Source organism: Eschrichtius robustus, chromosome 16 (genome assembly GCF_028021215.1).
Source record: "Eschrichtius robustus isolate mEscRob2 chromosome 16, mEscRob2.pri, whole genome shotgun sequence".
Classification (NCBI taxonomy): Eukaryota; Metazoa; Chordata; class Mammalia; order Artiodactyla; family Eschrichtiidae; genus Eschrichtius; species Eschrichtius robustus.
Window position 1 is genome coordinate 22,579,237 of NC_090839.1, and position 110,772 is coordinate 22,690,008.

The window sequence follows — 110,772 nt, forward strand, 5'->3', positions numbered from 1 at the left end:
GAGTCGAGCAAAAGCAAACTGAACAGAGACCCAGAGTGAGGAAGTCAAAACCAGTGGAGCCAGAGACAATAGGTGGGAGAGACAGAGCAAACTCCTGCCTCCCTTCTCTCAACAGACAGCACCCCGGTGGGCCAGAGCTGGGTGCATCAGCCAGAATTTCCCCAGCACCTCAAGCTCTCATTCTAGTGGGGGAGCTGTGTGAACCGCCGTGACCACCCTTGCAAGTTCCAGGGGGTCAGGGAAAGCGCCCAGAGGTGGTCTGTGGCTTTTGAGATGTTTTGAAGGATGAAGAGGAGTTTGCCAGGTTGCAGAGAGGAAAGAAAGGGCACTCTCAGTCGTGGAAACAGCCTGGGCAAAGGCACGGAGGTGTGAGAGGGTCTGGAGGAGAACCAGAGGGTACAGAGATTGATAAGGAAAAAAAATCTGAGACACAGACACAGAGAGAGAGAGAGACTAGAGAAATAGAGACGGCCACGAGGCACAGAGAAAAAGAGAAACTAGCAACAGCGAGAAACAGACACATACAGAAACGGAGACAGAAAATCAGAAGCACACAGAGAAAGACCAATTAGTGCGGGGGGAGGGGGTTTAGGGAAGAGGAAAGAAACACAAAAAATTGTGACGACAAGAGGGCCAGGGCCAGAGAGCCAGAGAGAGAGCTGAAGAGGCACAGACAAAGAGAGACAAAGACGTTGGAGGCAGAGAGAGACACATGCATTGAATCACTTGGTGAGGCCGGCGAGAGATGGAGATAAAGGGGTCTCGGGGCTTCTTCCCCGGCTCGACCCGCCGCTCAGCGCCGCGCAGGCGCACTCCCGACCCGCCGCGGTAGCGCGGACGAGCGCTTTGTCCCCGCCGGGGCTGGGGCGCGTCCCCGGGCTGGGCTGCTCGCACGTGTCTTTGCGCCCCCGGGTGCATGTGGGCCCTGGCGGAGCGGCCGGTGCCCCGTGCACGCCCTGAGCCCACAAGCATCCACGCGGACACACACACTGCCCCGCGCAGACAAGCAGAGCCCCGCCACACACATCCGGGCCCGCGCCCCCCGGGAGCCCACAGATTCAGGCAGAACCACCTAGAGTGGTGTCCCCGCAGTACACACAAATCTCTGCACACAGGGCCAGAAAAAACAGGTTCACACATCTGGGCATCCAGACTCACAGGCCACCTGGACACGTGTCCACACACCAACACACACACCCATGAGCAAACAGGGCCACACGCATACCCCAGTGAGCACAAAGGCACACACCCACGAGGGCAAACTCACACCCATGCTCCAACCTCTGCTCCCAAGACACATGTACACCCATGGGGTCTCCAGGTGTCCATTCTGACCAGACACTGTGGTATTTGGCTTGTGAAAATAACAGTGAACAAAGAAACATCCCGATTTTGAAATCTGTTTTTAATTATACAGATTAAACAGTGTTATTACGACCAGAGGTAACTTACATGGATCGGTGTGTGATCTGATATAAAATAAATTTCTTCCTATAGACTGCTGCAAATGAACTTCCCAGATTGTGTGCCTTGGTGGAGGGGAGAAGGGAGGAGAGGAAGGGTCTTTGGATTTTTCTCCAGAGTGCCCAGGGCTTTTGCTAACCCAGTCTCACCACCACCCCACCCACCCAGCCCAGCACTCCTGGGAAACACACAGCCGGCACACAGCCGCATCTCCCTGTGAGGATGTCCACAACTCCACAAGGGCCTGACAGCCCTGCGGGGCCCCCAGAGTGTCAACTGCCACCATCCACCCAGGGCAAAGAGTCTTCAACTGCTCACACTTCCTGCTCACAAGCCCTGGGCTTCGCCTGGTGCATCTCAGACACAAGCAAGGTTACTGCCAGGCACAGTCACTCCCCAAACTCAGGGATGGATGTGCACACACAGCCGCATTCCAGAGATCTCCAATCTGATTAGTCCCTCCCTGGCCTCAAGCCCTCCAGCCACCAATGCTGCCTGCACAAAGGCCCCTCTGACACGGTCTGTCCTCACATCCCACCCCCTCTCACTCTCCAGCACACAATAGATACTCAAGAAACCGCTGACCAAACTCTGAGGTCTGTTTGTGTTTAATCAGACAATATGCAAAGTATTTACAACCAATTCCAAATCCCCCCTCCCCCCACAGGCCTCGGCCATGGAACGCAGGAACCCCAGGCCCTGCCCAGAGCCGGGGGTCCCCTAGGCCTCTGCATAGTCGTCTGAAATCTACAAAACACTGTTTGTTTAAAAAAAAAAAAAAAGACAGTATTAGGACACCTTATACAAAGGACACTGGGCAGTCAGAAGGGGATTTGGGAGCGCGCTGGGGTAAGTGAGTCCAGATTCGACTGGGACGGAGACAGGACAGGAGAAGACTTGGGTAATAAACATGTATGAAAGGAAAAGTTGAAATTTCATAGGCAGGCACCACTTGGCCTCCCTCCCCACTGGCAGGGCCTGGCTGGCTCGAGAACCCCTGGCAGCAGGAACGTTATTGCTATGATGGGGGGCTGTGGGTGAAATGTACAACAGGTCTGGGGGACAGAGCAGGGGGTGTTTTTACATGTTAAATATGGACACACATGGAGGAACATACACGTGCACACGCACACATACACACACACATACACGCACACAGGGGCCCTTGGGAAGATGCCTACAAACTGTTGGCTGCCCCATTTAAGAAGGACACACTGAGGTCCAGGGAGAAGCCACCACATAGCCCAAGGGCCAAAACACGGTCTCCTGATGCCATGGGCTGAGCTCACCACGTGATGCCAGGCCACAGGGTCTGGACAGGAGTGGAGCAGTTGCAGAGGCCATGGCCACATATGGAGGCAGACACTGCAGCCCAGAGAAGGAAGCAGGGGCTGCCCGAGGGCACACAGACAGTCCTGGTGTGTGGCAATAGACACCCCAGTCCTCTCACCTCACCCCAGCCTAGGCACTCCTTTCCGTACTTGTGAGTTAAGGGTGCCAACTTGGGAGAAGAGGAGGGGCCGGGCATTGAAATGACACAGGAAAAACTGGGGGAAGGAGGACCTCGGGTTCCTTCCTGAGGCCAGGGCCTCCCAATCACTTGGATCTTCTATTTCTGCTTGATTGCCTCCAGAGCCTGTGAGCTCACTCCCTTTCATGATTGGCTAGCTCCAAAGGTCAAAAACCACCCACCTTCTGATTGAAACCTGCCTCCCTACCCTTGTACCTTTCATTTCTAGCTCAGCCCCACATCTACCTCCACTCTCTCCCCCACAATAGCCCACTGAGCAAGCAGTGGCAGCAGGACTCTCTCTGCTATCTCTAACCATCCTTAGGCCCCTTGTCCCCTGGGCTGCCCCGGTCTGTCCACAATGCCTCCGAAGACAATCTTGTTGGTTCCTGAGGAAGACAGAGGGAGCACCACGTTCCAATCCCGTCTCAACCCTGAACTGCTCTGTGGCCTTGGGCAAGTCACATCCCCTCTCTGGACTCAGTTTCCCCATGGGTAGTATGGGGACAAGAAACTGAAGATCTCTAAGGATCCCTCAGGTCTAAGAAGGGCAGGGTTTGAGGGGGGTGTCCACCCCACCCACCAGCATCAAGTCAAGTTAGGCCTCACCAGCCTGGGAGCCACAGCAGAGGGGGCTGGACCCAGCAGCCTCCACCAACAGGCATTTCAGAAATGGATGGCAAGGGGCAGGGTGGCAGGCAGGCCGAGGGCCAGTGGCCCATCACTCCTCTTTGGAAAGGCTCTTTGGCTAGCTCCGCAGACAGACCTGGGGTGGCGTGGAAGTGGGAAAGGGCCAGTGCGTGCAGTAGGTTGAGGCTAAGAAAAGGGTGCCCTCAGCCCAGCCCTTCTTCCCAGTTCCTCCTGCTGAGACGCGCAGAGCTCCAGGAGGGAACGCAGGGAGGAGGCGTGCGGCTGGCCAGGGGCCGGGGCACAGTCACTGTGCCAGCCTTGGACCCCGCCCCCAGGGCGGCCCCAGGCCCCGAGCCCTTCCATGCCACAAAAGAGGGAGGGGCCTCGTCACTGGCAATTCAGCCCCACAGAGAGGATCAACGGGGGGGAGGCGGGCAGGCAGAGGCAGGCAAGACCCCACGTCAGGGGCCACCCAGCTCAGGATCCAAGCCAAGAAGGCAGTCTGGCCCTGTAGCCCACGCCCTATAGGTTCTCTCCGGGCTGGTACTGGGGCTCGGTGGATGTGAAGTAGTCCTCCAGGAAGGCCTGCAGGTACTCGAAGGTGGGCCGTTCCTCTGGGTCCTTCCGCCAGCACTGGCACATGAGGTCATGCAGAGACTCGGGACACTCGGGCGGGCAGGGCATCCGGTAGCCCCTCTCCACCTGGTCCAGCACCTCGCGGTTCACCATCCCTGTGGGCAGAGGGAAGCATGAGGTGGCTGGCTCCGCTGAGGAAAGTGGGGCAGAGGGAAGTTGATGGGGATAACGAAGAGGGCTTCCTGCCTAGGAGAGGGTGGCTGTGACCGTGGGTAAGGCCCTCCGCAAGGCTGGGAGCCCTGACCAAAGACAGAGCCTAAGATCAGATGGTCAACCTCTTTGTTATACAGATGGGGAAACTGAGGCCCTGGACGGGGTTTGACTTGCCCAAGGTCACCTGAGCAGAGGGGTCACCAGGGCAGGGGCAGAAGGACCAAAAATGGGCTGTGGGGAGCCCTCTTACCGGGGTAGGGCACCCGTCCCTTTGTCGTGAGCTCTGTCAGCAGGATCCCAAAGGACCACACATCTGACTTGATGGTGAACCGGCCATAGAGGGCAGCTTCTGGAGCCGTCCACTTGATGGGGAATTTGGCACCTGCAGGACCAAGAAGGGTCGGGGGAGCTCAGGAGAACATCATGACCGCTCTGCCAGATAGGCACCATTCTCATCCCCACTTGACAGAGGAGGAAACCGAGGCTCAGAGAAGGGGTGTGACTCCCCACGGCCACACGGCATCTGCCGGGAGCCTGCCCACCTTGCCGGGCTGTGTACTCATTGTCTTCGATGAGCCGAGCCAGCCCAAAGTCAGCCACTTTGCACACGAGGCTCTCTCCAACCAGGATGTTGGCAGCACGGAGGTCTCGGTGGACATAGTTCATCCGCTCCACGTACGCCATGCCTGAAGCGATCTGTAGGCAGAACCCAGGAGCCTGGTTCAGGGGCCACCCCTTGCCCTTCCCAGATCACAGGGCACATGCCCAGGGGTGGTGTTCTCCCCAGGAGTGGATAGCCAACCAAATGCCCCACCCTTCCCAGTTCTTCAGGCAATGAAGTCAATTTACAATAAATACTGTTGGCACAAAAAGCAGGACCAGTGCCCAGCAGGAGGAGGTAGCATAGGGCAAAGGGCAAAGGGGAGGCACAAGACAAGATGCAGCCAGGCAAGTGGGGTGACCAAGCAAAAGAGGCCCCAGATGCTCCCAGAGACACAGATGAGTGTCAGGTCCTGCCTGTTGTCCCAAGTCCCCTCCCTGAGCCTCAGTTTTCTCATCTGTCAAATGGAATATTAGCCATCTCTACCGCCTGATTGTATTAAGGATTAAATTAAAAAGTAGTTGTTGAGCACCGCCTACAGCAAGCAAGTACTAATACATGTTTGATGAGTGACTGACATTGACAGAGAAGAAAACTGAGGTCTGACGTCCCATAGCAAGTCAGTGACTCCTGATGCCCAGGTAGGGGCTCTTTCCTCTGCCCGAACCACCACTCACAGCACCTGTAAGTGGTCCCAGTAATACATGGGATGAGATCAGTGAGTGTGGGGCAATCAAGACAAGTTCCTTGGAGGGGGCACTCAAGAGGCCAGACATGGCTGAGCCAGGTGGGTCAGAGAACTCAAGGCCACGTGTGGGAGCAGGGAGGGGCTGACTCACCTGAGCAGCCATGTCCACCAGCTGAGGCAGCCGCAGGTACTTGCCCGTCTCCCCCTTGAGAAAGTCCAGCAAACTCCCTGGAGAGAAAGAAAGCAGCTCTAGCCCCCGCCCTGTCCTCCCTGAGCCAGGAAGCAGTGATTCCCAGATCTTGTCCACCGGGGCAGGCCGGCCTCACTTTAACCACACAGCAGATTTTGTGCAAACCCATCTCTGAATAAATTCTGTGTTTGTCACTCAGAAGGCAAGCAGGATGGGAAACGACCAAATGTCCGCCTCTAGGCAAACAGAACTGTGGTACAGCTATACTACGGAATACTACTCAGCAACAAAAAGGGACAAACTACTGATACACACAACAAGAAGGAAAACCCTCGGATGTAAAAGATTTACCTACACGAAATTCTAGAAGAAACAACTCTATGAAGACAGAAAGCACATCAGTGGCTGTGTGGGTTTGGGGCTGGAGAGTACTATATGCAAAAGGGTACAAGGGTGCTTTCTGGGGTGACGGCGATCTATAACTCGATTGTGGTAAGAGATACACAGCATATCCATTTGTTAAAACTCACCGAACTGGACACTTAAAATGGGTGTATTTTATCACATGTAAATTATACCTCCCAAAAGTGGAATTTTGAAAAATAATTAATTTCAAAACTAAGTAAAAGTCAAGCCAGGAACTTGACCCAGATGTGGCTCAGCTTGGAGGATTCAGGGAGTTCTCCTTCCAGCCCCAGAATGGCAAATGGCTTTACAAAACCAGCAAACGGGGGGACAGATGCATTGTGGGAAATCATTAAAAACAAAATGAACGGAGAAAGGCAACCTTTGGTTTAACTTTCCATTGACATGGGAAGTTGATTCTTTCCATTCATTCCACCTTTAAAGGCGTATGCTCTAGATGTGGTGGGAGGTGAAGCACATCCCACCTGCCTTTTTGTGAGGACCCCAGCCAGGGGCCACCCACGTGTCCGCGCCATCACGCAGGCCTCACCCTTGCTCATGTACTCCGTGACGATGTAGATGGGCTCCTCAGACACCACCGCGTACAGCTGCACCAGCTTCTCATGCCTCAGTTTCTTCATGACCTGGGCCTCCTGAAGGAAGGCCTCCGGAGACATCGTGCCAGGCTTCAGAGTTTTGATGGCCACCCTGGTGGTGCCATTCCAGGTCCCTGCGTGGTAAGGGGTGCAGGCTGCCTCAGTGGAGGACCCCCATTCCCACCCCACAGGGACCAGGATCTGCCTGCCCGGGTACCAATTTCAGCTCTGGCCTCCCAGGCCACGTGACAAGCCCAGCCAAGGCCCAGCCCCTTTCTGGACCTCAGTGTCCCCATCTGCAAATGGGCAGGACGCTCCTCACACAGGGCACGCTCAAGAAACAAGAGCTGTTGTTCGGACGCTGATTATTAGAAATGTCCCCCAAAGCAGCACACTCATCTGAGAGTTGGGGGACCATGGTTCCAACTCAACTGCCCTCTCCTGGGTAGTCATGTTCCTTCTGGGTGGCCCAGGTGTTAGCAGATGGAGCATGCACTCGTGGGGATGGGGGGTGAGGCAGAGCCGGCCTCAGAACAAGGCCACCAGAACAAGAGCTTGTCTCAAGCCACACTCCCCAAACAGTAAGGCATCACACTAAGTAGAAGGGCTCGGAGGTCAGTCTGGCAGGAGTTTGGCTCCCACCTCTGCCTCCTCCCAGCAGTGAGACCATAGGTGAGTCAGTTCCCCTCTCTGAGCCTCGATTTTCTCATCCGGAAAATGGGGAGGCTATAGTATCCACCTGTGGGCTGTTTGAGGATTAAATGAGATTTTAGCCACTGGGCCAAGCCCAGTGTAAGGACACAGTTAATAGCTGCAGCTGTCATCTTATTATTATCTGGTTTTTAAATTGTGAGGCCTCGGGGGAAGCTGTGTTCTAAACCAGTGTGTTTAATCTGAGTTTTGTCCCAGCCGGGCCTGAGGCGCCTTGGGCCCATTCCTGCCCATCTCTGGGCCTCCAGGTGCGAGTTGGGGCTCGGGCCCCCGTCTGTGGCCTTCCCGGCACAGGCCCTCGGGCATGCGTACCAGGCACTTCGTGAGTCTACCTGGATCATCCAGGGAGGAACGGGAGCCTCCCGCACTGACTGTTCACCACACGCCCAAGCCAGGAATGAGTTTTGCAGCCACAGGAATGGCTGACGCCATGGGTTTTTCAGGTTTTGCTCATGTCCTCTTTTTGTGCCTGTGCCTGCAAGCTGGCTTCTCATCCCCCTCCCCTCTCCCCAGCTCAAAGCCTCCCCTTTCCTGACTTGGCCTGACCTCCAGCCTGCAGGCCTCTGTCCCTGCAGTGCTGCCACCCAGGAACCCCCTCTGCTCTCCTCCATCATCTCTTCCTCTGAAGGGAGGGAAGTGGTGGCGGTGACACCAAGTGAATACTGCAGCTCAGATGAAACCACCTTGAAAACAGCACACGGCCATCCACCCCCCAAGCCCCGCTGGACGCGCAGGCTCACGACAGCCAGGCCTGCCTCACTGCTGCCTCCGCAACTCCTGCGTCAGCAGAAATCAATCAGCAGAAGGGGACCTGGGTTTTGTCAGGGCTGCGTGGCATTTGTTTTCAAGGACGGTTTGGCTGTCTCTCTAGAGTTAGACAGGAGATCGTTAACAGGCCTGGAACACGCCAGACCCTGTACTCCTTCTGTGAGCGGGGGCTTCTCTTCCCACAGCTGAAGCTAACGTGTGGACCTACACGGGGCCAGCGTTCTCTCAACCCCACTAGGGGGTCCTATTATCACCAGCCCCATTTTACAGTTGGGAAGATCGAGGCTCTGTCCACGAGTGTGACAGAGGAGAGCTGTTCATGCAATAGCAGGTGGGCTGGGTGGCATCCTGGAAGGCTTCCCAGAAGAAGTGGCACCTAAGCTTGGATCCGCAGGAGGGTGAGTGGTTGACTCGGGAAAATAGCCCTCCAGAGTGAAGCCACCCAGCCCAGGCCACACAGCACGTGACTGGGGAGTCACGATGCCCAGCCCTGAGTGGTTCTGGGTAAACAGGTACCACGGTGTGCGGAGGTGTGGCGGTCTACACCCCAGCTTGCTGTCAGCCACCGCTGGGGGAGCTCCATGTTGAAAGTAGGGCCCACTGTTCAGCAGAGGTGATGGGACTCGTGGAGCTGAAGGCTGGGGGACTCATGGGGCCTTGAGCTGCCACTTTGGACAGACATCTGCCTGGTTCGCAGGTGGGCACATGGTGGGGTGTGCGGGGCCGGGGCAAGGCCTTACCCATCCACACCTCTCCGAAGCAGCCCTGGCCCAGCTTGACCTCCAGCCGCAGCGACTCCCGGGGGATCTCCCAGGCGTCCTTGGCCAGGCCCTGAGTCTGTGGCTTGGACGTGGGGCACACAGTGGTGAGGCGGTGGCACAGGCCGTCAGCGTGTTCTGAAGACAGAGGCAGGGAGGTGGAGTTCAGGCCCGGCGTCCGTGCTGGGGTCTCCGTGTCCCGTGGCGTGTGTGTGTGCAGACTTACACACTGTATGCGCACAGGCTTCGGGGAGGCACAGGACACCGCCAAGGCCAGGCGTGCATACCTGTGTGTACACAACCGTCCCCGACACAGGCCCACACTGCCTCATGCATCTGCTCCCTGAGTCATTATTCATTCATCAGACTTTAAGCGGGGGCTACCTAGGCAGGTGCCTGGGACCCAGTGGAACCCTGCCCTCAGGGAGTGCACAGTCCAGGATGACACCCAACTTCCCTTAATCACCTCCCAGGACCATGAGTGTGACAGAGGAGAGCTGTGCATGCAATAGCAGGTGGGCTGGGTGGCATCCTGGGAGGCTTCCCAGAGGAAGTGGCACCTGAGCTTGGCTCCACAGGAGGGTGAGTGGTTGACTCGGGAAAATAGCCCTCCAAGCAGAGGGCACACTGCCTCATGCATGTGCAAAGGCCCTGAGGGAGAAATAAGCCCCTGGGTTGGAGGAACTGAAAGGAGGCCAGGGGGCTACTGGAGAGTGACTGGGGGAAGGAGGGCCCCAGGTAAGGCAGGGAGGCCAGCCAGGTTTAGACTACCCAAGGCCTCGGAGGCCACATGGGGGTCTTTATCCTAAAATTCCAAGGTAACCCCTGGAGGGTTTTGATCTGGGGGAACGGGGTTCAGAATGAACCCTACAGTGGTGGCCAAGGGGACAGAGCGGGGTGGCAGATCCTAGAGGGAGTCGGGAGGCCTAGCCAACAGAGGAGGAGTAGCGGGCGCTCTCCGGAAAGGCCACGCCTGCACGCCCAGGCCACAGCCACATGCCACAGGCCCAGACACCCACAGAGAGCTGTCCACGTGGGAGCACCCAGGCCATGACGCCTCAGTCCACCCGGGCAGCCCTGAACATCCAGATGGGTCGGCCACACTCCTGCACACTCGGCCTGGCCCGCGCTCACGACCTGCGCATGTGAGCTCCCCGCCTGCCACTCTCCCGCTCTCTGCTACAATCCAATCGATAGAGCCGCCCCCTCCTTGTCTCCCGGTAACCAGTTCTAACCGGTCCTAAGGCTGCAGGGACAAATGACACCGGCCTATGCCCCCTCCTTCCTGGCTCACTCCTCCAGGCAGCCCCCTCCTCACCAGGCAGCTGCGGAGGAGGAGAGAGGATAGAGGGGCAGGGTGCGGGGGGAGAGAAGAGGGGAAACAGGGAAGAGAGGGCACAGGGAGGAGAGAAGGAAAAAAGAGGGGGTGGGAGGAGGGGAGTGGGAGGAGGGAGAAAGGGGAAAGGAAGAAGGGGGGAGGGGAACGGGAGCCCGCATCCTCAGGGTGACAGAAGTTCTGGCCCTTCTTGGCCCCAAAGCCCCCCTCCTCAGGGTCTGCAGCTCATAGGGTAGGCGGAGACCCCCCCCCATGCTCTCCGAGGGCCTACTCTCCCCTGCGCCCAGCTGGCCGCCCGGGAGGCCTGCCCGGCACTCACTGGAGTAGTAGGCCACGAGCTGCTGCAGGCTGTTGAACTGGGTGCGGGAGGTGATGTAGAAGCCGCCGCTGTCCAGCTTGCGGATCTTGTAGTGCTTCACGTTGAGGCCCTTGGCGTTGTCGAAGTCAGACACCGAGAGGCAGTAGGCGCCTGCAGGGCAGCCCAAAGAGGAGCCGTGACCACCATGCCGGCCCACCCACGGGCCACGGCACTGAGCACACCTACCCAACACGGGACGGAAGGGAGGCACAGGCAGAGCCAGGTCTGGTCCAGCCTGTCTCTGAGCACCCAGTTCTGGGGCGGCCACTGGGGCAGAGCCAAATGACAAAGGGGCACCTGACCGGAGAGCCTTTCCATGAACCCTTGGCCCTAGCAAGACCTCTGAAGCCCAGGTGTGCATCCCAGCTCTGTGACCCGAGCAAGTGGCTAGCCCTCTCTGGGCCTCGGTTTCCTCCGCTGCACAATGGGGCTACTTCCCGGGCTGCTGGGGAGATTCAATGAGACTACATATAAGAGGGCCTGGCACACAGTAGGTGCTCGATAAATGTTGGCAGGGAGCCTAACAGAAATGGTCCCAAGTGGCTGTGTGTCCCTGGCCTAACTGCCTCCCCTCTGTGGGTCTGCCCACGGGCACACTGTCCGGGCCCTGCCCCTTCCTGAAGACTCCAGGCTCAGGCAGGAGCCAGTGATTGGCTGAGGCTGGGGCGATCCTGGGCAGAAGATCACGTACTGGGTGTGGCCTGAAGGCTGCCAAAGCTAAGCTGGGCCAATCCCAATGGCCCCCTCCCTGTTTCCCTTGAGCCTGGAAGAGCTCTGGGCTGGAAAAGTTTCCTTCTGCCCAACAGGACTGGCTAGGCCTGTTAACCTGAGCCTAAGAGATACCTGGGGTGGCATCAGGGGACAAGGCTGAGCCCCAGGGGTAGGGGAGGAGGCTCCAGCGGCCAGAGAAAGCCTTTCTCGGGAAGCAGCACACAGGCATCATACCAGAAGCCCAGTCCCCACAGCCCACAAAACCTCTGGACAATCCTCAGGTGGGGGTTACAATCTCCAGTGTAAAGAAGGGAAAATGAGGCCCAGAGAGGGAAAGCAGCTAGCCTCAGGTCACCCAGCAAGTCAGGCACAGAGCTGGGACTTGAACCCGTACCTGGGTCTCTAAAGCCTGCATTGGACAACCATGACTTTCTACAGATGGCCAGGCCGTGTGCATATAGTAGTCACAGGCCTGAGTCTAAGGCCAAGCCCTGACCACATGTGCACACACGCAGGCCTGCCTGTGTCCAGTGGCTGCATGATCACACAGGTCCACACTCCCTAGGCCCCTGGGCACAAGAACAAACCCATAAAAATTCACTCCCACACAGCAACCCACAGACAACTCCACCCCCACGTGTGCACACACATGCCTGGACCCACACACGGCATGCACAGCCACATGACCTCTCATAAATGCACACACATGACACGGATGCTCTGCTTTCCCATCTCCCACTGAGCCCCAGGCCCACAGGAAGCAGGAGCTTCGTAGCTATGGTGATGGAGAGTCTGCAACCCACGTGCGGAGGGGCTGGAGAGAAAGGGGGTGATCATTCTCTGGTGGGGGGAAGGGACAGGAGAGGAAGAGAGGCCAGGACTGTTGGGGGAAGGGCAAAGCCAGGTCCCAGCACCCAGTCCAGCCCCTGAGGCCCCTGGAGAAGGGGAAGGAGAAGGGCCCATTGCATCAGCACCCTCCCTGGGAACAGCCTTTTGCTCTGTGACCCTCAGACCCCCTGACAACCTGTGCCCATTCCTCACCTGAAGAACCTGAGGCCAGAGAGGCTGGCCTCTTTTGCTGCACCTGTTGCATCATCTTTTGCTGCATCTCTGGTCACCCCAGAGTGACTCAGTGTTCCTCAAATGGACCTCCCTGCCTTTGATCCTTTCTTTTTCTCTAGCTGGAGGGCTCTTCCCACCCCACTCCATATACCAAACTCCTATTCATTCCACAATACCCAGCTCAAATAACCCACAAAAGGCTCAGTTCCCACTGGTCAGCAGAAGCACTCATACCTTTTGTGGTCTCGCTTTCTCGCACTAGGAAAGTCCCTCTTGGGTTCTCCACATTGAGCAGTAACCGCTCTGACTCCCGTCTGGTGATCTTGCCAAAGTACCACCTGGGGTGGGAGGGAGGAGGATGGTGCTGGTGGTCCAGGCTTCCGCCCACCCACAGTGCCTCTTCCTGGGATGTGGCTGGGGCCCTGGGCAGCCAGACCTCCCACTCTAGCCCAGGAGAGAAGCTCTGAACTGGCAGCGATGGTAAGCAAGCAGGAGGCCAGAGTCGATACTCACTCCTCGGCCTGGATGGAGTCGGAGGGCGCCACGTAATTGCTGGGGATGTAGCCCGTCTGTCCCGTGCTGAGTGAGTGGGCCAGCCACCAGTCTCCCTCTCTGAGCAGGGGGAGAGGGAGGGAGCAAAGGAGAAGGGAACCATCAGCAATGGACCCCGATGCCTGCAATCTTCATAGGTGCTGTGCTGGGGGCTCTTGAGGCTGAGTGAGGTGCAGGGAACAGTGAGATCAGGCCTCTCACAGCTGCCAGGCCGAGGTGACCTGGGACTCTTCCCCTCCCTACCCCAGATGCCTCTTGGCCAAAGCTGACTCAGACGACGAGGCCCGAATTCATGGGTCAGAGTCCTGGGACAGGAAGTGATCTGCTTTCCTTCAGATAGACCAAGCAGTCTCAAGATGCCAAGAGCCGCCTTGGAATTGAGGGAGGGAGCTCCCTGTCTCTGGGGAGCAAGCAATTTGTAACAGGAGAAGATTCCTCCTGAGATGGATGTCAAATCAGACCTTCAAAGCCTCCCCAAGTCCTGAGATTTGGAAACCCAAGCCTGGGAGCTGGTGAGACCTGAGTGGAGGCAAGGGGTGGCTCTTTGGGGGCTTGGTGACAATCCAGGCGCCAACCCTGCAAACTAGAGCAATGCTTGCCTTTGTCACAGATCATGGGTCACACCCACAGGGCTCCTTGACTGAAAACTACAGGCCTCCTCCTGCAGCCTACCCATCTATGGGGGAAACTGAGGCCAGAGGGGGCTGGGACTTGCCCAAAGTCACACAGCGAGTCATGTCAGAGGGAGCTGAGGTGGCAGAGCCCCAGTACCCAGGGCCCTTCTACACTAATTGCCCCATGAGGAGGAGGAGGAGGAGGAGGAGGAGGAGGTGATGGGGACAGGGTGATGGGCAGGAAAAGCCCCCGGCAGGGCGGGTCCCCTGGGTCTGGGTGGGAGTGGGGAGGGGGCAGAAGTACCTTTGCAGCCATCTGAATGTGAACCAGGTCTGGCTGGAGCGGGGGTCCAGAGACACAGAGGAGGGAGGAGAAAGCGAGAGCCCAACAGGAAAGAAGAGGCAGAAATGGGGGTGGTGAGAGAGAGAGAGGCAGAAAGAGCGAGGGAGAGAGCGGAGCGCCAGGCGGTGCTGGGGACGGGGGAGGGGGGACAAGGCGGGGCAGCCACTAGGGCCTCGCATCCAAAGCAATCAAAGGGGACAGGGAGAGGGTCAATGGGGAGGGAGGAGAGGCCAATGGGAAGGGCTGCCTGGGAAATAGGGTCCAGCCCCCTCCCATTCCCACTGTGCAGATGGGAAGACTGAGGCTAGAGAAGCAAAGGCCTCTGCTCAAGGTCACGTCACGCAGCCAGGCCCAGGTTCCTAACTCCCAGATGAGAAGGAAGCCTTCCCTACAGGGTGCAGTGGGGCTTGATACCTTGCTGAGCTTCTCCATCCAAGGCTGCCTTTGACCTCATCACAACCCTGAGAAGACACACAGCAAGCAGGATGTGCTCCCCCATTCCCCATCACCGGGACACAAACAGAGAAAGGCCCTTGCCCACAGCCACAGTCTGGACTTGAACCTGGATCCCTGGCTCCTGGTTTTTCTGAGCTGCCTCTGACCCATATTCTTCAGCCCATTTTGAAGATGGAGAAGTTGAGGCCGGGAGAGAGTGGGGCTGGGGGAGCTCTCTGACAGCAGGTGAGTACAGGTGAGCATCCCAGAGCCAGAGGCCCAGCCAGGTGGGCTGAGGCTCAACCAGAGAGTGTGGGTCCCTTCTGGATGGAGTGAGGCAAAGAGAGAGAGATTGGGGCTGTGCGGTCTGACTTGGCTGTGAGATCACCGCACGCATGCTCAGGCAGGGGCACGAGCTCACATGGGGGTCTCTGTGGGAGAGGGAGGGCCCTGGAGTAAGAGGGTGAGGCCCACCTCAAGGAAAGAGCCTGAAGGTGCCCAGGCCCTCCATCTGCCTCTCTGTGTGCACCCACATGGGGTGAGGGATCCACACTTGTCTGTCCCATTTGACCCTCAAGGCCACCCTTCTAAGCAGGAAGGCAGGCCTCAGCCCCCCAGATGATGAAACTATGGCACAGAGATGTCTAGGGACCAGCCCAAGGACACACAGCACCCAGGCTGAAGTAACCCAGCACTTTCTTTGTAGAGTTGGGGAAACTGAGGCACAGAGTGGGGCAGAGACTTCCCAAGGCTACACAGCAAGGACTCAAATCACAGGGAAGAGCTGAGATCTTCCAGTCCCAAGTCTTCATTTCACCAAGGGGGAAAATAAGGCATAGAGAAGGGCGGTGATTTGCCCAAAGCCACACAGCGAATCAACAGCAGAGCAAGGGTGAGAACCAGGGCCCCTGTGTGCCCACAGCCAGACACAGCAGGCCTCCTGGACCCCTGCACCCTCCCCAGGCCTCTCAGAGGCTCAGACACCCTCAGGAAAACCAGGGGAAGATGGAGGAGGAGGCAGCAGAACCGGGCCAAGGTCTAGGTCAGAGACTACAAAATGAGGCAGATTGACAAAGCAAGAGTGTGCAAGCTGGCTGGCCTCTGGGAAGCCCCCAGCCACCCACTCACAGTGGAAGGCCGGCAGGAGCATGTGCCCAGGGGCCAACCAAGCAGGGCCCCAGAAGCAAGGGTGAGGGTTCAGCTCTGCTGACACTACCCAGACTTCTGCCAGCAGAGCCTCCACCTGCCTAACATCAGCCCATGTGTGAGTCTGGGCTCGCAGTCCAGTTTGGGGGTTTTATTTCAAGGGCAGGGATGGAGGTGCACTGCAGTCTCACTAAGGATCCAAGGTCCACCTTCAGCCTGGCCCCAGCTTGAGAGGTACCTCCGAGCCTGAGCGCCAGAATCAGAGCATCCTGGCGCCAGCCCAGCTCACCACTTGCAGGCTGCATTACCTTGGCCCTGCAGGACCTTGGTCCTCATCTGCAGGAAGGGGATACCCATGCCTCCCTCTGAGGATGTAAAATACCGGCACAGGGCCTGGCACATAGTAGGTGCTCAGTGTGCATGAGCTGATAGTATCTTGATTTGGCTAAAAAAAGAAAAACAATTAAATCTGCAACTCTGTGGTACTCCTCCCCACTCTCCAAAATGTTTTAAAAAACCAAAGCAGCTCAGTTCCAGTCTCCGATAAGGATTTGCTGTGTGACCTTGGGCAAGTACCCTATCCTCCTTGGGTCTTAGTTTCCTCATCTGTAAAAAGGAGATAATATTCACAAAATCTCCCATGCAGGCAAAGTGTGTAAATCAGTCAGCATCAAGCCAGGCTTTGGGTAAGCTGACTACTGTGATGATCATCTGAGCCTCAGTTTGCCCATCTGTGAAATGGAGATATCAAGCCCCATCTTCCCATGCCAATGGTCTGGGAGGCTCAAACCTGCCTCAGGTGGCTGTGAGCTGTCTCAGCCAAGGATCGGCGACTGCCCTCACAGTGAGGGGCCCCATAGCTTCCCAGATCAGTCCAGTCTTGTGGGGATACCTATCTGCACCCGGCTCAGAAGTAACAGCGGTGTAAACCTAACAGGTTGAGCAGATGTACTGCATCTGGCACCTTCCCTGGGGCCTGGATCCTATCAAATAGGCAGGAAGAGAGAAGGAAGGGAATCACACATTCCCTGCCTGACCCCTCACCTTCCCACACGTGGCAAGAGGAGAAAGCACTGGACCAGGAGTCCCCGAGCTACAATTTTACATCCCAACTGCTGTCACTAGCTGTGTGACTTCACGCTACTGACCTCACCTCTCTGAGCCTCAGAATCCTCTTTTTGGAGCCTAATCCTTGTGGCTAATTCAGGCTGGCGTGTGGATTGGGAGTGTGGCAGCTTTGGAACCTGGGACGTTATGCCAGTTTGGGTCCTTCTATTTAACTCATTTGGGCTGTTGGGACTGGCCAGAGAAGCCGTTTGGGGATTACAGGCAAGCCAGGGCAGCTGGGTACGGCCCAGGCAGTCAAGTTTCCGAGCCCTGAGGCCTGGACCCATGGTTGGTGGGGAGAGATCAGGGTGAGGCCAAGGCAAGTTGTGTGAGGAGGGCAGGAAGGGGTCCCTCACCCCATGGTGGGAGTAGAACTGGAGTGCCCAGGGCAAGGGGGCAGAAGTCAGTGCCTGCTGGAGCTCTCCCCCAGAGAAGCTGCTGGAATAATCTGGGTAGGAGGAAAGGGCAATTTAGGAAGCATCCCAGAGTCAGACCCAGAGGGGCTCTGACTCCTGGAGACTCAGACACCAGGGCAGGGGCTCAGGGCAGTCACACCTCAGACCCCAGTGGCTTCCTCGGACCCAAGGCCACACAGTACCCAGGATTCTAGGAGCAGAACCGTTTGGCATGGAGATCCAGGGAGTGGGAGCTCCAGGCTGCTACTGTGAGGACCCCAACCCAGCCAGCCCTGGCCAAACCCCAACAGACAGGCTCAGCCTTAAGCTCTCCCTCCCCGACTCCCAGCCCAGTCACAGGCTAGACTCAGAAAGTCCCTCATTCCTACAGGGAGGGGGATTGGAGCAGGGGGTTCACAACAATAGACCTTAAGCAATAACAGTGGAAGGACATGCAGGGTGGTCCCTGGGTGAGGTATGAGACATGAGCACCTCAAATGTGGGTGGCCCATCTTCCACTAAGCCTCTCCCCCCCATCCCATTATCCCTCCTCTTCCTCTAATGCCAGCCCCCAACTCTCCCAGAGGAGCAGCTGAGCTTTGTGATGTGAGGAAGGGCTCCCCATCCACTCCCACCCTCCCCCACCCTCCAATCGGGGTGCCTCACTGCCACCCAAGGGCTTCCCACGGATGGGACTCCATCACTTCCTGGCAGCCCCCAGCCCATCATGGAAGGCAGGAAGAAGGAAGGGAAGGGGCTGGACAAAGGAAGAAGTGAGGGCTGCCCTCTGACTCTGAGTGAAAGAGGCAGAATCAAAGTTTTGAGAGCTTTGCTCAAGCTGTGACCCCCTGAGACACTCTTCCCATCGTCGCTGGTTGAGATCCTCCAGTACTTCAAAGCCTCTAGCCTGAGGCATCCTCCCCAGCTCGGGCCCTTCCCTCCTCCTGGCTCCTCTGCACCTCCACGGAGCTCCTCTTCCAAGGGCTCGGGGTCATGCCTACCCCTCCCAGCTCTGCCACTACTAGCTGTGTGACCTTGAGCAAGTCACTTCACCTCTCTGGGCCTCAGTTTCCTCATCTGTAAAATGGAGCCCGTAAGCATTTCCACTTCCCAGGGCTGTGGTGCTGTATAAATAAAACAACGCAACTGCTCTGCACGGGAACAGGCCCACACTCGAGGCACAAGAGACGGTGGCTATTTTATGACTGTTCACTCATCTCGTGCAAAAGCACCACCCGGGCACCCACAGTGTGCTGAGCAACAGGTGACGGGGGACCCAGAAATGTGGCAGGCCCAAGAAAAGCCCTCAAGGAGTTCCCAGTTTGGGGGGAGGGAGATACAAACAGCTGGAACCATAAGAGAACTGGAGCAGCACTGGGACTCGGACAGAAGGGCGTGGGGGGAGCTGGGAAAGCCCCCTCCCCCCAGGAGAGCAGCGTAAGGAAGGGAGAGAGCTGCTGCCCAAGTTCCAATCCTGGCTTTGCTACTTGGTAGCTGTGTGACCTTAGACAAAGGCCTTCACATCTCTGAGCCTCAGTTTCCTCATTTGCAAAATGGAGATGGCCCCTCCCCCATCACTACAGCCCTGGTGGGATGGCAGCAGAGCAAATACAAGGACATGGGTAAAAATGCCTGCTACCTCTTTTCCCCTTTGCCTCACAAAGGGGGCAGTTCTAAACTGGATCTTGAGGGATGAATAGGAGTTTGCCAGGCAGAGATGGGAGAAAGGGCGCTTTAGGCAGAGAGAACAACATGCACAAAGGGCAGGGAGGCATGAAGAAGCAAGAAATGCTTGGAGACGGTGGAGACGTCCAACCTCCTTAGCCAGGCCTTCGAGGATGCTCATGGATCGATTCTACTCTACCCTCTAGAACCTTCTCGCCCTTCCACAGCCCTGAAGGCAACCAGCCCCCTCCAGCCCTGCACCCTCCCACGAGCTGCCTTTCTGTGAGGGGGACTGCCTTCTACCACTCCCTCCATCCCCTCGACTTCACTGTGCTTCCTTCAAGGTCCTGCTTGAAACTCCCAGCCCCTGTGGTCACCATCAGAGGGGGGGCACACAGCAGGTGCCCTAAGGCCTGAGCTGACCCCGGCCCCGCCCTCTGCCTGCCACTTGGCCTGGACTGGGGCTGCATCCCGGCCACACTCTGGCTCCAGGAGGGCATGGCCTTCTCCACCGAGGCCTCACTGGGCCCAGCACTGGACCCTGCATGCAGCTGGCACTCAGTGTGGGCTGAACAGGGAGGGGATGAGTTAGCATGAGGTGGATGGGGAAGAGGTGAGATGGGGAGTGACAGGCGTGACGGGAGGACCCTCCCCATTCTCAGCCTGGGATTAAGGTAGGGATCTGGTCACACTATTGGGGGTGAGGACAGAAGCTGGGGAAGCCGGAAGGGGTGCAACCAAGGGAGCCAGAGACCATATGAAGCACATGCCGGCGGCAGCCCACCCCCACCAGTGAAGCGCCCCTACCCAGCCCGCCGCCCACGGAGTGTGTACACACCTGACATCCACCTTCCTCCTAGGGCCAGCGAGAGAGAAGCAGAGAGGGAGAAGCTGAGAGAGAGCTGGAGGGAGCAAGCACGGGCCAGGAATGGGGAGGGGGTTCCCCGAGGCTGCTGGGGGGATGGGAGGTGGTGGAGAGGGGACGCAGGCCCTCCGAAGGCAGGAATGCAGCAGGCGTGGAGCTGTACCCCTCGGTCGGCAGCTCCGCCCCCAGTGTGATCACCCCAGCTGTGACCACCCCTGGGCGCATGACCCAAAGCCTGCACCCCTCACCCACCATGACAGGTGTTGCACCCCACCTCACTGCACTCTAGGCAAGGAAAGGAGGGGAGTGGGGAGGAGGGGAAGGACGCCACCCCATGGCCAGAGCCTCACCCACCCCTCGCCAGTTCACTATCCCTGCTCCCAGGGGCCCCCATCCCCCCCATATGCCAACTTGGCCCTAGGATGCCCCACCCCAAGGCTGGAGTCCCTAGAGGTGAAGCAGAGATGCCCACCAGGGTGCCCTGCCCTCCACACCCTATCCCACCATCTCATCCCCATGCCCTATCCTGACCCCTCTCACACTGGGTCCCCAGGATGGGTCCCCCAACCCTCCCAATGAGGGCCCTCCCTCTACAGCTGGAGACTCTACTTGTTGCCCAGGCTCTCCAGCACCTCTGTGGGCACAGCCTCCAGCTCCACAGGCCCTGCTTTTTGTAGTCCTGGGTCGCCGGGCCAGTCCTGCGCTGATCACACGCCCCCGTGCGGGTTCTGGGATCTGGAGTGCTGTCCTCTGCTGTCCAGTTACTGCACCCAGATCCCTGTCCCTGGAGCCGTCCCAGACCCCCGACCGCCGGCGCCTGCCTCATCACCCCCAGAGGCCCCAGGACGGTTCCCTGCACCTCAGCTGCCTGGACACCCAGCTCTGCCTGCTGCCCATCAAGCTGGCCCTGGGACGCTCAGAAGTGGCTCTGTCCCAAGACCAGGCCCAGGGCTGGGGTCCTGAGGGGCAGTGGGGTAGGGGGGCACTCACGTGTTGTTGACAATCTGGAGCCGCTCCCCTTTCTTGAAAGACAGGTCAGTCTCTGTCCGCGACTCATAGTCATAGAGGGCCACAAAGGTGGTCACTCCGCCTGCACAGAAGGTGGGGAGTGTCAGAACGGCCAGAGCCATGGCTGGGGGGAGAGGTGGACAAGAGAGCCTTGCACCCTGGGCGGGGCTGGGGTTGGTCTCCCACCTCCAGCCCAGAGGCCTGGTCCCATTCACTGGGGGTGGGCCTCTACGCATGTCCCTGTGTCTGTGTGTCCCGCACGCTTGTGAGGGCATGTAGGAAGCACGTGCGTCTCTCCACCTCTGAGTGTGCCCACTGGGCTTGAGGGGATGCTGCGTGTTGGCTTCTCTGTTTGCTATCTGTCTTCCCCACAGCACCAGAAGTCCCCAATAACAGACATCTTTGTTTTGTTCCTAGAGCCTGGTGTATAGTACGTGCTCAAGAAACAACCATTAGATGAATGAAGCAGTGAATGAAGGAAACTGCACCTGGGGACGCAGCTCTTTTCTGGGGAGATGTGACTCTGGATGCTTCTGTGTGTCAGGGAAGATCTTGGCTGCAGGTAACTGTCCCCTCCGAAGCCCTCTGTCCCCCCATTTGAAGTTACAACCTCCAGCCGCACATCCACCAACACTACTCCCTGCCCGTTTTGCTCTTTCACAGCAGTTACCACCCACTAACACCCTGCACGGTTTACACACCTTGCTCTTTGCTTCTCTCCCCCACAGGGGTTTTGTCTGTTTTACACGTTGCTGTGACCCCAGCACCAGAAGAGACCTGGCACACAGGAGGGGCGCCACAACTATCTCTTGAACAAACGAATGGGTATGTTTGTGGGTCTGTCTCACTTGGGTGTGTGTCTGTGCCTGTGTGTTCTCACTGCACATATGTGCATCTGTGCATCTGTGAGTCTGTGGGTCTCTGGGATGGCATTTCTAGCTGGGCACGTGTGTGCTTTTGAAGGGCTTCTGACCACATGTGTCTGTCTCCATCTGGGAGTATGAGGTTTTTTGCATATGTGTGTTTGTATTTGTGTACATTTGCGTTGGGTGTGTGTCTGTGCCTGGAGGGTGCACATCCATGTGTCCCTGAGTGTGTCTCTATGTGCATGGCGTGTCTGTTTATGAAAGCGTCTCTAGCTCAGCACGTATAAATGTCCTGTATGGGTGTCTCTGAATGAGTTGCTGACTCTGTGTGTGTGTGTGTGGGGGGGGGGGGGGCCTCTGTGTGAGGGTGTCCGGGTAAGAATGCACGTGTTTGTGTGAGGGTCTTATGTCTGTGTGTCTCCAGGACCACATCTGCATCTCTAAGCATCCTTCGCCTGGCGCTGCTATACCCCCAAAGCGCCAGCAGAGGGTGCAGGGGCGCATCTCGGCATTGGGCCGGGCCTCTGAAGACCCCAGTTCTCTTTCTCCCTTCTAACCCGCCCCGCCCCCTTGGCCACTCACCGCCTCCTGTCCTGATCCATCTCTGGGCTGACCAGAGCAAAAAGCAATGCCTCAGACCCGTCCCCGTGCTTCCGAGAAACCCCCCGGCTCTCTGGGCCTGTTTCCGCCTATAGTCCTGTATCTCTAGGGCCCTTTATACGCTACATCGGATTCACCCCTAAAGGCAATGGAGTGTGCACCACACTTTCCAGTTTATAAAGCCTCCAGGAAACTCCCAATAGTCCCTAAAGCCAAGTAACCCCCAGACTCCTCCCCGTCACTGAGCGAAAGAAACAGCAGCCCAGAGAGGGGGCGTCGCTCCCCCAGGGCACACAGCCCTCCTGGGGGAGGGGCCAGGGCCACCCGGCTCCCACACTCCCAGGTGCACTGACCAGCCAGGGGCCCCGCCCTCTGCGGGGAGGTGACTGTGTCGGAGGAGTTGAAACCTCCGAACAGCTTGGGCTCGGCGGCTGCAGGGGCAAAGGCCGTGCTGGGGCCCCGGTGGCCATCAGCGGAGGCCGGCTTGCTGGGGGTCTGTGAGGTGGGGAAGGCACCCCCGCCGCCGCCGCCGCCGCCGCCGCCGCCATGGGTGTTATCAGCAGGTTCCAGGCTGCGGCGCCGCTGGCTGGCATCCTTGGGCTTGCTCTTGTTGCTGCCCATGGTCCTGCTGGAGACGAGAGAGGACCCTGGGTGAAGGGCTCTGGGAGCCGGCAGGGTTGCCTAGGCCCCTTAGCCTGCACTCCCATCCATTCTACAGATGGGGAAACTGAGGCCCAAAGAGGCCTCTTTGGGTAAGTTACCTTTCAGAACCTCAGTTTCTCCATCTGTAAAATGGGAATAGTGATGGCAACCATAAAGGGCTTCCTGGGTACAGGGCCAAGCACAGAAGAAACACCTCATAATCAGAAGCTCTAACCTTCCCCACCTTCCTCTGAGTCACTGTTTCTGCCCCTCGTGGGCAGGGATAGTATCTTGAGTCATGCCTATGTCCCAGGCATATAGGAGAAGGCCGAGGGTTTGTTAAGTGAATACATGACTGACTGAAATTGTCTAACACCAGTGGGAAAGGTGCTAAAAGTTGCAACTAGGGCAGGGATACAGCAGGCAGCTGAAAGGAGAGATGGCTGGGAGCTCACTCCAGGCCCAGGGCCTTTGCACATGCTGTTTCCTCTGCCTGAATGCTTTTCCCTGACCACTTGAGCAGAGTAACTCATGCCTCCTTCAGTTCTCAGCCCAAACGTTGCCTCCTTGGAGACAGCATGTGGGGGGTGGGAGAGAAATGTTTAGGGGTGATGGATTATCTTGACTGTGCTGATGGTTTCATGAGTGCATCCACGTGTCAAAACTTATCAAACTGCACACCTTACACATGTGCAGTTTATGGTATGTCAATTATGCCTCAATAAAGCTCTTAAGGAAAAAAAAATCAAAATCACCTCCCTGGGAAGTGTTCCCCAACTTCTTTCATTGGTTTAAGTCCCCTTGCCTTTTGTGCCTCTCCTTGATAACACGTGGCCCAGTTGTGTGTGTGTGTGTGTGTGTGTGTGTGATTACATGATTATCGTCATGGGCTTTTGTCTGTCTAGTTCACTGCTGTGCTCCCAGTACCCAGCACAGGGTATGGCACACAGTAGGTGCTCACTAAACAGCTGAATGAATGAGTGTGAATGTGTGACTATTCACTAGTTAAGAGAGTTCTGAGCCAGAAATCTGGGAGGGCTAGAGATCGGGAAACACAGAGAAACCCAAGTTGCAAACTCCCCAGTGACGCCCATAGCCCTGCCACCGCCCTTTGCTCCCCACGCTGCCATCGCAGGTCCTCATGGAGCCTAGCCAGGGTCTCCCCGCACACCGTGGCCGCCCCTCCCAGCTCCCTCATCTTGGCAGCCCTGATGGGTCATCACCTCACCTGGTGCAAGGCAGGGGCTATCCCAGGGGACCTGGGAAGCAGCCTGAGGTCTCAGCACGAACACCAGGTGTAGAGTCGGCGGTCTCGGACTAGAGGCCCTGATCTACCTCTCCCCGCTGTGTGACCCTAGGCAAGTCACTTCCCCTCTCTGGGCCTCAGCATCCTCATCTGCAAAGTAGGGATAAAACAGATTTCTCAGAACTGTTGGGAGGATATAACTAGAAAGAGAAATAATCAAGGTTCTGTCTCTTGGGTCACGATTTATCAGGCTCTGACTCTGGCAGGCCCGACACTAAGAGCTTCCCAGACCTGAAATATCCTTCACTGCCCCAAAAGCAAGAGTGAGAGTGAGGCCGTGTATGGCATGGCAGTTAAAGGTGGGCTCTGAAGCCAGACTCCCCAGACTCAGATCTTGGCTCTGCTCCTAATCGGCTGTGTGACCTCAGGCAAGGGCCTTAACTTCCCTCTGTGCCCCACTTCTTCATCTGGAAATGACCGTGACAACTGAAGGAGGCAAGGCAGAGTGCTGGGAACACAGTAGGTCACCCTGCCACATCAGCTATTACTGATACTGTGATTCTGGACACACTGGCGATATAAGCTCCGAATTATTCTCCAGGGGATGCTGCAGGCCCTGAAATCAGTCCAGAACTTCCTCTGGGAACCCGTGAATGCGGAAAAGTCCCCTTGACTGGCTGGGGCCTCAGGCAAGACTGTTTGCCCTGAGCGCCAAGCCCAGCTCTGTGACACCCCTCCCTATGTGAACCTTAGCCAGTCCCTGTAACCCTCTGGGCCTCAGGCTGCCCATCTGCACAATGGGGGCGTGGCCTGCATGCTCCCTGGGGGCCATCCAGCTCAGAGAATGTGGGGCTGGGGAGGCCCTGGGGAGACCTGCTCAAGGGATATGCCAACGTGCCTGGGAAGGCCAATTTCTACAGCAACCCAATCCGTTGAGGTCACGATGCCCATCAGTGCTCATACAGTTGGTGTCCTATGGGATCTACTAACCCGGTTACCCATAGCCCCAGGCTCGATGGAGGCTGAGCCCCAACCACCACATCCCCACCCACCTGCTCCCTGGTATAGTATTCACAGCACCAACTGTACAGCAAGCCCTCTGCCAGTCACCACAGGGGGACACAGAGATGAACTGGCCAGGTCCTGCCTCAGAGGGTGCATGCTCCAACAGGGGACTTGTTTGTGGGACTTTGAGAGGAAATAAAAGTTATAAAAACACATTAAAAATATTTTTTAAATTTTAATGAGGAACTTTCGAAGAGCCGAAACTTTCTTTAGAATGAACTAAATGATGAAGAGTGAGCCCCCTGTCACTGGAGGTAATCAAGGACAGGAGAAAGTATACTTGGCTGATGTGCCATGGAGGGGGAGGGAAAGCCAGGGCTGGAACTTGAAGGCCCTTCCAGCACCAAGAGGATGCATGTGCCCACTTGGGAGGGGGCAAAGAAAAAAGCTCTTGACCCCTAAGCTCTTACACTAACCAAGACGACCACTCCCCACTGAGACACTCAGAAAAAACATAAGAGGTCCTTCAAGACCAGACTAAGGTGGCCCAGGGCCTCTGCTTGCAACGTTTGTTGGTTTGTGTGGTTTGGGGTTTTGTTTTGGGTTTTTTGGGTGTTTTTTGTCCCTGTGGTTGATTCTGATTACACAAGTACCACCTGTTTGTGGAGAGGTGGGCGGGTCGAGGTTAAGGGCCAGAGTACCGAAGCAGACTACCTGTGTGTGAATCCCAGCCCTACAAGCCCAGTGTGGGACCCTGTGCCTCAGTTTCCTTCTCTGTCAACTGAGGATAACAACAGTACCCATGTCATAGGGGTGCTGGGAGAATCCACGAGGAAGTACACGGAACATGCTTGGGATGCTGTGGCACGCCGGCAACCTGCCTCCAGAGGACAAGCCCCTGGGCATGGCGGTGCGTTTCCTTCCGGTGTCATATGAACATAGGACTGTATATTGGGATCCATCTAGTGCCCTTGACTCTAAGCTCCCTGCGGGAAGGACCGGGTCGGACCCATCTCCATATCCCTACTAGGTGCTCTGAAATATTTGCAGAATAGACAAGAGACTAAATGAGCACAGACATGATTTGCATCCTGCTTTGTTCCTGCAATGCCATGTTGTAGAGACCAAGTATCATTCTGCAATATTCAAACACTCCCAGAGCCTGGACCTTGTACTGGGCCCTGCTCTAAGCACTTTGCAAATATTGACTCATCAAATCCCCATGATAATCTAGGAAGTAGATACTAATAGTGTCCCTATTTTACTGATGAGGAAGCAGAGGCACAGAAAGGTTGAGGCACCTGCCTGAGATAACACAGCGAGGGTGAGAATGAAGGAAAGTGGGGACATGAAACCACACTGGGCGGCAGGAATCAGGGGCTGCTCACAGGGTCCACCTCCTGCCCTCCGGACCTCCCTTTCACATGAACAGCAAGATGGGGTGTGAGTGGATAAGGCAGCCTAGCCCCATTCCTAGAGAAAGCCCAAGATTTCAAGCTTTGCCATAGCAGAGTGTGCTAGAGGAGGGACAGCACATTTAGGGTGGGGTCTAGTCCCTGCAGGGCTGCCGCAGTGCTGTGTGACCTTGAGAGAGACCGCCCTTCCGGACCGTGGTCTCCTTTCTTGAGGCAGGACCCTGTCTCAGAGCCCAAACGCTAAGTCACCATGAGCTGCCCATTTGAGAAGGGACAACTCCCCACATCTTTTCCGCCACTTGCTCACTCCAAGGCAGAGATAGATCCTTGGGGTCCAAGAGGAAGTTGGGGGGGCTCCATACTCGGTGTGTCTGAGGCTCCCAGAGGAAGGTAGCCCCTTTCCTCTGGGGAGCTGCTCCTGACCACAGGCTCCGGACAGAGGGCCTGCGCTATCGCTACCGTGAGAGGTACTGGGATGCCCTACAGCACCTCCCCATCAGTGCCCCCAGCGCTTCGTGCTCAGCGGGTCCCATACTAACTTGGCATCTCCCTCTACGACTTCCCCTCACCCCATGTCTCCATCTCAGGGCTGGTTCGCCCGTCCTCCCCGCCAATCTTCCTCAAATGCATCCCTCCCCCCACCCCATCTCCACTCCCTCAGGCCAGGCCCCTGTCGTCCTGACCTGGGACAGCAGTGGGGGCCCCTCCAGGGCGCCCTCGTCCAGCAGCCAGAGGCAGCTCTGTTACGCACACAAACAAATAGGGACCCTGCTCAACACGGTCCACGGAAAACTGGAAAAGACCTAAGTGTTTATCAGAGGGGGACTGGACAAATAAATGATGGTCTGTTCATCAAGTGGACAGCGGTGCAGATAAACAAACAGAATGAGAGCTCGGGGTGGCCTGGGAAGATGCTCACGACACACTATTAAGTGAAGAGGAAGATGGCACTGTAGAATGTCCTCTGGGCCACTCGGGGCCACAGTTTCCTCATCTAGAAAATGGGGGCAATAGTGCTACCTATGTCAAAGGGTTGGTGGGAGGATTAAAGGGAATGCAGACAAGGCCTTAGTGGGGTGTCTGGCACGTAGTACACATGAACTACAATTATTTCTGTAAAGGAAATTAGCATGTGAATGTGTATGTGTGTGTATGTGCAGACGTGCACACACATGTGCCGTAAGGTTTAGAGAAAATTCTGGAAGGAGTCCAAATTCTTCACAATATTTAATCCAAAAGGTGTGAAAGAGGGAAAGGAAAATCCCTTCTTTACTTTACATGTTGTGTCACTTGACATTTAGAAATTACCTTGTCATGGTTTTTTTTTCAGTGAGACTTAAACAAACATTCAAGAGCTTCCCATCATCCCCCTCTGGATGAGGCCTAAACCCTTCAGCTGGGTCCACGTGGCCCTGTGGAGCTGGGGCTGTGGCCTCCTCCCATGGGCCCCCTACAGGAGGGCACCACACTCTCTCACCTCCTGGCCTTTGCCTAGGCTGTGCCCCTAGGCACAGATACTTACAACATCCAGAAGAGTCCAGAAAAAACTGTAGTTCAGTCAGGTCATACCCACTCCTTCCTTCCTGATTCTGAAGAAGATCACCTCCACCTCTTCTAAGAGTGGAGGGGAGGCCAGGAGCTTAGGAGTTGAGAGTGAGGACTCCAGTCAGACCTGGGTTCAAATCCTGGCTCCACTACTCACTAGCTAAATCTCCTTGGGCAAGTCACTTCACCTCTCAGTTGCCTTACCTTTAAAATGGGCATAATAAAAAGGAATGAAATTGAGTTATTTGTAGTGAGGTGGATGGACCTAGAGTCTGTCATACAGAGTGAAGTAAGTCAGAAAGAGAAAAACAAATATCGTATGCTAACGCATACATATGGAATCTAAAAAAAAAAAAAAAATGATTCTGATGAACCTAGGGGCAGGACAGGAATAAAGACGCAGACGTAGAGAATGGACTTGAGGACACAGTGGGGGAATGGGAGGCTGGGAGGTAGTGAGAGAGAAGCATTGACATATATACACTACCGAATGTAAAAGAGATAGCTAGTGGGAAGCTGCTACAAAGCACAGGGAGATCAGCTCGGTGCTTTGTGATGACCTAGAGAGGTGGGATAGGGAGGGTGGGAGGGAGTTTCAAGAGGGAGGGGATATGGGGCTATATGTATGTGTATAGCTGATTCACTTTGTTGTACAGCAGAAACTAATACAACATTGTAAAGCAATTATACTCCAATAAAGATGTATAAAAAAAATGACAAATAATAAACAGATAAAAAAATAAAAAATAAAATGGGGGTAATAATAAACTTAACATCTGAGAATTAAGTGAGAGAGCCCATGTGCCAGGCAGAGAATAAGTGCCTGATAAACAGCGCTCACTGTCGTTTGCTGTTATTACCGTTACAGGCGACGAGAGGAGCAACGCAAGAGGAAGCAAGAGTTAGTGGCAGGGCCTTGAATGCCAAGCACAGAACTGAGCATGTTGCATGCAGTCGATACTCAATTGTCCCCACAGCACAGTGAAGTAGGGACTACAACTACATCCACTTTACAGATGGGGCCAAAGTTCAGAGAAGCCAGAACCTTGCCTAAGGCCATACAGCAAGCGAGTGCAGCAGAGTTGGGATGCTCCGGGATCAGGAGAGTACAGTCAGAAGGCACCTCTGGTGCCCCGCCCACTGTGCTGATACCCTCCCTCCCAGGCACCCCCACCATTCCACCATCTCCACCTCCCTAACACAGAGGCAAGACAGGTCAGAGGTCAACCTCTGACATCACCATCCATATCTCTGGACCCTCCAAGGAAGAAGAAGCATCATGGAAAGCCTGGAGCCAGAATGCCAGGTTCAGATACCAACTTGCCATTTCCTGGTCTTGCAGCCTCCAGGGGGCCTCAGTTTACCCCTTATCAAAAATGGGAATCTGTGTAATTGCTCCTATATGATTGGGCTTGAGGGGAAAACATGAGGTAATACTGATAAAGTACCTGGAACATAGGAAGTGCTCAATAAATAATAGCTATTATTATCATCACTGTGGAAGACGTCTCTTCAGATCCTTGCTGTCTTTTCTAACCACTCTTACAATTAAGCAAAGGCTTCCAAAATTCCAACTGTGTGTAAAGCCCTGTGCATGGCCCTGGAGAGATTGTCTGGTAGAGTTGATTGGAACCAAGGCCTACAAAAGCCACTTCACAGGGAAAGAGTCCAGAAAAGACAAGCATGTCCACTAGTTAACCTTGCTCTAAGGTGCTTGCCAGTGCGATGAGCTAAGAAAAAGAAATGGATGGAATAAAATGGAATTGGAAAACAGATGATGAGTATCATCACTTGCAGCTGTTATCAATATAGATCTGAGAAATCCAAGAGAATCTTCCATAAAACTATTGAACAAAAAGTGAATTAAGTAAAGCAGAAGGAAATTAAATGTAATATCCAAAAATCAATAATGTAGCTATATACCAACAGCAATCAGGAAATAAAATGAAAGAAAGCTTAGCATGGGAATTTCCTGGCATTCGAGTGGTTGGGACTCTGAGCTCTCACTGCCGAGGTCCCGGGTTTGATCCCTGTTCGGGGAACTGGGGTCCTGCAAGCCGTGCAGCATGGCCGGAAAAAAAAAAAGGAAAGCTAAGCATTGCAAAAATATCGATTCTTCCTAAGTAAATCTACAAATTGAATGTGGTCCCAATAAAACCCCAACAGGATTTTTTTTCTAACTAAGCAGGTCAATTTTCAAGTTTATGAGTAAATTATAAGAATAGCCAGGAATGGGACTTCCCTGGTGGCACAGTGGTTGAATCCGCCTGTCAATGCAGGGGACACGGGTTCAAGCCCTGGCCCGGGAAGATCCCACATGCCTCAGAGCAACTAAGCCCGTGCACCACAACTACTGAGCCTGCGCTCTAGAGCCCGTGTGCCACAACTACTGAAGCCCACGTGCCTAGAGCCTGTGCTCCGCAACAAGAGAAGCCACTGCAATGAGAAGCTGGTGCACCGCAACAAAGAGTAGCCCCACTCACCGCAACTAGAGAAAGCCCGCGCACAGCAATGAAGACCCAATGCGGCAAAAACAATAATTAATTAAAAAAAAAAAAAGAAAGAATAGCCAGGAAAACCTTAAAAAGAAGAGTAACGAAGAGAAAATAGTCCAACCAGGTAGTAAAACTTACTATAAAGTCACAATAATTAAAACTGTGTGATATAAGTACAAAAATATATAAATTAATGGAGCAGAAAAGAGGGTCCAAAAATTGTCCCAAAACATATGGAAATTTAATATATTATGAAAGTAGCATTTCATAGCAGTGAGAAAAAGGTAGACTATTTTTTTTTTTTAGACTATTTTTAAGACAGAGTTGGGACCAATGATCTGCCATCAGGAAACAAAGTTGGATCTCGATCTCACTCCACATGCCTATAAATTCCAGATCAATCATATTTAAACCACACAAAAATAAAACCATAAAGCTCTAAAATAAGGTGGGAGAATAAGTTTTCTAATCTCAGAATGGGAAAAGCATTTCTAAACATGACCAAAAAACCTAAAAATCTTTTTTAAAATAATAAATCAATCTACATAAAAATCTAAAACGTCTGCATGGCTTGATAAACATCATAAGTTCACAAGACAAACCAAAAGCTAGGAAAAATATTTGTAACTCGTAGATAGACAAAGATTTTTTTCCCTTAATATATAATGAGCTCCCATAAAATAAGAAGAATAACCACAGATAGTTTACAGCAAATGAAATGGTACTTAAACATATGAGAAGATGCTCAATCTCACTTAGAAGATAAATCACATTAAAACTACACAAGCCACCCAGCAACAGCAGAATACACATTCTTCTCAAGTGCACGTGGAATATTCTCCAGGATAGACCATATGCTAAGCCATAAAACAAGCCTCAATAAATTTAAAAGGAGTGAAATCATACAAAGTATGTTTCTGATAACAATTAAATGAATTAGAAATCAGTAACAGAAATAAATTTGGGAAATTACAAATATGTGAAAATTAATACACCTAATAACCAATGAGTCAAAGAAGAAACCACCCAAAAAAATAGAAAATACTTTGAGATGAATGAAAATGAAGACACAATTTATCAAAATGTATGGGATGCAGTAAAGTAGAACTTAAAGGGAAAGGTATAGCTGTAAATGCCTATATTAAAAAAGAAGAAAGATCTTGAATCAATAACCTAAACTTCCACCTTAAGACACTAGCAAAAAAATAAAAAATAAAAGAAGAAGAAAAAGAAGAGCAAACTAATCCTAAAGCAAGTGAAAGGAAGGAAATAAAGATTACAGCAGAAATTAATGAAATAGAAAATAAAAAACAACAGAGAAAAATCAACAAAACCAAAAGTTTGTTCTTTGAAAAGATTAACAAAATTGACATACAAGAAAATTGTTCTGAACAAGAAAAAAAGGGAGAAGACTCAAATTACTAAGACCAGGAATGAAAGAGAGGACAACTACAAATCTTACAGAAATAAAGAAGATTTTAAGGAAATGCTATGAACAATGCCATGCCATGCCAACAAATTAGATATCTTGGATAAAATGGACAAATACGTAAGAAAACACAAACTACTGAAACTAAGAAGAAATAGAAAATTTAAATAAAGCTAAAACAAGTAAAGAGATTGAATTAGTAATTTTAAAACATGTCACAAAGAAAAACTCAGGCCCAGGTGGTTTCACTGGTGAATTCTACCAAACATATAAATAAGAATTAATACCAATTCTTCACTTGGGAACACTTTCCAACTCATTCTATGAAGCCAGTATTACCCTAACACCAAAGCCAAACAAAGACATCATAAGAAAAGAAAACTATAGACCATTATCTCTTATGAATATAAGATGTAAAAATCTTCAACAAAATTCTAGCAAACTGGATCCAGCAACATATAAAAAGAATTATACATCACGACCAAGTGAGATTTACCCCAAGCATACAAGATTGGTTTAACTTCTGAAAATCAATCAATGTAATATACCATACCAATAAAATAAAGGACAAAAACTATACAATAATCTCAGTAGATACAGAAAAAGTATTTGGCAAAATCCAACACCCTTTCATGATAAAAACACCCACCAAACTAGGAATAGAAGGGAATTTCTTCAACCTGACAAAGGGCATCTATGAAAAAGCCATATCTAACAACATACTTAATGAGGAAAGACTGAATGCTTTCCCCCTCAGAAACAAGACAAGGATGTCTGCTCTCACCAGTTCTAGTCAACATTGTACTGGAGGTTCCAACCAGGGCAATAAAGGAAGAAGATGAAATAAAAGACACCCAGATTGGAAAGGAAGAAGTAAAATTTTCTTTATTTGTAGATGACATAATCTTGTATATAAAAATTCCTAAGGATTCCACTAAAAAAATTATGAGAATAAACAACTTCAGCAACTTGCAAGGTACAAGATTAGTATGTAAAAATAAATTGTATTTCTATACACTAGCAATAAACAATCCAAAAATAAAATTAAGAAAATAAATTACAATATCAAAAGAAGACTTAGGAATAAGATTAACAAAAGGAGTGCAAAACATATACTCTGAAAACAACAAAAATTGTTGAAAGAAATTAAAGAACTAAATAAATGGAAAGACATCGCATGTTCATGGATTGGAAGACTATGCATTATTAAGATGGCAATAGTCCCCAAACTAATCTATAGAGTCAACACAATCCCAAACAAAATCCCAGCTAGCTTCTTTGCAAAAATTGACAAACTGATCCTAAAATTCATATGGACAGTCAAGGGACCCAGAATAGAAAAAAACAATCTTGAAAAAGAGAAACAAAGCCTGAGGCCTCACACTTCTCAATTTCAAAACTTGCTGCAAAGCTCTGGAAATCAAGACAGTGTGGTACTGGTATGAGGATAGACTTATAAATCAATGGGAGAGAACTGAGAGTCCAGCAATAAACACTCACATTTATGGTCAATTGATTTTTGACAAGGGTGCCAATATAATTAAATGGAGAAAGAAGAATCTTTTCAATGAATGCTGCAGGAACAACTGGATACACTCAGGCAAAAGAAGGAAGCTGGGCACCTTCCTCAAACCCTACACAAAAATTAACTCACAGTGGATCACAAATCTAAATGTACAAGGTAAAACTTTAAAAATCTTATAAGAAAATACAGGCATAAATTTCCCCACTTTGGATCACAATAGTTTCTTAGTCATGACACAAGCAACAAAAGAAAAAATAGATAAACTGGACTTCATCAAAATTAAAAACGTTTGGACTTGCCTGGTGGTGCAGTGGTTAAGAATCCGCCTGCCAACGCAGAGGACACGAGTTTGAGCCCTGGTCCAGGAAGATCCCACATGCCACGGAGCAACTAAGCCCGTGCACCACAACTACTGAGCCCGTGTTCCACAACTACTGAATCCCACACGCCTGGAGCCCATGCTCTGCAACAAGAGAAGCCACCGCAATGAGAAGCCCACACACTGCAATGAAGAGTAGCCCCCGCTCGCCACAACTAGAGAAAGCCCGTGCACAGCAACGAAGACTCAACGCAGCCAAAAATAAATAAATAAAATAAATAAATTTATTTAAAAAAATTAAAAACGTTTGTGTGTCAAAGGACACCATCAAGAAGGTAAAAAGAATCCACCAAATGGGAGAAAATATTTGCAAACCATATATCTGATAAGGGACTTGTATCTAGAATATATAAAGATCTTTTACAACTCAACAAACAAAAAGAGAAATGACCCAACTTAAAAATGGGCAAAAGATCTGAATAGACATTTCTCCAAAGAAAATATATGGCTAGTAACTGCATGAAAAGATGTTCAACATTATTAGTCATCAGGAAAATGCAAATCAAAACCACAATGTGATACCACTTCACACCCACTAGGATGGCTGTAATTAAAAAGATAGAAAACAACAAGTTGTTGGCAAGGATGTAGAGAAATTGGAAACTTCATACATTACTGGTGGGAATGTGAAATGGTGTAGCTGTTTTGAAAAAACAGTCTGGCAGTCCCTCAAAAGGTTAAATATAGAGTTACCATATGACCCAGAAGTCCCACTCCTAGATATAGACCCAAGAGAAAAGAAAACATATCCACATAAAAACTTGAACATGAGTGTTCATAGAAGCATTATTCATAATAGCCAAAAAGTGGAAACAGCCATATGTCCATCAATTGATGAATGGGTAAATAAATGTGGTATATCCATATAACAGAATATTATTTGGCAAGAAAAAGGAATGGAGTACTGATACATGCTACAACATGGGTGAACATTGAAAACATGCTAAGTGAAAGAAGCTAGACACAAAAGACTACGTATTGTATGATTCCATTTACATGAAAGTTCCAGGATAAGCAAATCTACAGAAACATAAAGTAAACTAGTTATCACCTGGGGCTGGGGGAGGAAGGTCTGAGGGGCAGTGGAGACTGACTAAATGGGTTACACAGTTTCTTTCTGGGGGTGATGAAATTGTACTAAAATTGATTGTGGTGATGGTTGTACAACTCTGTGACTATACTAAAAACCATTAAATTGTACCCTTTGGGGGAGGGATAAATTGGGAGGTTGGGATTGACATATACACACTACTATATATCAAATAGATAACTAATAAGGACCTACTGTATAGCACAGGGAACTCTATTCAATACTCTGTAATGACCTATATGGGAAAAGAAGCTTAAAAAAAGTTTACATGTGTATAACTAATTCATTTTGCTGTACAGCAGAAACTAAAACAACATTGTTAATCAACTGTACTCCAATAAAAATTCAAATAAATAAATAAATACATACATAAATACATACAAAATAAATCAACTGTACACTTTAAATGGGTGAATTGTCTGGTATGTGAATTCTATCTCAATAAAGCTGTGTTTAAAAAAAACAAAAACAGAAACACTACACCAGAGGCCACTGTTCATCTATTAGATTGGCAGATCCCCAAATTCTAGAGCAACCTGTGTTGGTGAGAGCGAAGGGAGGAAAAGGATGTGGTGTGAAGGTACATCAGTGCTACCTCCGTGGTCCTCCGAAGGACCATCTGGCCATATCTAACAAAATTACAACTGCACACATTCTGGGACCCTGCAATTTGGGATTAATCCTAGAGGTATCCTCACACATGAACACTAAGCATACGATGGAAGATATGCATTGCAGAATGGTCTGCAATAAGCAAAAGGCTGGAAACAACCAAAAGTAGTCTTCTCTAATTAAATAAAGCATGGTCTCCATCCACACAATGAATACTATGCAATCAGGAAAAAGAAAGAAGCAGCACAAAATGATCTCCAAGGCACACTGTCAAGAGCAAACAGTCACATGTAGAGCTGAGTATACCATGCATGATCACTTGAGGTTTTTAAATTATTTTTTCTAATATCCATGCTTACATATGCCTGGACTCCCTGGAAGAACACACCAGAAACTCCTCCCCATGGCTGCCTCTAGCAAGGAGACCTGGGTGCCAGAGAGGTTTACTTTTCCCTGCCTTCTTTTGTACTGTTTGAATTATTTTTTACTGTGTGTGTTAATGCTTTTTCTTTCCTTTTTAAGAAAAAAGTTGACATATACACACTACTATATATAAAATAGATAACTAATAAGAATCTACTGTATAGCACAGGGAACTCTACTCAATACTCTGTAATGACCTATATGGGAAAAGAAGCTTAAAAAAAGTTTACATGTGTATAACTAATTCACTTTGCTGTACAGCAGAAACTAAAACAACATTGTAAATCAACTATACTCCAATAAAAACTAATTTAAAAAAAAAAGAAAGAAAGAAAAAAGACAGGTTTACCTGGTATCAGATCCTGGCGCTCTCTCTCATAGCTGGGAAGTCACTTCACTTCTCTGAGCCTCTGTGCTCTGCAAAGGGAGGGATAATAATAGTATCTGCTTTGCAAAGTTGTTGTGAAGGATTAAATAAGACAAGGCCCCGCACGCACGCACGCACAGGGCTCCCCACGGTGTCTGTGTCTGGCTCCTAGCGGTAGGTGCGTGGTCCTACTCCATGTGGTAGGTGCCTGGCTCATGCTGGTTATTAATACGTTACTACGTACACCAAGGTGCATTGTAACAAGTGCCACCAGAGAGCCCTGGACCAAGTGTTCAGAGCATCAGCAATCCCTCCAACTGGGAGGAACTGGGAAAGGATTCCTGGGGGAGGCAGCATTTGAGAAGGGCTTCAAGGTCGAGAAGGAGGTCCACAAATAGAGATAACTGGGGGCTGTGCCTCTGGCAGAGGGAGCTGTGCAGGCAAAGGCCTGGAGGTAGGAAAGCCCTGGGTATTTGCTCAGTCGTGCATTCCCTGGCTCCTTCAACAAAGCTCAGCTGAGCACCGACTATGCGCCAGACACTGTCATAGGAAAGACAGACAAAGCCAAGTAGCTGGACCATCGAAGGGAGGAATTACAGAGAGTGTGAAGACAACAAGGGGCTGGGGCAGAGCCTCACCCAGGTCCAACTGTTCATAGAGCAGACCAGGAAAAGGAGGCTCAGAGAGGGAGAGAGGCTGCCTAAGGTCACACAGCACCTTCTCAACTTATGGGAAGGTCCACTCCCAGCTCCACCCTTCCCATGTCCCACGAGCCTGGAGAAGAGAAAGCCCACAAGGGCCGTCCCAATGTGCACTCATCAGAAGGTGCAGAAAGATGCCGTCTAAACTGGGGGCCCCAACAAAGAGGAGGGACAACTGGTTCTCAGATGATAACAGCACCTGGTTGATGGGTAGAGAGACTCCTGTGTGCCAGGCACCATGCTGAGAAGTGCACTACATCTCTGAGCCCAGGTGAACCCTCTGCAGCCCTGTGTGGTCAGCCCCATTTTGCAGATGAGGGAACTGAGGCCCAGAGAGGTCAAGTTACTTGCCTAAGGTCACACGGCTCATAAGAGACAGCATCGGCAGGCAGACTCGGATTGCCTGGGCTCCGTAGCCTCAGGTCCCAGGGCCCATCCCCCAAGGGAGCCACTGCCAGGGCCTGTATCAGCAGTCACATCCCTTCTCAAAAGCACCCAAGGTGGAAGCTGTTCTCAGCCAGTCCAGGAATGTTTCCTGATAACAGCGGCCCAACCCGGGGTGGGAGGAGTGGGTGGTGGTTGTTGTGTGAGGAATGGTGGGGGGGGGGGGGGGGCTGGGCGGCAGGAGGGACACAGCCCATTTGAGTCCATCTGTCCTGCCTCTGGAGAGGAGGAAGCAAAAAGGCCCCATCAGGCACCCATCAGTCAGGCGGGTTGCAGCATCCTGGTTAAGGGGCCTCCTGCTGTGGCCCATGGGAGAACTCTGGGCAAGTCAACCAAAGCCTCCTTCAGTACCATGGAGACACCCATAATCACCCCAGACAGTTGCAAAAGCAAATGAGCTAACCACGTGTGCCCTGGGCATGCAGGCCATGCTGGATAAAGGGGGGTGCGACCACCACTGCTACCTTATTATTTCCATTGTTATTGTTTAGCTCTCCAGTTCCCACCAGGACCCTGCTTCGCAGGGACGATTAGGCCCCATCTCCCAGAGAAGGCAACAGAGAGAGGCTCAGAAAAGCCAAGTCAGGTGCCCAGGCCACCATCCAAGACAGCAGAGGACCAGCTGGGGATCCTGGCTCTCCTGGCCCCAGGCCACTTTGGCCCCTCTCCCCAAGAGCACCAGTCCCAGCTGGGCTCTCGCAGGGAGTTATTACACCAGGGACTAAGCAGGGCCCTCAGCCAGTCCATTTTCTACTAGGGGAATGGAGGCCAAGATAGGGGGTAGTGGCTGGCCGAAGGCCACACAGCCCAAGAAGGACCACTTACAGAATGAACCTGTCACCCTTCTGAACCTCCAAGGCTGGGTCCCCAGCTGATGCCCCGCCCTCCTCGCAACAGCCCTAGGGCGCAGGTACCACCAGCACTGGCCCGTGTCCACAGGGGAGGAAGCTGAGGCTGGAGGAGCGCAGGAGAGGGTGCCGGCCCATCACGCCCACCCCAAAAGCGGGGGCTGTGACCCTTTCCTGCCTCCCCTGGAGCCTCCCACACTAGGCAGGAATCTTCTGATTCCCTTTCTTCCTTCAGACTCTCAAAAGAATGACGTGCTCAACTGAGGTGTTTTTCTACAAGTGGTTTCGGAATATAGAAGAGAGTCCTGTTTCAGAGCAGGGGAATATGAATAATGACAGTAGTAAGAATAACGGCAGTAGCAACAGCTAATATTCATTTAGCACTTTTTTTTTTTTTTTTTTGGCTGCACCGTGTGGCATGCAGGATCTTAGTTTCCCGACCAAGGATCAAACCCACATCCCCTGCAAGGGAAGCACAGAGTCTTAACCACTGGACCGCCAGGGAAGTCCCTATGTGCCATTCTTATCACCCCATTTTACAGAAGAGGAAACGGAAGCACAGACAGGTTAAATGATGTGATTAAAATCCCACCTCTTAGCAGCTAAGTGCCAAGTTCCTCCCTCTCTGAGCTTCTCCCTGAAGGGGGGCTGCCACCCCTTGGGCCACTGGGATGGACCCAAGGAAGAAGCCAGGGCCAGGGCCAGCTCAGCCCCCTCCCCAGAACTCAACACCATCGGCTGCTCCAGTGCAGGTTGGTGGGGTGGAATGGGGCGTGCTGATGGCGGTGTGGAGACCTACACCTTTCCCCCTCATGCCCTCCCACCTGGGGTTCACACTACCCCTTCCATGCTCCCAACAGCCCTGGAACAAGCTATGGCCACAGTCATTTTACACATGAGCACACAGGGCTCCAGGAAGCTGCCCCAGCCAGGAAGTGGAGTGCAAAGGCCCTGAGGCAGGAAGGTCAGATGTGCAGGTCTGGACTGAGTGGGTTCCAGCTTAACTGGGTCGCTGCAGGCTTTTGGCCCAGGCACGAGGAGGTCGGAGGGAGGCCCCGAGAGGGACCTGTCCAGCAATTTAGGTCAGAAAGACCTGAAAATTTGAGAGAGAAGCCCATGAAGATTTTCTCAGGCCCCTGAGTGTGCTGGGAGGGACGGGGGGAGGTTACTGAGGCTTCATCCCACAGTGATCCAGTCGGAGCACAGTGATCAGCTTCAGAGGAGACACCTAAACCATGGTGGACTTCCCAGAGGAGGGGACAGCTCAGCTGCGGTCCAAAGGCTGAGCAGTTTGTGAAAAGAGGAAGGGGAAGCATGATCCAGGCAGAAGGGATTACTTGGCCAAAGGCCCAGAGGTGGGACCATTTAGAGAAAGGCAAAGAGCCAGGTCAGTTTAAGTCATGTAGCCTCAGTTTCTCCAGCAGCAAAATGGGGGGAAAGACAGGCACACTGTGGGTGCCTCCATCTCCCCCACACCCACTATCTCCCCTCTCCAAGGCCCCCACCCAAGAGGAAGGGCACTGGGAAGTTGGCTGCTGGGTCCTCCTGCCATGGAGCGTCTTTGGGGCTGGTGAGGTTGGCAGGGTTGGGAGGTTTCACTGACCGCCCCCCCTCGACACCCTCTACCCCAGAATCCAGGCCAGGCAGCCTGGCAGGTGGCTGGGGAGGGCAGCTCACAGGCCAGGAGGCCACAGCCCTGATCTTAGAGAGCTTTGTGAGATCTCCCCCTTCACAGATGTGGAATTGGAGATTCAGAGAGGGAGCACTCAGCCTCAGGTCACACAGCAAGGTGGAGGCCAGCTCTTGAACGAGGGTGTGGGACTGGGACCCGGACTGAAGATAAGATTCTTGGGGCACCAGGCCCAGGAGCGCTGGGCTGAGGAGGAGCTAGAAGAGGAGATGCTGGCCCCAAAGGACCACAGACCAGGCAAGTCCCAGGGACCCAGCCAGGTACCACCTGGCCCGGCCAGATGAGGGCTGGCCACCATGTGGCTAAGTGGAAGGCCTCCATCAGAATCTCCATGTGACCTCGGCAAGCCACGCCCCCTCCTGGGCCTCAGCATCTGCACCTGGACAAAGGCCCTGGCATGCCAAGGATTCCTTAACAGACCCCCAGCATCAGTGGTGACCACAGGGAACACTGAGGTGACACGTTTTGCTCTCTCCCAGCCTCTCCAAGGTCATGTCTCCCAGGCCCCGCCCCCGTGGTTCCACCCCCGCTGGCTGATGGCTGACAGGCCTTGGGGGGACAGATGCCAGCCGGCCCCTGCCCACGGTGCCCGCTATTCCTGCCAGCAGCTCTGGCTGCTTCCCTGCTCTGGGAACACACAGTGCCCCCTCGTCCCCGCCCCCACCCACACCCACACAGGAGCTCCGTCCAGGGACACGGGTGGGCAGAAGCACCTGGCGGCCAGGCCCCTCCACGCTGTTGGCCCTGTGCTCAACCCCCCACACTCAAAGCTCGCAGGTGCCACCCTGGACATGTGACCTCGGGAAGGTCCAGGCCTTCCTTTATTCATCCATGAAATGGGGGCTCTGGCAGGTCTCTGAGGGAGAAGGCATCCGAGCCTGAGGCTGAGGACAGTGGTCAGCAAGAGAGCCGAAACCCTTAACGCGCCTACGGGCTGTTCATGGGATCAAGGCCAAGGGTGGAGGGGAGTCAGCTGCACGCTCCCTCCTCCCCACCACTTAACCCTCCCTGGACTCGTAATTACCCTGTAGCCTCCAGCCCTTTGCACATGCTGTTTCCTCTCCTGAGGCTTCACCACCCACCTCCCCATGCCCCCCATGAACTGCAGTGCACCCTATGGGCCTGACCACAGGTCATACTTGACCTTGCCTACCCTCCAACAGAGAGAGGTACCTCTCTTTTTCTGGGCTCACATAGCCTCCATCACATGGGGACTAAGAGTTGTACTGCTTGGGGACTTCCCTGGCGGTCCAGTGGTTAGGACTCGGCGCTTTCACTGTGATAGCCTGGGTTCAATCCCTGGTCGGGGAACTGTGACCCGAAAGCTGTGCGGTGCAGCCAAAAAACAAAAAAAAAGAGTTGTACTGTCTGGGTTCAAAACCCAGCTCTGACCCTTCCTAGCTGTGTGACCTTGGAAAAGTTACTCTACCTCTCTGTGCCTCCATTTCCTCACTTATAAAATAGGGATAAAAATAATAATTACCTCCAAGGATTGTTGTGAGGATTAAACGAAGTCATATTTGTAAAGGGCTCAGAACAGAGCCCAGACCCTAGCAAATGTGCCGTAAGTATTTGCCATTAACCAATAAGAGTAGCGGCTGATACCTGTTGAGCACCTACTGTATGCCAGGCCCGGTGCTCAGTATTTTACCTGGATTATCTCACAACAGCCTGGGAGGAGGGGCCGTTATGAACCTCGCTTTAAAACGGCAAAGACAGGGAGGCCCGGAGGCATCAGCTTCACCTCAAAACATATCCGGGGGAGAAGGGGATTTTGCTGATATTAAGGAACTATTGTGCATTTCTTTCAGGTAGATTATGGTTTTGTGGCTACTTTCTTAACATGAGTCTTATCTTTTAGAGATACATACTGAAAGATTTACACGTGAAGGAAGACATGCGTGCGGGATTGGCTTTAAAATGACACAGGAAGGGGGTGGGATGGAACAGGTGTGGAGGGGACAGGCCAGGCCATGGGCGGTGCTTGGGGCTCAGTGACAGGTTCATGGGGTTTGTTATACTAATATGCTTCTATAACAAAGAGTTTTAAAAGGAAGATGAAATAAAATAATGCAAAACAACGTTTGACCCTCTGCCACCCCACCAACTGCCCCAGCCTGGGCCAACCACTGTCACCCCTTCCCCTCGCTGGACCAATGCAGTCGTCCCTCTGGTCCGCCTGTCTCCACCCTCAGCCCCCAGTCTGCTTTCCACACAGCAGCCAGATGCTCTCAGAAAGCCTCCTGCGGGCCCCGCCTCACTGGGAGGTAAGAGCCAACATCAGAAGGGTCCAGAAGCCCTCCCTGGACACCCCTGCATCTTTCGGCCCTTTCCTCCTGTCATTCTCCCCACGCTTGCTCTGTTCCCCTGGCCTCCTTGCTGTTCCTCCAACACTCCAGCCTGCCACTACCTTCCGATCTTTGCACTGGCTGTGCCCTCTACCTGGGTTCTCTTGCCCCAGGGAGCTACATGGCTCCTCCCTCCCCTCCTGGGAGGTGAGCTTCTGGGAGAGGTCTCCCCTCCCACCCCCAAACCCCCCCACCCCCAGGCCCGCCATCCTATCTAATCACAACCATTCTGTACAACCCAGCCAGTCTTCCCAGCTTTACATTTGACCCATGACACTTATCACATTCTAACAGACCACGTGCATATTTTCCTTATTTGTTGTGTTTTTGTCTCCCCCACTAGAATGTCAGCTCTGTGAGAGCACAGATTTTTGTTTGGTTGGTTCTTTGCTGTATCTCCAGCCTCTAGAACATTGTCTGGCACATAGTAGTGTTCAGTAAATATTTGTGGGAGGGAGGGGTAGATGGAGGGAGGGATGAAAGGAGGGATGGAGGGATGGAAGGAGAGAGGGAGGGAGAAAAGGATGGTGGGATGGATAGAGGGAGGGAGGGAGGAGTAGAGGGAGGGATGAAAGGAGGGAGGGAGGGATGAATGGGTCCTACCCAGGGCCCCAGGAGATAAAGAGATACAGGCCTCAGCCCCAGGTCTGCCCAGCCCCACAGCCTATGCCCCGACCACTGCACTCTCCTGCCACTGCCTGGCATGTCCCCGTGGCAGAGCCTCTGACCACCCTGGTTATATGGGACACTGTGCAAGTCTGAGAGAGCTGTAGACCCCGAGCCTCACCCGGCACGGCCTCAGGCACGGCATAGGTACCGGGGATGCCTGCTGCATGAGCCAGGAGTGAGTGAAGCGTGAGCCAGGGGCCGTCGGTGGGCCAGGGCATCCAGAACGTGTCTGGTCCCGTGTTCCCGGTGCGAACACACTCAAGGCTGGCAGGCCTCAAACCGGCTCTGCCAGTGCGGCCAGGGCGGGGCGGGCGCTGCAGGCTCAGGCTGGCACGGCGGGCAGATGGAGGGGTGCTGCCGGAGCCGGAACCCGCAGCTCAGGGAGGGAGAAAGCTAAGCAAGCGGACGGTGCTGCTCCCACTAATCCCAGCCCCGTGGAGACGGAACTGTTCCAGCCCGAGCAGCTCTTGGGTTTCTTCCTGGGCAGTAAGGGGATCCCTTTCCAGACCCCAGGCCCTGACCTGCTCTGTGAAGGGCAGGATCCCTTCCCGCTAGGACCCATACACAGCCTAGAAGCCCGAGACAGAAGGGCAAGGCAGGGAAGTGGTCGGCGCCAGAGCAGGACAAGGCAGCAGGGAACCTGGCGTAAAGCCTGGCTCTGCCCCACGGTGCTGCACAGCCCTGAGCCAATCGTGGCCCTTTCAGGACCGTTTCCCCAGGTGGAAAGCAGTGCTGGGCATGGATTCCAGGGACCCTCCATCCCAAGGTGCCGATTTATCTAGAAGAGGCCACCTTGGCGACTCCAGCCCTGCCCCCAAAGCCCACCTCTGGGGATAGACATGGCCAGAGCCCGGACTCACACATGTCCTTACTCCCCACAGAAACAACAATAATAAAAACACCTGCTGAGGGCTTCCCTGGTGGCGCAGTGGTTGAGAATCCGCCTGCCAATGCAGGGGACACGGGTTCAAGCCCTGGTCTGGGAAGATCCCACATGCCGCAGAGCAACTAAGCCCGTGCACCACAACTTCTGAGCCTGTGCTCTAGAGCCCATGAGCCACAACTACTGAGCCTGCGTGCTGCAACTACTGAAGCCCGAGCACCTAGAGCCCATGCTCCGCAGCAAGAGAAGCCACCGCAATGAGAAGCCCACACACTGCAACGAAGAGTAGCCCCCGCTCTCCACAACTAGAGAAAGCCCGCGCGCAGCAATGAAGACCCAACACAGCCAAAAATAAATAAAATAAATAAATTTAAAAAAAAATACGTGCTGATCACTGAACACTTAACTCTATGCCTGGCATCCAGCTTTACATGCACTGTTTCACCCGGTCCTCCCATCAACACTGTGAGGTAGGGACTGTTACTGTGCCCATTTCCCAGCAGAGGAAACTGAGGCCTAGTTGAGGCAAGTTGGAGTTCAGGCCCCCCACCCCACCCCTGGGCAGCCTCTATCTCCCCAAGACAGTTCAGGGTAGGAAAGAAATCTCAGGTACCCCCTGAAATGGCAGGGTCCATATTCCCCAAATCCACTGATCCTCCTGAGTCCTTAGAGGCCAAGCCCCAACCCTGCCCCCACTGTGTAACCCAGGCCATGGGTGTACGACTCAGAACTTCAGTTCTCTCATCTGTAAAATGGGTAGGATCCTGCCAGGTTTGCCTAAGGGATACCGCTGTTTAAAGCCGCGGGAACTGGAAGACTCAGTCCAACCCTCAGGACAAGGTGGAGAAGCTGCTGGGCCTACGTGCCTCCAGATTGATTAGGGGGAGGGGGAGTGAACATGAACCAGAAGCCCAGTGGTCTGTGGCAGAGACTCAGTCCCTCATCACCAGCAGCCCAAGAGAGGAAGGATGATTCTTCCTGTGCCCCATGCAATCCAGTTCCAAGCCCTGTCAGTCTCACCTCCAAACACATCCTGAATCCACCTCCTTCCCTCCCACCACGGTCACCCCCTCGTCCAGCCCTCCAGGCTGGCCAATTGTAGGCAGAGAGCCTTTCTGAAATGTCCATCTGAACCCATCACTCCTGCTTAACACCCCTCACAGCCCACACTCCAAGACAAAAGACAAAGTCCTCGTGGGGGGCCTCCAAGGTCCTACAGTGGACACTACCAGCCCCACCCCCTTCACTCCTGCTCCACCCACACTGGCCACTTCCCCTTTCCCTGAGAACCCAATACACATCTGCCTCAGAGCCTTTGCACTTGCTGTTCCCTCCACCCAGAGCATACTTCCTCCAGACAAATGCCTGCCTGACTCCCTCACTTCCTTCAGGTGCTTTACTCAAATGTCTCCTGCTCAGAGAGGCCTTTCCTGACCACCGTTTTAAATAGCAACACGCCCAGCCAATTCTGCTCTCTTTGAGTCTCATTTCAAAAGCTACCTCCTCACCGGAGGCCTCTCTGACCTCCCCCAGCCCAAGTGAGAACCTTCAACTTCTTCCCAGCATGGACCATGGCTCTGATGACATAACATACTGTATGACTACATGTCTGATGAGGACAGGGGCCACTTCTGTCTCACTCACAGCTGAATACTCTGCAGTGGGCATAATATTCAAAATAGTTAACAGCTGGGATGCTTGGGCACCATCTGGTCAGAATAGACACTGGCCCAAAGTACAGGGCCTAGCATGGAGTGGGTACTTGTTAATTACTGAATGAATGAACAAATGAACAAAAGGATGAATGGAGGAATGGATGGATGGATGATAGATGGATAGATGGATGGATGGATAAGTGAACAGGGCACACACAGTGGGCCTGGGACTTACCAGGGATGCCTGGGGCTCTGAAAAGGTGGCCTGGAGAAGGGAAGGGTGCATCCAAGCTCACCAGCCAGGCTCTGCAGCTGCAGCCTCTCCTCCTGCACAACCCCACTTTCATTTCCCATCCTCTCAGTCTGAGGAAGCTCCTTCCCCCAGGGGAACTGGGTGAGAAGGCGGGGCAGATGGCCCCCTGGTCCCAAAGAGGGGGGGCTCCCAGACTCCATCTGTCCCACTACAAAGGAGCTTTGTCCTCGGTGCTGAGAGCCCGAGGCAGACCGGAAACTGCCCCTCAGCCTCCCAACAGGTCCCGGCACCCCCGGTCAGCTGGGCCAACAGCTCCAAAGCCAGATCCCAGGGACTCACACAGTATTGGGCACAGCCTTCTAAAATCTCATTAATCCTCCCTAGGAGCCCTAGGAGGGAGGTTCTAGGACGACCCGAATTTTTACAGATATAGAAACCGAGGCAAAGTTATTTGGCCAGCAAAGAGCAAAGCTGGGATTCAAACCCAGGCCCACCTGGCACCAGAGTCTTCAGCCACAGCTCTCAACTCACCAAGTCTGGAGTATAGATCCTCTGGGTTCAGCAGGGTGGAGGGGCCTTTTGGAGGTTCAAGTGGGCAACCATGCCTGACCCTTCACGCTACCAGGAGACTACCACCCTGGCAAAGTTTACCCAACAAGGGAAGGAGGTAGGGCCCTGAACCCCGGAGCCCTCGCCCCACGCCCAGCCGGTGCACCAGGTGCCTTTGGAGCCTGCCGGCCCCAACACGTCTCCACCACTTCCTGCCAGGCAGGCGTCCACAGGGAAAGGCTGTGCGGGCAGGCAGACCAGAGGGCAGACATCCCCCGCCCCTCACCTGCCGCTCCCCTGTCGGTCCCAGACCTGCCACCTGCCTGGCCACCACCCACCTTCTCTCCAGGCCCATCTGCTCTCAGGGCAGTCACCAGAGCCACTTCACCAAAGCCACACTGCTGACGGGGCACCTACCCTCAGCTGGGCACTACCCACAGCACCAGACAAATCAGTTCTGCACCCCCCCTCCTCTGTGCCTCTCCTCGCTGCCGAGGGCAGTGTGTAGTCTCCCCAGGCAGGTACTCCCAGCCCTCCATTGATTGGCACCAGCCACCTCTCAGGGCCAAACTCTACCGCTCCTCTGAGCTCCAATAAGAGCAACTATTCACATTGCATCTTCAGGCCTTTCTGAAGCTCCACCGGCTCCCAGAGAACCATTCCATTCTTCCAGGTATGTCATATGTACCGCTTCCTCCAGGAAGTCTTCCCTGACCCACTCCCTCCAAGACCCCAGACCAGCCCCTACCTTCTGTCCCAGGTAGGGGCTCTTGATCCTTATCTTGAACCCCAGCCTCTGTGGGCTACCTTCACTTGGCAACAATAACTGAGCACCTGAGCCCGGCCTGATCCTTCTCTCTGTCCTCTCTTTACACCTTCAGCTGGAGGCCTGCCCTGCTCCCAGCAGCCCCAGGCCAAAGCCTTGCCTGATCAACTGAGTCATCGTCTAAATACCTTGTACTTGACCGGCCGCTCCCCACCTCCCCAGGCTACGTGGACACACATCAGGCTCTTTCCCACCTCCAGATCTTTGCTCATGCTGTCTCTTCTTCCTGGTAGGCCCTCACCCTTCTTTTCCTCTCATGAGCTCCTGCTCACCCTTTAAGCTTCAGGCCAGGTATCACTTCCTCTGTAAAGCCCTTCTGGCATCATAATAGCTGCCCCAGTTCATATGGCGCCTACCTCATGGTAGGGCAATGATCAGGGTCTGTGTCTGGCTCCCCTAGGTTGTAGGCTGCTCCCAGAGTGAATCTTTGGGGTCCCCGGCACCCGGCACAAGGCCCAGACCTCACCAGCAGGTAATCAAAAGCCCAGCTGCCGACTCCCTGCCTGGAAAGCCCAGGGGCAGAAGCCAGGAGCAGCTCCCAAAGGCAGTACTGAGTCCGATTTTGCCCACACTGCCCACAGATCTAAGGTAGGGGCAGAGTGGGGGAGAGGGCTTTCCACCAACAGCCAACTGGTAACCAAACCCACGTCGTTTCTGAAACTAGGGCACAGGAGAGAAACGGGAACAGCAGAATTGTCCCCAAATAGAACTGTGGCTCATCTGGTTCCAGGGCCTCCGGGAACACCTGGCAGGGGTGGGGGTGGGGAGGGCAGGTGGCTGCTCCCGAGGCTGAGAAAGGAAATCTAAAGTTTGGAGGGTGGGGAGGTCGACACCACCGCAGTCGGCACTGACACCCTGCCCACCTCCCTCAGGGCTGGTCCAAATCCTGGAAGGTGGGGGGTCCTCTCCCACTTTCCCCCACCCACCCATGGGGTGCTCCCTAAACCATCCCACCTCCCAGCCTTTGCTCAGCCGGGTCCTCTGCCTGGAATGCTGCTCCCCTTGCTGCTAGTCAGAACCCTGCCAATCCTTGCGACCGTAGCCACGGACTGGGCACTTTCTATAAGCCCGACATGGGCAGGCATGTGGGGGGAATGAGCTTATCACATCTTCCCAACAGTCCTGTGAGGAAAAGACTCCTGCCCCCATCTCACAGATAAGGAAACTGAGGCTCAAAAAGAGAAGCCATTTGCCCAGGACACAGAGCAGAGGAGGCAGGTGGACCAGGTGATGTGGTGGGACCTGGGTGGCAGCAGCCAGAGGGGACCCAGAAGGCCTGGCAGGGCCCGGTTCAGCTTCCTAGGCAGGCCCAGCCTTGGGGACTTGGCATAACTCAGGGCCAGAGAACACAGGGCACAGCCCCACAGGGCACAGGGGACAGAACAAGAGCCCCTACATCCCTCTGACCCCCACCCTAGGGTGGCTGAGGACTGAGGAGCCACATTGGTACAATGTGATGGAACTATCTCCCCCCACATATGCACAGACCCACTGCACAGATGAGAAAACTGAGTCCTGGAAGGGGACAGTTTCCCCATCTGGAAAGTGAGATGTGCCACAGGAACCGTCTGGCTGTGACATCCCCCTGTGGCCTGGTGGATGCTATTTCCTTTCTCTGGGTCTCAGTTTTCCTATCTGGAGAATGGGGCTGTGATTCCCTTCCTCCCCAGGTTGAAACAAATTATAAAACAGCTAACATTTATTGAGCGTTTACTACGTGCTGGCATTGCTCAGAGCATCACACATAGTGCCACACTCGATCCTTAGAACAAGTCTGTGATGTGGATACTGCCATCAGGCCTGTTTTTCAAATGGGGAAACTGAGGCAGAGAGAGGTGAGCTGACTCACCAAAGTCACACAGATAATATGGAGGTAGAGGAGAAACCCGTGGGGCTAGGGGCGGGGTGGCTTCCCAGAGGAGGTTCCTGGCCTTCACGCTGCCCAGAGAGGAGCGGTGGGGAGGGGCTGGAGGACGGGTCAGGGGTCAGGCCGGAGGCAGAGTGGGGCTCAGCCCAGAGGAGGCAGGGCAGGCCTGCGGTGCTGAGGAAGCCCTGGGTCCAAATCCATGCACTGGGTGGCTTCGGCAAGCCTTTTTGCTCCTCTGAGCCTCAGTTTCCTCTTTGGTAAAATGGGGCCAGAACTGCTGCCTCGCAGGGATGCTGTGGGGACCAGACACAGCCATTCGCCTGGCACTGGGCAAGGGCTCAACTGTGTGCTCAAGGAACAGGTGACAATGGAAGGAATCCTCAGGGCTGGGCCACTGGGCTCACTGTTCCTTTAGGACCCGGGTGGTATCTGACTCTCCACTCCAAAGGGGTGGGAAGGGGGGCACAACCTGCCTCTTCTCTAATTCCTAGACGGAACCCTCCCAGCTCTGCCAGGTTTCCAGGCTGTGTGGCCTCAGACAAATCACTTCACCTCTCTGAACTTCCGGATCTTCCTTTTGATAATAAGTCGAGGCTTCCACAGGGCTCTGAAAGAGGAGTTCCTCACTGGAAGGACTAAGGGCTTATGCGGGGAGGGTGGTTCAGTTCCACCTGCCCAAGCAGAGAGAGTAGTGTCTGGCATGACCCTGCCTTGAGGCCTCAGTTTCTTCATCTGCCAAATGAAGATTTTTTTTTTTTTTTTTTTTTTTGCCATGCTGCGTGGCTTACGGCATCTTAGTTCCCCAACCAGGGATTGAACCCGCACCCCCTACAATGGAAGCGCAGAGTCCTAACCACTGGACCGCGAGGGAATTCCCCAAATGAAGATTTTTATGATGGTCTGTCTCCCTCCCAGCTGGGGATGGCCAGAGGTGATTGAGGAAAGTGCTTTGTAAACTGTAAAGTGCGGCACCCTTGAGAGTGATGACTATCACCGTATTCCCTTAGAGGCAAAAAGAATCCTATGACTTGCCATCTAAGGCAGAATGTGCTAGAGCCATGAGGGAGGGCAGAGAATGGGCAAGGCAGGTGCAGAGGAGGGGAGCGTGGAAAGTATGGACTTGGGTTGGGGCAGAGAGGATGGTCAGCAAAGGCTTTCCGGAGGCAGAGGCATCTTAGCCATGATGGGTGTGGAGAGAGAGGGCACACCAGGCAGCAGGACCCACAGGGTAAAGCATGGATGCTGGAAAACCCGGGGCCAGCAGGAAGGCAGCTGATGGTTCAGAAAGGCTAACGGGTCACCTGAGTGAAAGGGAAGTGTGGGAGGTGACAGGGTGAAGCAGAGGGAAGAGCTCGGCCCAGACCACCAGCATCTCCAGGGGCCCTTGCTGGGGACCTTCCCCAAAACACAAGAGCAGTAACAGCCCCTGCCTCCAGGCCACGTGGGCAAAGACGCAAAGCACCCAGGGCTCAAACGGCAGCCACCTTCAGAGAGATGGACCCATTCAGTGAGGGGGCCTTGAATGCCAGGGCTCAGGGCACTGGGAGGCCTTGACAAGCCACAGGAGGGCAAGGGCTGAGGCGGGAGGTGGGCTCAGGGAGGCTGGCTGGAGCTGGCGGCTTCCAGTAGGTCCAGCCACCAAACTTGTCTGTATCTAGTTAACCTCCCGCCCCAGCCCCACCCCATAGGACTAGCCTGGACACAGGCGTCCAGTCTCAGCCCTAGCGTACCTGGATCAATTGACCTGCAGAGACCCAGAATTCCCGCCTTGTCAGGGAATTACCTTCATAATCACAGACACTCAGAAATCGTAAACACTTACTGTGCGGGGGCCCTGCGCCGGAGCAGACACGAATTCGCTCACCTGACCCTCACGCCACCTTGTCAAAGCTGTACTGGCATTGTCATCCCCACTTCAGAGATGGGGAGACTCAGGCTCAGAGCAACCATTTTCCCGCAATCACACATAGCAAACAAGTGGCAGAGCCAGGACTCGAACCAGAACCAATTCGCTCCAAAGGTCTGGCTACTTCCACCCCCTTTAGTCCATGAGCATCCATGGAGCACCCATTATGTGCCAGTCCTGGAAGCTGGGGGACCCCTGCAAGAACCCAGTCCTCCAGATCTGAGTGGAGATCCACCAGCCAGAGGTGGAAGCCCAGAAAGTCAGGGTCACCTGCCCGCCCAGCAACACATCCGCCCTCCACCCAGGGAAAGAGCTCAGCCAAGCTGAGCGCACACTCAGTGGGACTCAGATGCCTCACATCAACCAGAGGCCAGAAGTCTGGGCTCACATCTCACTCCGCTGGGTGATTGTGGCCCCAGCCCTTGGCCTCTCTGAGCCTCATTTCCCTCTTCTGTGTAATAGAAACAAAAATTCCACCCACCCCAGGGATGGGACAAAGAATGGAATACGTCACCTTGCTATGACCTGGCCGGAGAGGGCACAACGTGAGGACATCGTCATCAGACAGAGTAAAAGTCAAGGTCACAAATTTGGATAAAGCAGCGGGAGAAAAGATAATCAGACCTTGACAGGGAGGCTGAGCTTCCCGACACCACCCTAACCCCAACTTCCATCCCCCAGCCGGGAGTCACAGCCCAGCAGGTCTGAGGACTCCAAGGACCCATCCCCACAGTCTCTCAACAGCCCCCCACAGCCCCGCTGACATCGCCAGGCTCACACGGCATCAAAGAGGACTCAGCCGGGCCAGCCCCTGGAGAACCCTGGCTAGGATCCCTATCGCAGAGCCTCAGGAGGGAAGATTCCCATGACGGACAGATGAAGAAACTGAGGACCAGAGCAGGAAAGGACTTGGGCAAGATCACCTGGCTTCTTCTCCTCTCTTGCTTTTCATTTTATTCTGGAACTTCTCTGGGTAGTTTCAAGAGGAGGGGAGGTACTGGGGTTCATGTTGGAGGGGAAGTCACTTGCTCAAGGTCCCACAGAAAGGGGTGGGGAAATCAGGGTTCTGGCTTCCACCTCTGGGATCTTCCCCAATCATCTACTCCTTGACTCATCCCCCCACCCCCTGCATTGTATTGTGGGAAGGAACAGGCTGGCTGGGTGGGGAGAGCCCTGAATGAAAAGATAGGAGATGTGCATTTTTCTCCCTGCTTGGACAATATGTCCTGGGTCTTTCTGGTCTCAATTCCCCCATCTGTGAAAAGAGAAGGTCAGAATAGATCAGGAATGACAAAGTCATGGCACACATACAGTGATGCCTAATCCTCTGCCTGGGGCAGACATTACTAATCTATCACAGCACTTTTTCCCATGAAGCCAAGACTGGATCTCAGAAGGATTTTCAACACAGCAATCTAGGCCTGCGTTAGGCCTAACCCTAACCCTAACCCTAACCCTGGGCCATCCCTAGACTGGGTAATATCTGAGTCCCCGCAAGGGAGGGGAAGGGGAAAAGAAAGACGTAACATTTACTGGGCATCCAATAGCTTCAAGCTGCTGGGAGACATTCTCTGATTTAATCCTCACAAGGGAGGTGTGCAGAAGCTGAGGTTCAGAGAGGCTGAGTGATTTGCCTTTGGACAGACAGCTGGGAACAGGGCCTTGAACACAGGGGAGGTACCTACTGGGTCACCCACCCCAGGAACGGTGATGCAGAACCAGCTACCAGGTGAGAGTCTAAGGTACAGCTTCACCCCATCCTCCTTTTGGCCTTACTAAGTGCAACCTCCATGCCCATTTTACAGCTTCAGAAACTGAGTCACAGGAAGGGAGTGTCAGCTGCCAGAAAACAATGGACTCGAGCAGGTGTCTGGCTGGTCCCCACCCCTATCTATTGAGCTAATGTGTGCTAAACGCTTTACGTCAGTCCCCTTGGGACATCCTGGGAGCCATGACTCATACTATCCCACTTCATAGATGAGGAAACTGAGATGCCCCCAAAGGAAGGGGCCCCCACCCCTCTAGGGGCTCGAGTGGAAACCAGAGTGGTTTACCATGGAGATAAGGTGGTAGGAGCAATGGAGGGGAAGTAAAGGGCTGGGGGAACCCAAAGGGAGATAGAGGCTCGGGGGCCACACAACTCAGGCAGGAAATGAGGCTCTGGGCAAGAAGCCCAGGGCAGAGGGGTGGAGGCCTTTGAAGGGGTTGTAAGGCCTGCAGAGACACGGGAGGCCCAGCCCTGGACTAGGAGCCCAGAGCCCCACAGCCTAGGTGCGGCTCTGTCACTTGGCAACTGGGAGACCCTAACAAGTGTCTTCCCCCTCTGGGTCTTAGTATTTACATGTGGAAAATGGGGCTAATCTCACCAAAGGCAAGCTTTCAAGAAGTTGGGACGGGCTACACCAACAGAACTCTCCCAGCTCAGCCTCCTCACACACAGAGGGCAAGGCAGGACTCAAGTCACCCAATATACGGGTGGCCTTGGCCGCCAGCATCCTTTCCTAGACAAGCACCTTCAGAATCAGTGGGAATCATCCACTCAAAGCCTTCACCGAACAGCTGGGGAGGCCAGACCTATTGGACCAACTGACCCGCCCAGTGTCACACCATACAAGGCAGGTCCCATTTCCTGAGCACCTGCTGGCTCCAGGCACTGGGCATACGGCCCTCCTTTAACCCTCACCTGATAGGAAGATATTTACTGTTCCCATTTTCAAGACAAGGAAGCTAAGTCTCAGAAAGATAGAATGAATGACCCAAAGACACACAGCAGGCAGACACGGTCAGAACTTAAACGCAAGCCTGTCTGAGTCCTGAGCCCTTACCCTACCTTTGTCTCCATCTCCCCAGCCAACCCCTCCCTGCTCCCCACCTCACTCCCAGCCTCCAGCCACCCTGCGTGGCACTGCCCCAACCCCTGGCTCTCACCCTCTCCTGCCTTCCTGCTACCGAACTCCTACTCTACTTTCAAAGCCCAGCCTCAAATGCCTCCTCCTCTTGATATCTGATCTAGGCCCTCACAGAATATCTGGAGTCCAGCCCACAGATCTTTTTCTACCAGGTGTCTTGGTCACCTCTGCACCCCTGGTCTCCAACATGGGGCTGTTAACACCGGGGACACCAATCAGCCCGCTGTGTGAAGATGAAGGCCAAGCTCCTCCTCAAGGCCCATATGGCCCCACATGGCCCCGTCCTGCTGACAACACCCCCTCATTCACCTCTCACCCACTCCCCTTAATTTTCTACGCTCCAGACTCACAGGCTTTCTCATTGTTTCTCCATAACAGCACACGCTCCCCCACCGCAGGACATTTGCATGTGGAGTTCCCTCTGCCTGGTAAGCCCTACCCCTAGCTCCATGCCTGGCCAACTCCTCCACGCTTCCTTCAAGATTCCTCTGCACCCCACGCCTCTCCCTCTGAGCCCTTATCACATCTGTGATTATATATTAATTTATTTGGCAACCTGTTTGCTACTTGGCTCACCCTCTAGACTTAAATTTCTGGGCAGCCAGGAACCTGTTCACAATTCCCCAGCAAGGACCCACCCAGGCTGACCACTCCCCACAACCCCAGGGGCCCTGGGACGTGTCTGAGCTGAAGGGAAGAACGAGCACTCTGCCCCTTCTTCGCTGAGGGAACCGCTGTTCCCTCCTGTCACCACCTCCTGGAAGCCTCCTGAGGCCTCCTACGGCTCCCACTGCTAACCCATCACCACACTGCTCAGCCCAAGTTCAAAGCTCCTAGAACATTGTAGGCGCTCAGTACAGGGCCATGGATGCTTGTATCTCGGCAGGTTTGGGGAAACGAGGTTGAGTACCAGGGGATGGGCGGTCTGTCAACAGGCCACTGAGCCATCTCCTCCCTGGCTCCTGGGGCTTGGGGGAGCTAGACAAGCCCCCCTCCCCACCCCACCAACCCCCGGTCACAATCAGGGAAGAAGCCAAAGCAGGAACTAGCTATGAGCTGGGGATACTTCATGCTCTGGGAAGGAGCTAGGGGAGAAGAGGAGAGAGCTGGGGGGCCTTCCTGGGAGAGGTGGGCCTTAAGCTAAGCCTTAAAGAGCAAGAGCAGACCAGCAGCTCTTAGAGGAAAGGGCACTCCCAGCGGGGACACCTTCAGGAGCAAAGGCCCAGGGGCCACACAGGAGGGCCTAGGCAGGCAGTCAGCTGAAAGAGGTGACACACTGTAAATCATTTCCCTGGGTGGAAAGACCACATCACCACATCACCAAAAGGGCCTCGTGGCTTCCACCCAATCACTCACTCATCAGTAGAGTCTTTTCCAACACTGTCTCATGCCTGGTCCCATACTGGGAAACCCCAGTTCCCCCATCACTGGAAGGGTGCAAGGGCAGCCAGACCAGGGACTCTGAGGTCTAGGCTCTCATCGCAGCTTCAAACTGTGTGGCTTGGTCAAGTCACTTCCCCTCTCTGAGCCTCAGTTTCTTCACCAGCAAAATGGAGACACACAAGAGTCCCTACCTCATAGGAGGTGCTCAGTAGATGTTAGCAGCTATCATTATCATGGGCCCATTTTATACTTAACAAAAATGAGGCCAGAGGGAGTAGTGAGTTGTCTCAGGTCACACAGCTGCTGGGTGGCAAGACTGTGCTGGGGCTGTTTCTTTCTCAAGGGGTTAGGAGGTGGCTTTTGGGGCACCAATCCACCCCACTAGGACCAGCCACCTCACCTCCCACCCATCTTTTTTAGGCAATTCATCCAGTGAAGTGCTCATTTATTGAACACCTACCACATGCTAAGCCCCTCCCTGCAGAAGTGCCTACAGTCTTCCCCTGAGGATCCCCACTGCACACATGTGGACTCAGAGGGGTGGTCCCTTGGCCCAGGTCACCCAGTGAGACGAGAAGCCGAGGTCTTGTCTCCCCAGCCAGGAGGCCAAGATGAGGGTCAGCAACAGGACCAGCCTGGCCCATTCTTGAAATCGTCTGGTCTCAGCTGCACTATGGCTGGGCCTGGACTCACCCCAGGTGACCCAGAGAGCACTGTCCCAATTGGACAGAGTCCCTGAAGCCCGGGAAGCTTCACCCAGGGCCACGCAAGGGCTCCGTCCACGCTCAAGTCTGCCTGAAGGCCCCAGAGGCTGAACTGCTACCCCACAGGTGAAACCCTTCTGTCAGCCCATCCTTCCACCAGCCCAGTAAGCCCAGCCAGGCCCACAGCGGGGCCTGATGAGGACCCCCTAGCTCAGAGAGGGCAGGCAGTTCTTTGAGGACACACAGCAGGGCAAGTAAGTGGTGGCCCCTGTCGGGACTCAAACCCACCACCAACCCCAGCCCAGACGGACAAATGGACCCAGCCTGGTGGCGAAATCCCAAAACTTTTGCCAACTTCTGAGCAGACAGGCGGCTGGGCCTGTCCAGAGGCGAGGCTGGGGGCTGTGGGCAGCAGGGACCAAGCACAGTTTGGCCAGTCCCTTCCAGGCCGGCAGCACCAGGCCCTACCCGAGGCCCCACGAGGACAGGGAGATCCTGGTGCCCCGGCCCGGCACCCCCAACCCGGCGCCCCCAGGCCCACCCTGCCCGCCCCCTCTCCACCTCCCATCCAGGGCTGGGGGCGCCAGGCCGGGCAGCCGCGGCCAGAGGCGGCGCCGACTGGCTCAGATTTCAGATTTGGCCTAGACCTGGCCCGGGGGCTCAGGCCCGTCTCGCTGCTTGCTCTCAGGGGGCCCGTAGAGGGACGGTGAGCCGGAGGGGGTCCCCGCGCGGACTGGACCCCTAAGCCCCCCCACCCAGCCCCCTCCCCCCGCGGCATCACAACAAAAGGCCGCGCCAGACAAGTCCCGGTGCGCCCGCCCTGCGCTCCGGGATCGCTGCTCGGCCCGGGGGTGTGGGGGTTGGAGGGGGGCCCAGGAGCCCCCGCGGCCCGGCGATCCGACGCCAGGGTGGTCCCCGGGCGGGGGCTCCCTCACGCGGGCCGGGACTGGGGGCCGGCGGAGGGCCGGGGGGCGCTCACCTGGGCCGGCGGGCAGGCGGACGCACCGGCAGACAGACGCACCGGAGGACCGACCGCCGGATTGCCAGGGCTTCGGGCACACGGCGGCCTGGCCGCTCCGGCTCCCAGGCCGGAATGGATTCCGGGCCGGGAGAGACAGATCGAGAGAGAAAGGGAGGAGGAGGAGGAGGCGGCGGCGGCCTGGGGAGGGGAAGAGGAGGGAGGGAGCGCGCGAGCAGGGAGGAGGGGCCCGGCAAGCCGCCGGGAGGAGGAGGAAGGAGGAAGCGCGCCGGGACAGTTCCCCGCCGGTGACCTGGTAGAGACCCGTGCGCGGCCTCCCCACGCCAAGGGTCCCGGCGGGCCGGGGAATGGGGGGCGGAGGCACCGGGCACAGAAGCCCCGCCCCCACCCCGCCCTGAGAGCGCTCCCTACCCTTGGGGCACCCATCAGCCCTCAAGCCAAAATGCCCTCCCTAACTCCCCCACAGCCCACCCACCCTATTTACCCCAAATCTACCTCTCCCGAAATTACTAGTAATAATCAACAGCAGCACTGATGGAGCGCTCACTTCTTGCCAGGGGCCAGGCTGAGCGGTTCAGGTCAATTTTAGGATCTATTCCTACCAACCAACTGGGCTGGGCGGGCCATCGATTATCCCCATTTTACAGATGAAGAAACTGAGGCACAGAGAAGGGAGTCACCTGACAAGAACCAGGCCTTGGACCCTGGCCTTGACCTGAGTTTCCCAAAGTGGGGACTGAAGCAGGAAGGACGGCGTGGTAAGGAGCAACATTTATCTAAATAGATATGCATTCATTTTAATGTGCATCAGAAAAAAGAAAAGTAACTAAGGCAGCCCATCCGAAGTCAGCAAGTTCCAGATACTCCTGCTTAGGAGGGGGCTGAAGCAGGTATTTAGTGGAAATTACACTTCCAAGTAGATAAAGAGGCTGAGTACATCTGGACACAGGAGGCAGGGAGTGCAGCAGAGAAAGGAGGGGACATTGAGGAAATGCTGGTTTAGCCACAAAACCTCCAGGCACCACTATCTGACCCCTCCCCCCACTCCCACCATCTCCCGACCCAGGCTTCAGGACTGCCCTATTGGGGGTGGGTGCCCCACCCTTGGCTCTTCACATGTCCTCCTGGAATTACTGCACAGGGGAAGGTGAGCCTGAATCCAGCTTTAAATGCCACCATCTGCCTCTACTTTCCTTCTCTGAAAGTTCTTCCATTTCACAGATGGGAAAGTAAGGCCCAGCCGGGCCAAATGGTACCAGCCTGGGCTTCTCCGGAAAGGAGCTGGGAGGGGAACCCTAGAGTATGGGAGGCAAAGACCTCAGGGTACAATATAGTATCCAGGAGACCAGGAATGAGCAAGGCCTTAAGCCAGACTGATCTGAGTTCAAATCTAGACTAGTTGCCTACCCACTGTAACCTGTACAAGTCCATCAACTTCCCCAGCCCAGGTCCCCTCACCTATGATACAGGAGTGAACATGGCCACAGAGGACTCCTGGGAAAGTTAAAACTGACAAGGGTGAGGGTGACTGAGGTTGTGCTCAACGAAGCGTAGCTCTTATGGTTGGTAAACTGAGGCCAGAGGGGGAAAGGGCTGCTTGAAGCCCCACAGCAAGTCAGCAAGCAGAGCCAGCACCAGAAGCCAGCCTGGGCTGGTGAAATGGCTGCACATATTTGCAAGGCTGGCTTAAAGATTAACTGCAGCTTCCCCTAGCTGGAGGAGCAGGTTTCTCAGCCCTCATTCACTCCTCAGACAGGCCTGAAGGCCTTTATTGGAGGCCTGGGCTAGGGGTGGGATGTTCATCCAGTGGTGTGCTGGAGCTGGCTCTTCCGACAGATTGTGTTCGTCTCTTCCCAACTCCAAGTTCAGTGATGTCATGTTGGTACCTTGACATCAGCCATGGTGGAAGTATTAACACCTTGGAAATCAGCAAACACTACAAATCAAGGCTTTTTTCCTTCCAGAAAGCTAGTTGTTAAATATTTACTGGCATATCACTAGATTCATCCCCAGGAGTTCAACTAAAAGTTCTGAGCTTCTTCTAGAGCTGGGATGACAGAGGGCTTAAAAGCACAGACTTGGGACCCACAGACCTGGGTTCAAGTCCCATCTCTGCCCCTTTGTGGATATGTGACCTTGAGCAGGCCATTTCTCTGAGCCTCACTATGCCAACCTGCAAAATGGGCTAAAGACAGTGCTCCTCTCAGAAGGCTCACGTGAGGATGAAATGAAGCAATGTACGCCCAGTACGTCTGAGCCTTTTTCATACCCTACCCGCTCTCTTGGAGGAGTGGGGGCAGCTGGGACACATCTTGGCTCTATGAGCACAGATGCAGCCTTCCACCTGGAGCCGCCACTGGCTCGGCTCAGCGGCTGAGGTTCTCAGGAGGTCGTTCAGGAGGATGTGGCCAGCACAGTGGTTTCATGACTGAGCGTTGGAAGAGTTCGTTATTTTCAACCACCCCTCTGGGCCTTCACTCAGGCTGTAAACCCCTACCAGGAATGCTTACCCCACATCTCTAGCTGCCCAGCCCTCCCTGTCCATCAGGGACCTAAGTAAGTGCCACCTCCTCCAGGACATGCTTCCTGACAAACCTCTGATGGAGACACACCCCAAGAAATTCAGGGTGCATCTGTCCCACCCAGAGGGCAGGGACTAGGGCCTGGCCCATGCCTGGCACAGGGCAGGCACTGCCCAGTTGGCCAGAGAGAGCGCTTGGCCTAGGGATCCACATACAAGAGTTCCAACTCTTCCATTCATCGACTCTGTGACCCCACCCTCTCTGAGCCTCAATTTACTCATCAGTAAAGTGGGAGCAACAATCCTACCACCTTCCAGGATTATGCAGATGCAAGAGTTGACAGTCTGGCCTGGTGGATCAGTAAGTGACTCTTGGTGCATTATTTTGCTTAAAAGATAGTTAGTAAAACAGAAACTCATTGCCTAATACCTGTAAGTCATTCATCATCATTCATGGACAGCAAACACTTATTGACCACCGATGGTATACACAGTTTGAGCCGGGCCTGGAACGCCAAGAGGGATAATTTCCCAACCCAAAACACCCAGCAGATGACAGATGTTATTGATGTCAACATTGTAGAGACGGTGAGCACCAGCTGTATACAGTTCTCTGTCTCTGGAAACCTCCTCTCCCCTCCTTCCCCCCACCTGGGTCAAAGCCACAACTGAGGGCAGGATGGAGCATGGGGGTTGAGGCCTGGCCCGCCACAACTGGCAGCAAACCTGTGGCGAGAGCTTTCCCATGCCACGGGATCAGGGGCACCGCCTGCGCCTCACCCAAGGCCCTGGTGGCTCTGGCTCCCACCCACCCTGAGCCTAGCTCATCCTTGGAAAGCAACTGGAAAGCTGACCCATCACAGGCACTCGGTGGGAAATTCCAGACCAGCCCTGTCATTCCCCAGATGGTTTGCTGTGAGTTGTCTATTTGAAGAACTGGGCTCAGGGCTACAGGATAAGGTGGAAAAGTGGGCAGGCTCTGGCTTGAGGCTGTGGAAAGGGCTTGGCACCTCTCATGGCACTGCACTTTACAGTTTACACAGAGATGCCCAGTGCCTCAGTGCATCAGCCTGATCTGGCCCTTGCCAGCTGCTCAGGCTTCGCTTGCGAGCCCTGGTCCCCTTCCCTCCTAGTCAAGCCTGCTTCCCTGCTGTCACTCCATCACAGAAGTTTATTCCGCCCTGAGGCCTCTGCACTGGTCCCCCTGCCTCGTATGCTCTCCACCCACCAGCCCCTGGCTATGCCTTACTCTTCCTTCCTCTGGTCAGTCAATATTTACTGAGCATCTACTCTGTGCTAGGGTCTGTGCTATATGCTAGGGATACAGCAGTGAACAAAGCAGATCTGGTGTCTGCCTTGGAGTTGCTCACAGCCTGGAGGAGCAGGGAAGAGTGACAGTGTGCTAGGCACAAGCATCAGGGGCTGGTGGGGCCCGGAGGAAGGGGTTCTAACTCAGCACGTGTGTTGGCGTAGGGGGGCTGGTGGAAGAAGGAGGTCATCTATGGAGAGTATAGAAGCTGGAGGAAGCAGTTACAGGTGAAAATGGGACAAAAGAGAAGGTGTTCTGGGTGGGGAAACAGCATGAGCAAAGACACAGAGGCCAAAAACACTGCTGTGTTTGGAACCACGACCAGGAAGTACTAACTGGGCACAACGTGATGGGCGGGCTGGGGTGAGGGAAGGGAGGCGGGAAGGGAGGCTGGGGGGAGCTCTGAAGATCCTTGAATTCCAGGCTTGGCTTCTGTCCTGGAGGCAGTGGGGAGCCATGGAGGGTTGTGAACAGAGAAGGGCCTGGGGAGAGGTGCTGTCACTGAGTGGGGGGCAGATTGAGGGGCAGGGAGGAGCAGTCTGGAGGCCTCTGGGCTGATGGCAACCACAGCTGAGGACCAGCAGAGGTGAAGCCCCCGGCTTACATCGGTGTGTGTGCATGGGCACCTACCTATGATCCAAGGAGCGAGGCCAAACTGGCCCAAAGGCCTAAGACGCAGGACGCTAGGGAAGCATCCCCAGCCCCATGAGAGTCAAAAGGAGCTGGGAGCAAATGAGCATGTGCTTCCTCAGAGGCCGGCCTCTGGCAGGGGTGCTCAGCCACCAGCAGGTTCCTCCAGCATCCTTCCACCTCCAGGGAAAGGATGGAGACAGTGGGCACCTGAGCAGGTGGAGCCCAAGTGATGACAAACAAATGACAGTGTTGACCTCTGAGTGCCGCCACACACACTCACCTTCTGGGGCTGTACGGCCAATTCACAGATGGGAAACGTGCTGTTCAAACATTTTTCTCAGCTGGGAGTCTGGAGACAAAACAGGGGGGTGTCACAGGAGGAAAAGCCCTGTCCACGTGAAAATGGGGGAGACACCTGGCTGCCCTCCCAAGAAACTCAGCCATTCATCACATCACTCCCCTCAGGCCACAGTAGAGGCCCAGAGAGGGACCGACACTCTCCCAAGGTCACACAGAGAGTCACTGGCAAGCAGAGCCAGCCCCCCTCCAGCCCAGGCCTCCTTCCGCCATATCTCAGAATGTTTGTGAGAAAAGATAAAAGGAACCAGGGCCCTTGATCTGCCAGGCCTGGCAGGAGGGCAGAGGGCAGGGCGGAAATCTGCAGCCAGAGCTGTGACCCTACAGATCAGAGGGGGTTAGAAACCTGCTGAGCAGAGAGGAGACAAGTCTGCAACAGGAGGTCTTCAAAGAATGCTTGTAAAAATAATTATCGTCGCAACAGCCCACAGTCACCGTGTGCGGAGCTTCCTGGGCAGGGCCCTGTTCTGGGGTCCATGTGTAGCAAGGTGTTTGTTCTTCACAGCACTACAGTGTAGGAGCTATTGTTATCCCCATTGTACAGATGGAGAAAACTGAGGCTCAGCAAGACTATGTGCCACGGCAAGGGAGGGCAGGACCTCAATTTCAAGCCTTCCTGAGTCTGGAGCTCAGGCTCTGCAGTCCTGTCCTGCCCAGACCTTGGACGTCTTTCACATCCAACAGGGAGAGGCAAGACCCACAGAGTCTGACCCAACCTCTGATCCCTCCCGCCCTGAGCCTCTGCTTCCACCTCATGGAATGTCTCTATCTCCCACATTTCCCAGGCCTGTTGGGAAGATGGAATGTAGCAATGTTTTGTGGGAGTGCTTGAAAAGTAGATACTAAAGAAGAAAAAATGCTAATACTGTACTCCACTCTCAAGGAGGGGTGCATAACTCCCGGCTCCTTGGGTGTGGGCTGCTCACAGGGACTTTCTTCCTTCCCAAGAGGACAGCATGGGTGGGTGGAGGGGTAACTTTACCTTGGACAGACCTGACAAACACTGCCTCCACCAGGTGGTCAAGGTCGACATCAACAGGGATAAGTCACTGTGATAATATGTACCCTTGATATGATGTGGTGAGCATAGCACTTCACCTCTGTTGTTTTCCTCCCCAGAACCCATAATCCCAGTGTAATCACGAGAAAAACATCAGACACATTCCAGTAGAAAGATACTCTACAGAATAGCTGACCAGTTCTCCTCAAAACTGTCAAGGTCATCGAAAACAAGGAAAGTCTGAGAAATTGTCATAACCAAGAGAAGCCTAAGGATACACGATGATTAAATGTAATGTGGCATCCTGGGTGGGATCCTGGAACAGAAGAAAGATATTAGGGGAAAACTAAGGAACTCTGAATAAAGTATGGACATTAGTTAATAATAATACATCGATAGTTAGTAATAATACAGTCTTACATATTGATGTAAGATGTTAGTTATAGGGGAAATTGGTTGGGGGGTATATGCCATATCATGTTCTAGAGCAAAGGATAGAATTTTAGGACAGACAGGAAGCCAACAGAACTGTTGCTAAACATTTCCTTTTTCTAAAAATTAATGAATTGATTTATTTTATTTTATTTTTGGCTGCGTTGGGTCTTAGTTGCAGCACGCGGGATCTTTTGTTGTGGTGTGTGGGCTTCTCTCTAGTTGTGGTGCTCAGGATTCTCTCTACTTGTGGCATGCGGATTTTTTCTTCTCTAGTTGTGGCATGAGCGCTCCAGAGTGCATGGGCTCTATAGTTTGCAGCACGCTGGCTCTCTATTTGAGGTGCGAGGGCTCAGTAGTTGTGGCGCGTGGGCTTAGTTGCCCCACGGCATGTGGGATCTTAGTTCCCCGACCAGGGATTGAACCCGCGTCCCCTGCATTGGAAAGCTGATTCTTAACCACTGGGCCACCAGGAAAGTCCCTAAACATTTCCTTTTAAAGCTTGGGAAACTGAGGACTGGGGAATGAAGAGATTCGCCCAAGGTCATATGCAAGTTTATGACAGCCTGAACTAGGATCAAGGGTTCTCAATGTCACAAGTATTTATCAAATGCCTGCTGTATACAAGACACCAGTCTAGGTCCTCCTCATGATGAAGGCAGGTTGAGAGGTTCAAAGATTTGTCCATGGGTCAGTACCTCCCCTGAGCCAGGTGTCCAGGGACACAGACCCTGCCCACTGGGGGCTCTCAAACCAGAAGGGGAAACAGATGCTGAAACACCCTGAGCAGGAGAGCCAGAGAGCCATGAACTTCCATGTCCAGAAGATTCAGCCCCACCATCTGAAGCCCATGTGATCTTGCTAAGCCTCACTGTGCTGCTGGATGAAAAGGAGCTGGTGATGGAACCTTCTCTCAGTGATGCTGAGAGAATCCAATAAGGTGTCAGGGCTGTGAGGCACCCAGCACAGCGCCTTGGGCACTGGAAGCACTCAATAAACAATGATTCTTTTTTTTATTTTTAAGGGCAGTCTGAGTGCTGGAGAGCTCAGAGAGGGAGCGATTTGTCAATCTGCTTTGGTGGGGATTTCTTGGGGGGCTTCCTAGATGAAGGACATTTGGGTTGGGTCTTGAAGGATGGAAAGGCGTTTGCCAGGCAGAGAGGATGTGGAAGCTGCAGCCCCGGCCTCCAGAGTTCACCAGCTGGTCTGGCAGAGAAGGAGAAGCATCAGGCCACTCTCCCAGGGCATTCCCACTCCAGGGGACTTCCCCATTTCTTAGCCTTGATGCCTCCTTCCCAGCCTCAGTGGGCTTTGGGGTTCACCATTGCCTGAGTCAAGGACAGAGGCAGCAGGGGATGGGCAAGGGCGGGGGCGGCCACCGGAGCCGAAAAACTCCGGGACTGTCTGGAAATGAAACCCAGCCCTGCCTCCCACTCACCAGCTGAGTGTCGCTTATACAACTTCCTCCTTCTGTTCCTGTTCAGGAATTACCCCGGGCAGGGCTCCGTGCTGGTTGGGGGACTGCCCCAGATGCTGGGCCTGGAGCCTCCTGGGGTCTGCTCTGGTCTCTCAAAGACTCATAGACACTTGGTCTCGTGTCCCATTCCTGCCCTCCAACGTACACTTTCTCCTTCCCCGCTCCATACATCTGCCCTTGCAGTATCGCCCACCATCTCCCCTCAGCTTGTGCAAACCCCGCTTGCCCTCCTCGGCCCATCCGCCACTCCTCCTGGAAACCTTCCGCAGAGACCCCTCTTGGTCCTTGTATCCTCTCTACTCATTCATGCCTCCTGCATGCCAGCCCCTGTGCCAGGGTCGGGGATGGATGTAGCAGTGAGCAAGACTGAAACGGACCCTGTCCTTTGGAGCTGGGGCCTCTACCCTCTATGTCCTGTGCATCCTGCATGCTTTGTCCACCCCCTGGGTGGGGAATCGGAAGTCTGGTGCAGCCTCTACACTGTATGGTCTTGGGCAAGTCCCTTCCCCTCTCTGGCCAGCGTTGTTTACATAGCTGCTGAGGGAAGAGGTTCAATGTCATGTCCAGGGAGCCTTAAGGGACAGGCAGGAGAGATGGAAAGGATCGCCCCCACCCACGCTGCCAACTCCAATACAAAGCTTCCCTCTAAGTGGAACAGGTAAAAGCATACACAGGACTTCAATTCATCAGAATATCTGGGTGGAAACGAACATGGGGGCCCGGGAGAGGGGACTTACCAGGTGGCCAAACATCATGGTTAAGAGCAACTATGGAGACAGGGCTTTGAATCCTGCCTGGATAGCTCTGTGGCCTTTGGCAAGGCACTTGACCCCTCTCACCCTCACTGGTCTATTTGTAAACTGGGGATAACTGTACACATCTCCTTTGGTTGTTCAGTGATTAGCGTGACACACACATGCTAGACGCTCAGTAAATGGATATTGTTGTTGTTATTATTATTATTTCTGGTGTAGCCAACCTAAGGTTCCATTAGAAAAGCGGAAAACTGTGACAGTCTTAAAATTAACAATGTACATCTATATGTTTTGCCCTGGAAAGAGTTCATACTATACTAGTAAATTTAAATGTTATAGTGTTAACAATGTAATCCCATTTCTGTTTTTAAAAAAATGTGGGAGTAGGGAAAACAAAAGGAATAAACACTACCATGTTTCTAGCAGTTGTCACGGGGATGGGAGGAGGGGGAGACCCACAGATGAGCTTAATAGTTTTTTCTTTTGTGCTTGTCTTTATTTTTTAAGTTTTTGAAAATAAGGTCATGATACGGGGGCAATAGAAAGGGATAGAGATTATTTGTGACTCTGATCTGCTCCCTAACTGCTCTGGAGGCCCAATGCAAGGCCTGGTCATAGACTCCACAGCTCAGGGCTCCTGGGGGGCCAAAGTCCACGAGGGTGAGCTGGCCATGCACTTGGCCACCAACTCTCACCCCACCCCCTGCCCCAGGTGCCTCTGCCTGGGATCCTGGCCCTGCCTGATGAGAAAGAGAGAGACTCCCAGGGGAAGTGCCCACTTCTCTTCCATGACATCCTGGGGCTCTGCTCTTCCCCTTTCCTTCAACCTTGGCTCACCCTGTTTACGTCTGCACACTCTTCCAGGATGGGGCAGAGGCAGGTAATGAGGAGGGGGGTCCTCTGCCCGGGGCCTGGGTTTGGGGCCAAAGACACAGCCCATAGTAGCCCAGGAGGAGCCCACAGTCTGGTGGCTCCCGCTCGACTTTATCTTAGTCGGGTTCTCCCAAAGTAGAGCCTGAGACCAGTACTCATTAGGGAAGTGATCCCAGAAGCTGCAGTGAGGGGTCAGGAAGAGACAGGGAAGGAGAGAGGCCAATAAAGGAGGCTTATCCAGGTCACTGCCAGAGGCAACGGGAGCTCCATTCCTCCAGGACCTCAAATGAGTTTCAACATGCCTCCCACAAATGCCCATCCTACGGGGCCTTTGTCCCCAACTCCTGACCCTCTTTGGCTTCGGGATGCCCGCAGGGCTGTTGACTCCCTCACATTCCATAACCAAGCCTGCTCCCTGCCCCCAGAGAGCCAGAGGGAGACGATCTGAGAAGGGACCACCCACCCAGCCTCACCCCAGTCCCCCTCCCACGGCCTGGGCTCTCTCTAGAGCTCTGGGTCCATCTGTCCGTCATCCTCCAGACCTTTCCCCAGGACACTCTCCCAACCCCCATTCTGGCATCCTGGATACTCTACTTACCCTAAGCAGAGCATGCCCTCTGTTCCCTGAGGCCAGCCCCCATCCTGGGTCCCCAGCTTAGGAATAGCTCTTCCACCTTCTCAGAAACGCAGCACCCTCAGCCTCCCCAGATACCCACACACCCAAGACCGACTGCCTCTACTACTCCCTCCTTAACTGCCCCCTCCGTGGGTCCCTCCGCCATGCTCAGCTGGGGCCTGGTGCGTCCAGACACCAGCCTGGCCTCCTCCTGATCTCCCGGCCTCTGGTCTCCCCATCCCTGACTCATCCGCTAACAGCCTTCATGTTCCTCTTTCCAGGACACAGCTCTGGTCCTTCAGGGGCTCCCCTGTGGCCTCAGGCCAAAGCCCATAAAGAAGGCCACAGAGGGCGGGACAGCCTCTCCACTGCTGTCTGCATCTTCCCCCAGGGCTGAATTCCTGGTCACTCCCCACCAGCAGCACTGTCTCACCTTTGCTCTTTGCTTCACTTGGGATGTACCTCTCCCCACCTCTCCTCCCTGGTTAATCCTGTACATTCTTTGGCCCCTCCCCTGCCCCTCCCCCCCCCCGCCCCCCGCCCAGTCTGGGTCAAAGCTTCATGGACCCCCTCTGCACTTCTCACAAGGAATGCCAATTTTACCCATCCATTTCCCCCACCACAGGCCAAGAACTTCAAGGCGGTATAGTTTGGACCTGGGTCATCCTTGTGCCACAGCACTGCCCCCACCAGGGCTTGACGCTGAATAGGCCCCATGCTTGTTGGGACAGGAATCTCAGGCCTGGATTCCCCAGGTCCACTAGAACAGTGCAAGGCCTGTCCCAGCCCCTGCCTGAGGCTAGCACATTCACTCAGTCTTCCAGAACAAGAACTGAGCCAGCCAGCCTGCCCCAGGACACAGCCTGTGTCTGGCCTCACCTTCTCCCCACACCCCTGCTGGCTCAGGGAGGGACTCAGGGGGTTTGGGATCCTAGCAGGAGCCAGGAAGGAAGCCAGCCCCTGTGCTGGTCCAGGCCTCAGCGCCCTCTGGGACCATGGTCCCTGGCTGAGACTTCTCCCATCCAGATGGTTGGATCTGGGGAAGTCACCTCCCCCCAACCCCAATTTGAACCAGGCCTCTTGCCGCCTCTTGCGATTTGTGGTCTATCCTCGACTTCCACCACAGCCACCTCCCAATAATTAAACATATTTAATCATCCAATAGGTAAACGAGCTCCCTGGGCCTTGAGCTAGCTCCCCTGCCGTCTTCTCATTCCTGGAGGTTCTGGCATCTGTGTTTCCAGGACCTTGGTGCAGGGCCATTTGACTCAGTTCAACTCAGCAAACACTGTGGAGCGCTGTCTGCAGCAGGTGACAGGGCCAGCCTCCCTCCCGCCTGCACCTTGGGCCAGGCCAGGGCGAGGGGGAGGAGTCCATCACCAGCCAGGCCCCTCTACCTGCCAGGCACAAGAAACTCAAGGCCCAGAGAGGGTGAGAAACTTCCCCAAGGTCACAGAGCCCAGGGGTGGAGACCTGGTTAAGGTCTTGGGAGTTGATGAAATATTTACCATCTTGTGGGTACACACTGGCTGATAAAATACACACAGCTCCCACCTTCGTGAAGTTCACAGGTTGGTGTGAGGGGTGGTGGATAAACCAGAGAACAAACCTGTTGATTCAGAAAGGCAGACAGTGCTACCTGCTAGGATGGGAGGAAGCCCGGGATGTGATGGGGAAGAGTGGGGACCACTGAGGACAGGAGGTCAGGGAGGGCTTCTCGGAGGAGATGAATTTTAGCTGAAGTTTGAAGGATAAAAAGAGTGGCCATACAAGGATCTGGGGGGAAGAGTTTTCAGGCAAAGGCCCTGAGGTGAGAACGGGCTTGTCTGGGTGGAACAGTGGTGTGGTGGGGGCAGTGGCGGGAGAGAATAGTGGGAGGTGAAGCTGGAGCCTGGAGCAGGGCCTGGAGCCTCCTGGGCTGTGGTGAGAGCCTTGAACTTTACTTAAATGCACTGGGAAGCCTGTAGATGTTAAGCCAGAGGGGCGACAAGATTTGATGTATGTTTTTGAAATATCCCTCTGGCAGCTGCCTGGAGAGGGATTAAAGGGGGTCAGGTAGAAGCAGGGAGGTCAGCAAGGAGGCTGGGACACCTCCAGGAGGGGGTGAAGGAGGCTTAGCCCGGGCAGGGGAGGTGGCGGGGAGAGCATGATTCAAGTGCATTTGAAGGAAGCACCCACCGTCCTTGCTTGGATCGGGAGCGTGGGCGCACACGGAGGGTGGAATCGAGATTAATTCCCAGGCTTTTGGTTTGAGTGGAGGGAGCTGCGATTTGCTGAGATGGGTAGGAGCCCGCTGAGGGCAAAAAGTCACGAGTTCAGTTTTGGCTGAATTATGTTGGAGCAACCTTTTAGGTATCCATGGTAATGTTGAAAAAATTAATACTTCAGCCAATACTTATTGAACACAGTCTGCATCAGACACATTTAATCCCTTCATCAACCCCTCAGAATAGGTGCCATTATTATGCCCATTTCACTGATGAGGAAACTGAGGCTTGGAGTAGGATGTTGTATATAGGATGAGAAGAAAGCCAGGCAGAGCCCCAAGGAGTGCTCACATCTAAAAGACTGCAGGAGGAGGCCTCCGAAGGGAGCTCTGGGCTTCCTGGAAGGGGGTTCTCCTGGGTCAGCCTGATGTCACCAGGGGTCACATAAGAGAAGGCAGGGACAACAAAAAGTCTCCAGGGTATTGAGCCACAGAACGGCTAGGGCTGCCCCTGGGCAGCACGGTGGCCGAGGAGTTGGGTGGGGGATGGCAGGATCACAAGAGGTCAGGAAGGAATGGGAGGGGAGGAGGTGGACAGAGCAAGTGTCCCCACACTTTCCAGCACCTAAGCCTGGCTGGGAAGGGCAGAGAGAGACGGGAGCAGCTAACAGGGATCTGAGGGTCCTGGGATGCTGCCCTGGTCATCTGGGTTCAGGGACTCCAGCCATTTGCTAGAGAGATGGAGACCTCAGAATACCTTCCTTTTTGATATCATCCAGCCAGCGGTGTGCCTCAGTCCTGTGTTAGCACGGAGAGCTCTCTCCCGCCTGCAGCAATTCTCCAGTGGACTGAGGACAGGGCATGGGGTCAGGGGAGGCAAGAGTGACTCACTTTCACCTCTCTCAACCCCGGCCATTCCCACACAAACCTGGACTTGGTCAGAGCCGAGAGGTCTGTAGGGCGTGGTGCCCTGATGCTCCCCGGGGGCTGTGGGCCTGTAGGAGACCAGGAGGGCCAAGGCCTCAAATGCCAGAACAAGAATTCTCTCCTGGCTGCTGGACCAGGTGCCCTCCACGCTCAGAAACTAACATCAACACTTTCCCCACCTCAGAAGTCCAGAGTGGGGTGACCACGACCCTCAGCTGAGTTAGCCATCCCCCGCAAGTGTGCTCTGGGGAGACTTAGGCCCACAGTGGGGAAGGGGCTTGCCTAATGCCTCATTCCGTTGGTCATCTCCTCCTTCATCAGTGCCACCAGATGTTAATCCTCTGGCATTGTCACCTCCCCCTGGAAGCCTTCCTTGACTCTCCTCCATCCCCAAAGCCCCTCAGGCATAACATCACCAGGTTTGCCACAGTCTATCGGATTGTCTGTGTGTCCATCTGGCCCCACAGATTGAAGGCAGAGGCCACATCTGATCCATCATGGTGTCCCCAGTGCCCAGCTCAGGGTCTGGACAGAGCGAAGGTGTGGGTGTGTTTGTTGAATGGATCTCATCTGAACTGAACTGAACTGATTGTTGGACAGGGCTTGATCCTTCTCTGGCTCCCGGGCAGAGAACTACATTTCAGGTTAAGCATCTCTACCAAGCGGCTGTGTAGATGCACAGTGCCCCTGAATGATAGGAAACCAAAAGGGACATCAGGCTTCCCGTCCTCATTTTCCAGAGGAGGAAGCTGAAGCTCAGAGCAATGAAGGCACAATCCATGGGCTGGCGATCAGAGCGGATGAATCACACTCAGATGGCCTTGGCCCTGTTCCACGGCTCCCCTCCTGGAAATGCTAAAGCTTAGGTTTCCTCATCTGCAAAACCAGGCTGGACGCAGCAGTCTCTGAAAGCTCAGCCACGGTCCAGTTCTATGAACTCACAGGCCCCAGGCGCCACGGTGGGGGGAGGAGGGATCACTTAAGAGGCTGTTTATCATCTTATTGTACCCCCTTGAGCTCTTGGAGCAAAACATTCCCAAGAAGCAGGGTGATTCATTCACGGCACCATTTGCCAGCTCCAGAGAAAAGGCAGACCATGAAATACATTCTGCAACTTTTAAAGAGGAGACAAAGAAATTTCAAGATGAAGTTTCTCTTTAGTGGACAGAAACCAAGCTGGGACATATATATTTTTCCTCCCAGAGATTCAAGTTTTTGGGGGAGCAAACTATCATGGTTTGAGCCAAATTCTCCCAAAATGCAAGGTGGTATCCTTAACGAACACCAAGGACAACACTGCTTCATAAACAGCGCGATGGACTGAACCTGACAACAGCCGCTCTTAGGGTTGACTGATTGGTTGTGGGTTAAAACCAAATCAGATTGGCTGTTTTTGTTGTTCTTGGTGCTAATCCATGCCAGAACCCTGACTGTCAAGGGGAAGATGAGAAACTCATGCTTGCTGCTCTTAAGTTAAGCAGAGGGGAGCTTGCTGCATGTGTTGGAGAGCTTGGACATCTTGCAACCCAAGAAGACATGGAGGGAGGTAGCAGGTGAGTCTGGTAAGGGGACCTAGGGGGGAGCAAGGTTTAACTGCAGGGAGGGTGAATGGTGAGCTTCCACCACTCACAGAAAACCACGGGAACTACTCCAGCAGTGCAAAGACAGATGGAGAACTCGATCTCCCATTTTGAAGTCACAGGATCTCTATGCCCTGAGTGTGGGTCTCTTACAATATGAATGTTATACTCAACTCTTTAAAAATTGTACTTTTCGCTCCCAAGCCCCCGCTGGGCAGAAGTGGGAGTGAACTTGACCACTTTGCCCAAGTGAGGATGCGTGACGCACTAAGAAAGTTCCAGAAATTTAGGTTCTCGTTTGATTCTGACGCCAAAGAGCTAAGTCTCCTCTCTGGGACTCAGTTTCCCCATCTGTAAAATCATAGGGCAGAGAATGGGTAGAGGGAGAAGAGGAGACCCCGGAGGCATGGGCTTTGGGGTCATACTACCTGTGTTCTAATCTCATTTTTCTAGCTGTGTGTTCTGAGGCAAGTTACTTAAACTTCCTGAGCCTCAATTTTCTCATCTGTAGAGCAGAGACAATAACATCTACCTATGGGAATTGCTGACAAGTTAAATAACGTGTACAAAGCACACAGCTTAGTGCTAGGCCCACAAGAAAATTTTTTATTAAGGTGTGATTTACACATAGTGAAATGCTCAGATCTTAAGCATTCAATTTTGATGATTGCATATCAAGATACAGAACATTTCAATCACCCCAGAAAGTTTTCTCATGCCCCTTCCTAGGCAATCCCTCTCCCAGAAACAACCACTGGTCTGATCTCTATCACCACAGGTTAGTTTTGTCTGTTTTAGAATTCTATATGAATAGAACCAGACAGTATATATTGTATCTGTATGTTTGTGGGTATGTCTGGCCTCTTTCCCTCAACATAACAGTTTTGAGATTCATTCATATTACCGTGTGTATGAGTAGGACGCGTCCTTTATGGTGTGCAGTATTTCATCGTATAAACGCACTATAGCTTATCCACTCTACTGTTGATGAGCATCTGGGCTATGTCCAGTTTTTGCCTATTGTGAGGAAAGCTGCTGTGAACCTTCTAGCTAGAATTTAGTCAAGACTTTCAAGGACAAATATTTTCTTTTCTCTTGGGTAAATACCTAGGAGTGGAATGCTGGGTCATAGGGTAGATATATATTGCACTTTTTAAAGAAACTCCCAAATGGTCTTCTAAAGTGGTGGTACCATTTTACACTTCCACCAGCGATGTATGAGCGTTCCAGTCACTCCATACCCTGCCCAACATTCGGTGTGGTCAGTCTTTTCAATTTTAGTCATTCTGGTATCACACTGTGGTATTAACTTGCATTGCCCCATGACTAATGAACTCCTGTCATGTGCTTACTTAGAAGTTTTTAAAGGTAGTTCCTCTCCCCTTCGTTGCCATGGAGCTTTCAACCTCCATGATTTGAAGGACTGTTGAACATATAAGGAAGGGAAAAACTGATGACAGAATCTACTAGAAATGTAAAGAGCTCTACAAATACAAAATCAAACTTGAGCTCAGCCCTGGAACCCTCCCGTTGACTTGGGTTTCCCAGGACTGGGGGGCTAAGGACTCGTTTTGTCTTCCAGCGAACGAGTTGGGGGGCAAGATCATGGCTGACATGAGGTCAGGATGTTTTAATGATAAACTTGTCCCTGATTGAATAATCATTTTCACTGATGCCATTTACATAAACTGCCTGCTATGCTCCAGGTACCTTATATACACACAGTATATATAGCTTTACAATAGCCCTGCAAGGTTGTTGTACTCTATTTGGTGGACTCTGAACATCAAAGATGTGAATTCTCTTGCCTAACACCACACAGCTACATCTCCTTGAGATCCAGATTCAAAATGAGACTGTCTGGATCCAAAAATTTCCTTCAAGTTGCCTTTTATTCAGCTATAAAAAGGAATGAAGTGCTGATACATGCTACAACATGGATGAACCTCAGAAGCATCACGCTAAGTGAAAGAAGTCAGACGTAAAAGGTCATGTACTGTGTGATTCCATTTATACCAAATATCCAGAACACGTAAATCTCCCTAGAGACAGGTAGTGAATTGGTGGTTGCCTGGGGCTGTGGGGAGAGGGGAATGAGGAGAAACTGCTTAATGGGCATGGGGTTTTCTCTTGGGGTGACAAAAATGGTTTGGAACTAGATGGAGATGGTGGTTGCACAACATTAATGTTTTAAATGCCACTGAATTGTATACTTTAACATGGTTAATTTTATGTGAATTTCACCTCAATAAGATTAAAAAAGCAAACACTTCACCCCCCTGCAGTCACTTCCTCATTAATGAGCATAATTTTACCATTAATGATTTAGTCCTCTGGTTAGTAAAGCCCCCAGCACCTGGGCCCAACCTCTTCTTTCCCAGAGAAACCCCTCCCCACTTGAGAATTCCAGGGAGAAAAGAGCAGCACGACCCAGAGAGTGGGCCCTGGAGTCAGCCTGCCTGAGTTCAATTCCAGGCACCTCCACGTCCTCATCTTAAAATGTGGGTGCTAATGCTACAACCTTGTGGAGTTGTTTTGAGGATGTACCGATATCAGACGTGTAAAGTGTCTGGGCACACATAATGTTTATTCTCTAAGCTGTATTGTCAGGGCAGGCCAGCTTCTCCTACCATCACCTGTGCTGCAAATATTTACTGAGCACCTGCTATGTGCCAGGCAATTTTCTAGCCTCGGGGATTCATCTATAAGCAAGAACAGCAATAAAATTCCTTTCTTCTTGGAGCTAACATTCCAATTGGGGTATAAGACAATAAATAAAGTAAAATACATATGTTAAATGGTGGTAAATACTAAGGAGAAAAAATAAAAGGGTGAGGGGTAAGAAGTTTTGGGGAAAGTTTAGAATTTTATTTAGTTATTTTTTTAAAGATTTATTTATTTGGCCGTGCCGGGTCTTAGTTGCGGAATGCGGGATTTTTTTAGTTGCCGCATGAGAACTCTTAGTTGCCGCATGTGGGATCTAGTCCCCTGACCAGGGATCGAACCCGGGCCCCCTGCACTGGGAGAGGACCACCGGACCACCAGGGAAGTCCCGAAAGGTTAGAATGTCAAATTGGGTGGCCAGAGAAGGTTTCCCTGAGTGATGTTCTGAGGGCGGTGCGGTGTTTTCATTTCCTCTTGCTGCTGTAGCGAATTACCGCAAACTTGGAGGCTTAAAACAACACAAATGCAGTATTTCACGTTTCTTGAGGTCAGGAGTCCAAAATGGGTCTCACTGGGCTGAAATCAGGTGTTGGCGGAGCTGCATTCTTCTGGAGGCTCCAGGGGAGAGCTCATGCCTTGCCTTTGCCGCTTCTAGAGGCTGCCCACATTCCTCGGCTCATGGACCCACATCATTCCAACCTCCGCCTCCCTTATCACATCTCCTTCTCTTTGACTTTCCTCCCTCCCTCTTTTCCTTATAAAGACCCCTGCGATTATGCTGGGCCCACCTGGATAATCTAAATAATCTCCCCATCTCAAAATCCTTAATCACACCTGCAAAGTCCCTTTTGCCATGTAATGTGACACAGTCACAGGTCCTGGGGATTAGGATGTGGACATCTTTGAGGAAGCCATTATTCTGTCCACCACATGAGGCACAGTATCTAAAGGACAGCAAGTTCAAAGGCCCTGAGGCAGGGCTTGCCAGACTTGCCTGAGGAAGATGGAGATCAATGAGGATGCAGTAGAGTGGGCAAGGGGGGAGTGGTCTCTCACGAGATCAGACAGGTGAAGAAGGTAAAATGGCTCTCACAGGCCCTTATGGGTCCCAGTGAAGACTTTGACCTTTACCTGAGTGAGATGGGATCAGGTGAGGGATGTGATCTTATGGGTTTTAAGGATGCCCCTGGCTGCTGTGTCTAGAACAGACTAACCATGAGCAGGCTGCTGCAATATCCATGAGATGATGGTGGCTGGACCATGGTAGTAGAGAGAAGTGGTAAGATGGGTCTCATTCTGGATTTTGAAGGTCAAGTTGCAAGGAACCACTTAAGGATCAAAAGTGGAGTGTCACAGAAAGAGGGGAGTCAAGGATGACTCCAAGGCTTTTGGCCTGAACAACTGAAAGGATTAAGATGCCCTTTAAGAAGGGGAAGAACTGGGACGTCCTTGGTGGCACAGTGGTTAAGAATCCGCCTGCCAATGCAGAGGACACGAGTTCAATCCCTGGTCTGGGAAGATCCCACATGCCGCGGAGCAATTAAGCCCATGCACCACAACTACTGAGCCTGCACTCTAGAGCCCACGTGCCACAACTACTGAAGCTCGCATGCCTAGAGCCCATGCTCTGCAACAAGAGAAGCCACTGCAATGAGAAGCCCGCGCACCACAATGAAGAGTAGCCTCCACTCGCCGCAACTAGAGAAAAGCTCACGTGCAGCAACGAAGACCCAATGCAGCCAAAAATAAATAAATAAAATTAATTTTTAAAAAAAGAAGGGGAAGACCACAAAAATCAGACTTGGGGCTGCTGGTGTCAGGACTTTACTTTGAGGTGCCTGTTGGGTATCCAAATGGAGATACCGAGTAGGAAGTCAGATATATATGAGTCTGGAGTTTAGGAGAGGGGTCTGGTGGGATTTCTTTGGGAGACATAGGCATGTTGGTGGTATTTAAAGCCATGAGCCTGGATGAGATCTCCCAGGGAGTGCGGGCAGAGAGATCAAGGACTGAGACCTGGGCCCCCTTTGATGAGGAGGAACCAGTGATGTAGGAGGAAAACCAGGCAAGGGTGGGGTCCTGGAAGCCAGGAGCGCCAAATGCTGCAAACTCTGTCCAAAGCAAGTGTGGAGTGAGGGGTTGGTGGAGCAGAGGGTGACCACCTTTACTTTCCTAGGGCTGTTCTCTGGCAAACAGCTTCTACAGGAGACAATTTAAGGGAGTCAGACCTACCGAGGCGGCCCTGCTCCTGTGATTCCAGAGCTGTCTCCCCTCCCGGAAGCTGGACGGGTCTGCTCTAGAGGTCTGGCCCCTACTCTCCCAGCATAATTCCCCTCCGGTCTCAACTCCAGCTGGGCCCTTAAGACTCAGCTTAGTTACTCTCCTCTGCCAGGCGGCTGTGCTGCCTCCTCAAGGCCAAGCTGGGGGCCCCCACCCGGCTCCCACAGCACCCACTGCTCCCTCGCTGGACAGCTCTCCACACCCACGCTGTGTACACATCTCAGTCTCCCACTGGGCCAGGCTCACTTTGGGCTTCTGGGAGGCCTCCTTATTTCTGCATCCCCTGCCCTAGCGTGGCATAAGGCACCTAAGAGACTCTGAGTAAACGTCTGTGAACAGAAACACTCAGCAGAAGCCCCTTCCTCTAGGATCTGGCTGTGCCTGGCCCTTTGTTGTGCAGGCACTCCAGTCCCCGGGCTCCTCCTGAAACCTGGGGTGCTGGGATCCTGCCAGGCCCTCCGTGGCAGACTGCCCCTCACAGCACCAGCCTGCTGACACTCACCGAATATTTGTTAAATGTCGGAAAAAGGGCCAAGGACTGGGCCCCAGTCCGAGTTCCAGCATCCTCAGGTCGTCAGGACCTCAGTCTCCCGTCTCTGAAAGGGAGACGACACACACTCATCCCTTAAGCTCTACCTCATCAGTTGTGACAACATTTGGGAAAGTGTTCAGCAAACTGTAAACCAGCCAGGCTTTCAGAGGTACCACAGATCGAGGCTTCTCCTTGGTGGCTGATTCAGGGCACGTGACAGGACCCGTGTGACCCACCCCATGCCACGTAAGGCCTCCAACTCAGTTTTCCTCAAGCTGCTGTGAAGACAAGCAGCGTCTTCCTCAGGCAGCAGGAACCAGGGACTGAGAGGGGCCCGGGCCCGGTGGAAACTCTGACACACGCATGGACGTTCACCGCATTTCCAGTGACTAAGGGCCACACGAAGCAGTTGGCTGGACCCTTCCTAAAATTCGTCCCGGAGCTGCTCTGACCAGACGGCCCCCGCTCCGGCCAACCCCGGCCCCACTGTCCCACTTCTCTGGGGGTGCGCCCTTCCCGCACCCCACAGGGGAGGGACCAGCGCTCCCCCTCAGCACAGGCGACACACAGGCGGCTCAGCGTGTGGGGCTGTTTATTAACGTTTACTTCCCCAAATGACTTTTCCTCACCAGTCAGGGCCTGAAAGAACTGGGGGGTGTGGGAGGGGGCATAGACAGAAGCCAAAAGGTACACCTTGAGTGTGCTGTGATGGGCTGTAAAGAGGTTGGCCTGAGATTGACAAGCCCTCCCCCATTTCAGATGCTCAGGAAGTCTGGGCCCAAGAAAACACACTCATTCAGCCAAATCCCTTCCGTGTGCTGGAGGAGGATGGGGCATCACGCTGGCTGGGTCTTCCACTGGCTCTCACTCCAGGCATCTTTCAGGCCTGGCTGTTTCACTAGTGGGACCCCTAGCACTGCAGTGGCTTTGGCACCTTGACCTAAACAAACAGGGGAGGCCTGGCCCGGCTCCATCTGCACAAGCAGAGACAAAGGGGACTGATTAGCAGATCTGACCTGCAGGGCACAGATAATGGGAGATGGGCGGGGCTTGTCAGCAGTAGATAATGACTCGAAAATGTAGTGTAAATCTACAAGGTGGGCTTGTCAGCATTAGATAATGACTCGAAAATGTAGTGTAAATCTATAAGGTGGGTGACTAAAGGCAGGACACGAGGATTCAGTAAGAAAATGCAACTCTGTGAGCTGACCCAACTTCTGAAGAGACTTCCAAGACAGTCTCTGCTCAAAGGGTGTTTTAGTCCCCTTGGCCCTAAACCATCATGGAAGCAGAAGGTAGAGGAAGTGGTGGTCTGCCCACTGGGGCCTGGGAACTATCATGACTGTCCAGATCTCTGTGGTCAGAGGGTGTCCCAGCCACCTCAGACCCTGAGCCCGGGACAAAGTGAGGGAACAGAAGGTTGAGCCCCGGGACGGCAGCCCCCAAGGCCCTTGCCCGCCCACCGGGCTCCACAGGCCGCCTCTTCTACCGCTTCTTCTTGGCCTCCTTCTTGGGTCTCTTGTTTGCAGAAGGAGCAGTGGCCTTGGGCTTCCTCGTCACCTCCGCACTTCGGGGCTCAGATGGTTCTGCCTCCTGTGTGGTGACAGAAAGGAGAGTCCTGCTTAGACAAATCAAGCCTGACACCAGCAAAATGAGATCATGTCTGAGGGGACTTTGCAAACGGAAGCGTGCCGCAAAGACACAAGGGATGGAAACCGTCACTGCCAGGCCCCAGGATCCACATGTTTTGGGACTGTCCCCAGGAGGCAGGTGAAGGATAAGGGAGGAGGCCCGAGGGGAGGAGGCAGCCTTTGGAGTCTCACAGTCCTGGGGGAATCGAGGCTCCCCCAGTTCCAGTCAAGTGACCTTGTGGGCAACTCCCTTCCCCTTTCTGAGTCTTGGCTTACCCACCTGTGATATGGAAACAGTGGTGCACAACTTGGAGGGCTAATGTGAGGAGGCAAAAATGCATGGAAAGCCCCCAGTAAGTGCAAGTGCACCCAACGGCCGGCTGGCCACTGTGCGCAGGGACTGGGCAGAATGCGGGCGGGGAGCCGGCTCTGGGCAGACCTACTATGGCTTGCTCTCCTGCCGGCCCTGCTACTCTCCTCCGCCCATTCAAGCACAGATGCCGGGGCAGGGAAGGGTGGAAAGCGCAGCCGGGTGGCCATGACACAGAGTTCTGTGGCGCCTGGCAGAGGTGCCCTGTGGGAAAGGGCAGAACTCCAGACTCTCCCTACATCTGGGGCAGCTCTGGTTTTTATCTGTCATGTACATTGTGATTTGTTCCCTGTAAGATTTGGTTTAAACAAAGGTTCTGCTGATGAAAAAAGGTTCAAAACCACAGAGCAAGCCCTGGCCTTCACTGAGCTGATAAAGACAGTGGACTCTGGGGAAGGGACTCGGCCTGTCACAGCCTCACAGGCTCATGTCAGAGGAGACTCTGGAGTGGCCTCAGTCCCGTCGGGTGTCCCCTCCTCCCTGGGTGATAAATCACACTGTGCCACAGCCAGGCAGGATGTTAACAGAGTCCCATCTAGCCCAGAGAACACGAACCGCAGTCCACACGCCTCGCCCGGCCCACAGGCAGACTTCACTTGGCCTGCAGTGTTTACTTTTAAGAATTTGAGCCAACTGGGAGATTTCCCATTCGATCTGGAGTCCTTGCTTTCCTTGAAAACTTTAAACATCCAGTGACACTGGCCCCGAACCCCCTCATGGAAGAAACGGGCTGAGCAGTGGCTGCCCCTTTATTCAGGTGCCCTGCCCCCTGCCCCCGCTGTCCCCAGCACTAATAGTAAGGAAATGTTTTCGGTACTTGTGTTCTTTTATTAAAAATGGGAAAACAAATAGCAGACTAAGAATACGAGGAGGGAGCACGCTGTTTCTAGAAAAGTATTTCTTTGTGTTTAATTGGCCAGCCCCGAGCTGCCAGCTTGCTTTACTCTCTGTCCTTCCCTGCTCACCGTCAGCCCCTGGCCCCAGCCTCGAGTCTCCATCAGACAGAAGAGGCAGGACCATGGCTGTGGAGGGGCGGTCCCCACCTAAGGCCCAGTCCAAAGGTCTGTCAGCTCCCTCTTATCGGCCATCATTGTCTGCTCTCCACCCTGCCCGCCTGCCAGCTGAGACACCAGGTGTAAAGGCCCAGCTCAGTCCCAGGCACCCATGGGGGATCTTCCCAAGATAACCAGGGTACCGGCCCCTCCCCTGGCCAGGTCTCTGATTGCGCTCTGGACTTCCCCAGCCTGTCCCCTTGTGCTGATACTGTTTTTGTAACTTGGCAAAAAAAAAGAAAAGTAAAAGGTTAGCCCATTAGAAAAACGAACAGACAAAACAAAACCTCAGAGGAGCCAGTGTGTCAAGTGCACAGGCTGATGGCTGCAGAGCCCAGCAGGAAGGCTACTGTTTAAGGCAAACCCCACAGGGCACAATGCCTTTGGAGACTTTGGGAGCTGGAAACCATCCCCAGCGCAGTACCTGTGCGGCCAGTGGAAACCAGTCAGTCCCTGCATGCCCTGGACAAACAGGGCCTGATTAGACAAAGGGTTTACGCACAGGGAACTTGCCGAGGCCCACCAGGATCTCCAGGGATGGAGCCCCACTCTGAGCTCAAGCTGGGCGCCTCCTCTGGTTTCAGTGGGGCCAGTTCAGAATCCAGAGATGAGGACGCCCAGCTGTGTCCCCAGTGCTTCCCTTACTTCCCTTACGCCACAGACCTTCTCTCATTCACCTCATCCTTTCTGTCACCTCCCAGACCTCTCTCCTGACCCAGCTGTCTGTCAGATGACTGGAACTGGCACCTCCCAGGCACCTCCAACTCAACTGGCCCAGACAGAGCATGGCCCCATCTCCAACTGGCCTGGCCCTCCTCCCCACCCATGGTCATAGCAACCAGAGTCCTGGCAACCCCACCCTTCCCCTCCTCCCCTCCGTCCAATCAGTCACCAAGTCCTGCTGATTAGACCTCCTCCACCTTGACCTGGCCACTCTCTTGAGCATCAAAGGCCCTACTTCAGTTTCCCCACTGCCAACCAGCCTCCCTGCTCTCTCTATGCCATGCCTTGTGCACCTGCCAAAAGAATTTTTCTAAAATGCAGATCCCCCCACCTTACACCTTCCAGTGGCTTCCATCACCCACAGTCTCATGTCCTGCTCCTGGGATGGCAGCTTAAGGAGACCACCTCTCCAGCCTCCCCGGGCTCTCCTCCACCCCCCACACTGGGCCAGGCCCCAGGGCTTCTGGTGCTCACCCCTAAACAAGAGGAGCACCCTTCTTTCCTTAGCCACCCAGTAAACCTTTCCCCATGGTTTGGCCCAGCCCAAGGGCTGCTACTCACTGTCTAGCCTTCCTCCTCCGCTCCTCTTCCTCCAGCAGGTGCATCCCCTCCTCCACCCCTACGCCCCAGGCACCCAGGAACCTTACAATGCCACTCATTTTACCAAAGCTACATGTGCTCATGATGGTCTCCCCTACTAGTCCTTGGACAGCTTCAATTGTTCCTGAATGAATGAATGAATGAATGAAATGAAAGAAAACACAAGATCTCCCATAAGCATGGGAACTTCACTGCTGTTTATCATCATGAAGATGTAACACTTTAGACTAAGCCTCACTTTTCCCATAAGTAGAGAGGACACAAGCAGATTTTAAACCCAATATTCATACTCTAAAGCATGGCTAGATATAGCCACCAATAAGAATACTAATAATAACAGCCACAACAGCTGCTAATATTATTTACAACACGCCAGGCCCTGTGTTCTGAGGCCTGGATATATCTTATTTTTGCCTCACAAAGTGCCATAAGGAGCCCCATTAGATAGACGAAAGAAGAGACACTCAGAGAGGTTATGTGACCTGCCTAAGGTCTCAGCTGGCGAGCGGCAGGGCCAGGATAATCCTAAGCTCTCAGTGGCTGTATGGTATAGCCTCTCCCGGGTTTCCTAGGGACCTCGGCGCTGATGGCAACCAAGAATTAGAGCTAACTGTGACATCTACTTTCTCCCTAGTTAGCAGCGCCTGGAAGCACAGGTGACTGTGGAATGACAATAACAGTTTGTTCCGGATCCTGCCGATGGGTCGTTCAGAACCCCCTTGCTTGTGGCAGGAGTCAGGGAAGTGGGTTAGCACTCCTCGAGTCAGGCTTTGCTCCTACAGTTGAGAGCAGCTCTCTGTGGGCGCATGGACAGAGTACAGTCACTGAGTCATCTGAGCGCGTTATCTGTCTCCTCCTCACCCCAGACCTCCTCCCCTCTCCCCCAGCTCAGTTTCTGGCATCGTCACTCACCCAGTTACCCAAGCTAGACACTGCCGAGCCATCTCTGAGTTCTCGCCATTCCCTGTGTGCCTCCACATCCGATCTGTCCCCGTGGCGGGTCCACTCTGCTTTCCATGCGGCTCTCAACTCCGCCCCGTCGCCCTCTGGACACACACTACTGAGTCGGTTCAGAGCCCCCAGTCTCCTGCCTGCCCCTCCCAAGGTTTTCCTCACCACCCACCACACTGCTTTCAGAGCCTATTCTCCTAAAACGACCGTCCTGACCAGTCTGTTTTCTGCTTTAAACGTGTTGCTGGTTCCCTCTTGGTATAAGACAGATTCCAAGAGCCTCCAGGTGTCCCTATTTGTATAAATCAGATTCCAAGAACCCCTGAGTGGCCTCCAGAGCTATTCCACTGCAGCCTTGGCCCTGTCCCCGGGCATGCCCTCTCATGCAGCCCACCCTGTCACTTCTGGGCTACTGGCCAGCCAGTATCTCCCAGATGCTCTGTTCTCTTTCATGCTCTGCACAGGTGCTCAGCACCTGTCACCAATCTATTTGTGCCCAGCGCATGCAGCCTCTGTGCCGGGCAGTACAGGGTAATGAAGAAAAGGACGCACACTTCATGATGTGCACCACGTGGGTGCTTCACAAACATCAGCTGCTCAGCCTCCCATCAACCTGATAAGCCCATCTCCGTGAGCCCCATTTTACAGGCAAGGAAACTGAGGTTCACCAAGACATACCAACTAACCCAGTGGGGCACATCCGCCTTCCCCACAAGGGACAGGGAAGCAAAGGCAGCTGTTACACACGTGATTCAGATGCTGGGGTCCTAGCCACACAGAGCTGTAGCTCCTAATTCTTCGCTGGTAAGAATGACTCAATAAATGGCTGACTTAATTTCTCTTCAAATGCACGCTGCTGGTACAAGCCAGGCAGACAGCAGACCCTGAACACTACGGCCCCACCTTTCAATCACGCTTCCTCTGAAGCAAATTTTCAGTTCCCTCAGCAATCTCACTTTGGGGAGTAAAAGAAACCACCCCCCACTCCCCACCCCACCAGGTGGTTCCTGGGTCTGCGGAGGTGTCCTGTGTGACACAGGCCTCATCAATAATGAAGCAGCTCCACAGCCACTTACAAGGCCAGAAAATTGCTGCTCTTCATCAGATTCAAATAATCGAATCTGTGCCACAATGCATCAAATCTCTTCCAGCAGGGAAAGCACACAGAATTTTATGATTTCCGCTATACAGTTAAGTGTGTATTTAGTCCAATAAATCAGGACAAAATGTCATTCTACACAGACTGAAACTCTTCTCTCCTCTAAAATGGTCCAGGGAAAGAAGACCACTGTGCTATGCTCAGGTAGCCTCAAGCACCTTGCCTCACTTGATCCTCAAGAATGGCGTGGGTCGGGCATGAATGCCCTCCTATTCTAGCTTGGGACACGGGCTCAGGCAGGGGAAGGCACCCAGTGCTGAAGCTCTGGCTCGTCCTGCTGCACGCTCTTGCCCGAGGCCCTGGGCAGGGTGGGAGCTGGGAGACCTTGCGGGGCTGGGACTAGCACTGGCCTTGAGAGGAGGACAGGACTAGCTGAAACCAAGCGGGGGAGGCCGTCCATGTGGGCTCCACAAGGCGAACGGAGACAGAGTCCAGGATGCGCTTGGCAGGCGAGGAGAACTGTGATTAGAGAGAACAGCCCGGGGAGCTCATTCCAGACACGATTCAGCACCACCGCAGGCCCTGCCCACCGGCTGGTCTGCGGCTCCGTGTGTATTCCGCCGTCTCTCCCATGAGCCGGTACACATCTCGAGACCATGTTTAGACCTTCGCCCTGCCCACCGCACAGCAGTCTCTCAAGAACTGCTTGTTAAGCAAAAAACACCCTGCCGCCCAATTCAACTGCAAATGCCTCCCAAGCTTAAAAAAAAAACACAGGGCAGAACTGCAAAGTTGGTTCTGCGAGACTGTCTCCTGAGGCGTTGAGAATGGGTGTACACCTGCCCAAGTTAATTATTTACTACGGCAGCCTTCGCTGGCAATCGGGGGTCTAGTTTAAAATCAAGACCCCTTAACATCTAGGCCACTGCCCCGCTGCCCCCGGGAAGGCTCCATCCCTTTCAGGGCTCCAAACACTGCAGGACTTTCTGGTTGACAGTGAAGTCTATGTGGGCATCACATAGAAAGCCACCACTCCTGCCATCAACTCTGGTGAGCTCTCCTCTGCCGGATCACAGTGCTGGGCATCAGCTGTCTTTGTCTGCCCAGCACCCACTCTCTGTCGGGGCCATGCCCTTTCCCTGTCCCATGTGGTTCTGGGGGACTCTGAGTCACTGTGACCACAGGAGTGGCCAGTTAAATGTGGCCTGGCCAGAAATGGACCCAATGCCCCTTCCCACCTATGGGGCAAAGTACGGACATGTGGTCAAGCCAGAGCCAAGCAGAGGCCTTCCATGAGATCTGGAAAGTGAGCAAAGGCAGAGAAATGGCTTCTCTTGCTTGTAAATCATGGGCGATAAAGACACAGACTGGGGCTGCTGTATCCTCCTGACACGTGGCAAGGGCCTCAGAATGAAGCCAACACTCCTAGAGAGCCAGGAGATGGAGAGACAGAGCCCTGAAGACCTTGCGAGCTTCCGAACCCAGGTGTGCCTTGAAATTCCCAGTTCTAAGAGCCAAAACAGTCTCTTTCTAAGGAAACTGATGGAACCAAGTTTCTGAGCTTTCAACAGAAGAGACTGAGGCAATCACGCAAAGACGGCAGGGTGGAAGTGAAGGTACCTACCCAGGGGCTGGCAGCTGGCTGGGCAGATGTGACATAAACATATGAAGACATGAGAATAGTCAGCATTTAAACTACTAGGAACGACTAATTGCCCGATGAACTAATACTACCTGCTACGTGAGTCGCTGAACTAAAAGTCAACACCCGCTTGCTTAGTGTTGACTGGATCAACATTCTGGGCAGAAAAAGATACAAAAGAGGCTTGGGAGGAAGCTCAGGAAGGCTGTGGGGAAGGGGTAGAAGGGTTCCCGACCTTTACTTCCTCACTACCTACTCCTTCACTCCTGGAATTTGGCTCCCACCTCATTAAAATTGCTGCTCTCCACTTTGAGAAAAGCAATAGACTTATCTTCCCAGAAAATGTGCCTAAGCATGAAAACATCACATGTTTGCACACAACTGCAGGGAGCTCACAGACTTCTGCAGTCTTTATCTAGGGATGCCCTAGGGATGCCCTAGGGATCTGGGACTCCCTAGTAAGAACTCAGTTCTCCTGAAACCAAACTATGAAGAAGAGCAGCCTGAACACGGCATCACTGCCACATTGAGCAGCCTCTCCTCCATCACTCAGCCGTTGCTGCCCAATCTCTGTGCCCTCCTTGAACCACTCGGGGGTTTTCAGGGTGACCACAGTCTCCTAGCCCTCTGCCCACGAGTCTGCCCATCTCCAAGAGAGCGAAAGGAATGGAGACCCCCAGTTTTGTCTGCACAGCACTCCTGTTCCTTTGGGAAATGACCTTCCCCTCCACCCCTAGAGGTCACACCACAGGATGCTCCCCTCCCCCACACTGGCCATAGCAGTCCCAAGCTGGGTCAGCTACAGTTCCTTCTCTAGGGAATTTGGAACTGGGACCAAGCAGAAAGGCAGCCTCCAGATGCTGCAGCTGAAAGATGTAAACTTTGGGAGCTGTTAGTGGCCATGTTCCATCTTACCCCAGGGGCAGCGAGCAGAGGAAGCAGGACAAGAGAAGTGAGAGACAGGAGATGAACAGAAGGGGAGGCAGAGGGGATGCAGACGGTGAGTGATGGGGCCCTGGTGCCCACTCCTTCCAGAGGCCCAGTTGCATCCCTGCTCTGGGAGAGCACCCGCATCTTTTCAGTACCTCTACATTGCACAGAAACTACCTCAAAGTTGGCCGTGCCCCAAGTTCAGGTCTTCCCTGAATCTTCATTTCCCCTGAAAAGCTTAGCAACTCACTCTTAGGGTTTCAAGAAATAATGTTATGTTGGTTAAAATAATTCCCAGGTCTCCATCCCCAAATTCTCACTGGCTCTTTCTTTCCCATTTGGATGTCATGCTATTATTACAAACTTAACACACGTAGAACTGAACACCTTCTGTCCTCCCCAAATTGGTTTGTGCTTCAGGGAAATGGTCTAAGGACCAGACCAGTGGCTACATAACAGAATCACCTGGGCACTTTAAGAAAACACTGATCCAAGGCTTCAGAGAACAACTGGATCAGAATCTCTATAGGTACAGCCCAGGCCTTTGAAAATTCCCCAGGTGGGTGCAGCCAGATAGAGAATCATGCACCAGCCCAAGGACAGGCAATTCATGCTACCACTCCCCAGTCCCTTGCTCAAGGCAGACATCAATGAATAATTTCTTTACTCTGGAGCCTAGAAGCAGCCCCCGAATCCTTTCCACCACGGCCACCATACAAACAATCAGACTGGGCATGAGAGATGAAACACAGCTGCATCCTGGAATAGACAGAAACGGTACAAGGATCTACCTTCGTATATTTTAGAACCTAGCCTAAAAGAAAATGCTTGGATTAAGTGTGACCCAGGCCTCAATCAGGCTCAAACAAATGTTTTTCTCAGGTCTTAGTTTAATGAGGTGTCAATGAGAAAATGTTCTCATTTGGCTTAGGATTCTAGGGACTTTAGTTTTAATTTTATGAATTAGTTCTTGCTCCTACTATGGAAAAGAAAGGGGGTGGGGTGGGAAGCATTTCTATGTGTTCCTTTTTTTCCTCCCTGATTACCCCCAAAAGAGCTTTCAAATAGTCTGCTAAGTATTGAAATACTGAAGTCATAAACTAGTTGCAAAAAATCAGCTCACTAGAACAACAGGAAAGACATTCTTTTGCTTTTCAAAGCCTTTCCCATCATCTGGAGCCAAAAATATTATCTTCTGGCCCAAAAAGCCACTAATAAACCTTGCTTCTATAGGCTAAGCAAGAGAGGTGATTTTGCCCTAAGTGAAGTGACAGAGAGGGCATGATTGTTCTCTGGCTCCACCTTCTCCCACCTCCTTGCCACGTTCCACTTTCAGGGACCTCCCACCTGCCTTTAGGCTGCCTAGAGTCCCCACAGCTGTCCCCCTCTGCCATAAGAGCTCCCCAGCCCCAAGTTAAAATCCCTTCCTTTTCCCCTCCCCATCCAAATTCCAAATCCCAGCTTGCTACTAAGCACAACCTCTAAGCACAGTCTTAGCACTCACCCTCTCTTTGTAAGACTGTTTATACACACAGAATACTGTTTTTCCTTTCCATTTATTTAATAGTTCGGGGAGTGAGAAAAGGCTGCCTTACGGGGGCATGCAGAGGAAAGCTGGCAGTAGAATGCCTGCATAATTGAGGACCATTTGCTGGGGTGGTGCATCAATAAAAAGTTAAATTAATGGTACTGTATTTTTTGCTACTGCTCCATTGAAAAACTAACAAACAAAAACAAAAAAATGTAATACAGTAACCTTCAGTTACAAAGACAATTCACTTGTGTGAGCCTTACTCCTCTAAACTTCAAGATAAATGAAAATGAGATATTCTGTACCACACTTATATTTTAAAAGATGAGGCTGTTGATACCAAAACCGGACAAAGATATCACAAATAAAGAAAATTACAGGCCAATATCACTGATGAACATAGATGCAAAAATCCTCAACAAAATATTAGCAGACCGAATCTAACAATACATTAAAAGCATCATACACCATGATCAAGTGGGATTTATCCCAGGGATGCAAGGATTTTTCAATATCTGCAAATCAATCAACATGATACGCCGCATTAACAAACTGAAGAATAAAAACCATATGATCATCTCAATAGATGCAGAAAAAGCTTTTGACAAAATTCAACATCCATATATGATAAAAAACTCTCCAGAAAGTGGGCACAGAGGGAACATACCTCAACCTCATAAAGGCCATATATGACAAACCCACAGCTAACGTCATACACAATGGTGAAACACTGAAAGCATTTCCTCTAAGATCAGGAACAAGACAAGGATGCCCACTCTTGCCACTTTTATCCAACATAGTATTGGAAGTCCTAGCCACAGCAATCAGACTAGAAAAAGAAATAAAAGGAATCCACATTGGAAAAGAAGAAGGAAAACTGTCACTGTTTGCAGATGACATGATACTATAGATAGAAAATCCTAAAGACACCACCAGAAAACTGCTAGAGCTCATCACTGAATCTGATAAAGTTGTAGGATACAAAATTAATATACAGAAATGTGTTGTATTTCTATACACTAACAATGAACTATCAAAAAGAGAAATTAAGGATTGTCATCCCATTTCCCATCAAATCAAGAAGAATAAAGTATCTAAGAATAAACCTACCTAAGGAGGTAAAAGACCTGTACTTGGAAAACTATAAGACACTGATAAAAGAGATGGAAGATGACACAAACTGATGGAAAGATATCCCATGCTCTTGGATTGGAAGAATTAATATTGTTAAAATGATCATATTACCCAAGGCAATCTACAGAATCAGTGAAATCAAAATACCAAGGGCATTTTTCACAGAACTAGAACAAATAATTTTAAAACTTGCATGGCAACACAAAAGACCCCGAATAGCCAAAACAATCTTGAGAAAAAAGAACAGAGCTGGAGGAATCACACTCCCTCACTTCAGACTATACTACAAAACTGCAGTAATCAAAACAGTACGGTAATGGCACAAAAAGAGCCACATAGATCAATGGAACAGAACAGACAGCCTAGAAATAAACCCACACTCTTATGGTCAATTAATTTACGACAAAGGAGGCAAGAATATATACAGGAGATAAGACAATTTCTTCAATAAATGCTGCTGGGAAAACTGGGCAGCTACATGTAAAAGAATGAAATTAAAGCATTCTCTGACTCCATATACAAAAATAAACTAAAAATGGCTGAAAGACCTAAATGTAACATTGGAAACCGTAAAACTTCTAGAGGAAAACACAGGCAGAACATTCTTTGACATAAATTGTAGCAATATTTTTTTACATCTGTCTCCTAAAGCAAAGGAAATAAAAGCAAAAATAAACAAATGAGACCTAATTAAACGTAAAAGCTTTTGCACAGCAAAGGAAACCATCAACAAAATGAAAAGACAACCTACTGAATGGGAGAAAATATTTGCAAATGATATAACCAATAAGGGGTTAATATCCAAAATATATAAACAGCTCATACAACTCAACATCAAAAAAATAAACAACCTGATCAAAAAATGGGCACGTTTTTCCAAAGAGGACATGCAGATGGCTAACAGACACATGAAAAGATGATCAACATCGCTAATCATCACAGAAATGCAAATCAAAACCGCAATGAGATATCACCTCTCACCTGTCAGAATGGCTATCATCAAAAAGAACACACAGGGCTTCCCTGGTGGCGCAGTGGTTGAGAATCCGCCTGCCAATGCAGGGGACACGGGTTCGAGCCCTGGTCCAGGAAGATCCCACATGCCGTGAAGCAACTAAGCTCGTGTGCCACAACTACTGAGCCTGTGCTCTAGAGCCCGTGAGCCACAACTACTGAGCCCGTGTGCCGCAACTACTGAAGCCCGCGTGCCTAGAACCCGTGCTCCACAATGAGAGAAGCCACTGCAATGAGAAGCCCGCGCACCACAACGAAGAGTAGCCCCCGCTCGCCGCAACTAGAGAAAGCCCATGTGCAGCAACAAAGACTCAACACAGCCAAAAATAAATAAATAAATAAATAAAATTTTTTAAAAAAACACACACACACAAAGAAGAAAAAAAAAGGACACAAATGACAAATGTCAGCAAGGATGTGGAGAAATGGGAACACTTGTACACTCTTTGTGGAAATGTAAATTGGCCACTGTGGAAAACAGTATGAAGGTTTTCTCAAAAAAAATGAAAATAGAACTACCATACAACCCAGCAATGCCACTCCTGGGTATATATCCAAAAAAAAACAAAAAACAAAACATTAATTTGAAAAGATACATGCACCCCAGTGTTCATAGCAGTATTATTTACAATTGCCAACATATGGAAGCAACCTAACTGTCCATCAATAGATGAATGAATAAAGATGTGGTATATAAAATATATATGATGGAATACTACTCAGCCATGAGAAAGAATGAAATTTTGCCATTCGCAACAACATGCACAGACCTGGAGGGTATTTCGCTAAATGAAATACGTCAGACAGAGAAAGACAAATACTATATGATATCACTTATATGTGGAATCTAAAAAATAAAACAAACTAGTGAATATAACAGAAAAGAAGCAGACCCACAGATATAGAGAACAAACTAGCAGTTACCAGTGGGAAGAGGGAAGAAGGGAGTGGCAAGTTAGGGGTAGGGGATTAAGAAGTACAAACTATTATGTATAAAATAAATAAGCTACAAGGATATATTGTACAACACAGGGAATATAGCCAATATTTTATAATAACTATAAATGGAGTATAACCTCTAAACACTGTGAATCACTATGTTGTACCCCTGTAACTTATATAATATTGTACATCAACTATACTTCAATAAAAAAGTAATAATAAAAAAAAAATAAAAGATGAGGTTGTTGTCCAAAATTAACCTCTAAATGTCTAAACAGCAGGTTTGGCTGGAGGGGGGCGGCGCAGAGGCGGGGAGGCATACTGTGGAGCCCTTTGTCAACCCCCTGCCTTGAAAGACCTCAACCTAAGATGTCACTAAAATCCTCAGAGATCAGTAAAGGGCACCCCTTTTTCTGAAAGTTTGATAAATGGACCTGGGCCTCTATGGCTAGCCTCAAAGGGTTAAGAATACAACAGGAGGTGAGCTGTGGCTCTCCATAAGGCCACACACCTCTGACTATATCTCTGCCTGTAAAACAAGAACATTCACCACCTCCCTCCCTCATGACTCTTGGCAGGCTTCATCAGTGGCCAATGACGATAAAAATGTTTGTTATTTATAATGCCCAGTAGCACGCTGCATCTGTGAGGACAGAGCCACAGAGCACAAGGATTACGTCTTTAGAGTGTGATACAACTGTGGGCAGAAAAACTCCAATCACGACTTCCTTCTCAAAACCCCAAAATAAGAAATGTAGATGAACAGAACAATCCAGAGCCCACATGCCTATCTATGTTCACCAAGGTTTTCCCCACCTTTGCTGGCTGTTCCTCCCTGCTGGTCCCCTGAATGCTGGAGCTCCTCAAGGCTCTCCCCATCTTATTCCATATTCCCTTTTAAGAGATCTCATCCTCTCTCATGGCTTTAATTACATCTTACTGACTCTCAAATGTTGATCAACACTCAGCACAGACCCTCCTCCTGATACAGACCGGCAGATGCAACTACCTACTTGACAGAATCACCTGGACATCTTAAAAGACACCTGCTTAAAACTGAACCCAGAATGCTCCTTCCCCATCCCCACCCCAAGCCTGCCCCTTTGCCAGGGTTCCTCCCAGTTACACCAGCAGGATCTCTGGGACATAGTCATCTCCAAGGTAGGTATCTTCAGAATATATTGTATATCGTTAAGTAAAAAAAGAAACATGTAAAACTGTGTTTAGTAGGATGCTATCTTTTGTGCATCAAAGGGAGAAAATAAATATCACACACACACATCCATTTGCGTACTTCTTCAAAATGAAACAAAGGAGGGATAAATCAAAATAAAAATGGTTGCCTATCAAGGGAGAAAGGGAAAAGGATGGAAGATATTGAGATTAAAGGAAACTTCTGTGACTCTATACTGTTACGTAGTTTTAACTTTGGGAAATGTTGTATATAAAAGTTTTATATAATTTTTAAATTAAATCAAAAGGAAATACCTCTAAAAATTAAAAACAAATTGAAGCAAATTAATGTATGTCTGGGTGGGAGTATACTTATGTGAAGAAAAGACTTTACTAAACATAGTACTCTGAACTATGGGACATATTTTTGGGCCCAAAAAGAACCACAAAGAAATCATAAATTTCACTCTGAGTCTTATTGTTAGTAGAGAAAAAAACACATAATTATTTGAAAACTGTAATAAGTATGTTGTAGATGTGCAGAATAGAGTTTACATTTAAAAAAAAAAAAGAAAGAAAGAAAAGAAAACGGTATCCTTAGAAAAGCCAGCTTGCAAGGTTGGCCTTTGGCTGGCATCTGGGACACTGGATTTTGGGTGGTTCCCACAATTCCCAGAACTGATAAGAATGGTTCACTATGGGACTTCCCTGGCAGTCCAGTGGTTAAGACTTCGCCTTCCAATGCAGGGGGTGTGGGTTCGATCCCTGGTCAGGGAGCTAAGATCCCACATGCCTTGTGGCCAAAAAACCAAAACATAAAACAGAAGCAATACTGTAACAAATTCAATAAAGACTTTAAAAATGGTCCACATCAAAACAAACAAAAAAAAATCTAAAAAAAAAGAATGGCTCACTATGACTAACCTGTTTGTGGAAACAATATGGTTTATGCTGAATACCTGCCTTCTTGCTGGAAGTCTGGAATTTTGGTTTGTGCTAGGCAGAGGGTGCTTATGTCACCTGTCCCCAATAAAACCCTAGGCAATGAGTCTCTAATGGGTTTCCTTGGTAGACAATATTTCATACAATTTCATGGGGTTCCCACTGAAAATCAAAGCTTTATTGGTCAAGATTGGAGGTTGCTAGAGCCCAAACTCACTGTTCTGAACACTAATAAAGGGAAAGAACCAAGCATTTATCCTGCCTTTTACTATGAACAGCATTTCAGAGTAACCATATAGGGATGAGGAAAAGGTCTTCTTCACTGAAGAATTCCAGCTAATAAAGGCCAAAGGAAATAATGGATCTAAGCAATGATCAGTGGATGCTAAAACCATTCAGGTGAAAGAGTTATAAAATGAAGATTTTATAACAGAGGGATCAGCTATTACCACCCGAACCCACAGATATCTTAGAATCTCTGTGTGACAACCAGACACCAAGTGCTGATTGATGACATGTAATAAGAAGTACACAGCACTAGCTATGAGGTGTTCTCACTAAATAACTTGATCTGAATCGAATCAAGCCTCTAAACTGAATTTCTTGTTGACAGGAGATATGGGGAACAAGGCAACATGCCAAATGACACCACAGAGAAGCAATCAGCCAAATCCTGGATGTGAATGTGGCAGATGACAATGACCTGCTTTCTCCAGCAAACCAAGGTCGTGAGAAAATTGGGAGTCGGGTGGTGGAAGGAGGGTACAGAGCTACAGAATACAGAGACCTATAGAACGAGAGTCAAAACAACAAGAAAGCCAACCTGATCATGTCACTCTCTTCCTTAAAACCCCTGGGGTCCCGCCACTCCTCTGGCTGTTCTCATCGTGTCCTTTCTGTGCTCTGGCCACAGTCACCTGCATTCAGTTCCTAAACCATTCCTTCATTCCTCGGGTCCTTACACATGCAGTTCCCTCTCCTTGGGGGAGGGGGAACAACCCAGCCCCTGCCCCAGTGTAAGATTAGGTCCTTCCCCCTTGTTATACACCCTCACAGTACTCTGTACTTCTCAGGGAAACATGTGTATTTGTTACATATCTGCCCTTCTCCCAAAGACTAGAAGTTCCCTGAGGGCACACACCACATCTTTCAGCAGAGTCTGACACACAGTAAGTATGTGCTAAATAAAAATCTGCTTAACGCACATGTGAACAAATAAGGTATGAACGATATGGCCCAATGCCACCAGGTGGGAATTTAGGGACACTCTAAATCAATAAAGCCCCGCGTAATCCCTGCTAGTCTTCATTGCTGTGATAGCTATTTTCAGTACCTAGAACCCGGTCTAAGGAGCGGAGGCTCACAGGGAAGGACTCACCGCCTCGTGGGACTTGGGAATGGGTACAATGATGGCCAGTACACAGATGAGCTGGAAGATGGCACCCAGGAAGAGTCCATATCGCAGCAGGTTCTCCAGGAATGTGGGTTCGGGCACCTCGGGAGGGGAGAAGTCCAGGTCGGAGGCCATGGCCCCAGCTTGCTGCCTGAGGTCCCCTCCGATTCACCACTCTCCAGAGCCAACTTCTAAATGCAAAGAGTTAATGTCATGTTTCTACAACTGACGTTTAAATGGTTCCACTTCCACAAACACACCCACATACATGCAAGAATATATAAAGCAACTGCAATGAAATGTTAACAATTCTTGAACCTAAGTGGAGGATATATGGAGAGTCACTGGACCATTCTTTCAACTTTTTTGTATGTTTGAAGTTTTTCCAAAAATGAAGTTACAGGAGATAAATAAATAAATGCAAACATTTCAACAAAAATCTCAAATCAACATACATTTGCTGAAGGCCTGCTCTGTTTCAGGTTTTATTTATTTGTTCATTTATAGATCCAGTCACTCATTCAACAAATACTTATTGAACACCAAGCACTGAAGAGTGAGTAAAACAGACAAATCCCTGCTCTCTCGGGGCCTACCTCTCAGGACAGAGGGACAGAGGTGGACAAAGAACACATCCAGATGGGACATGCCATCTAGTGATAACTGTTTTGAAAAAAGCTTCAGAAGGGCATCATTTTATTTTGTATAGGGTGACAGGAAGGGCCTCTCTGAAGAAGAGACAGGAATGAAGTGACAGAGATAGGAAGTATGAGACTGAGCCAGTGAAGCATCTCAGGGAAGCATATTCCAGGCAGAGAGAAAAGCAAGTGTAGAGGCCTCAGGGCAGAGATATGAGTCCAAAATGGCCAGAGAGGCATACAGGAGGGAGAGTAGAAGAAGGTAAGATCAGAAGGAATGGCGACTGACCTTGTAGGACCCTAACACTTCTGATTTGATTGAGTAAAATGTAAAGCCACAGAAGGGTTTTGGGCAGAAAAGTGACATAATCTGATTTACACTTTTTTTTGGCCACGCCACATGGCTTGTGGGATCTTAGTTCCCCAAGCAGGGATCGAACCCGGGCCCCTGGCAGTGGAAGCACAGAGCCCTAACCACTGGACCGCAGGGGAATTCCCTGATTTACATTTTAAACGGGGTGGGGGGGTGCAGAGTGGACGTAGGGAGACCAGTGAGGGAGCTACTACCAGTAACCCAAATAAGAGATGCTGGGGACATGGACGACAGGGGCAGTGGTGCCCAGTGGTGGCAGGTCCGGCCTCAACCCACCTCTCTAGCCTCTCACTTCACCAGAGTCCCCCACTCCTAATACACTGGTCGAGCTGAAAGACCTGCCTGTAATTCTCCAAGAGCACTGAGCTCTTTCAAATCCTGGGCCTCTACCCAAGTGGCACACTCTGCCAAGAATGCCCTTTCCCATTACGACTGCTTGGCGAAGCCCCTACTCTACCTCCAAGGCTGAACTCGTGCTCCACCCCCCAGCATGCCTTTCTTACTGCCCTCCTCCTACCCTGGTAGGACTGAACTGCTCCCCCTCTACCACAGCACCCACGAGTGGCTTCCTTTGGCCCACCCCAATGAGAAAGGGGAAAACTCACTTGGGAACCAGGCCCACCTGACTCCAAAGCCCTTTGTGTTTTCAGGGATCTGTGCCACAAGGCAACTTTCCACTAAATCTGAGCTGTCCAACATGGTGGCCCTGAGCCACATGTGGCTATGGAGAGTTGAAACACAGCTAGTCCAAACTGAGATAGCTGTTCAGTTAGGTCCACACTCAATTTAGAAGATAGTATGAACATAAGACTGTATCAATAGGGCTTCCCTGGTGGCACAGTGGTTAAGAATCTGCCTGCCAATGCAGGGGAACGGGTTTGAGCCCTGGACCGGGAAGATTCCACATGCCACGGAGCAACTAAGCCCGTGTGCCACAACTACTGAGCCTGCACTCTAGAGCCCGCATGCCACAACTACTGAAGCCCACACGCCTAGAGCCCATGCTCCGCAACAAGAGAAGCCACCGCAATGAGAAGCCTGTGCACCGCAATGAAGAGTAGCCCCTGCTCGCTGCAAATACAGAAAGCCCGTGCGTGGCAACAAAGACCCAACGCAGCCAAAAATAAATAAAAATTTAAAAAAATTAATTTTTAAAAAACGAACGTATCAATAAAATATCTCGTTAACAGTGTTTTATACTGACTGCATGTTGAAATAACATACTGGGTTAAATAAATTATTAATTTCATCTGATGTTGAAAAAGAACTAAGTTGGAGGATTCACTTTCTGATTTCAAAACTTAGTATAGAGCTACAATAATCAAAACAGTGTGATACTGGCATAAGGATCTAGGCCAATGGAACGGAATAAAGAGCCCAGAAGTAAATCCTCACATATATAGTCAACTGATTTCTGAACAAGGGTGCCAAGACAATCCAATGGGGAAGGATAGTCTTGTCAAGAAATAGTGCTGGGAAAATTGGATATACACATGCAAAAGAATGAACTGGACCCTTATCTTACACCATATACAAAAATTAACTCAAAATGGATCAAAGAACTAAACTTAAGAGCTAAAACTATTAAACCTATAGAAGAAAACATAGGAGGAGTCTTCACGACATTGGATTTGGCAATGACTTCTTAGATGTGACACCAAACCACAGGCAACAAAGGAAAAAATAAATTGGACTTCATCAGAATCAAAAACTTTTGTGCATCAGAGGGCACTATCAAGAGAGTGAAAAGACATACTGGAAAACAGTTTGGCAATTTCTAAAAAAGTTAAACGTAGAATTACCACATGATCCAGCAATTCCACCCCTAGGTATATACCCAACAGAACTGAAAGCATGGACTCAGATACTTGTACACCAATGTTCACAGCTACACTATTCACGATAGCCAGAAGTTAACAACCAAGAGTCTATCAACAGATGAATGGATAAACAAAATGTGGTATAGACAAAGGACAAAGGACATTCACTCAGCTACTAAAATGAATGAAATTCTGATACATGCTACATGGATGAACCTTGAAAACATGCTAAATGAAATAAGCCTGACAGAAAAGGACAAGTATTGTATGATCCCACTCATTAGGTACCTAGAATTGGCAAATTCATAGAGACAGAAACTAGAATATAGGTTACAGGGGCTGGAGGAGGGGCAATAGGGAGTCATTGTTTAATGAGTACAGAGTTTCAGTCTGGAATGATGAAAAAGTTCTGGAAATAGTGGTGATGGTTACACACACTGTACACTTAAAAATGGTTAAAATGGTAAATTTTATGTTATGGATATTTTACCACACACACACACAAACTGTACCTGTTTCTTTCTACTTTCTAAATGTGGCTACTAGAAAATTTTAAATTACACACATGGCCTGCATTATATTCCTACGGATGGCTCTGGGTTAAGAGACTATCCTAAAACCTTCCTCCACTTTGGCTCTGCGGCTTCACTGCTTTGCAACATTTTTCCAACATGAAGGAGTAGTGACTAAACGATGACAAAAACAACCTTCCAAGTGAACAGACTGGGGTTTATGCAAATGCGCATTGTCTACCTTTCAACCTAGTCACTTAGGAAGGTGATGTGCCCGAGCCGACAAGGTGGCCACTGTTTCCCACCACTTCGGTCTCCTTTGGGAATGGCTTTCAAAGCCTGAGGCTCACTTTCCCCCCCCCCCCCACCAAAATCCTCAGAGCTGGCAGATCTTCATCTTCCCAGGAAGGATTTGACTTCTGGAAGGAACCCAACATCATCTGGATCCAAGTGTGGTGAATCAGGTGGAGCCTCAAGCCCAGGAATACCATTTTTGGTCAAATACAAGGTTATGACGCTCAGACCCTAGGCAGATTGTTTGGGGTGGCTCAGAAACTGGCCCTGAAGTGAATTCCAAGGCTGCTGCAAGAACAGCTTTACTGGAGGAAACGTACAGCCCAGACAGGACACTATATCCTTACACCATGTGAATAGCAAGGTATAAAAATGTTCTCTCATTTCTTCACAGTTGCACCTCATAAATATACACTTTTTTAAAATGCCCTTGGCCCTAAACTTTACATTTAAGGCTGTAACAAGCCTAGTGGGCTTATCAATACTTAGATTTATTAATGTTACTCACAGCAACATTGTTAAGAATATTTGTAGTACAATAAAAACATGGGGCCAAGAGTCAGGCGGGGGCACAAACCCTGCTTCTATCAGCAATTAGCTACACTTTGGGCCAATCTCTTGACCTCCTACAGACTTGATGTTCTCAGAAGCCAAACAACAACAATAATATCTATTCAAAGCTATAATGCATTTAGGCTTTTTTTTTTAATGGCAATTAGGCAATATAACAAGAGCCATAAAAGTGATTATATCCTTTGACTGAATAACTCACTTCCTAGAATCTACAGTAAGGAAACAATTCAAAAGAAGAAAAAGGCTTCAGGTACAAAAAAGTTCATGGCAGTGCTATTCGTAATACTGAAAAGCAGGAAGCAACTAAAGTGTCCAACAATAAAGAAGCAGTTAACCCAATTATGGTACATCATGGGATATTCCCCGTTGACTAAAATGGCAAGTACGTATGTGGTGTTATCAGGTCAGCAGAAAGTCTTTGCAAAATTATATTAAATGAAAAAAGAAAATAATTACATAAACACTGACTGCAGCCATGTATAAACTATGATTTCACTGGCTAAAGATCAAAAGAGGCCATAAGAAAATGTAAATAGTTGCTGTTAAAGTGAAGGGCTCATAAGTTTTAATTGTGGGGGGAATATCATTGCAAAAACTGAATACAATCTAAAAGAAAAATCCATGCCTATCTACTCCTCTCACAAGGCTTTTATAGGGTCTAATGAAACGCTGCCCAAGAGAACTTTCTGCAATTATGGAAATGTTCTATACTTCTGTTCTCCAACATGGTAGCCACCAGCCCCATGTGGCTGTTAAGCACTTAAATGAGGCTTAAGGAACTGAATTTTTCATTTTACTTTTACTTTATTTATAAATAGTTGCATGTGGCTAGAGGACTCCCACATTGGACAGCGCAGGTACAACCAGAGGGTGGTTGTAATAAAGTTCTGGAAAACATAAAATGCTCTATACATCTTGTGTCTGCTTTAGAACTCCTGTCTAATTTTCTCTGTACCCCTACACTTTACTTCCCAGTCTGCCTGCCAGGATTTCTGGGTTTTCCTTTCCTGAATACAGAAGTCACAAGAGTCCTACTCATCCTTCAGCTCCCAAAAAGGAGGCTCTTATCCCTCAGACTCCTTGAAAGGCTTTGCTCCCCCCACCCCACCCCCGACACTGTCACAGCAGTAGCAGTAAGCGAATCATTTGCCAGATGTGCACAGCACTTTACAGTCAGCATCTCATTCATTTCACAACCACTCTGGGAGGCGGGTATTACTAACGAGGATGAGGAAACCGAGGCTTGGGAGAGGTTACGTGGCCTACCCTGGGATTACTTGGCTGAGAAGTGGCAAAGTTAGGATTCAAACTGGCTGGTGGGTATGACTGAAACTTAGCTGGTGGTCAATGGTTTTCAAACTGCAGGCTGTGGCCAATTTTTGAGCCATGGAAACCATTAAGGGGGCTGCAGCTGACATTTTTTCCTCTTTAATTTTATTAACCAGTACTTTAATTAATTAAGTAAATGACAATAGAAAATATCATATCAGTAAGGGTGAGTATTGTGTCCTGAAGCTTTTTTTTTTTTAACCAGTTATATCCATCTACATCCAAGCAAGGATGTTCTGGGTCAAAATTCAAAATGTATTTCTTATTGTTTGAGAAATACTACACAGTCTAATGTTTTTACTTGCTCCACTATAAGCTCCTGGACAGCAGGGACCCAGGGTCCACCTTGAGTTTCTTCCAGGGCCTGACTCAGATATTTGGTAACTGATGAAACCTATGGTTGTTTCCCACCTTTAAAGTAAGAGCAGATGCCCCAACCAACAGCCTCATTTAACAAGGGGGAGGGGGAGCGGAGAGGCACGGTGCTTGCTTAGGCTCTACCAGTGAGTCAGGGCAACGCTGAACATCCCGCTAGGTCTCTAACCCTGTGATTCTCCAGACTTGCTTAAGAGCAAAGGTTTTTACACATGGGGGGAAACTCATACCCCCATCAGAATTTCATAAAAAGTACAGAGCCATTTATTATCAGACAGGGCAAATAATTTCCTAAGGTTATCCGACCCCTTGAGGCTCATCTGTGAATGCCAGATACCAGTGGTCTGAAGCTTTCATTCACTGGACACATATTTACTGAGCATCATTCTAGTTCCTGCCATGGAGTTTTCATTCCAATTGGAGGCACTCAAACACACACATATAGATATGTAATGGCAGCAGTATTATCAGAAATATAAATAGGGAGATAAGGGGTGCTATTTTGTATGAGGTAGTCAGGCAAAGGCCTCTCTGAGAAGGTGTCATTTCAGCAAAGGCAAGAAAAAAGTGAAAGAACAAGTCATTTCAATTCCTGTTAGGTACCCCAAGGTGGAGAAACAGCAAAGGATAAGGTCCTGAGGCAGGAATGAACTTTATGACCAAGGAGAAGAGAGTAGAGTGAGCAGCTGTGTAGGACCAGCAGAACTCTGGGTCAAAGGGGAGCCACTGGAAAGTTCTTAGCAAAGAAACGACATGATCTGACTCATTTTTAAATGGTCCCTGTGGCTGCTGTGTTGAGAACAGAATGTAGAGGGGCAAGAGTGGTAACAGGGAAACCAGTTAAGAGGCTACTACATAATAGTCAAAAAGGCACACTTGCACCAGGTAGCAGTAGAGGCGGTAAATTCTCAGGTTGTAGATATATTTTGAAGAGAGGGCCAACAAGATTTCTGAGATGAAATCTGAGAGAAATTAAAAATAAGACCTGAAGGTGAAACTATTCTGTATGATACTGTAATGGTGAGTACAAGACATTAAGCATTTGTCAAAACCCATAGAACTGGACTTCCCTGGGGTCCAGTGGTTAAGAATCTGCCTTCCAATGCAGGGGACGCGGGTTCGATCCCTGGTCGGGGAACTAAGATCCCACATGCCGCAGGGCAACTAAGCCCGCGCGCCGCAACTAGAGAAGCCTGCCCCCTGCAACTAGAGAAGCCTGTACACCACAACGAAGAGCCTGCGTGCTGCAACTAAGACCCAGCAAACTTTACAGCACAAAGAGTAAACTTTAATGTACATGAATTTAAAAAAAAAAATCATTTAGGTATCCAGGATGGAATGCAGAATGTGACATTCTGAATCTAAATGTATTAGAAATGGATGAAGCGATTTCACTGAAGGGGTAGGGGGAATCAGGTGCTGACCTCAGTAACTTTGGAAATGGTTGGAGTTTGTAAGACTAAAGGCAAAAGGAACTGTGTATGTCACTGTACTCTAGTTAATAAAGTTGTTTCCCACATGGGATATAGGTTACCAATTCTGAAACAACTATACATATACACTGGAATTGAACAATTAAGTAAATGGATGGTAGATGGTGGGAGCTAGGTTTGTTACAGTTGGAGTAGAAGGTTACAGTTAAGCCAGAGGAGGCTAGAATGATCCATGTGGAATGGATGAGTGTTGCAGACATCAGTATAAACTCATATTTAGATTAATATAGATACAGAAGGCTACATATTTATATATATACATATATGTGTGTGTGTGTGTGTATATATATATATATATATGTAGAGAGGGAGAGGAGAGGGAGAGGGAGATTAGTCTACACACATAAATCTCTTGCTCTTTTGCTCTGGGCATACTAGTAGCAATGAGCACACCTCGCACCCAGATCTTGGTTTCTGATACCATCCTCCAATAAAAGGAACCAGGGCTCCTGGGAGAAATGGTTAACTCTAGGACTGATGCAGGAAATACACAAGATGAACCTGTAACAGAAAGTAAGAAAGTGTTCAAAAAAACCCAAAACACATTGATCGGGGTATGTCAAAGGGATATAGAAGCCACTTCAAAGAGCTCCCAATCGCCAAAGCCAGAACAATTTGTACAAAAAAATAAATTAAGTAGTACTGGATTATAACCCAAAGTATGAAAAGAAATATCCAAGACTATACTGATATAAATGATTTAATAAATACACAAATTTCCCATGGAGAATTTCAAATAATTTATGTAGATAATCTGTCTTAAAGTGTGACGTGTAATTCCACACTCCTTAAGCATGGGCTGTGCATAATGACTTCCTTCCAAGAGTACAATATGGAAAAGTGGGGGAAGGGGAGTAACTTTACAGTGGAAGAACTTGACTACCTCAAGCTAGTGATCTGGGTTAACATCATCTGTGATAACTTATATTGAAAGTATATACCCTTGATGTGATATGATGAGAATGGCACTTTACCTCTGTGGTCTTCCTCCCCCAAACCTATAACTCCAATCTCATCACAAGAAAAACACCAGACAAATCCCAGCTGAGGGTCATTTTACAAGATATCTGACCAATAACACTCAAAACTGTCAAGTTTATCTAAACGAGGAAAGTCTGAGGAACTATCACAGTCCTAGAAGCCTAAGGAGACACGAATAATGTAATATGGGATCCTGGAACAGAAAAAGGACATTAGGAGAAAACTGAGCAAATCGGAAGAGACCATGGACTTTAGTTAATAATAATTTACTGATATCAGTTCATTAACTGTGACAAAAGTATTATACTAATGTAAAATGTTAATAATAGGGAAAACTGTGTGGGAGATACATGGGAACTCACTGCAGCATCTTCACAATAATTTTGTAAATCTAAAATTGTTCTCGGGACTTCCCTGGTGGCCCAGAGGTTAAGAATCCGCCTACCAACGCAGGGAACGTGGGTTTGAGCCCTGGTCCGGGAAGATCCCACATGCCGCGGAGCAACTAAGCCCGTGCACCACAACTACTGAGCCTGCGCTCTAGAGCCCGCAAGCCACAACTACTGAGCCTGCACTCTAGAGCCCCTGTGCCACAACTACTGAAGCCCGCGCGCCTAGAGCCCGTGCTCCACAACAAAAGAAGCCACCGCAATGAGAAGCCCGCGCACCACAAAGAAGAGTAGCCCCCACTAGCCACAACGAGAGAAAGCCCGCACGCAGCAACGAAGACTCAACACAGCCCCCTAAAAAAATAAAAATAAATTAAATAAATTAATAATAAATAAATAAATTAAATAGTTCTCAAATAAAAAGTTTATTGGAAAAAAAAAGTCACTATTTCAAAATAAATAAATAACCCCTGAGACATGTATAGCTGTCCAGACTTAGCAAACAGAAACTAAGTCTTCTCTTAGACTCAAAGAAACAGATTCTAAGGATGTTGGTAGGGGATCCTTGGCTTCTAATGAAGTGATTTAAAAATTCTGTCCTGAGACTGGAGAACAGAAAATCAGTGTCAGGAATTACTGCCTTACAGCCATGGGCTGTATACCCAGACCCGTCCCATTACAACAAATTCCCAGGAAGTGCTCAAAACTGGGTTAGAATTTTGTCCTATGGAAAGGTAAGCCATCTCCTAGAGCAGTCAAAACTGGCAGCCAGTAGGCTGAAGCTGGTGGGCAGATGTCCTACAAAATGTAATTATTAAATCCGAATTTGTTGCCACCACTTAAAAAGTGAGGTTTCACATACTCATTTCCCACTTCTCTTAAAAAGAAATAAATCAGCGAACACGCACTGTGCATTTACTAAGCACCTTGCATTCACCAACTCATTTAATCCTCAGATTAACCCTATGCGCCCATTTTACAGAGGAGGAAACTGAGAACCAGAGAGGCAACCAGAGCTCGCCCACGGTTACACAGCAATAGGGGAACACTCAGGGGTCAAACCCCAGCCAAGCTGACTCCAGGGCTCTGGCTCCTCCTAAAGCTCCGTCAGTGGGAAGAAAGGCCAGGTCACAACTGTGAGGAGCACCGGGTTCTGGCCCTGCTCAGAACTAAAGCGCTGAGAGACAGCAAGACAGGCTCTCCGCCCCCTTGGGACTCAAACTCCCCTCCCAAGTAACTTCCGAAAGAGCGACCCAGGAAGTTATTTACTCCGCGCACGCAGTGGCCCCCGGGCCGACAGAACAGCGCCGCCCGCGGCGCCCGAGCTTAAGCCCCTCTCCGTACCTCAGCATCTGCGACTCCACCCCGCCCCGAAGCCCGGGACCGGCCACAGCATCGCCGCACTCACCTCCAGCGCCGCCGCACCGCGCCCCCGGAAGTGGTTCCTGGCGACCTCGGTCCCGGAAGTGACGCTCCTGAGCAACCAGCGGGCTCAGCTCCGACCGCCCTCGTTGCTAGGGTTGGTGGATCCGGGCCTCTGGGCTTTGTCAGATGTTTGAGCTGAACGGAGAGGACTACGGAAGTGAGATCCAGACACCGTCGATTCTTCAAGCCCCTTTATCACAGCCCATTTCATCAAATGTTTATACACATTTATAGAAGCCTTTTTTTTTTTTTTTGAAGTAGATCTACAATGTTGTGTAAATTTCAGGTGTACGGCAGAGATTCTGTTATATACATATATACATATATATGTGTATATATATATATTCTTTTTCAGATTATTTTCCATTATAGGTTGTTATAAGATATTGAATATAGTTCCCTATGCTATACAGTAGGTCCTTGTTGTTTTATTTTATATATAGTAGTGTGTATCAGTTAATCCCAGATTCCTAATTTATCCCTTCCCCCCTTCCCCTTTGGTAACCATAAGTTTGTTTTCTACATCTGTGAGTCTATTTCTGTTTTGTAAGTAAGTTCATTTGTATCACTTTTTTAAATTCAACAAAGAGGTGATATCATATGATATTTGTCTTTCTCTGACTTACTTCACTTAGTATGATAATCTGTAGGTCCATCCATGTTGCTGCAAATGGCATTATTATGTTCTTTTTTATGGCTGAGTAGATGGTATATATGTACCACATCTTCTTTATCCATTCATCTGTCAGTGGACATTTAGGCTGCCTTCATGTCTTGGTTATTGTAAACAGTGCTGTTGTGAACATTGGGGTGCATGTGTCTTTTTGAATTAAGAGTTTTCATCTTTTCTGGACATATGCCCAGGAGTGAGATTGTTGGATCATATGGTAACTGGTTTTTTAAGGAACCTCCATACTGTTCTCCATAGTGGCTGTATCAATTTACATTCCCACCAACAGTGCAGGAGGGTTCCCTTTTCTCCACACCCTCTCCAGCATTTATTATTTGTAGACTTTTTGATGATGGCCATTCTGACCATGAGGTGAGGTGATGCCTCATTGTAGTTTTGATTTACATTGTATTGAAGACTTAATTCTATGCCAGGCCCTGAGCTAAGAGCCTACAATGAAATGCAGAGAGGAGACAAACAAGCACAGTTTTGTAATTCAGACAGAAGCAAATTATTAACATTCATTCAAAACATTCACCGAGTACCTACTCTATGGCTTGTGCTGGTTGTTGAACCAGACAGATGGAGTCTCTGCCCTCGTGGAGCTTAAGTTTGAACATATTATCATATAATGTGATAAGTGTTTGGATGGCAGTACAGAGTTCCTGACTGAGTATTGGTGGGGCAAGTAATGGGGGGAAAGGAGATCTAGTAGGACTTGGTAATCAGCCTCCACTATGAACCTGAGTGATTCTTGACTGCTGGTATCCATGCCTTTGTATAGCCCCTTCCCACATTGAATAGGGCTGACAGATACAGCCAATAGGGTATTGTGGAAATCATGGAGTATGAGTTCCAAGATGAAGACATAAAAGACATTGTTCTTCCTCATTGCTCTCTCCTGATCATTCATCAGGGATCCATGTTGTGAGAACACTGAAGCAGCCCTGGGGAGGGGCTTGCATGAATAATAACCAAGCCTCTTGCCAACAACCACCTCCAACTTGCCAGCCATGTGTGTGAGCCATCTTGGGAGTGGATCCTCCAGCCTCAGTCAAACCTTCAGGTAACTGCAGCCCTGGCCAAAATCTTGAATATAATCTCATGAGAGACCTTGAGCCAGAAACAGTCAACAAAATCACTCTTGAATTCCTGACCCATAGAAGTTGTGAAATAATAAATATTACTACTTTAAGCTCCTAAATTTCAAGGTAATTTTTTTTCAGCATAGATAACTAGTACAGAGAAGATCAAGGAAGAGGTGTTGGATGCTAAAGATTCAAAAAAGAATGAGACCTAATCTTAGCCTCAAGGAGCTCACTCTCTCCTGGAGGACACAGACAGAAATAATTATAATTCACTCAACATCCACTAATCCCATACTATGTGAGATGATATGGAGGAACCAAAGATGTATTATTTATTCGTTCATTCAGCAAATATTTATGGAGTTTCTATTCTGGATCATACACTATGGAATCAGGAAGGCAATAGTGAGTGAGTGGGTCCCTACCCTCACTGTGTTTACAGACCAGGGGTTATCTGACACCCGCATTAATCAATCACAAAGAAATGTATGTTTATGAACCATGAGGTGTGTAGGGAGGAAATAAGAGGAAACCATGAGAGAATAAATAACATGGGAGATACAATCAAGAAAGGGTGATCGGGGAAGGCCTCTCTGTGGAGGTAACATTTAAACTAAGAAACAAAGAATGAATAGGAATTTGCCAGGCACAAAAGGAATAAGCATGGTGGGAGGTGGAAAGGTTGTTGGAAAGGCTTGGCGCATAAGACAGTGGGGAGAAGCTGAGGCCTGAGAGGTACAGATATTTAGGGAACTTCCCTGGCAGTCCAGTGGTTAGGACTCGGTGCTTTCACTACCATAGGCCCGGGCCCAGGTTCCATCCCTGGTTCGGGAACTGAGATCCCACAAGCTGTGCTTGCCACAGTCAAAAAAAAAGGAAGGAGGGAGAGAGGGAGGAAAGAGAGAGAGAGAGGAAGGAAGGGAGGGAGGGAGGAAGGAAGGAAAGGAAGGAAAGAAGGAAGGAAGGAAAGGAAGGAAGGAAGGAAGGAAGGAAGGAAGGAAGGAAGGAAGGAAGGAAAGGAAGGAAGGAAAGAAAAAGAAAGGAAGAGAGAGAGAGACAGAGAAAGAAAGAAAGGAAGCAAGGAAGGAAGGAAGGAAGGAAGGAAAGAAGGAAGGAAAGGAAGGAAGGAAAGAAAAAGAAAGGAAGAGAGAGAGAGACAGAGAAAGAAAGAAAGGAAGCAAGGAAGGAAGGAAGGAAGGAAGGAAAGGAAGGAAGGAAAGAAAAAGAAAGGAAGAGAGAGAGAGACAGGGAAAGAAAGAAAGGAAGCAAGGAAGGAAGGAAGGAAGGAAGGAAAGAAGGAAGGAAAGGAAGGAAGGAAAGAAAAAGAAAGGAAGAGAGAGAGAGACAAAGAAAGAAAGGAAGCAAGGAAGGAAGGAAGGAAGGAAGGAAAGAAGGAAGGAAAGGAAGGAAGGAAAGAAAAAGAAAGGAAGAGAGAGAGAGACAGAGAAAGAAAGAAAGGAAGCAAGGAAGGAAGGAAGGAAGGAAGGAAGGAAGGAAGGAAGGAAAGGAAGGAAGGAAAGAAAAAGAAAGGAAGAGAGAGAGAGACAGAGAAAGAAAGAAAGGAAGCAAGGAAGGAAGGGAGGGAGGGAGAGAGAGAGAAAGAAAGGAAAGAAAGAAAAGGAAGGAAAGAAAAAAAGAAAAGAAGAGAGAGGGAAAGAAAGAAAGGAAGAGAGAGAGAAAGAAAGCAAGGAAGGGAGAAAGGGAGGGAGGGAGAAAGAGAGAGAGAGAAAGAAAGAAGGAAGGAAAGATACAGATATTTAGGACAAGACTTGGTACTTGTCCTGGAGGGGCTTACTGTGGGGTGTGGATGAGGAGGGTCGTAGGCGACAGAGATGTCTTATATGTTGAATTGTGTCCCCCCAAAAAGATTTGTTGGAGAACTAACCCCAGTACCTCAGAATGTGATCATATATGGAGACAGGGTCTTTGCGGAGGTAGTCGAGTTAAAATGAAGTTATTAGGATGGGCCCTAATCCAATATGACTGGTGTCTTTATTAAACAGGGAAATTTGGGCACGATGCACACATACGGGAGAATGCCATGTGAAAATGAAAGCAGAGATCAGGGAGCTGCTTTTACAAGCCGGGGAATGCCAAACATTGCCAGCAAACCACTGGAAGCTACGGGAGAGACATGGAGCAGATTCCTCCCCACAGTCCTCGGCCTTGATTTCTGACTCCCAGCCTCCAGAACTGTGGGGAAATAATTATCCGTTATTTAAGCCACCCAGTTTGTGGGACTGCGTCATGGCAGCCGTAGCGAACTAATACAGATGTGCAGGTGCTTTGAAACCTGTTACTATCTGTATCCAAATGTGAAAGATCCCCAGCACGGCTGCTGCAAGCACAGCTACTTTCTTACTCTCTGGAAGCTTCTGGAGGGATCCAGCTGAGTCTTACTCACCTCTGTGCCCTGCATGGCTTCATTAGCACCACAGCATGGTGGAGAGCTCTGTGGCGTGCTTGTTCCTACCCATAATATCTATGCGAGGCACACTGCTTGCACGATGAAAGAGAAAAAGTTGAAAAAGGCATGGTGTCTGCTCTGAGAAAATTTTCTAAACTAGATGAACACGACGGGGTGAACCAGTTTGAAATGATTCCTGATAGCTGCCATCTATTGAGTATTCACCAGGTGCACAGCACTTTACATATATCAATATTCTCCCCCCAGCAAACCTGTAAGGCAGGTATTATTCCCATCTACAGATGAAGAAACCTAGGGCTGCAGAAGTGAAGCAACTTCCCCAAGTCCCCACAGAGACTGCATGCATAACCACTGCACTACCCAACTAAGCTGCTCAAGCCAGATGAGCACTCCAGGCATGAGTGCTCTAGGATGAAGGGAAGCATCAGCAGAGAATGAGGTATCTGGGAAGGCTTCATGAGGGAGGTGGCTCGATGTGGGTCCCGGATGATGGGCTGGATTTGGACATGGGCAAAGGAAAGTAGAGGCGCAAGACTTGCTTTTTCACCTCCTAGCCTTTGCCTTTGTTGGTGTCTTTGCCTGGAATGCTCTCTTCTCCCAGCTCTTTACAAGACAGGCTCGTTCTCATCCCTCAGGGCTCGGCCCAAATACTACTTTTCAGAAAGGGCTTCCGTGATCGCCCTTTCTAGCTAATTGTTTTTTCTAGAAATGGCTCCAGCAGTATTGCCCATCCCACAGGGGCTCTTCTGCCCCATGACTGCTTGGACCCACAGCGTACAGTGGAAGAGATGTTGCGTCCGTTTCAGGCATGGCGCTTAACTGGCCCGGAAGTCAGTCACCACGTAAGAAGTGCGACCAGCCTGAGACCACTGAGCTGGGAGGAGCCCAAGCCACGTGGGGAGGAAGGGAATCAGAGGAGCATCAGACACCAGACCCGGGAGTGAAGAAGCCATCTTGGAGAGGTGGAAAGATGGACAGGTGTGTGATGAAGCCAAGACGGTAGAATGTTAAGTGTAGAATCTAGGTGGTAGGTATAGCGTGTGCTGTATAATTCTTTCAACTTTTTTTGTATGTTTGAAGTTTTTCACTACAAAGTTGTGGGCAAAAAAGAAACCATCTTGGAAGTGGACTCCCCAGCCCCAGACACCTCAGCTGATACCACGTGGAGCAGAGATGAACCTCCCAGCCCAGTCTTTCCCAAATACCTGACCCACAAAATCATGATCTAAATAAATGGGCATTTTAAGCCACTAAGTTTTGGGGTATAGATTACAGAAATTCTCTTTCTAAGTAGACCTTCCTTACTTTCTATCACAGCTTCCTGCCTGTTTCTTTCATAACATTATCACAATCTGTAATTGTCTTATTTGCCTATTTATCATCAGTTTCTCCCCCTCTAGAATGTAAACTCTATTTCCTTTGTTCACTCCTGCCTCTCAGCACCTAGCACACTGCCTGGTACATGTAGGCTCAAATGAATGTTTGTTGAGTGACTAACTGGGACCAGGAGATGGAGCCTTTCTGAAGAGTACTAGAAGACAACGTGGAATTCACAGAATAGGGGGAAAGCTGGTATTTGTCACTTGGGCTGCCCCAAATCTGAACCCACATTTGTGGGAATCCCAAGAGGTAGGAAGAGGCAGATGGATGGGATGCACACACCCTCTCCTCAGTCCCTGCTGGAGCAAAGATGCTGAACTTAACCACGACCCATCAGAAGCCCCCACCCCAGGCAGCAATGCCAGCTGCAAGGGTCAACCAGAGACTGTGGTGAGTTCCGAGTCCAGGACCTTGTTCAGAGCAGGGATCTTGGCCACAGCTGGCCTTGGGTGGGGTTCCTGCCTGAGCCCAGTTCTGCAGTGTTCCATCAAATTCTTCTCTACCCCATATATACAATGGAATATTACTCAGCCATAAAAAGAAACGAAATGGAGGTATTTGTAGTGAGGTGGATGGAGTTAGAGTCTGTCATACAGAGTGAAGTAAGTCAGAAAGAGAAAAACAAATACACATATATATGGAATCTAAGGGAAAAAAAAAAAATAAGGTCATGAAGAACCTAGTGGCAATACGGGACGGGAATAAAGACACAGACCTACTAGAGAATGGACTTAAGGATATGGGGAGGGAGAGGG

At 51.2% G+C, this 110,772-nt stretch overlaps 2 protein-coding genes across 7 annotated transcripts; both read right to left on the minus strand.

Moving 5' to 3' along the window:
* Nucleotides 1-2,056: 2,056 nt before the first annotated feature.
* On the minus strand, nucleotides 2,057-57,291 carry SRC (SRC proto-oncogene, non-receptor tyrosine kinase). Of its 2 annotated transcripts, none has more exons than XM_068565510.1 (14): nucleotides 56,961-57,291; nucleotides 36,329-36,396; nucleotides 24,044-24,211; nucleotides 22,527-22,798; nucleotides 20,690-20,789; nucleotides 13,091-13,189; nucleotides 12,812-12,915; nucleotides 10,766-10,915; nucleotides 9,093-9,248; nucleotides 6,828-7,007; nucleotides 5,834-5,910; nucleotides 4,936-5,089; nucleotides 4,644-4,775; nucleotides 2,057-4,335 (listed from the first exon to the last, which is right to left on the minus strand). In XM_068565510.1, exons 4-14 carry the CDS (start codon nucleotides 22,792-22,794, stop codon nucleotides 4,127-4,129), a joined length of 1,629 nt encoding a protein of 542 aa, XP_068421611.1. In that variant the 5' UTR covers nucleotides 22,795-22,798; nucleotides 24,044-24,211; nucleotides 36,329-36,396; nucleotides 56,961-57,291; the 3' UTR covers nucleotides 2,057-4,126. The 2 variants fall into 2 exon arrangements, with proteins under 2 accessions (XP_068421611.1, XP_068421610.1); XM_068565509.1 differs by having other exon boundaries at nucleotides 22,527-22,801.
* A 20,406-nt stretch (nucleotides 57,292-77,697) lies between these two features.
* On the minus strand, nucleotides 77,698-104,482 carry MANBAL (mannosidase beta like). Of its 5 annotated transcripts, none has more exons than XM_068524637.1 (3): nucleotides 104,435-104,482; nucleotides 94,235-94,440; nucleotides 77,698-78,715 (listed from the first exon to the last, which is right to left on the minus strand). In XM_068524637.1, exons 2-3 carry the CDS (start codon nucleotides 94,382-94,384, stop codon nucleotides 78,608-78,610), a joined length of 258 nt encoding a protein of 85 aa, XP_068380738.1. In that variant the 5' UTR covers nucleotides 94,385-94,440; nucleotides 104,435-104,482; the 3' UTR covers nucleotides 77,698-78,607. The 5 variants fall into 5 exon arrangements, with proteins under 5 accessions (XP_068380738.1, XP_068380737.1, XP_068380741.1 ...); XM_068524636.1 differs by having other exon boundaries at nucleotides 104,371-104,459; XM_068524640.1 differs by having other exon boundaries at nucleotides 94,235-94,437; nucleotides 104,435-104,457.
* Nucleotides 104,483-110,772: the final 6,290 nt, after the last annotated feature.

Coding starts and splice junctions, on each gene's coding strand:
- SRC (XM_068565510.1), bottom strand. CDS start 22,794: ATGGGCAGCAACAAGAGCAAGCCCAAGGATGCCAGCCAGCGGCGCCGC. Junction 12,916..13,090: donor GACTCCATCCAGGCCGAGGA/GTGAGTATCGAC, acceptor CTCCCACCCCAG/GTGGTACTTTGGCAAGATCA. Junction 4,336..4,643: donor GGGACGGGTGCCCTACCCCG/GTAAGAGGGCTC, acceptor CTCTGCCCACAG/GGATGGTGAACCGCGAGGTG.
- MANBAL (XM_068524637.1), bottom strand. CDS start 94,384: ATGGCCTCCGACCTGGACTTCTCCCCTCCCGAGGTGCCCGAACCCACA. Junction 78,716..94,234: donor TTCCCAAGTCCCACGAGGCG/GTGAGTCCTTCC, acceptor GTCACCACACAG/GAGGCAGAACCATCTGAGCC.